This window comes from Hippocampus guttulatus, chromosome 8, assembly GCF_054856545.1.
Source record: "Hippocampus guttulatus isolate MCC_2025c chromosome 8, RoL_Hgut_1.0, whole genome shotgun sequence".
Taxonomy (NCBI): domain Eukaryota; kingdom Metazoa; phylum Chordata; class Actinopteri; order Syngnathiformes; family Syngnathidae; genus Hippocampus; species Hippocampus guttulatus.
Window position 1 is genome coordinate 1,830,969 of NC_141268.1, and position 116,532 is coordinate 1,947,500.

The 116,532-nt window shown below is 43.7% G+C and overlaps 4 protein-coding genes and 1 long non-coding RNA gene across 8 annotated transcripts; 3 read left to right on the plus strand and 2 right to left on the minus strand.

The window, feature by feature from the left end:
• The first annotated feature begins 5,521 nt into the window (after positions 1–5,521).
• On the plus strand, positions 5,522–37,345 carry LOC147200809 (serine/threonine-protein kinase 35-like). 2 transcript variants are annotated; one of them, XR_015101533.1, is made up of 4 exons: positions 5,522–6,178; positions 10,443–11,184; positions 35,282–35,382; positions 36,647–37,345. XR_015101533.1 is itself a non-coding variant. In XM_086116813.1 (3 exons), exons 1-2 carry the CDS (start codon positions 5,692–5,694, stop codon positions 11,171–11,173), a joined length of 1,218 nt encoding a protein of 405 aa, XP_085972939.1. In that variant the 5' UTR covers positions 5,522–5,691; the 3' UTR covers positions 11,174–11,184; positions 13,774–15,901. The 2 variants fall into 2 exon arrangements, 1 of the variants encoding a protein (XP_085972939.1); XM_086116813.1 differs by lacking the exons at positions 35,282–35,382; positions 36,647–37,345 and adding an exon at positions 13,774–15,901.
• A 1,889-nt stretch (positions 37,346–39,234) lies between these two features.
• LOC147200810 (P2Y purinoceptor 1-like) lies at positions 39,235–41,172 on the plus strand. The gene has a single exon (XM_086117286.1). The coding sequence runs from the start codon at positions 39,326–39,328 to the stop codon at positions 40,364–40,366; it is 1,041 nt and encodes a 346-aa protein (XP_085973412.1). The 5' UTR covers positions 39,235–39,325; the 3' UTR covers positions 40,367–41,172.
• A 7,406-nt stretch (positions 41,173–48,578) lies between these two features.
• Positions 48,579–94,051, minus strand: LOC147200811 (serine incorporator 3-like). 3 transcript variants are annotated; one of them, XM_086117283.1, is made up of 11 exons: positions 93,860–94,051; positions 77,214–77,333; positions 76,712–76,791; positions 76,598–76,627; positions 74,211–74,290; positions 73,981–74,118; positions 73,721–73,890; positions 72,495–72,585; positions 60,812–61,016; positions 54,220–54,429; positions 48,579–49,657 (listed from the first exon to the last, which is right to left on the minus strand). In XM_086117283.1, the coding sequence occupies exons 1-11, from the start codon at positions 93,878–93,880 to the stop codon at positions 49,522–49,524; spliced, it is 1,281 nt and encodes a 426-aa protein (XP_085973409.1). In that variant the 5' UTR covers positions 93,881–94,051; the 3' UTR covers positions 48,579–49,521. The 3 variants fall into 3 exon arrangements, with proteins under 3 accessions (XP_085973409.1, XP_085973408.1, XP_085973411.1); XM_086117282.1 differs by having other exon boundaries at positions 76,598–76,791; XM_086117285.1 differs by lacking the exon at positions 54,220–54,429 and having other exon boundaries at positions 76,598–76,791.
• On the plus strand, positions 92,842–95,287 carry LOC147200812 (uncharacterized). The gene is made up of 3 exons (XR_015101572.1): positions 92,842–93,231; positions 93,974–94,110; positions 94,268–95,287. It is a non-coding gene; the product is annotated as an uncharacterized LOC147200812 (long non-coding RNA).
• A 19,308-nt stretch (positions 95,288–114,595) lies between these two features.
• Positions 114,596–116,205, minus strand: tp53rk (TP53 regulating kinase). The gene is made up of 2 exons (XM_086117918.1): positions 115,974–116,205; positions 114,596–115,486 (listed from the first exon to the last, which is right to left on the minus strand). The coding sequence occupies exons 1-2, from the start codon at positions 116,194–116,196 to the stop codon at positions 114,996–114,998; spliced, it is 714 nt and encodes a 237-aa protein (XP_085974044.1). The 5' UTR covers positions 116,197–116,205; the 3' UTR covers positions 114,596–114,995.
• Positions 116,206–116,532: the final 327 nt, after the last annotated feature.

A 116,532-nucleotide genomic window follows, 5' to 3' on the forward strand; every position in this document is an offset into this window, starting at 1 on the left:
CACCAGCCAAAGATGTGAGGAAACTGTTTTCGACGTTCTGGACAATGTCAGCACTCAAATGAAAGCTAGGTTTGACCATTTTGGTGAGCGAGCTTTCCTTGGATAGGTCGATTGTGCAAAATTTTATTCAGAAACATATGCTATTCAGTGAAACTCAAGACGGCTTCAGAGAAAAATGGACCACCTCAATGGCAGTAATGGAGTTTGGAGAAGCAATAGCCACTAGGATAGACAATAAAGAATTTACTGTTGGGATTTCTCTTACTCTAAAAAAAGCTTTTGATACAATGTAAGTACTTTTCATCTGGAATAAGAGTTCTGAGGGATTTTGAAGTGTGTATTCTGCCCATATTTAGTCTTGAAAGTATTAACGTTTTCATGTCCGCAGTGAAACTCTGTTTTGGAGCCAGATGTGTCCTTGAAGCACACTACCTCATCAGATAGCCGTAGGAATATGCCAGTTGATACAAGCTAAGAATCGGTTTAGGAGAAACACAAGTCCTGATGCCACACCATAAGTTTCAGTACCGCCCTTCTGATGATATAAACATGTTGTGAATCCCTTGCTTCTTTGCACTCGTGATCCAGCAATTGTCTGTAAACTGCGGGTGCCCGGAATATTCTGAAAATAAACCCTTCGAAGGTACTGTTCATCGACTCCAGCCTGTATTTGGATAACCAACATTCTCACCATCCGAAATTCAACGAGCACACAGGGGAAAGAAGGCCACTCCCCCCCCCCCCCCCCCACACACACACACACACAATTTCTACCCAAGCTCCATGTGGGTTGAATTATTTTTGGTCCAGTTATATTAATTATTTTATTGTATTTTATTTTACTTTTTACTATTTTGCTGGATGTTATCTACTTATTTTCAATTTTGCTATTTTAAAGCATATTTTAATCTCACTTAATTTATATTATTTTAATCTCACATACTATTTCTGCCATTCTGATTAAAGTCTTTCCTCATTAATTTAAAATAAATTGAGAGATGACAAAATACTTTTTATTTAACTTTATATTTTAATCATTTCTACTAAAGACTTCTTGTTATGGTTCTGGACCAGGCGCGGATCCCACAAATGCAGACCAAGAGAAGACCTAATCCAAAAATGGTTTATTTACCAAATAAGGTCACAAAACTGTCAAAGTACAACATAAAACGCTGGTCACAAAATAACCAGGATAAGAACGAGTCTAACCAAAGCACTTGCAAACAGCAAGGAAAATCAATTACGCAAAATCACTTGTCACAAAAAGACAATCAAGAAGAAAAACCAGATCAACTCGAGGATAACACTATAAACAAGAACGAGGCAAAAGCGGAACAAACAAGAAATACAAACCCAGACTACGACTGTGACCGAGAATGACGAATGTCAAGAAAATAAGCGCTTGGACATGAGACGTGATCGAGGCGAACATTTCGACAACAGGTGATGCATGAACAGTCCATTATACCAGGTGAGAGTTGATGACGTGATGAAAAATAGGTGTGGAACGGGAGGAGACGACCCTCCATTGCCACCTGCTGGAGAATACCTTTATCACACTCATTTAATACTTTAATTTCACTCTGGGCGGCCTAGTGGTCCAGTGCAGAGGTCGTGGGTTCGTATCCCGGCTGCGGCCTTCCTGTGTGAAGTTTGCACGCTCTCCTGCGTGGGCTTTCTCCGGGCACTACGGTTTCCTCCCACATTCCAAAAACATGCATGGCAGGCTGATTGAACACTCTAAAATTAGGTATGAATGTGAGCGTGGTTGGTTGTTTGTTTCTGTGTGCCCTGTGATTGGCTGGCAACAGATTCAGGGTGTCCCCCGCCTCCTGCCCAAAGACAGCTGGGATAGGCTCCAGCACCCCCTGCAACCCTTGTGAGGAGAAAGTGGATCGGAAAATGAATGAATGAATTTCACTCTGTATTATTTTTGTCAGTCTTATTGTCAGACTTCCCACATTAATTTTCGATAAATTGACATTTAACCCCAAACCATCAGACCTGCCATATCGAATCCTTTGAGTTACTTTGGCTCTAAATTATAGTGAAGTGAGTCCTTGCAATCATACTAATGATAGTTAAATTTACCCAGGTCTTACCATCCATTCATTTTCTGATCCACTCATCTTCACAAGGGTGGTCTTACCAAACGGTATGAATCATTTAGAAGGTAGAGCTGCTGTGAAAAGGGAAAAATCTGATTGATTTCTTATTTCTGCTAAGGGTTGTTCAACAGAGAAATTAACTGATTTTAGAAAGAGACCGGCGCTCAAGAAAAAAAAAGGATTCAGAACTTGGGTGTGTCTTCTTTCAGGAACCTGCATAGAACCTTTGTCCTCTTCCAATTTTCACGTTACTGTAGAGGAGGGAAATGGGAAGTTTTAACCCTTTGAAACGGAGAGCTGATCAGGGGCTCTTTTTGTCCCTGGGGTAAGCAAGATTTGACAACACATACTGTCTAGTACTTTGAATCGAATGTTTTCATTAAAAAACAGCCAGAGTTATTCATTAATTATCATAACTAACTTTTGCAAATCTGGTTGAGAAAAAAGGTCTTCTACTTGCTTGTAACAAAGAATGTTCGTCGACACTGGGGTGAAATTCATTTTCTTTGAATGAAACTGTATTGCTCCAATTTTCTGATTCATTTATGTACCCTATTCTTTTCTTTTGGCCACGCAAACAACTGTTTGCCTGAATGTGAACAGTGGATCGTCCAATAACTTGATAAGAATGGCAAAGGGCAGTTAACAGGACATCAAAAATGAATTACAATGGCTGACTGGCAACTCTGCATTCTGTGCACACGGTTCTAGATCAATTTCACTGAGGGTGTCTAGCTGGGGCCAGGGGTTTTGATAGAGGGGCATATTCAACCCAGGGCAAAAAAGACAACGATTCGAAATCTTATTTGACTTTTTATTTTCATCAAACTTTTAAACCTTTGCAGACATAACATTACAGTGACGATGAAAAACAGTATAAAAATCACAGTAGTGCTGAATTAACTGCTGATGAAAGATTCATATTGGTGCAATCTTGTGGAACAGTCTTAAACTGCCCCTACTATTACAGCAACTGTATTCTGCAATTTTGGTGATTCCTGGCAACCCGCCCAAAGTGATTCAAGATTCAGTGTGACCTCCTAGACTCAATGCAAAGTACACCAAGATTGCTTAATCTATCATCATTCATAGTGGGCATGAGGTATATTTTCCCAAGATTTAATCTGGAAAAGCTCCATTCTGCATTGGCGGGTCTTCTTTACATTTGCTGATGTCTGTGGAGAAAGACAAGCCGAATAGATGTAAACAGAATTTTTACATGGACACAGCATATACACTAACCTGCTACACTTACACTGTTTCGGCAGTGTTTGTCTAAAATGTATTCATGAATGCTATTCATTAATTTTATTTTTTTATTTATTTATTGTATTCAGTAAATATAAAACAATCCATTCTAAAGCCTGACTAGGAATTAAAATTGCAAACACACTGAAGCTAGATGTTTTACATGCATCTAATGGTTCCAATTTTAAAAGGCAATTTCTTATATATTGTTTCTGTTAAATAAACAAATAAATAAAATGGGATATTAAAAAAAGTTAAACACGTGCGCGGGCGTACACACGCACACACACACACACACACAGACAGTCTCAGTTCCTATTCTCAGGATCTTCATCTGTCTCTCTTTGTTGCTCAGTGTCCTCTCTGAAAATAAAATGCGTCTCCTGTGTCCTCTGACTCTCCCTCTCTGGTGCTCTCAACTTGCTCTTCAGCTCTCTCACCACCATCATCTGGCTCTGTCTCAGTGTCCGAATCATTTAGTTTCTTTTTCATGTAGAAATAGGATGGAATGGAATGCCCTTTTTTTCCTCATTTTTAACTTTAATTTTTTAACATCCATCCATCCATTTTCCGAACCGCTTGATCCTCACTAGGGTCGCGGGGGGTGCTGGAGCCTATCCCAGCCATCTCCGGGCAGTAGGCGGGGGACACCCTGAATCAGTTGCCAGCCAATCGCAGGGCACACAGAGACGAACAACCATCCACGCCCACACTCACACCTCGGGACAATTTAGAGCGTCCAATCAGCCTGACATGCACGTTTTTGGAATGTGGGAGGAAACCGGAGCACCCGGAGAAAACCCACGCAGGCCCGGGGAGAACATGCAAACTCCACACAGGGAGGCCGGAGCTGGAATCGAACCCGGTACCTCTGCACTGTGAAGCCGACGTGCTAACCACTCGACTACCGGGCCGCCTAATTTTTTAACAGTGAAGAGGAATTACACTTCAGCAAACCTCCTGTTGCGGGCTTTCTTGGTTTTGTGTTGTGATTTTACCTTGACAATATAATATCACTCGTCGTCGTGGTAATCTTGGAACTGCTTCTCTGGGGCTGCTACTCATTGCTCGTCTTTGTTCAGTGGTGCAGCGCACTAAAAGGTCGTTCTACCTTTGGCGTTGGCGAATCAGCGCAACTGTATACTGTAATCTACGTTCATGGGGGTGAGAGGGCACGGGGGGGGGGCAGAATCAGTGCTACAGGGGCACTTGCCCCTGTTGGTCCCTTCCCAGAACCGCCACCGGGACACTGCTCTCTACTGGTAAACTTCTGAATTAGATAGAGCTGTCAGTTTAACTCAAAGGGCCACAGCGACTCTAGTTTTAATTCATCACACCGACACTGAAAAATAAATACATTTCAAATATCCCCCCCCCCCCCAAAAAAACAATAGAAACCAATGTGCGCCATCGCGTTCATGTTTTTCAACACCCGGCGTTCGTTTGAAACGTGTGACGCTCGACTCACTGTGTCTGCGTTAAGTTGCCTATTTTACTCCGGAAACCTATATCCGCTTTCGAATCGATAATTGTATTTAATATGGGGGTGTCGTGGTTCCTGTATGTTTGAGGGAAAGCATGGAAATTAAGTTACTGTATTGTAGCGATGCATTGAGAGAATGCTCCTAAATAGCTGTAGTAAGCAAAGTTAAACGTTTCTCTTCATTTGCTTTGATCTGAATGCGGAGAGCCAAGGGGCAGAAGAACATAAAATACTTTTCAGATAAAAGGGCAGGCGTGACATTTGAGCTCGAATGTTGCTTTTTAAGTCTATGGGACATGAGAAAAGAATCCTGAAAAAGAGCACAGGCACAAGTAATAAGATTCCAGTGATTACGTTCATTGAAAACGTGATAAAACGCCTCAGATGGGCAATGTGTGAACTGTGGCCGACAGCAGCTCTTGAATGAATGGGCATTCTGTTAACTCTTGTCGAACCACATAGGGCGTTCCATTCCGTCAAAAATAGATGAAAACGCGACTAAATAACAGTTTATATAGTGTTATGTAAAGTCTATTAATATCGTTGACACGGTTATGAACGAGAATACAATGTAACAAAAATAGGTGGGAATGGTTCTCTTAATTTAGTAACTACACGAAATATTCGCCCATCACCGGACTTCAAACGCCAAGCTTTTATTTTAATAGACACGAAAGCGGAAGTCTTTTCAGATATATCGGCTTTGACTGTTATTTTCCTTCCTACTGTGCAACTCGGCAAGTTTATTTTGTTTTGACCGTTCAAAACACAAATGAGTAGTGGCATTGATACTGTCGTCGGTGAAACCATGCGGACACATTCGTTTGTGATGGTTAAACCAGGGGAGTCACGATGAACACAGTTTGCGGCAACTGGCGGAGACACACGAGGAGCTCGAGAGCCAGCTACAAGCTAACAGGAGGGCGAGGTGACGAGTCCGCCGTGCTCCGATGCCTGAACGAGGCCAACGCAGGAGACGATCATGAGATGGAGGAAAACCTTGACTTCTTCAAGCAGGATGACTTGGAGAGAAAGGTCATGACCCCGCGCTACAGCCTGCTCCGTGAAATTGGGAGGGGTACATATGGTGTCGTGTACGAAGCGGTGGCCCGGAAGTCCGGTGCCAGGGTAGCCGTGAAGAAGCTACGGTGCGACGCACCGGAAAACGTTGAACTCGCTCTCCAAGAGTTCTGGGCACTAACAAGTCTGGAGAAACGCCACCAAAATGTTGTCCAACTAGAAGAGTGTGTGCTACAAAGGAACGGAATGGCCCAAAAGATGAGCCATGGGAACAAACGGTCCAAACAGTATCTCCGTCTTGTAGAAACGTCCCTCAAAGGTGAGTTTTATTTAATTCCCCAACGGCGGTGGCGTTAGCTGTTTATGCCGAGTCACCACACGGTACTTTGAAGTGACGTATGTATTGGCATAGCCGTTCGGTGTTTCCATTCGAGTTGAGCAGTTTCAAAACCACTGACCGCTGCACATGTCCCAACATTTGTTTGGACGCTGTCTCTTTTGTAAGTTAATGTGATGTGCCGTGGAGACATGTGACGTAAGAAAGACGTGGTGAGAACATAATGAGAAACTTAAAAGTTATCGCAAGGCATGTATGGTACAGACCAGGTGTCGTCATGACACAGTTTACTGTGGGGGGGGGGCTATTTGTTAAAGAGTTCGTCCCACTCTAAAATGGAGTTTCGGCGTTTAGTCCATGACACGACTGTCATGACACAATTGCGAACCTGCATACTTTCTGATCATCTAACCATATCAGGAGTGCCTGCAAATCTTTGCCAATAAGACGCCCATTAATGTAGACTTGAACATATTGGAGCAGGAAATACAGTTGGTCTGTGAAAGAACACACAAAAATTCATTCGCATTTGGGGACTAGGGAATTAAACAAAGACCACAGTGCCAGTGAGATTAAAAAAAAAGTTTCCAATGTTATTTAAATATTTAAACTAGTTGGCCTCAGGCATTTTCGAAATACTCTTGAAGATTTCGTTAAGTACATTTTCAGAAGTGACAATTCTATCCATCAGTGAAGTACAGGGATAAGTATTTGAGTAACTACATACTATAACTCCTCGAACCCGTGGCGAGTGCCTCAGTGTTAATGTGTACTGCAAAGAACCAATAAACACTTAAGATGCTTTATTTATAAGGTGTGTATCCATTCAATGGCAGATCGATCATTCAAACCATGGAAATCACTGTCTTTCGCTTTCGTTCTGTGGTCTCACTCATTCCTCTTCCTTTGAGGTACCTCTCAAGCTTCATCAGGTTGGTTTGGAGGGTGTCACCGTCATTTTCAGATCTCTTCAGTGATGTTTAGTTGAACTAACTGGGTTGTTTATGCGGTGGCACAATACCTATATTAAATCATGTTAAGGTAGTTGTGACTTTTCACTGTACTGTATAGCATTCGCCCTGTGATTGGCTGGCAACTGATTCAGGGTGTCCCCCGCCTACTGCCCGAAGACAGCTGGGATAGGCTCCAGCACCCCCCGCGACCCTAGTGAGGATCAAGCGGTTCGGAAAATGGATGGATGGATGGATAGTTTCAAACCCTCGCGTGGTGGGATGCCTCCAAGTGGCGCGAGGGGGGAACGCCGGGGCTCTTGGGCCCCAGTTGCGGCTAAATGCCCACCAGCCGGCGGGGGAGGAGGTGGGGCCTCACCAGAAGGTGAGGCGCCCAGGGCTCACCCCGCTGGAACGGAGGGAAGTGGGAGTAGCCGCCCCACAACCCTCCTTAAACAAAAATCAGGCGAGGGCCCTTCCGGGGCCCGCACTGAGTGTGAACCTCGCGAAAGCAGCACTGATGCCCACCAGTCCCTCGTCCAGTGTTTCTGCTCCCTGTTTGATGTAAGATCTTGCCTGTGCCTGGTGGTATGGTCAAATACCCTTGCAGAGCTACCACACTGATGCAAACTGTTTTAAATGGTCTGAAGGGGCACTTGGTTGCCTCTGACCTTCCTGAAATATGCCCGGTTTTGAGTGGCGTTCGTCATTTGGTTCTTTTTTTTGTTTGTTTTTTTTTGTTTTGTTTATTGAACATAAAACATATACAGTAATAATTTGACAAAAAATAAAGTAAATAAAATAGTAAAAAGGAAAGAGAAATCAGTCATCATTCAACAGTTATGTTCAAGGGAGTAGGGAGAAGTAAAAAAACGTATCTAGTCGTACCCCGTGTTATTTGTTTATATCTAATAAATCATTTTTTTATCAATCAGAAAAGAAAGAAAGTAAGAAGAAAGAAGTCTCCATTAAGGCTCATACTTTACCCTTAACCGTGATATTTTTACAACTTTTGGTTTGTATTTTATACATACACACCCTGACACTCTTGTATCAATTTTCTCTTGTATTCATAATGGAAATTTCAATACCGTACTCTATTTATCAACTTAGTTCTGATTTATCATTATATTTAATGTTTAGAATTTATCATTTTAACTCTGATGTAGGTTGTTTGTACTATTTTTTGGAATTTGTTTTTGAACTCAGCAAGCGATTTCATTTTCAGGTCCGTTTCGAAATTATTCCACAGATTAACACCTTTGATAGATATACTTCTTTGCTTGATGTTTGTTCTTGTTTTGAGTTTTTTGAATAAGTTGGTACCTCTTAAATCATAGCTGCTTTCTCGAATTTCGAAAAACTTATGGATGTTTTGGCAGAGCAGGTTGTATGCTTTGTACATTAATTGGGCAATTTTAAAGTCAACCAGGTCATAAAATTTCATCGTATTTAATTTGATAAATAGTGGATTTGTGGGTTCCGTATATTTTGATCTATTAATAATTCAAATTGCTTTTTTTTTTTTGTAGTTTTAGAATTGGGAGTGTGTTTGTTTTGCAGGCATTTCCCCATATTTCCACACAGTAGGTCATATATGGTAATAATAATGAAGAATATAATGTGTACAAAGATCTCTTATTTAGCACTTCCTTGGTTTTGTAGAGGATCCCTATGGTTTTGGCTATTTTTCTTTTTACGTTATTGATATATGGCTTCCAACATAGTTTTGAGTCTATTACTAATCCGAGAAACTTGGTTTCATACGCTCTTTCTATCTCAATTGAGTTTACCATCATTTTAGCTTGGTGTTTGATTGGTCTTGTGCCAAAAACAATTAACTTAGATTTTTTCAGGTTAAGTGACAATTTATTTCTGTCGAACCAGTTTTTTTAATTTGTTTAATTCGTTTTCTACAGTTGTCAGGAGCTGTTTCAGATTTATTCCAGAACAGTAGAAAGTTGTATCATCAGCAATTAGGACACATTTAAATTGTTTTGAAACCTTGCAGATATATACAATCTGGGCTGGATGTAAATGTAAAACTTTTCTTTTTCTTAAACAAACAAAAAAAAAACATCAACAAATAAAAATTACAAAAGAAAAAAAGATAAGAAAAAACCATCCCCCCAAGTAAATCGCATATTAGCCATTGCCCTGATGACATCATTCAGTGACAGCCAATAGCTAATTTCCTTACCGATGAGTTGGAAACGTTGGTGGAAGTTGTTCAACAGTAGCGAGTAGCGAGCAGCTCGCGATCACAGCGGCTGTCGCCACCAAACGTCAACATGACTGAGAGGAAATGAGCCAAGAACTACCGTTTTCACTTTTGAGTGGGAGCAAGATTATTTTTTTGTATTCTCATTCAAAGCCTGTTTGTTTGATTTGCAATGCAACAGTGGCATTGCCAATCTGGGGTGGCATTTCAAAACGGTACACAGGAGCTATGTAACATATTTCCCCCATCTTGTTCAAATGGAATGTGGTGGTTTTCTTCACATTAGCATGAGAACGGTCAGCCAGTAGGAAAGCCAAAATGACTTGGCCTTTGGGACCTTTAGTCTTAATGTGTGTGGGGGGGGGGGGGGGGGGGGGGTGCGTCAGACGTTGACACTGGACTGGTAGATCTCCGGAGGTTGGCTCCTTTAAAAGTAGGCTGCTCTAAATTGTCCCGAGGTGTGAGTGTGAGCGCAGATGGTTGTTCGTCTATGTGTGCCCTGCGATTGGCTGGCAACCTGTTCAGGGTGTACCTGCCTGTCTCCTGCCCGAAGACAGTTGAGATAGGTTCCAGCATGCCCCGTGACCTTTCTGAGGATAAACGGAACAGAAAATGGCTGGATGGATACTGTAACCTGGGGAGGATTTAACCTGCGTTTCGCCTTCTGTGTGCAGTCTGACAGACGGATACATAGTTTGAGCTCCTTCTCTGTATGTCCCGGTCGGAGCATTAAAGCATGCCCTCCCGCTGTGCAACCGGATAAAATTTTTGCCAGCACACATCGAAAAAAGTGGGAGCATTCGCAAGCATATTAGGCACACACTTGAGCCCTGCTTTTTATGACACCATCAATGGAAGAGCAACGATTTTATACAGTAGCTTGCAAGGGTGCAACATGCACAGTCCTATGATTGTCAGGGTGGCTCTACAGGCACTTACTCCAAAACGAGGATTCTCGTGGTCATAATGCAACGCTGACAACGGTTGATGTGCTGTTTCAAATCTGATCACATGAAGTACATTTCCATTACAATAAAATCACTGCTCCTGAATGAATGTCCTCTGTGTGTTACAGGTGAGCGAGTGCTGACGCCTCCAGAGGAGCCATGTTACTTGTGGTTTGTCATGGAGTTCTGCGAAGGAGGTGACCTCAACCAGTTCATCCTGTCTCGGCGGCCTGACTCGCAAACCAACAATAGCTTTATGCTCCAGCTTACCAGTGCTGTGGCTTTCTTACATGAAAACAAGATTGTACATAGAGACCTCAAACCGGACAATATCCTCATCTCTGAGAGATCAGGGACTCCTGTCCTCAAGGTTGCAGATTTTGGCCTGAGCAAAGTTTGTGCAGGTTTAGGAAATGCCATCGAGGGCAAAGAAGTTGAGGACAAAACCAAAAATGTCAATGTAAACAAATTTTGGTTGTCATCAGCATGTGGCTCAGACTTCTACATGGCTCCCGAAGTCTGGGAGGGTCACTATACAGCCAAGGCTGACATATTTGCTCTTGGCATCATCATTTGGGCCATGGTGGAGAGAATTACTTTTATTGATGCTGAATCCAAGCGAGAGCTTCTTGGAACATATGTGAGACAAGGAGCAGACATTGTACCAGTGGGTGAGGCGCTGCTAGAAAATCCAAAGATGGTACTGAATATCCCCCAGAAACGCAGGTCAGGCATGTCTGACGGAGTGAGGAAGCTGCTGCTGGACATGCTTGCCGTCAACCCTCAGGACCGACCAGATGCTTTCGAACTTCAGACAAGAATGGACCAGGTTATGTGTCCATCCAGACTTTGCTCCTGAACATGTCTCAGGTAAAGAGTCCTATCGTTTTAATGGTCCTCTATTCTTCACAGAATTGTATTAACTCAGTCATATTGGACAGTTGTCGAGCATGAACTGCCCATCTAAGGTCATACCGTAGCATCTCAATTGGATTTTGTTCCACACTTTGACTTGGCCCCTCGAAAACGGTCATGTTTGGGTTTTTGGCCGCACAAGTGTACTTGGTGTGCTGATATGCTGCGAGTTTGTGTCCTGCTGCATAAATGCCCCTAAAGGTGAAGTGCTGATCAATGAACGTTTCGGAGGTTGAGTTTGAAGAACACAAGTTTCTCTTACTGTTCTGAATGCCGTGGTTTACACAACTGCGGCGTCTCCAATTGAACGTGAGGGGCACCATGTAAAAGGAGTACGTAAGTAAGAGATGTAGGAAAGACAGGTATTAGCTGTACATCACTCGGCTCATGCATCAATGAGAACAAAAGCTAGTTTTTAGAATGATTGTGTATAAGCTCTGTACCAGCTCCGTGATCAGCAAACTACAGGAGTGAACTGCCTGCTCCGTTCACAATAGTAGGAGACTGGACAAACATAAAAGCACAAGCGCTTCACCCACCACAAAAAGGAAGAATGAGTGGCTCCAAGGAGCATTGCTGTATGACAGTTTGCACCAGACTGAGTCGCTATGAGAACATGATCCACACTTTGCATGCAACATCGTGAGGTCCGAATCAATATGACACGTTGACAACTGGGTATTAGTATCCGAGAGGGAACAGTTGAGCGTGAGCCTTAAAAAAGATCTAAAAAGATAGAGTTACTAACATGGACATTGTTATGTTCAGCACCGTTTATTACCTACGACCAGCAATTGTCTATTTCTTGCTACAGGACACATTGACAGAAAAGCCCAAATTGTGCGCCCGCATCAACTCGCTGTGGGCAATGCTTGTTGCACACTATTTTGCGAACCCTCCACTACGGTACATACAAGCTGCGGCTGCATAACTAACGGGTCTAAACATGATGTAAAGTTCGCTTTGATTTAGGTGTCTCCATAGCATAAATGTTTTTCTATCCTTGCGCAGGCAGCGACCTCGCAGACGTAACTGTGGACGTTTGCCTTTTTACTCAGCTGGTATTGGCTAGGACACCACAGGGTGAAGTTTCCTCTGCATCCCCTCGCCAATTCCGGTCGCCGTATTTACTTTGCCAAACAACCGACAAAGCGACAGAGAAAATCATTGACATTGTGCCTGCTCGATCAAACGGGCCTAGGTGATGAGATGATGCATTTAATTGTATTGCAAATATCTGTCAAGAAGGCAGCTGCATCGGTCGTATGTGTGTGTTTCGGCTTCTTTACACACACATAGCCGCCGCCAAGCTAGATTGCTTGGCAGCCGCAGCAGCAACCTTTATGTACCTGAACTTTTTTTTTTCCTGACATTGGTTTTCTGAAGTGTTCCTGAGCCCATGTAGTGATATCCTTTACGTATGGTCTGTATTTGACGCAATGCTGCCTGCATTTGGGCATTCCATGTTGGTTTTCGGCCTTGCCGCTCACATGCAGTGATTTCTCCAGATTGTCTGAACCTTTTGATGATATAATGGACCATAGCTGATGAAATCCCTGAATTCCTTGCAATTGTACATTGAGGAACATTATCCTTTAACTTTTCGACTATTTTATCACGCAGTTGTTCACAAAGAGATGAAACTCGCCCCATCTTGCTTTGTAAATGACTGAGCAATTCCACCCACTCATGGCACCCACCTGTTGCCTGTTCACCTGTGGGATGTTTGATGAGCATTTCTCAGTCTTTTTTTTGTCACCATGTGCCGACTTTTTTGGAATGTGTTGCTTCCATAAAATTCTAAGTATATTCTATTCAAAAAAATACTTCATTGGAATAAGCTTTGTATGATGCACATAGTGTGAACTGTAATCTCTCGATGCGCTATGCATTGGAGCTGTACAGACTTGTGCACTGGCAGGTCTCGCTGTCAATTCTTGTACTGGAAAGAAGTATCCGGGGCTGGTTGCCAGTCTCTTTGTTCCTGGCAGGCATAGTGAATGTTGGTAGAACCAAAAGCGCATGAACAAAAACAATGAAGTCGTACAAGAAAGGCACCACAACTGCTCGTTGAAGGATGGTTACCATTACCGGTATTTGGCCCTGATTATCTATGCGCTACGCCTCACCAAAAAATGAGACAAAGAGTTGCACCTATGCCAATGAATGGACGAGAAATGCGAACTGATCTGGAACAGTCAAACTGAAACGTTTTTCAAAAACCTTGTGCGTGTGTGTGTGGAGCGCATTTAATTGAATATACTGTATATTCTGAGCCGCTCGTCCTCACTGCTGTCGTGCATGAACAAATTGGTACAAAAAAAAAGCATACAGTGATGCAGTTAACACATGCATGCACGCAAACACAAACGCCTCAGTTGTAGCATTATTTTTTATATATATAATTAAAGCACAATTGCAGTGCAATGTGTTTTACATGTGAGTGAAATGGGCATCAAAATGTGTTTAACTGATTATCTTTTGTATGGGGACATGTTTGTGCGTGTTCAATACACACAAAAGTGTACTTCTGTGTCTCTGCAGACGCGTATCTTGGAGCTGCCACTTCACTGCAGTGTCCCTGTTGTATGTGATGACGGTGAAGATAAAGGAGGACAGCATTTGTGTCTGCGGGTTAATGCTTAATTGTGTCCATTAAACTTGTTCTTAAGATCAGTCGCTAATCATGATTGAGAATATTTGTTTTGCCTTGATGATTTTTCGAATAAAATAAATCTTACATCTCCTGCTTTTTGTGGGTACCTTGAAAACCATCAGATAACAACTGTCAAAATAAATTCACCTAAAATTCATCGTACAAAGATGGCAAGCGCCTGACTCAAACTGCCATCTCCCCCATCTTATTTCAGTCCAATTCACTTTGATTCTAATGTTAGTGTGACACTGCTTCTCTGGCTCTCCATCATTTTTGAGTACACACACACCTAAAATGTCATGCATCCCCCCATGTAATTTTGCTGCTGTCTGTATTTGTACAATATGTTAGATGCTGGGTTGCCTGTCGTCTCTCCCGCACACACTCGCACAAACACACATAGAAGTTTCTACTTTGCCCCAACTGTAACGATAGGTCAAGAAGGACATCATTTTTTTCAGTTTTTGGTTGAGATTTTACTTTGTGTGTGTGTCTTCACTGTTTAAGATGTGTGCCAACTGCTTTTAGTGGCCCAGGGAATTGACCCTTTTTTTGTATTGGAGGCAGAAAGTTGGGTCCCTCCCTTTCTGTTCTTCCTTCTGTTTTAAATAACTTCCAAAATCTTGGTGAGCATTTAATGTTGAAACAAACTCGTTACATTGTCTTCATTATTATTCCAGCCCTGCTATTTATTACAGCTAAGAAATGTAGTCATTTGGAAAATGGATATTGCAAGTCACATAATTACTTTCCTCTTCACTGTTGCAGTCACGAAATGACAAAACTAAAGGGAGGCTAAGTTTTATCAACAGAATTGGTGTACAATAGTGTGACATGCACATTCGTAAGACTTGCAGAAAGCTTAACAGGTTTCTAAATGTGGCGGTTTCATTGGTCTGACATGCATGGGCAACAAGCATTTCAACCAAGATGTTGAACGCCCCAGAAATTCCCACTGACATTTTTATGCACACACCTAATAGTGCCTTCTCAGTCTCTGACGCAAAGATTTGGGTCGATGATAGTCAAACTATACGGCCTTTGTTGAATCATTCATTGAAGGAACATAAATGGTCTTGATTTCGTTTTCAGCGTATGATTGGAAATCAGGAAAAACAAGTGAGGTGAAGCTGGCACACTCCCCTTTTATTTTTTTCCTGTTAATAGTATTGAATTGTTCAAGTGGCCTTCATGTTCCAGGGGCAGTTACATTGATGTATTTGATTCTGGTAAAATATTTGCTGATATCACATTCTTGTTTATGAACTAAGATGGTGATCAAAAAAAACTATAATGTGGAAAAATTGCTGACAAGCATTCTGAAGGGGGAGGGCTCCCTTACCAACGAGTCAAAATGCACTACCTCGTCCTTTCTTTAAATGTTTTATTTATTTTTTTTGCTCAGCCTGTATTTTATTTAATTTTTTTTGGCAACAAATACATTCCACAGCCATGTGAAAAAGAATTATCCACAGAAAAAACTGATTTTAGACCATTTTTAGCTTATTTTCAATGTCTGCAGTTTTTTTTCCCCTTTGCAGGAATTTGTACAGTATTGGGCAATTATGAATGCGAGGGAATTGATTGGAATAAGCAACATCTCATTTCAAAGTTTCCTTTTTGTTCCCCAATGTTTACAAACCATTAGGTCCTGGTTAAACTGTATTTTTTTAGATTATTTGCAAATCTTCCATTTAGGAAAAATTCAGGGTAGAATTGATCATCCTGAATTGAGATGATCAGATTTTTATCAACAGAACGTTTTCAAGCAAACCCATTGTATGTGATGTTGGTGACCTGCTTAGCATCATAGTTGACTACAAGAGGAATGTTTTGGGACACAATTGCAATTCTATGCAATTCTCACTTTGGCAGAAACTAAATGAGCCGCCTCAACATATGCTGATGGTTGTATGTACCTTTATTCAAATAGCACTGTGTTTTTCTGCCTCAAACCTGTTAGTGTAGGTAGCATTTTATACTGTTTCCTCTGTTTCAATAAAGGTTGGAAATGAAGTACCGCTCAGTTATTCTTGTTATATTTATTTATTTTTTTACACCGCATGAGCAAGTTGTATAATGAAGAGCGGGGATGGGCGTACTTTTGTGAACGAGTGAACCTGTATTTGAATAGCTAGCAACGTCACAAGTGGACTGCGGTCAGGCCAGCCTCCAGTCAAGCCAGCTATGGCAAGCCATAGCCAGCCGCCACAGCGATTGTTAATACTGTACTCTGCATTACGGTAATGTCCCGCCAGTGAGCTGCGTTGGCCACCTTCAAAATAGAAGCGACCCAACTAATGCATGTACGTCAACGGTTGTTTTTTTTTTATAATTTTTTTGGCTGTCATGCAATGATGAGTTCACCCAGGGACATTAAAAACTCTCAAAATAGCACCAAGAAGCGTTCTGAATTTGCGATAGAACATAAAGTCAATGGTCTCAACTCAACTGTATTTTAGAGCACTTTCAAACAGCCATCGCTGCATACAAAGTTCTGTACATGGAGCAACTATCATATATACAATGGTAACTACATAAATGACTAAAATTTCGCCTGATATTTAGAACACCATTCAAAAATTAATCTTAAGTCATCCCGCAACCACACCAGGTCAAGGGCATACGAGGCCACCCCACGTATCCAATCTAGTACTGTCATTCAGATCTGATGTACCATTTCAAAATAAAGGGCTTTGAAATATGACATTTTGACCTCACCTGATTTAAAAAAATAATTTGAAAAATTAATTATAGTTATTCCTCAACCAGATCAGGTCTACAGTACAATGGGCCACACCAGGTATCCAACAACAGTACTGGCATTCAGATAAAGGCCTCTGAAATGAGGCAAGAAGGTCAAAATTTCACATTTCAAAGGCCTTTTATTTTGAAATGGAACATCAGATCTGAATGCCAGTACTGTGGGTGGATAGCTGGGGTTCCCTAGTGCAGTGTTTTTCAAACCCTGTGCTGCGGCACAGACTTTGTCAGGTGTGCCGCGGGAAAATATCCAATTTGTATGCCTGTGCGGTCTCTTGCCAGGCAAAGTAATCGTGTAGTAATACTGCTAGGGAGCAGCAACAGCTAGCCAATTGCCTTGTGTTAAGATGAAAGACAAGCGAATTTGTGACGCATGAATGCAGGACGACGGTGAAAAAATAACATTAAAAAAAACAATACAAATGAAAGAATATAAAACACTTTCCTTTGTGTTTATTCTATTCCAATTCAAGCTGTTATAATGTCAGTCTTCAATGTTAAAAAATTGTTATGGTAACAATATAATTGTTAAAATAACCTTTTTTTCCCCACATTTTCAGCTAGTGATGTGCTGCAAGATTTTTGCAATGAGAGAAGTGTGCCTTGGCTCAAAAAAATTTGAAAAACACTGCCCTAGTGTGTCGAAAAACCTAGTGTGGTTGCCTGTGGCGGTTCTGGGAAGGGGCCAACAGGGGCCAGTGCCCCTATAGCACTGATTCTGGACCCCCCTGCGGCCCCTGGTCAGAACGTAGAGTCGGTGCGTGGCTTAACATTCTAGTCGGACCTTTTAGTGCGCTGCACCACTGAAAAAGACACATGAGAAGCAGCCCCCAGAGAAGCATTATTATATTGTTAAGGTAAGACCACAACACAAACCAAGCAAGCACGCAACAGAAGGGTTGCGTGTAATTCATCTTCACTGTTAAAAATGAAGAGTAAAAATTTTCTACATGAAAAAGAAACTAAATGATTCAGACCTGAGACAGAGCCAAATGATGGTGGTGAGAGAGCTGAAGAGCAGGTTGAGAGTAAAGCAAATAAAGAGAAACGTTTAACTTTGCTTACTACGGCTATTTACGAGCATTCTCTCAATGCATTGCAACAATAACTTAATTTCCATGCGTTCCCTCTAACATGCAGGCCCCACTACACCTCCATATTAAATACAATTATCGATTCGAAAGCGGATATAGGGTTCCGGAGTAAAAATTTAACGCAGATACAGTGAGTCGAGTGTGACAGGATTCAAATGTACGCCAGGTGTCGAAAAACATGAATGCGATGGTGCACATTGGTTTCTATTGTTTTTTTGGGGGGGATATTTGAAATGTATGTAATCATACCTCAGGCCCACTATGAAGAGTGATAGATTAAGCAATCTTGCTGTATTTAGTATTGAGTCTAGGTCCTAGACTCAAGGCTCAGATTGAGTGCTTTTGACTCTACGAGGTCAAAAGCACTGAATCTTGAATCACTTGTTGATTGGGTTGCCAGAAATCACCAAAATCGCAGGATGCAATTGCTGTAATAGAAGGGCAACTTAAGACTGTTCCACAAAATCTGCACTGATATGAATCTTTTATCAGCACTTAATTCAGTACTACTGTGATTATTATACTTTTTTTTCACCCCACCGTAATGTTATGTCTCTTTAAAAGTTTGATGAAGATAAAAAGTCAAATAAGATTTCGAAACTTTGTCTTTTTTGCCCTGGGTTGAATGTGCCCCTCTCTCAAACCCCCTGGCCTCAGCCAGGCCCCCTCAGTGAAATTGATCTAGAACCCCACCAGCGGTTGCGATATCCCGCAACCACTGTTTGCGGAATAACTAAGATTCCTTTTTTAATGATTTTTTAAATATCAGGTGAAGTCATTGATGTAGTTACCATTGCCTTGATTTTCTATCTCAACTTCAGAATGCTTCTTGACGCTATTCTGAGAGAGTTATTATTCTCCCTGGGTGAATTTATAGTTGCTCGATAGCCAAGAAATTATAACAGTTTTTTAGTGTGCATTACGATAATCCGCCGCCGGCGAGCGGCCTTGGCCACGTTTAAAATAAAAGCGCCTCAACTAATGCATGTGCGATTGCGCTAAGACTGCAAGGGAAGCTCAGCTTACCCTAAAATGTCCAAAAATAAGTGATCAAATATATGTGTGTACATGTCATTGACTAAATAGCGTGACAACGCGGTCAACTTTTTTCCTAATCAGTTTATTATTATGGTTACGACGCGACTTTCTTCTCATTCATTCCCGCAGCTTCACTGTGCTTCAAACTGTGTGGATACTGAGCGTCTACAGCACGGACGCTGGGTGTCTGGAGAGTTCAGTGTAGGTTGTCCCAATGCATTGAAATGAGACGAGTCATTGGATAAATGCTAGTTTTGTCCCGCCCATCGGACACTCCGCGTCTCTGGGAGTCTATGGACAGTGGGCGTTTATGGGCTGGCCCGGACGCTGAGCTTTTCTGCATGATGATTGGATGATCTGTCTGAGGCTGAATCTCTTTTTGATTGACAGCGAAATGAGCCAATCACCGATCTTTTGGTGAAGGCTTCCGTGGGAGCATCTTTCAATTCTCATTCTGTTCTGAGTTGAACTGGAGACTTCTTCTAATCATCTGAGCGACACTCTCTTTGTTGAAAACGACTAGCGACAAATTAATCTTTTATTTCTGTTGGGTTTTATTGTAGTTGCTGTAGTTGGAGGACACTAGTTAAGTCGCTGGAAAAGACGCCTTGTTGGTATGAGAGGGTCACAAATGATTTTCTTGAAAAGGAACAGAGAGTAGAATCCACGTATAAATAAACGGACACATTTTATGATGTTGGCCAAAACTGAGCTTCCCCTCCTTGACAGACCAGCATCCGCCACTGAGATATCCATCCATCCATTTTCCGAACCGCTTGATCCTCACTAGGGTCGCGGGGGGTGCTGGAGCCTATCCCAGCCATCTCCGGGCACCCTGAATCAGTTGCCAGCCAATCGCAGGGCACACAGAGACGAACAACCATCCACGCCCACACTCACACCTAGGGACAATCTAGAGCGTCCAATCAGCCTGACATGCATGTTTTTGGAATGTGGGAGGAAACCGGAGCACCCGGAGAAAACCCACGCAGGCCCGGGGAGAACATGCAAACTCCACACAGGGGGCCGGAGCTGGAATCGAACCCGGTACCTCTGCACTGTGAAGCCGACGTGCTAACCACTGGACTACCGGGCCGCCCCCACTGAGATATATATATATATATATATATATATACACAGTATATATGTGTGTGTGTGTATATATATATATATATATATATACACAGTATATATGTATATATATGTATGTATATGGAGGCTGGCCTGACCGCAGTACAAATGGTGACCATCAGCGTAGTCACAAACTGTTCAATATTTTCTAAGTGTATGAATAAAAGGGCATTTGTTGCAGCTCCGAGAAAAAAAGAGCAACAGTGTTGTCTTTGAAACATACACTTTGTTTTTTCAAAGCTCCCAAAAAATATAAGCACGTCTCTCTTCCACATCTTGCCTCCTCTGCTCTATTCGACTCGAGATACGTTCAAAGACCGCCTCCGAAAAATGTATATTTTTGATACCTTAATCGGCAGTAGGAAAATCAACCAAATGTCCCAAAACAGAAAATCCAGCGAAGAAACCAGAAAATAAAGTCTGTATGGGTGTTTGTGAACACACAGCAAAAGAATCATTCTCTTAACATCGACATGGACACAATTCTGAACCAGTCCAGTCTCTTACACGTTGACATTAAAATCTATGTAATAACGTATTCCATTAAATATAGGTTGAACATGATTTGCAAACATTGTATTATGTTTTTATTTATGTTTAACACAATGTCCCAACTTCATTGGAATTGGGTTTGTGTAACCCACATTAACCAAATTGTTTCTTCATGTTTAACTTTCACCCGTTTTCCTTTCCCACCCTTAAAAGGACACTTGATTGGATTGAACATTGGCACTTCTACAATAGGTCTCTGTAAAAATGATGTCAGAACTAAAATCGAACCCCTGGATAATTCTGTAGCGATTTAATGCATTGTTTTTGTACAAGTAACAAGTGTTCAAGTTAATATGGTGCATGTTACATTCTGTTAACTTACTTAAATCGGAAACATTTAGTTGATTATTTGTGTTTGTTAATTTTGTTAGACTAGTTTTATGGACCGATGGCGAGAAATAATGTTTCAAGAATGCTTTTTTGAAAAAAAGATGAGCTGTTTTGATCGTGGATATGCATTGCAGTTAATCCATGCATCCAGAAGATGGTGGTAGTAAAACACTTGTTGATTGCTGCTTCCTGCTTTAAAGTGACCCTCTTTGCAATGATGGCGTATGGCGTGTGAGTGCAGTCAATACCCACATCACATTTAACGTAAGTAATGACTATCTGTACATGTCCCACTGTACAGCGGCGATCGAATATAGGAATTTCTCACCCTATACAACAAAAACGTTTTTCTCCTTTTCCAAGAATGAATCATATCACATGTTCATACATGCCCACGTTCAATCTTGGACATTCCCCCCCATCCCAATCAGGTCAAAACATGTTGGGCTGTGAAATTAGTGCCAGGTGACTCGAGGAGGGGCAGTTCTTACAGTACAAAGCAAGACCAAATTTTACATCGGCTCGCTGACAGTCAGAGTAAAATAACTGTCTGGCAGGCACATATTTTTATCACAAATGCTTTTTTTTTTTTTTTTTTAGTGACTAGACCAGGGGTGGCCAACCAGTCAGAGACGAAGAGCCAATTTTTTTTACTGAGTTACTGCAAAGAGCCACATCATAACCTTCCTCGCACAAACACACGCACACACACACACACACACACGCACTTTTTTGGCCAAAGATCGACTTTTGAAGCGACCAACTTCTCACGAACGATCGCGCACGTGCAAGCACACACACACACACACACGCACGCACACACACGCACACGCGCGCTACACACTCACGCGAGTGCCCACCAGTGCACTCGCGCACATATGCACACACACTAAGATGAGCAACAATCGGAATAGGCCAAAAATGAATGAAAGCTCAAGATACAAACAAACAAATCTTTTTTTTCCCCACGCATTTCCTCCTCCCACCCCTTGTGATCGACTTGGGACCAGTTCGCTGGCTCCCGGTCGACTCTGATCGACGTATTGGGCACCGCTGCCTTAAAATCAGAGGTAATTCGCTGACTAGCTTCGCACTTAGCGCCGTTGTTTGCGTATGAGCGGTGATGCAGTCATCTGATTCGGTGCTCTCTATGCCAATCAAGTAAGGGATTGATGATATGCTGACTAGTTTAGCGCTTAGCGCCATTGTTTGCGCATGAGCGGTGATGCAGTCATCTGATTGGTTGCTCTCTATGTCAATCAAGTAACGGGATTGATGATAGGCTGATGGAGTACATTCTGTGAAGTTGGCACCTTGTTTGAATGGCATCGCCGCTGCCGACGCGTTTTCGACGCTTGTCGTATGAGAGCCCGAGAGCCGCATTGAACCAGCCAAAGAGCCGCATGTGGCTCGCGAGCCGCGGGTTGGCCACCCCTGGACTAGACAATGTAATTTCTGGAGAAATTGGGTGTGAATGATAAGAGGCTGAATGACAAATTGTGTGCTGGATGGGAATTATGTTAAAGCAAATAAATGATATTGAATGACATGGAATGATGCTCATTGACCTGGAATGTACAGAACATATTGAATTGAAATAGTTTAAATTGTTCATAAAATTTAGAAAATATAGTGTAACATTTTAAAAAACTACAAATTTGTGGGTTTTATTTTGGAATTTTGAAAAATATGCAGGGGGACGCAAAGGGACAAGAATCTGGGGTGTACCAAATGTGGTGGCCAATATGGCCGCCCCGACACAAGAATTGAGGTGTACTTAATGTGTTGGTCATTATGACAGCCCCATTTTGGACGCCATGAGACAAGCATCCGGGGTTTACTAAATGTTTTGGTCAATATGGCTGCCCCACTGGTGATGCCTTGGGAGGAGAATCTGAGGGATTCCTATGATTATGGTCAATATGCTACCACCCCCCCCCCCCCCAGTGGATACAACTACACACAAGAAACTGCACAGTTTCAAGTTGGAAGCGTCATAAAAATTTAGAAACTAGAGGACAAAAAAAACATTTTTGAAATATTTAGTGGGTAATTCAATGATGAAAGTGTTGGGGGAATTTTGGCATCTTTAGATATTTGGTGAACAGTTAAAAGTTTGAACAGTTTGAATTGGTCAAAAAAGTAAAACGCAGAATAAAAATTATTTTTTTCAGTAATTTTAATGTTGAGAAAGTTGAATTTTTGGTAAGTGCAAACTTTTGGCCCATTGAAAATCCTTCCCAAGGTCAACTGAATGAGTGAATGCATGTTTTGAATTTCAAATCGGAATAATGTAAATGTGTCATATGAATGAATGGTGATTTTCTTTTTCGTAGGGAGTGAAAAAAAATGAGATTTTGGAATGAGAAAAATGAAAGGAAACCTGTTGTGAGTTTTTGGAAAATGTTGAAGTTGAAATGGGGAGAATTTGTCAAAAAATATGGAAGGAAATATCCCATCAAAAAAAGTGTGAGGAATAAAATATAATCATAATCATACAGTTAATGGTATGGAAGAACATATGTGCAGGCTTCAGCCCTCACACAAATTAATGCTCATCCATCCATTTTCTGATCCGCTTATGCTCACAAGGGTGCAGGCATGCTGGACCCTATCCCAGCTGTCCCCGGGCAGTATGCGGGGTACACCCTGAACTGATTGCCAGCCAATCGCAGAGCACACATCAGATTTAGAATCAGAATCATCTTTATTGGCTGATTCTGATTCTAAATCTGAATCAGCTTTAGACATAAATTCCTTTCATGTAGGAATTTGTCTCCGGTAGTAAAGGCTACCCTACTGTTGTGCGGCGAAACAGCAGGCCAGATGAAAATGAACAAAAAGGCAATTCAGCCAGGATTCAGGAAGGAGATTTTCCAGTTTTCTTTATTTTCAGGAGTGACAGTTGACCAGTTTTGAGCAGCCCACGTGTAGCACTGCTCCAGGGGCGGTTCTGGATCAATTTCACTGAGGGGGCCGGGCTGGGGCCAGGGGTTTTGATGGGGGGGCACATTCAACCCAGGGCTAAAAAGACAGATTCAAAATCTTATTTGACTTTTTATTTCTTCAGACTTTGAAATTGTAGTCATAACATTACAGTGATGAGAAAAAAACTGTATTAGGGCTAAAATGTCTGCAAGCGTAACAATACGTCTGTTGAGAATATTCAAGCCAGGGGATGATATGGTACCAGCCTGCCGGGGACAAAAATTGCAAATACACTGAAGCTAGATGTTTTACATGCATATAATTATCCAAATTTTAAAAGGCAATGTCTTATATATTGATCCTGTTAAATAAAAATTAAAATAAAAAGGGAGACTAAAAAAGTTACACACACACACACACGCACACACACGCGCGCACACACAAACACACTCACACACAAACACGTGCGCACACACACACACACACACACTCACACACACACACGCGCGAGCACACACGCACACACACGCAAATAGCACTCGTGTCGTGGTAATTTCCTTCTCTGCGGACTGCTTCTCATTTTCCCGCTCATTTTTAAATGGCGCAGCGCACTAAAGGGTCCGACTAGAATGTTAAATCACGCACTTTGGTTCCACCTTTCGGCACGACTGCGTAATCTGCACTCGGAGAGGGGGCCACAGGGGGGCCAGAATCGGTGCTACAGGGGCACTGGCCCCCGTTGCCCCCCCCCCCCCCCCGAACCGCCACTGCACTGCTCTCCAAGTTGTCCGGCCCTTAGTGACTTCCTCATTCATCTTTTAAAGGGAGTTCACTTGAGCTTCAGGCCAATCAGGTCCAGGCAACAATTGGCCCTTCCCAGGTGGTTGCAATTACCTCATCTGAAACAATTAGTGTTCTACAAAGTACAACAGTTTTGGATGGAAAGAAATGTGCACCTTTCTTCCATCCAAAATCCACAAAGAAACAGAATTTTTAATATACGTCTTTCGCCATCATGACACCTACTATTGCAATAACAAGCAACTACAATAAATAAGACATGTGTAGTGACTTCTATATACATAATTCACCACCAACTGTAAATGTGTGAATGCAATGTTTTTTCATATGCTTGTCAGAGAGTTCACGGTCATTTGGTAACTGGGTACTAAACATGGCGGTCCTTAAAGAGTAATTGCAGTCCCTTTAAGGACCGCCATGTTTAGTTTGCTTGTTTCTATGGAAACTTACTTTCTGCCGGTCTCAGTTTGCGCGGGAGCATTTTTGGTGTAAAATAAATGACACAATCTCTCGGTGTGTGAACATGAGAAATTGTCAGAGATTTTCTCGGACAAAGTTAAAGAATGACTTGGCACACAGGAAAATTGTCTTCAATATCGGCGGGAAAATTGTCTTCAATATCGGCGGGAGCGGATCTCTGAGAGCGAACAACGGTTTAGTTGCTCCGCGATCACACTCTCGAGCTCCCTTCCCGCCAATTCAGACTTTTATTGTAACATACAAGGAAAACACTGCCCCCGATATTTGCATACCGCACCCCCGGTCCGGCCCCTCTGTAGTGATTGGTTACCTGTTTTTAAACATTGAACCACCAGTACGTTGGCGCATTTTCTGTCTGGTCTACATCTAATTAACATGTTGCAGACTTTGCGGATGGCCAATGTCGCCTGGGCGCGACGGGTGTTCTCAACTCGTCTTTTGTTGTTCAACCGCTGTTCCCTAATCATTCATTCGCCTTTTGTGACCGAGTTTCGCCCTCTCCCCCGTGATCGCCCACTTGCATTGACGTGCTAATTGTGGCCGGCGCCTTTGTGCACAGGCATTTGGGGGTTTAGATGTGCCCAAATTAAATGAAACTTTAAACATGATACAATTTTGCTCACAGATTCCTCTAACAGAAATTGTCGCTTTCTTTGAGTTTTTACAATCTCCACACATGACATATAAGTATCGAAAGACTTTCCGTAATGTCAAAGTACAAGTGAAGTCATAGCAGCCAATTTGTGCAGAGTCATCAAGCGGAGATAAAGTGATCAGTGGTAGAATACAATACTATGACAGTTGTGCAGTTGGTGCAGATAATCATTGCACCATTTTCTTAAGTGACTAGTAGCAGCAATTGTAGTACCACTTTAGGTGTGCAATTTTCCAGAAAGTCCTAGAGCTCTTTAAAGTGTCTGGTGCTGTAGAATATTAATCAACGATATTTGTTTAAGTATGTAGAGAGCTGGAGCTTCAATGATCATTGTGGTAATACTGTTCCACAGGGGTGTGCAGGGCTGTTCAGGGAATTAATGGCAAGAGGGACAAAGCTGTTTGAACGCCTGCTGGTTTTGGTGCACATAGTTCGGTAGCGCTTGCCTGAAGGGAGTAGCTGGAAAAGGTGGTGGGCAGGGTGCGGGGGGTCCAGTAGGATTTTCCGTGCCCTTGTCTTTGTTCTTGCGGTGTGCAAAGTCCTCGAGAGTAGGTAGAGCCATTGTTTTTTTCCGCTGTCCTTACTGTCTGTTGCAGTCGGATTTTGTCCTATTTTGTAGGGGTTTCAAACCAAATTGTGATAGAGGAACACAGGACTGATTCGATAACTGGTGTGTAGAACCATCTCAGCAGCTCCTGTGGCAGGCTGTGCTTCCTCAGCAGCCTCAGGAAGTTCATCCACTGTTGGGTGTTTTTCTGGATGGAGTTGGTGTTTAACTCCCACTTCATGTCCTGAGAGACTGTGATTACCAAGAACTTGAAGGTCTCGACGGTTGACACAGGACAGTTGAATAGTGTGAGCGGCACCTGTGGCGAAGGATGTTTCCTGAAGTCCACAATTATCTCTACAGTCTTGAGCGTGTTCACTCCAGGTTGTGTTGGCTGCACCAGAGCGTATGCGAACTTTATGAGCTGAACGGCTGGGTGTGATGAGGTGCAGTCGTTTGCGTACAGGGAGAAGAGCAGTGAAAAGATGCATCCTTTTCTAATCTTATCTTATCCTTGTGGGGTCCCACTGCTATGGTGCATGTTGATGATGTTGTTCTTTCCAGACTCACCTGTTGTGTTGTTCCATCAGGAAGCTGAGAATCCACTGGCAGATCATAGGGGCCACACTGAGCTGGAGAAGCTTAGAGGTAAAGAGTTTCGGGATGTTGGAGTTGAATGCAGAGCTGAGGTCCACGGACAGGATCCTTGCATAGGTCCCTGTGCCATCGAGGTGCTCCTAGATGTAGTGCAGCCTATGTTGACTGCGTTGTCCACAGACCTGTTTAAACTGCAGTGTAAACTGCAGAGGGTCCACAGGGGTCTGGTGATACCCTTTAGATGGTTCGGCACAAGGCGTTAAAAGGTCTTCATGACCACAGACGTCAGAGTGACAGGCCTATCGTCGTTCAGTTCTGATGTTGAAGAGCCATCTCACGTCATGTTCATGGATCTCCACGGCAGGGAATAAGGGAGTCTGGGGTGCGGATAAAGTTGTTTCTGGTGGGGGTGGGCAGGTGTGAAAAGTGGAGGTGTTGTTTTTGAATCTGCAGAAAATATGTTTCGATCGTCAGACAGTCCCTTATTGTTCACTGCTTCGGGGGATGTTATAGAACATAGGTGGGCAAACTTTTTGGCTCGGGGGGCCACATTGACTTCTAAAATTTGACCGATGGGCCGGGACAGCACAAGATACGGTGCATATAAAAAAAAAACTGCATATGTTGACAGTTCATACGGAATGCTTCAAAGTCCTCGATGCTCATAGTTAGCGTTATGGAGCTCACCTTCTCTCTTATTCGCGGGCCAGTTTGCGGAAGAGTTTTAGCATGATAACAGTCAAACCGTTGCACGAAACGTTAATTTACTCGACGGACCGTCGAGCCGCAAGCAAATCACTCGGAGCAGGGAAATTGCCAGAATTGGACTGAGCAAGAATCGCTTCTTCATTTTTCAAAGTCTCGTAGATTTGAGTCTTTCCAACTCCAAGCGTCTCTTATATCAGCAGTCCCAACCCCTGGGCCGGTCCGCGGGTCATTTGGTACTGGGCCGCACAGAAAGAATAAATAAATAACTTACATTACTTCCGTTTTATTTATGTCAGAGTTTTTCTCGGACAAAGTTAAAGAAATGACTTGGCACACAGGGAAAATTGTCTTCAATATCGGCGGGAGGGATCTCTGAGAGCGAACGATGGTAGTTGCCCCGATGATCACACACTCCGCTCCCTCTCTGCCGGTTCGAACTTTTATTGCAAAATACAAGAAAGACACTGCCCCCGAGATTTGCATACCGCGCCCCCCGGTCCGGCCCCTCGGTAGTGATCTGATCTACCCGAAGACACAAGTCACAGACTTTGCTGATGACAAATGTCCACCTGGGCGCGACAGCTGTTCCCAAACTGTCTTTTGGTATTCAACAACTCTTTGTTCCCAATTTGTTTATTCCCACTTTGTGATTGATTCTAGCCTTCTTCCATCTGTTCGCCCCCCTTGCTTTGACGTGATTACTCAAGAAAAGGCCCATCGTCCAAACGGCCGACACCTCTGCGCTGAGTATGTCCAGACATGCCCAAATTAACCGAAACTTTAAACATGATACAATTTTGTTCATAGATTTCTCTATCAATTTATTGTAGAATCTGAAAGATATTTTATTTTGAAAAATTACCAGATTTTCTGTTCCGTCCGTCTACAGTATATCACTCTTGACATACTGTAGGTCAAGGCGCGCTTTTCGGTCACGTGATCGGTTACCGCTAAAATGAGCTAGCAAAATGAGTGAAATTAAAAAAAACGTCTTTGGAAAGTTTCTTTGAGAAAGAGAAAAGGCCCAGCCAGGAGACAGAAGAGGAGCCTCCGACTTGTAAGAAAAAGAAGGCTACATTTAATAGACATAATCCAGAGTCCTACTTAAAATATGGATTTATCTCACCAACCCCACTCTGCATAATATGCGGTGATAGTGAGTCATATATTTCGTGCACTTTGTATCTTAATTTGAAGGCACTTTTAAACATTACCATAGTGACCAGAGAGTGTTGCGGCCAGATAGGACGTTCCTCGTGTCATGATTTGTGTATTCCATCGTATCGAGCGGGGCTTGATTGAGTTGACGCTACTGTGGGCTTGCGTATGGGTTCCGGGTACCGGAACTTCCATTGTTATGAATCGATCGTTATTGTAATATAGTAGTCAAAAGTTTAATGCGAGGCGGCGCGGTGGTCCAATGGTTAGCGCGTAGACCTCACAGTAACAGAGGTCCCGGGTTCAATTCCAGCTTCAACCTCCCTGTGTGGAGTTTGCATGTTCTCCCAGGCCTGCGTGGGTTTTCTCCAAGGACTCTGGTTTCCAAATGAAACGTGCATATGTCCATTGGGCAATACATACCACATACAATACACAACACACATTGGACAAGACATTACAGGCATGTGCACACCCCACACTGCCCTCATGTCCTCCTGCTTGTCTGTCTGCCTCCCTCTAATTGTTTGTTCATTAAGCTGATAGCCTGCGGTATGAATGAGTTTTTATATCGGTTTAATTTGCAGAGAAGAGTCCTATACCTCCTTCCTGAGTTTAGGAGCTCGAAATGGGAGTGTAGCACATGGGAAGGATTGTCTAAAACGTTGCTGGCCTGTTGAATAACGGACTGGATGTATATGTTCTAGGAAGCAAGGGTGGGGGCTGCCGGATTACCTTCCCTGCTGTCTTAACCAAGCTGGTTATCTGAGCTTTAGATTCAACAGTTAGGTTCCCAAACCAACTGGTTATTCCAAAGCGCAAGACTGACTCAATGGTTGCTCTATAAAAGATCAACAAAATGCTTCTGCCAACTCCAAATATTCTCAGACGTTGGAAGAAATGGAGGCGCTGATGGATCCTCGAACAGACATTTGATACGTGTGTCTGCCAGTTAAGCCTGCTGTCCATATAAATCCCCAAGTATTTGTAAGAGGAGACCTGCTTGATGTTTGTGCCATTTATAGAGATGGGGCCATGGTCTCCAATTGTTTTAGGGTCAAACACCATTTCCTCAGTTATTTCCACATTTCTGCTTTGATGGTGCTCATTATACCAGTCAACAAAGGTGTCAATCCCGTCACAGTGGCTACCAATGCCACCCGTGAGCAGACAAAGGGTAGGTATCATCTGAACATTTTACGACATATTGATTTGGTTGGGAGCTAATACAGTCATTTGAAAATAGGGTGAACAGAAAAGGTGAACTCACGCAACCCTGGGGGGGGCCTGTGCTACTCATGACCCCATCTGATAATACAGAGTTAAATCTCACACACTGTGGTCTTTTGGATAAGAAGGAGTGGTACCACCTGAAAAAGAATGGATTGACATTCGACTGAACCAGCTTCTTCAACAAAATGTCTGGACAGATTGGATTAAAGGCTGAGCTAAAATCCACAAATAGCAGTTTGGCATATGCCACCTTACTCTCAAGCTCCCTCTTGTGCAGAATAGTAGACATGGCATCACTCATACTCCGATTTTTAGTGTAGGCAAATTGATATTGATCCATTGCAACTTCCACCTCCCTGCGTAGTTTCTCTACAATGATCTTCTCTAACCCTCACCTAAGGCCACTGGTCTATAATCGTTGTCATCCTGGGGGCAAGTTTTTTTAGGGACCGGAATTATAATCGATTTCTTCCAGAGCTGCGGCACTTCTGTGTCTATAGACAGCTGGAAGTGAGGATGCCAGGCCGGTGTTAGTTCCTCAGCGAAAGTTTTTAATGAATCAGCAGACATATTGTTTGGTCCAGTGGCTTTGTTTACACACATTGATTTAAAAACCCTGGTAACACTGGGTGAGTCTATTAGCACCCTGTGATTAAAATCATAATTCTTGCTTGGCTCTCGACGAAGGCGGACGCTTTTGCTTTCTGCTCCTGTCCCCCCTCCCCCCCCCCCCTCCCCACACACCTTTCCCTGCTCGCCACTCAGTCCATGTGCTGTCTTTGTCTGACTTTTCCTAGCCTCGTGTCGTATTTTCATCCTAAAAACAAACATGGAATTGGTTGGCTGGTCTCTCGATGCCATCGACAACATTTTCTCGACGAGAAGAGCAGGCAGTGGGGAGCCGACTTGCCCCTCGGGGACTTTTGTTGCTGGGTACACCCTAGATCCTTGGAGGAAGCGGAGATTGGTGTGCCTGTCAACACTGTCCGTTGAGGCTGTGGATGACATCTACATTATCGGCCTTCCGATAACAGGTACGCTGCTGTTTGGTGTTAGCAGTTTCCTGATCTATCGCAAAATTCAACCGACGGGAGCGGCTCTATTGGAAGTGAAGAGGCTGCCGGTCTAAGGATGGCATAGTGCGGATGTCCAACACTCAGACTCAGACTGTGCTCAACCACAAACTGTTGCGGTTTTGGAGCGTCTCTGGAAGATGGTCAAGAACTTGGAGAAACTGGAATCCGTGCTCAAATATTGACAGAAATCACGGATTTGGCTGATCAACGCCACTAAAGAGACATAAGCCACAGACTCAAGGCAGTCTGAAATTCTTGGGCAGCCTGCTACCAAAACAACATCTGCTATCTCGACCTTCCCCTGATGAAAGTATGCACGGAAGCTAGTCCCCCACCATCACCCCCTCCTTCATACACTCCCTTGTATCACCGTCTTCATTGTTTATGTCTTGTGACCTGTTGTAACTGTCATATGGTTGTGCAGGAGTCTTTTGCCTAACTCAAATTATCCTCAAATGAGGATAGATCGAGAGTGGGGTTTTTTTTCTCTCCCTCTCCCTCCCTTGTGGTTTCTTTCTGACTTCCGGGTTGAGTGACCGCTGGCGCGTTTGGCTGCCGCTGCTCAACCCGTATTGTTTTGTGTTTTTTGTTATTGTAAAGGGTCCTTGGGTGTCTTGAAAGGCGCTTATAAATTAAATGTATTATTATTATTATTATTATTATTATGCAGATTGCACAGCAATTCATGACACTCTTTGGAAGTGCCAACTTCAAAACGCATGTAGAAATCATTTAGCTCCCTTGCCCTCGCTTTCTCATCATAAGCCGACAGGGGCTTCTTCCTAGTGCCCACGTTTTTCATGGTGCGAATTGAGTCCCACAACCTCTTCGTGTTTGAATTAGACAGGGCTTGCTCTTCCCGCTCTTTGTTTTTAGACCATGCTGCTTAGTTGCCGATTGAGATCCTTCTGGGCCAACTTCAGCCCAGCAGTGTGACCGAGCCTATGGGCTCTTTTCTTCCTCCTTATGCATTCAGTAACTTCCTTAGTAATATACGGCTTATTATTTGCAGATATTTTTACCGTTTTTAGTGATAATGTGCGTGCAGAAGGAGACATAATCTTTTCTTACTTCTGCAACCTCATGAACATGTGTGTCTTGGAAGAAGACACTCCAGTCTGTGCAGAGATAGCTTCCCTTGAGCTCCTCTACTTTATCATTTGACCACACATTCACAGTTTTGATTTCTGTCTTGCTTGACTTAAAAGCTGACCTGTAGATAGGAAGTAGGTATATAGCCTTATGGTCTGAGCTTCCAAGGAGAGGCAGGGCTCCAGCAGTATAGGCATCCTTAATATTTCCATAACTTTTATCAAGGATATTGTTGTTTCTCGTGCCACATTTTACATCCTGCTGAAAGCCGGACCATGATTTATCCAGATTACAGTGATTTACGTACCGTATTTTCACGACCATTCGACGCACCGTATGGTTGGGCGCAGTCTCATTAATGGGTGCTATTTCTGTATTTTCACATAGACAAAACGCACTGTATTATTGGGCGCAATTTTAAAGTGGTAAAACATACGCCAGCTTAAACATACGGCATGCATGCGCGCACGCTAAAAACACGTTAGCTTGTAGCATACGGTAGCATGCCAAGACATACAGATACAAGCTAAAAACACGTTTTTAAAAAGGCAACGAAGCAAAACGGAGTTCCGTTGTATTTTATTTAGCCATTGTACAATGTACTCACGTTTTTCGATCAATCATCACCCAGAAATCCATCAAAGTCCTCATCCTCTGTATCAGAATTGAACAATTGTGCAAGTACCGGTAATCCATCAAAAACGCCGTGTTCCCTCTCGTTGTCAGTCACTCTCATTGCCATGTGGCTCCACAGAAATGATGCCGGCTTTGCCAAAAACTCGAACAACAGTGCAAGCAGACACGTTCGTCCAAGCAGCCACAATCCATTCGCAAATTGTGGCGTAACTCGCCCGGCGCTGCCTCTCACTCTTTGTAAAGTTGTGTTTGCCATCGATCATTCATTGTTCCCATGCCGCTCGCAACTTTACTTTGAACGCCCGGTTGATGCCGATGTCCAGCGGTTGGAGTTCTTTAGTCAAGCCTCCGGGAATAACGGCAAGCTCAGAGTTCATTTGCTTGACTTGGTTTTTCACCGCTGCTGTGAGATGGGCACGCATGCCAAAAGCATAACCGATGGCTTGAAGTTTGAACTGAGCTTCGTAGGCGTGTCTCTTTGTAGAATTTATTTTCGGGGGTTCTTAGAAACCAAAACCGAAGTTGTTTTGCAACAATGCACATAGCCACACTCTATACAGGTGTTGGTACCTGCTTGTAGCGTCCCTTTAGCGTCCACTTACACGCCCACCCTTCACTCATTGGCGGACTGCTTCCCCGCATGCCTGTCACTCACGTCTCCCTTTTCTCTCTCTTTCTCTCCATATATGTTTATATACACGCCCACCCTTCACTGATTGGCCAACTTCTTTGCCGCATGCCTGTCCACAGTCACTTCCGCCTTTTCTCTATATAAACACCGTGTCGGCTGTCAGTCAGGTTTTGGAACTCAGCGCATAGACAAGACGCTCCGCATCATAAGGCGTCCTGTCCATTTTGGAGAAAATTTTAGACTTTTAATGGTGCCTTATAGTCGTGAAAATACGGTACCCTAGAATTCACATGGAGCATCAGGTTTATCTTAAATGCTGGTGGATACAGTCCGTGATCTATCTCGCTGCCTTTGCGGCATTCCCGTTTGGTGGCACATACACGACACACACGACATGTTGGTAAACTCTCTTGGAAGGTAGTGTGGTCGAAGGGATATGTACAGCAGCTCCAGACCAGGGTCACAGAATCTGTCTTTAGTGACGAAGTTCCTACACCAGCTGTCACGAAGGTAGACGCAGAGACCGCCCCTTCTCGTTTTCCCAGAACAGTCCTCTTGATCCGAGCATATGTGAGTGAACCCGTCGACTTGAATGAGATTGCCCGGAACATCCACGTGAAACCAGGTCTCGGTAAACATCAGCAAGCCAGACTCACGATATTCGAAGCTCGCTCCTGCCTGGGTGCGCAGCTCGTCCAGTTTGTTCTTAAGCGATCGCGGATTGCAGAGCAGGATGAGCAGGCGTGGAAGTTTGACAGCTCTCCACACCCGCTGCCTAACGCCTCCTCTCCTGCCCCACTTCCTGATCCTCCTGAGATGGCTCGCCGTTGGTGTGGGCTGCCGCTGTAATTCCATGGGAATGTCTCCCAGCACGCTCGGCGATGGAAGAAGTCCATAAGCCCACAGGTTTCAGAGCTCCATCCCGCTGTATTTTGAGTTGTCCAGTGCTGGAGAGCACACCGGCAAAGCACAGTGCTTTGTGTCAAGATGCCATCTTGTTTTGTGTTGAGAGGGAAGAAATTTCATCTGTGCTGTTTGTTTCACATACAGTACATTTGACAATAAAATCCAATCCAATCCAATCCATATAAGAAACAGTGGCATTGTCTGCTGGTCAGGCAGCATCTCGGCCCGGGACAGAAAGAGACTGGAGTGACTGGTCAGGAGGGTCAGTTCTGTCCAGAGTTCTTGGACACTCTGGAGGAGGTGAGCAACAGGAGGATGCTAGCTAAGCTAAAAGCTATGATGGACAGTCCCTCCCACCCACTCCAGCCCGCCCTGACAGCACTGGGTAGCTCCTTCAGCCAGAGACTGTTACACCCGCGCTGCAAGAAGGAGAGATACCGCCGCTCGTTCCTACCGACTGCTGTCAGGCTGCTGAATAAACATGCGTGAAAACCTTTAACCATTGTAAATAGCACAGCCACCTTATGCTTTATATATGCAGTTGCATACAGTATATGCTTGTATCTATATCTTATATTTATATTGCATTCTATACTGTGTACAGTTCTTTTTCTGAAACATTTATTTATTTTGTGCATGCAACACTTTGTTTTTTCTTTTCTACCCCCCCATCTTATTTTTCCCCAGTTTGATGCGCCAATGCTCAGATTGAAGTACAAGTACAAGCGCAGACAAAGTCGATGTTGTGCCTCATGTGCAGAATAACATAAAACAACATAACACAGCACATACAACCAAACAGAGTGCAGCAGCAGGAGCCTTCCTTTATGTCGCCTGCAGAGCAGCGCCATCTTATCCCCATTCACAACCTTAATTGGGTACCAATCTTTGGCGGGCCGGATTAAAAAGACCAACATGCCGGATCTGGCCCGCAGGCTGTAGTTTGCCCACATTTCCATTCACACTTAAAATCACACTTAAGGACAATTTAAAGTGATCAATTAATTAACCTGTTGTGTATTTTTTTTCGAATGTGGAAGGAACCCAGAGCTCCTGGAGAAAACCCACGTAGGCCCTGGGAGAGCATACAAACACAACACAGGAAGGCCGGGGCCAGATTCGGACTTACGACCTCTTCACTGTGAGTCGCCCACCGTGTCGCTCATAAAAAATGTCTTTTGGTTCAATTATTTGTGGTACGTGTTAGTTTTATTCCGAATGAACAACGTTGGACCCTGGGCCACTTTACTGTACATAAATACTGTATATCGTCGTGATCAAAAGTATGTGGACAGAAACAGAGTTGTATGATTTTTGCCTTTGGTCTTTCTCCAAGCACAACTGCTTTGAAGTTAAATGTTAAATACTGGGATGTTCCACTGAAATATATTGTGAGGGGACGTGGCATCAAAATTTTGGTTGTCGTTTTCATGACTGACCATGAAAAATGGATTGCAAAAGACCCTCTGGCGACTGAATCTACTGCTGTCATTTATCAAGCCAGATTTGAATCGTTGTGATTGATGTGGCTGTAAAGCTGAGGACCAAAGTTAGCTGAATAATATATTTCGTGATAACAGACAGCTGACAAACCTTTCATAGTTTCAGGAGGAACATAGTTGATTGAAATATTGATTTGTATAAATCAGTTTCATATTTATTGAGGAAATGATGCCGCACTAAACACATCCAGTTCATATACGACTCCTGGCAATAATTATGGAATTGCCAGTCTCTCAGAATGTTCATTCATTGTTTTATTTTGTAGAAACAAATGCAGCTCACAGACATGACATAAAAGTCATGTTATTTCAAATGGCACATTTTGGGTTATAAGAAAAACGAAAAGAAACAAAGAAATACTCAGTAAAACATGGTAGTCGGTAAGCATTAAAACTTTAGACCAAGCAGAGGGAAAATATCTGCCAGGGAGAGGCTTATTGTGATATTTTATTTCAGTAGAGATGTCCACATAAATGTTGGCACATAATGATTTAGAATGGACAAATTGTGTCCAAATTCTCCACTGACTCCCACTTAACACATGGGAAGGGGGTGGGGGGTGAGGGGGCCGTGGCTATATAGCTGACTAGAATGGAGTGTTTTGAGAGTAGTTAGGTATTTACTAATTTCTCCAAAATATATAAACAGTGTTTGCACTAGTGTTCGCAAGCTACTTGCAAGCAAAAAAAAAAAAAATAAATAAAAAAAGCTTTTTAGTGTCTGGAAAATATAACATTCGTGAACTCTTATCAGATTAAAATATAACAAAGAGAAGAGCTGATGCTTTACTTGTGGACAGTGAAATGAATCTCATAATTTTACAAAGATTTTTGTTGTCTTGGTCTCCCTGGACAAGACAACATGTTGCTTGCTTGCATTCATTCTTCCTTTCTCTTTTTCAGCCTTGAGCAGACGTGGTGGAGCGATTATCTTCCATGAGGCCAACACATTGAGACACCACTCTGACCCAAAGAAGTGCCAAACATGTGCGGGAATGAATATCAACATTTGTCTATAAATAGGCAGAAGTGTCCAAATTTACCACTTTTCTCGATAGTCAAATTGCCCGTAATGTTTGCAGTCTGTTAGCACACCTTTATGTTATTGTTAATTGTACTTATCATGAACTGGTCCTTTGACTTGTTTTCCACTGAAGCTGAATTGTTTTGTCTCACACTGATGAGCATTTCTTGTTTTTGACTTGAAGGTTTGATTCTCTCCTCTTTCATCTCAAACTGCTTCAAACAACAAAGCGCGTGACGGAAAAGTGGTTAGGACTGCATGACTGTCCGTGTTTTATGTTATGTGTTGTGTTTATTATTTTACTTTATGTTAACTGTTTTGTTAAGCGCTTTGTTACAGCTGCCACTGTTGTGAAAGCGCTATATGAATCAGCATGTATTGTATTGTATATTTAGCATTCAATTTTATTAATGATTCTCATGTTCTTTAACGCATAATACATGCTTTGAGTGACCAAATCGATAACATATTTTACAATAGATTTGTACTTGAACCGTTTTATTGGTGATTGTAATCCAATTGAATTAATATTTTTACAGATTGTGCTGTAATGCATAATAAAAACAATTTGGTGTATTGGTTAATGCAGTGTTTGATATAACATTTTTGAGCCAAGGCACACTTCTTTCATTGAAAAAAAAAGACATTATAACAGCTTGAATTGGAATCAAATGAACACAAAGAAAACAGTATTTTATCATCTTTCATATTTATTGTTTCACCGTCGTCCTGCATTCATGCGTCACAAATTCGCTTGTCTCTCGTCGAAACACAAGGCAATTGGCTAGCTGTTGCTGCTCCTTAGCGGTATGGGAGGGTACTACATGATTACTTTCTGGGCGAAAGACCGCACAGGCATACAAATTGGATATTTTCCCGCGGCACACCTGTGATTGTCTCGCGCAGTGTGCCGTGGCACACGGGTTGAAAAACACTGGGTTAATGTACCCTAGCATTTGGATAGACTACTGAACAAGAATATGTACAGTGGTTGAAACAACCCAGAATTGTAGTTAATTCGAACCAGCATTTGAGGACAATATATAAGAAACACATTTAGTTGAAATAACCCAGAAGTGGAGTTGATTTACAACAATCACAATAAAAAATAGAATAACCCTGAGTTAAAAATCAACCAACTGTTTTCAGGCTGTAGGCTAGCTCACTACCAAGTATCTTAATACATCTTCTGGATGCTGAGCACCCCTTACAAAACCTAATATGATGCATTTGTTTAAACCACAGGTGCCAAACTCAAGGCCCGGGGGTCTTGCAAATCATGTGAGTCAACTTCCATGATCCTTGCAAAAATCTGGACTGAAATGTCAAATTGTCATGTGTCATAAACAACATTGAGATTCTTCAGGAATATTGTTACCCTGTTTACACTCACTTAAACAATAATTGAACGAACAACAAACCAACAGTTATTTTTAAGACATGTCACAGGGAAACAGTGACAGCTCCGACAAAGGCTGAAGTGACAGCCGAAACTGTCAGCTAGGTTAATGTGTTTCTCTTCAACCAAAAAGACCATTGTCTGGAAAAAAGAAACTTTAAACCGAATTCAACAAGCAAACAGTTGACTTGGGTGATTTCAAAACAAGTAATCCATCAATTTATTGTGTACAAATAATGCAATGAGATAATTAAACATGGTGGCTCGGTGGTCAACTGGTTGCTTCGTCCGCCTCACTTATGGAGGTGCAGGGTTCTGGCCTCCCTGTGTGGAGTTTACATGTTCTCCCCGGGCCTGCGTGGGTTTTCTCCGGGTAATCCGGCTTCCTCCAACATTCCAAAAACATGCGTGGCAGGCTCATGGAATACTCTAAATTGTCCCTAGGTGCTAGTGTGAGCGTGGATGGTTGTTCGTCTATGTGTGCCCTGCGATTGGCTGGCAACCGGTTCAGGGTGTCCCTCACTTCCTGTCCAAAGACAGCGGGGATCGGCTCCAGCACGACCGACGACCCTCGTGATGATAAGCGAATCAGAAAATGGATGGATGAAACATTTATTCGGCTTCACTGTCATAACAGCCCTCCGATGGAAGAGGTAACTCCAACATAGCCCAGCGACAAAAATGAGTTTGACACTTCTTGTCTAAACCCGAGTCCTTTGTCCACTTTAAAAAGATTTCTTTAAGTTAGGATCTTATTTTAGGGTTGTTTTCCTTTTTTTATTTTATATACAGTATGTATTTATCGTCTTACTTGTTTTTTGTTTGTTTGTTTTTAATTCTCCAACTTTGCCTGCGCTGAGCTCGACGCGCTTCTCGCCTGGATTCTACAATAAACATGACATGACAGTAAATGCAAGAAGGCGTGTTACTTATTTTAAGTCTCTAAATCTGCAAAAGATATGCGCAATGTGGCACGTATATTTTATTTCCTGTGGTTTACACCTCGGAGTGCGCACGACTCCTTCAGTTGATTCGCGCACCTCAGCAAGGTGGGAGGGAGTTATTTTGGTTTCGCTTTTACAGTACTTGGACAACCTATACAGGATATGCTCATCAGATCACGCAGACTACAGTCCGTTCTTAAGATATATTAAAGATCATGTCTGGAAATATCACTCAAGGAGTCGACTTGACGCACGGAGCAAATAGTTCCGCGTGTGAAATCAACTTGAAATTTACGCATGCGTTTCTGCCACCTGTCTTTGTCGTCGTTTTCGTGGTCGGGACACTTTCCAACGCATGGGGGTTAAGAAGCGTGTGCAGCGGTTGGAAGAGCATAGGAAACATCAACATCTTCATGCTTAATCTGGGACTGGCGGACCTGCAGTATCTGCTCACGCTCCCCTTCCTTGTGGCGTACTACGCGCAGGACAGCTACTGGCAGTTCGGCCAACCTTTCTGCAAGTTGACCCGCTTCTGCTTCAACCTCAACCTGTACGGCAGCATCGGCTTCCTCACTTGCATTAGCATCTACAGGTACCTGGGAATCGTGCACCCCATGAGAGTGATGGGCAAGATCAGCAACCATCATTCTCTTGTCGTCAGCGCCCTGGTTTGGTTTTTGGTTGTTGCTCAGATCCTCCCGGACGTGTTCTTTGTCAAGAATGATGCAAAGAAACTTAACGCCTGTTTTGACACCACCTCCAATGACTGGATCAGAGAATATCTGCCCTACAGCATTGGATGGACGGTTACAGGGTTTGCCATCCCATTACTTGTCATCATGCTGTGTTATGGCCACGTGGTTTGGGTCCTTGCCAAAAAGTCCAACATTAACCCCCTGCTAAAGCAGCGCTGTTTGAAACTTGTGATCATTTTGCTCTTATTGTTTTCCATCTGTTTCATCCCTTACCACGTGCTCCGAAATGTGAATCTCCAAACCAGGATTTTGAAACAACGAGGCATCTGCCACGAGAGCTTCCGTAACGTATATATTGCACACCAGGTCAGCAGATGTCTAGCGTGTTTAAACAGCGCTATAAACCCTCTGATATATATTGTTGGAAATGACGATTTCCTGATGAAGCTTCATCATCTAAGTGAGCGGACCAGGATGTCGTTGGCCAACTTAACGCACACGATTATTTACCGCAAACCGCTAGAAGTGGAGCCCGATTCAGCCTCAGTGACCTATTCATGAAAAGTTAGCTTTCAAACTTGCCTGGATCCTTATCACCACAACACGGACTTACAGTAATTATTATTGACACATTCTGGAATGACTATCCACGTGTGATGTCTGATGTCAAAGTGTCTGTGAGTATGAGTATCCTCAAATATTAAAAAAATTATTAATCATGTATATTGATATTGTACAGTATACCGCACCCTTTTTGGAGGAATTGTTTTCTTTTTGGAGCCCCATTCGTTCTGTATTTTGATTTGCTGATGAAAGGTGTAACAAAATGGCCTCACAGATGTATGCACTTTTAATCTGGCGTTTGGTCCGTCTTTGTACAGCAGGTAGCAACCAATTCAGGAAGAGTTAAAGCAAAAATATCAGTCAGTGTCCTCCAATGGGTTCCGCGAAAAGTCTTTCTCTGGAAGTTGAAGAAAAAAAGCACAAAATTGATGTCATCATTTCCTGCATCTGATTTACTTGTTAGTTATTCAACTTTGGGTTTAAAAAGATCTATTGTGAGCAACGTGATGATGCTGTTTTGAAATGTTTCAAAAATTGGAAAACATAAGTCATTCATTCGGTCGAAATGTAACAATACTGGAGATAAGCCAGTAGTTATTTAGTTTTTATTTTTTGCAAATGGAGTAATGTTGCAAATGTATGAAATATTTAGTTTTTGCTCGCAAATGGAAGCTGCCCTATTCATACAGTTGTATTGTATGGTGTGTATTTGTATTTGCATAATGTGTTCGATACAGTATTTCTGATCTTTTGCAAAAAATACAGTATATCAACAGAATAAAAATGTTGTCATTGTGACCCCACATTATCCCTGCAAGTGATCCTTGAAATTCTTGCTTCAAAAGTGAACCACAAAATAAGGATGACAACATGAGGACCCTCATCCATCCATCCATCCGTCCATTTTCTAATCGGCTTATCCTCACGAGGGTCGCAGGCATGCTGGAACCCATCTCAGCTGCTTTCGGGCAGCAGGTGGGGTACACCGTGAACTGGTTTCCAGCCAATCGCAGGGCACACATAGACAAACAACCATTCACGCTCACAGTCACACCTTGGGACAATATAGTGTTCAATAAGCCTGCCGTACATTTTTGGGAATGTGGGAGGAAATCGGAGGACCCGGAGAAAACACACGCAGGCATGGGGAGAACATGCAAATTCCACACAGAAAGGCCTGGAATCAAACCCTGCTCCTCTGCGTTATGAGGCGGACCCTGCTAACATCAAAGGATGCCGTTCTTTTGAATTTTATTATATTGTGTTGTATACATCGTGTGGATAAAAACCCCAACCAGGCACAACATTATGATCATTTGATCAAACGTTGTAACATCACAAAGGTATAATTGGTATGATTGTGAGAGGTATATTCATTCAACAATACACTGACGTATTATTTTGGCTACCTCACTTGAGTGAGAGAATCAAAATTATTAGAAGCTGGTTAGATTACGTTGCAGTACAGCTGTTGTATTGGAAATTAGACACCATTTGCAAAAGGTCATTATTACGATTGTCAATATGTTGCTTACAAGGATCTTTGAAGGTTGAAAGTGTGACTGAAAGCCCAGTTGAATGTGTATTTTGATTTTTCATTTAATGGCTGCTTTCACGTGGAATGGTGGACGACTGTTTAGCACGTCCGCCTCACTGTGCAGAGGTGCAGGGTTCGATCCCAGGCCCCGGTCTTCATGTGTGAAGTTTGCATGTTCTCCCTTTGCCTGCGGGGGTTTTCTCTGGATACTCCAGTTTCTTCCTAAATTTCAAAAACCATGCTTGGCAGGTTAATGGAACACTCTAAACTGTCCCTCGGTGTGAGTGTGAGCGCGGATGGTTGTTTGTCTCTGTGTGCCCTGCGATTGGCTGGCAACGAGTTCAGAATGTACCCCACCCACTGTCCGAAGACATCTGGGATAGGCTCCAGCACACCCGTGACCCTCGTGAGGATAAGCGGATTGGAAAATAGATGGATTGGCTCCTTTCACTGCTCATACTAAAATCTCCTGCAAATTCATTTGCGGTCTATCTTGTTCCGCTGAAGATTCTAATGAGCATCTCTCTAGAAGAACATAAACACAAGCTAATGAACATCTACAACAGATGCCTCTTATTAAGGAAATATCAGGCCCCATCAGTCCAATTAGAATTCTGAAAATAACCGAGCTGCAGTGGGGCTGCAGGGTTTGAGACATTGTTTGTCTCACTTATGCACTCCTATATTATAATGGATCATTGAATATCAGAAGCTTGAGACTTGGGAAACAAAATACTTTTATGGTTGCACAATCACAAAAATGTTTAATTCAATAAAGCTCAAAGTGAAAAAGTTGTGTCAGTCATTAATGTACATTTGTCTCTGAAAACTCCTTACTATTTGGAACTCACTTGGATATTCAGTACTTCCTGTAACTTTTAACACGTGTTTGATGTGGTATTTTCTTATTCTTGGAATTTAAATAAAAGGTAGAGGCAAGTTGAAGGCCAACCTCGTATATGAGCAGAACTCGGATGAGAGGCGAAACCTTTGGACAAGTATAGCATCCAGTTGTGATTGAGTCAATGTCCTCAAGACACAATAACCTGTCTGAATGATGACATTCACAATATTTGAAAAGCTTAATGTTCAACTATTAGATTAAATAAGATTCATATTTGTTGACATTTTGAAAAGGATGGGTGTCCAGCTTATGAAATCCGTTTACCCAGTCTCAAGGCTCAAAGCATCCACCTGTGACCTGTTCCGAAGTGCTTCTCCATGTCCTGCGGCATTGTGTTTCATACGTGCGTTTCCTGTTCTAGATCTCAATGCAGTATCCGAGTGGTTTCCTGTTTAGTGGCTTGTGTATCCATGTGCATTACACTCTACAGGTATATACTGTAGTACACAACCTCACAGTGAATCAGATCTGGGCAAAGTACACGCCGGGGACACATTTGCACCCCCCACCCCCACCCTGTCACTGAGTGCCCTTTACACTTACCATGAAGTCAAAGTCAAATATGCAGGGCAGTGTTTTTAATTAAAATTGTACTTTTTTTGTGCACACACGTGGCTGCTTGTACAAGTAAAATAGTCAGCGAAGAGCTATGATTTGTTTCTGTGCCATTGCCGACTTAGCAACAGTTTCACTATACAGTATTTGGCGACGTTTCAGACCACTCTGGCAACTATTTTTGAAAAAAATGGACCAGTTAAAATGACAACAGTGGTCCTAATGCAAGCAAAATTCTTATTTGCACAGTGGAGCGGTGACATCCGGTGAGGTTCATGACTGGTGAGACACTTCTTCCCTCGAGTCAGATAAAAAAAAATATGAAGGCAAAATAGAAGATGATCTTACGTTTCAAATTTGCCCTTCATGTCCCAAATAAGGTTAAAGTGTCATTTTTAACAAAGGTTTTCATCATGTTACACTTGATTGCACACTGTTAGTGTAAGAAAAGCCCACACACAAACAGGCCGGAAATGGAATTGAACCCACTACCTCTGCACTGTGAGGTCAACGCGCTAACCACTGGACCACCAGGCCACCTAGTGGAAGCACATCAAACCTTTAAATTGACACGAGAGTGTTTATATACATTTCACTGTCTACCAGAGTTAAATATTTAGTAATTAACATTTGTAAATATTTCACTGTCTACCAGTTAAATATTTAGTCATTAACATTTGTGATGTTTTATGAAAGCAACTCATTCTGAGGGTTAAAAAGTACAAGACTCGATGGTGTTATATTTTAACACAACACACTAGTGTAGTGTAAAATTAACACTGACCAGTGTTGACTCATGTTAAGTTTCAACTACAATCAGAGATGTTTTAACCTCTCCTCAGTGTAAGAAATAAACACTTTCAAATGTGTTGTTTTAACTATATTCAGTGTTGACCAATGTAGACATGTTTTAAACAGTTAAATTGAATTGATTTTGTTGTGTACAGTAGGAATGGGAATCTTATCGTCATCTACGTATGTTTGGATCATTGTTGTTAATAAGAAGCTGCATTGTTTTGTCATTTTCTGTGGCTTACCTTATGTCGTTGTCGCCTTTGTTCAGGCATCAGTAAAAACTGTACTGATATTAAATGGAATGGTCACGTTCCGTTGGTGCCCAGCAGGTGGCAGAAGCGTTCCCAGTTTTCCTGCTGCGCACATGTCTGGCACCACAATTATGGGGACTACATAAGGACCTCGTGGACCCACGTCAAGCAGTCGGATAATTTCGTCTTGCTCGAGTCATTGTTCATGTGCATTTCGTCTAACTAGGGGTTACTAATATTTTTTGCAAATGAGAGCTACTTCTTGGGTACTGATCATTGCAAAGGGCTACCAGCTTGATACACCCTTCTGAAATAAGACATTTTCTGAAATTACGTTTCATAATGTTGCTCGAAAGAACTCCATTCAGGATAAACGGTGTTGAAAATAGATGGATGGATGGATGGATGGACAGACGTATGGATGGATAATGTTGCTGTTAAAAATGTTCTTCTAATTAGGAAACATAAATATCAATCTGCAACATTTTATTTCGAGAAAAGTCTGCCAGTGTTGATGCATGCAGCTGAGTTACTAGCTAAACTTGACCATTTATTTTAAGAACAATCTCACTGTAGAACGAGTATTGAAAGAGATTCAACTATGTTTGGTCAGATCTACTTAGACATGGCAAAAGGGGCATTTATTAGATCTCGGGCCCGGTGGTTGGAGGAAAGGGAAAGAAAACGGCATTTTTTGCTCTTGAAAAAAGAAACTCTAACTTCCCTCACTATTCAACTTCATTTTCTTTTTCAGAGTATTTTATTGACACACGAATTACCTTATCAGGGTGGCTTGGTAGTCCAGTTGTTAGCACGTCGACTTCACAGTGCAGAGGTACCGGGTTCAATTTCATCTCGGGCCTCCCTGTGTGGAGTTTGCATGTTCTCCCCGGGCCTGCATGGGTTTTCACCGGGTACTCCGGTTTCCTCCCACATTCCAAAAACATGCATGGCAGGCTGATTGGACACTCCAAATTGTCCCTCGTGTGAGTGTGACCGTGGATGGTGGTTCGTCTGTGTGTGCCCTGCGATTGGCTGGCAACCGGTTCAGGATGTCCCTCGCCTACTGACCGAAGACAGCTAGAATAGGCTCCAGCATCCCCCGTGACCCTTGGGACGATAAGCGGATCGGATAATGGATGGATAAATTACCTATTATCACATTTTTATCAACAGGCCCTTCTTGCATGGGGTTCGGCCTTTTCTCCATCATTTTTTACCTCATAAAGCTTTCCTGCGGAACAACTCTAATATACTTGTGAGAAAAAAAAATTCTCTATCTTCCTAAATGGCATGAAAAGGGAATTAATTACCTTAATTTGATGTACAGTATTATAACACCTTTAATAGGAATCAAATCATCATCAATCAAATATTTTATTATCTTTCATATTTATTCTCAGTGTGATAAATGGTTTGGATGAACACAGATCTGTTATCTTGGCAGCAATCGATGAAAGACACAGAAAACTGTTCTTCCACAGCTCTCATTCTTTCTATGTTTTTGTTTTTACAGCAGTCAGGCTATTTCTTTAGCCACCTCGGGTCTGAACATCTCATTTACAATGGCTTTGCAGGCGGGAAGTATTAATTGCTCTGCCACTGGGAATTTTTTGATTTAGCCACATGTTCGGCAACATGGTACACTGTAAAAAATAACTTTTGGGTGTAGTAAATTACATCTACTAAATGTTAATAATATCTACATATAAATTTGGGTTTTGATGATAACACTAAATAATAGTGTAAATACAACACAATGTATTCATACACTGAACAAACTGTAATACAAGAGTAACATTCACTCAAAGGTCCCTCGTAACATTTACACAATTAAAAGACACAACGCATAAAACAGAGAAACCCAAGTACATTTTACTTAAATTGAATTCAATTTGAATGCGCATGCTCATTGAGGGCAGCACGTGAGTCACGCATGCGTCAGCCACTCGAAGGAGGAGCTGCACACCGACAGTCCCCGCCCACAGTTGGATGACTTCATTGAGGTGGGTGTCCTCATTGGAATACTTGGTGCTAAACCGTTGCATTCATCAAGCTTGCCAAAGTTAACTTGCCACGAGTCTGTTAAGCTGACTTAACATACTATACATTTCTATACTATGGTTATATCACTGGGGGCGGCCCGGTAGCCCAGTGGTTAGCACGTCGGCTTCACAGTGCAGAGGTACCGGGTTCGATTCCAGCTCCGGCCTCCCTGTGTGGAGTTTGCATGTTCTCCCCGGGCCTGCGTGGGTTTTCTCCGGGTGCTCCGGTTTCCTCCCACATTCCAAAAACATGCATGTCAGGCTGATTGGACGCTCTAAATTGTCCCTAGGTGTGAGTGTGGGCGTGGATGGTTGTTCGTCTCTGTGTGCCCTGAGATTGGCTGGCAACTGATTCAGGGTGTCCCCCGCCTACTGCCCGGAGATGGCTGGGATAGGCTCCAGCACCCCCCGCGACCCTAGTGAGGATCAAGCGGTTCGGGAAATGGATGGATGGATGGATGGGTTATATCACTGAAGTGTTTGGTGTGACCCAAGGAGTTATTATGAACAGCAGGTGTGACCACACGCCAGGAATGGCATCGCTCATCGTGTGGCCAACAATTACGTTGATGTGTCGAGCAGCAATAGCTCATGTTATCCAATGTAATCGTTTCTCCCATCTTAACCATCGAGCATAATCATCTCTAAATATATCTTGGTATAGTGTAGTCAAAATAATGCTTCCTCAAAATAGAGCCCGATCTAAGTTGTAAGCCAACATGATGAGCTAATGTTGTTCAATATGACACATTTTCTCTTTTGTAAGTTTTGGTCTGTGCACTCAAGTCATTCTTTAGAAAGGTGCAGAACAGTATTGTATAATACACAACGTAAACCCCTCCCTCCTCCACTCAAACACAGGCCATTGTTTTAATATAATTCTCTCTTCTTTTAAAGGTTTCTTGCTGTGTATCTATAGTCAGTTTTGGTGAGTGTAAAACATGACCTACACCATTTTTGTTTTCAAAATGTCCAATGAGTATTGTACTGTCCGTGATTAATCACATGAACACAAAACTGTATGGGGTGAAAGGGAGATTGGAGTGGTTTACAGAATTTGCCCTCCCTTTTCATTTCACTATTTCGGCCAGTTCCATATCATATTCTTCAATCCTGGAAATAATGTCTGGTACATGCTACTGCTGTATGTTCTCACCCTGACAGTTCATTGTATTGACACAATATTAATCTCTTAACAGAACCTAAGCACTGAAGCAAGACGTGCTCTCATACTGTACCCGGGGAGGAGGAGGAGGAGGATGACCTTTTTGATGATTGTTCCAAGTCTTTGGTGCCATTTACTGGCCATGGCAATTCATCTTGGTATTGAATATGGACATTACGATGACATTGGAATAGTCTGTAAGATGACGAGATGCATTGTATACCGGTAATTTAACATGGTAAGCATGCTTATTTGATATTAGTTCATGACTGTGTGCCGATGAAGAAAGATGTCAGCTAATTCAAATGATTGAAACGGTTCTATTTTTCTTGTTAATTGCATGTAGCAGGACAATCGCAGCAATGCAGCTGAGCATATCCTCAAGATCCTGGTGGTTCATGTGGCTGAGGGAGAGGATCCAGTAGATGTCTCCGTCCAAGCCTGAATGCTGTTGATGGGGGTGATCTATGCCCTCAACCTGGCCTACCCCACTCCACTGCGCTACACCTTTGAGGCATTTCAGAAACCTTTGGTAGGACCGAACGAAGTGAAGCTCTAAATTCCACAATCTGAGGGTGAAGATGTTGTCATAAAGCAACATCACACACCCTCAGTGACCCAAGCCCTCACCTGTTATTTATTTTTACCTGTTGTAACCTGTTGGCTGATGTTCCTCTGTTTTCAAGCTGTAGTTCAAAATGTATCTTCAAAATACAATTGCACACATTTTGGTGCAATAGTGTTTTAAATTTTGATTTAAGACCGCACAGGCATTCAAATTGGATATTTTCCCGCAGCACACCTGACAATGTCTCGCGGAGTGTGCTGCGGCACACGGGTTGAAAAACACTGCATTAATCTATACAGAAAATACTTCATAAACATTCTTTTGTCATTGACCCATTGTCAGAGATTTTCTCGGACAAAGTTAAAGCAATGACTCGGCACACAGGAAAATTGTCTTCAATATCGGCGGGAGCGGATCTCTGAGAGCGAACGACGGTTAGTTGCTCCGCGATCACACTCTCAGTCCCGCCACCGCGAGTTCGACATTTTATTGTAACATATGCAAAATACAAGAAAAACACTGCCCCCGATGTTTGCATGCCGCACCCCGGTCCGGCTCCTCGGTAGTGATTGGTTACCTGTTTTTCCAACTTGAACCACCAGTACATTTGCGCCTTTTCTGGCTGGTCTACATCGAATTAGCATGTTGTAGACTTTGCGGATGGTCAATGTCGTCTTTTGTTGCTCAACCGCTGTTCCCGAATTATTCATTCCCCTTTTGTGACCGAGTGTCGCCTTCTCCCCTGTGGTTGTCCACCTGTGCTAATTGTGGACTTCAACAGTCCCCCGGCCAGATGGCCGGCGCCTTTGTGTGCAGGCATTTGGGGGTGCTGGATACGCACCCAAACGCTTCGATGTGCCCAAATTAAATGAAACTTTAAACATGATACAATTTTGCTCATAGATTCCTCTAACACCCATACACGTTTTATCTTCAAAATTTCAATATAAATATTTGGCAAAAACAGCATTTGATATTCAGAAATGTGTGTAGGCATAGTAATTTACGACAAATGTCTGTACAAAAAAGTATTTTTTTTATTACGTACAAATAAGACTGAACAATTGTAAGGCATTGGAGAGACATAGTAGACTAAACTAATAAAATGAGAATATTTCAGTGGGATTTAACATAAAAGCAACAAAATTATTGTAATCTTAAAATGTGTCTTGTAATGAGTTGAAACTAATTTACCTCATTGTGGATCTTCAATTTCCGTTACATTTAAAAAAAAAAAAAAAAACACGTCAATTGAAAGGAATAAACTTCACAACATGACTGATAGAACAAGGGAGATGCAGGAGTTTTGTGAAGCAATGTCCACTCCGGAAATTAGTTGAAGTCTCTGTCAGTGAGAATCATGGGAGCCACCAAGGTCCAGATGTATAAGGCCAGACACAACCAGCTGGAGGTGATCTTCACCCACACGGTTGGCCATTTTCTGGTTATGGTGTAGTCTGCATTTGGACTAGGAGGAGGAATTGTTTTTTAGTAAGTGTAGCATTTTAAATTATTTTATAAAACAAGGTTTAGTCCTGCCAAAAATGCCTGGTAGCACTCCTGTTTCAGCTTGACAGCATCTCTTACCGCCAGTGTCCACCCGCGGGTTTGAGGGTTGCCACCACGACAGGCACAGACCACCTTACAGCCACAACTCCAATGAGCTGCTTCAACAATAGACATATGGAACATGGTCCACTCTGACTCCATGTCCCCCGCCTCTGCCAGGTCATGAGCAAAACTCTGCCAGAGGTGGGAGTTGAAATTCTTGCTGACAGGGTATTCTGCCAGGTGCTCCCAGCAAACCCTCACAATAAGTTTGGGTCTGCCAGGTCGGACCGGCATTTCTCCCAACATCTGAGCCACCTCAACACCAGGTGATGATCAGTCGACTGCTCCACCCCTCTCTTCACCTGAGTGTCCAAAACATGTGGTTGTAAATCTGATGCTCCAACCACAGTGTCAATCATTGAGCTGCAGCCAAGGGTGTCCTGTGGACACCGTTATGTCTGAATATGGTGTTCATTATGGACAATCTGTGACGAGCACAGAATTTGCACTTGAGTCCTGATCTGTGTCGGGGGATGTCGTTTCTCCCCATCAAGCCACTAGAGGTCTCACTGTCATTGCCCACGTGACCGTTGAAGTGCCCCAGGAGAATGAGGGAGTTCCCAGAGGGAGTGCTCTCCAGCACACCCTCCAAGGACTCTAAAAATGCTTGGTACTCTGAACTGCTGTTTGATCCATAGGCACAAACAACAGTCAGTTCCCCTACCTCTCGTACACTGGTGGGAACTGCAATGTGAACTACAATGTACAAGCACTGAGCTGGGGGGTAATGAGTATGCCCACACCTGCTCTGTCTCTCTCATTGTGGGCTACTCCAGAGTGGAAGTGAGTCCAACACCTCTTGCGAGAACTGGTACCGGAGCCTGGCGTTGTGTGGAGGAAAGTCCTGTCTCACGCACCAGCTCTGGTTCCTTTCCTGCTAGTAAAGTGACATTCCATGTTCCTAGAGCTAGCTTCTGTAGCCAGGGATCAGACTGCCAAGATGGCCGCCTTTGGCCACCACCCAGCACCAAAGCACCCAACCCATTTTATCCCTCCCACAGGTGGTGAGCCCATGGGAAGGTGGGACTCTGAACTCAGCTGATGGATACCGGCTGGCCAAGTGAAACACAGCTTTGGCGGTCGCTCAGGAAAAAACTTGGGCATGGGAGGAGTTTGGTGAGGCCATGGAAACCGAATTCTGGACGGCTTTGAGAAAATTCAAAATAAACATCATTAACACTGTGTATAGTGGAGATGGGGCATTAATGACCAGAACCCGTGATGTTGTGTGTCGGTGGGCAGAATACTATGAAGACCTCCACTCCACCGACGTGCTTTTCTTAGAGGAAGCACAGTCTGGGGACTCTGAGGTGGGCTCCCCTATCTCTGGGGTTGAAGTAACCGAAGTGTTAAAAGGCTCCTAGGCGGTAGAGATCGCCCTGAGTTCCTCAAGGCTCTGGATGTAGTGGGGCTGTCTGGTTGACGCGCCTCCACAACAACACATGGTTATCAGGGACGGTGCATCTGGATTGGCAGACTGAGGTGGTCGTCCCTCTTTTTAGAGGAGGGGCCAGAAAGTGTGTTACGAATAGACCGCAATCACACTCCTCAGCCTCACTGGTAAGGTGTATTGAGAGGTGCTGAAGAGGAGGTTCCGTCAGGAAGTCCAGTCAGATTCAGGAGGAGCAGTGTGGTTTTCTTCCTGGCCGTGGAACAATGGACTAGTTACTACACACTTGGCAGGTCCTCAAGGGTGTATGGCTAGTCTACCGTCTAGTGCTTTGTGGACTTGGGAGAAGGCATTCAACCCTGTCCCTCAGGGAATTCTGTGGGGTGTGCTTGAGGACTACCAAATCACCTAATTCGGGCTGTTCAGTTCCTATATTACCGACGTCAGAATTTGGTTCACATTGTCAGCACTAAATTGGATTCATCTGGATTGGTAAACTGGGGTGATAGTCCCTCTTTTTAAGAAGGGGGGCTAGAAGGTGTGTTCCGAATAGAGCACAATCACACTCCTCGGCCTGAAGGTTGGACTTAGCCGAGGCTGCCCTTTGTCACCAATTCTGTTCATAACTTTTATGGACAGGATTTCTAGGTGCAACCAAAGCATTGAGGGGGTCTGGTTTGGTGGTCTCAGTATTGCATCTCTGCTTTTTGTAGATGATGTGGTGGTGTTGGATTCTTCAAGCCGGGATCTCCAACTTTCAATGAAACGGTTTGCAGCCGAGTGTGATGCACTTGGGATGAAAATCAGCATCTCTAAATCTAAAACAATGGTCCTCAGTTGGAAAGCCAGAGTGCCCTCTCCTAGTTGGGGATCAGATCTTGCTCCAAATGGAGGAGATTTAGGCATCTTGAGGTCTTGTCATGAGGGAAGGCAAGATGGAGTGGGAGATTGACAGTGCAGTGTTTGCTCTGATGCAGACTTTGTATTGGTCTTTCGTGGTGAAGAAGGAGCTGAACCCAAAGGCGAGGCTCTTGATTTACTGCTCGATCTATGTTCATACCCTCATCTATGGACACGAGCTGTGGGTTATGACAGAAAGAACGAGATCCCGGATACAAGTGGCCGAAATGAGTTTCCCAAGTAGGGTGTCCACACTGTTCCTCCTCTCTCAGAGGCTCGACTTACCGACAGACCTTCCTCTCCAGCACTCCTGAATAGACCTTACCAGGGAGGCTGAGGAGTGTAATCCCTCTGTAGTTGGAACACACCCTTTTTACAAAGAGGGACCACCACCCTGGTCTGCCAATCCAGAGGCACTCTCTCTCCCCGATGACCACGCGATGCTGCAAAGGCGTGTCAACCAGGACAGCCCCACAACATCCAGAGCCTTGAGGAACTCCGGGCGGATCTCATCCACCCCTGGGGCCTTGCCACCGAGGAGCTTTTTAACCACATCGGTGACTTCAACCACAGAGATAGGAGAGCCCACCTCAGAGTCCCCAGGCTCTGCTTCCTCCAAGGAAGGCGTGTTGGTGGAGTTGAGGAGGTCTTCGAAGTACTCTGCCCACCGGTTCACAAGGTCCCGAGTCAAAGTCAGCAGCGCCCCATCCCCACTGTACACAGTGTTAGTGGTGCACTGCTTCCCCCTCCTGAGACGTCGGATGGTGGACCAGAATTTCCTCGAAGCCGTCCGGAAGTCGGCTTCCATGGCCTCACCGAACTCTTCCCACTCTCAGGTTTTTGCCTCGGCGACCACCGAAGCTGCGTTCCGCTTGGCCAGTCAATACCCGTCAGCTGCCTCTGGGGTCCCACAGGCCATAAAGGCTCGATAGGACTCCTTCTTCAGCTTGACGGCATCCCTTACTGCTGGTCTCCACCAGCAAGTACGGGGGTTGCCGCCACGACAGGCACCAACCACCTTACGGCCACAACTCAGATTGGCCGCCTCAACAATAGAGGCACGGAACATGGTCCACTCGGGCTCAATGTCCCCCGCCTCCCCCGGAACATGGGAAAAGCTCTGTCGGAGGTGGGAGTTGAAACTCCTTCTGACAGGGGATTCCGCCAGACGCTCCCAACAAACCCTCACAATACGTTTCGGTCTGCCAGGATGGACCGGCATCTTCCCCCACCATCGGAGCCTACTCACCACCAGGTGGTGATCAGTTGACAGCTCCGCCCCTCTCTTCACCCGAGTGTCCAGAACATTAGGCCGCAAATCCGATGATACAACTACAAAGTCGATCATCGAACTGCGGCCTAGGGTGTCCTGGTGCCAAGTGCACATATGGACACCCTTATGTTTGAACAAGGTGTTCGTTATGGACAATCCGTGACGAGCACAGAAGTCCAATAACAAAACACCACTCGAGTTCTGATCGGGGGGGCCGTTCCTCCCAATCACGCCCCTCCAGGTCTCACTGTCATTGCCCACGTGAGCATTGAAGTCCCCCAGCAGAACAAGGGAGTCCCCAGCAGGAGTACTCTCCAGCACACCCTCCAAGGACTCCAAAAAGGGTGGGTATGCTGAGCTGCTGTTTGGTGCATATGCACAAACAACAGTCAGGACCCGTCCCCCCACCCGAAGGCGGAGGGAGGCAACCCTCTCGTCTACCAGTGTGAACCCCAATGTACAGGCACTGAGCCAGGGGGCAATGAGTATGCCCACACCTGCTCTGCGCCTCTCACCATGAGCAACTCCAGAGTGGAAGAGAGTCCAACCCCTCTCGAGAGAACTGGTACCAGAAACCGTGTGTGGAGGCAAGTCCGACTATATCCAGTCGGAAATTCTCTGCCTCACACACCAGCTCGGGCTCCTTCCCTGCCAGAGAGGTGACATTCCATGTCCCAAGAGCTAGCTTCTGCAGCCGAGGATCGGACCGCCAGGGTCCCCGCCTTTGGCTGCCGCCCAGCTCACATTGCACCCAACCCCTTTGGCCCCTCTCATGGGTGGTGAGCCCATGGGAATACTGTAAAACAGTCCAAGATAAAAGATTTCATCTTGGACTGGTTGTGATGGCAGTACTGACCTGTACCAGTTTGTGAGGGTCATCATGATGTAAAGAGACGCCAGGAAGAGCATGAAATGAAAAAACGAGTAGCTGTAATGGATCAGGTCGCTGTCCATCACCCGTTTCTCCTCCCCCAATGATTCCTGACTACCACCCGCAGCCAGAATGTCCGAATCGTTTGAGGCCATGGTCAGTTTGCTCATCTGGCTGGCACTGGATGAGCGAAGGCTGGAGGAATTATAAAACCAACAGTGACTTTATTCTTGGGCTGAAACAATGAATAAATAACATCAATTTTAAAAAGTGTTGCCAACCAATTGATGTGATTGTGTCACGTGATGATTACGTCAGTGACCCCCCACTGCATCATCGGTTTTTAACACAAGGTGATTTTTACAAACTGCCTGAAGATATGCCGTGATCTCCCTGCAGTAAGTTATTTGGTGAAATTAATGAAATGTTTTGAAGATAATTATTCATTCATTCATTTTCCGAACCACTTCATCCTCACTAGGGTCGCGGGGGATGCTGGAGCCTATCCCAGCTGTCTTCGGGCAGTAGGCAGGGGACACACTAAACCGGTTGCCAGCCAATCGAAGGGCACACAGAAACTAACAACCATTCGCGCTCACACTCACACCTAGGGACAATTTGGAGTGTTCAATCAGCCTGCCATGCAGTTTTTGGAATGTGGTAGGAAACCAGAGGACCCGGAGAAAACCCACGCAAGCACAGGGAGAACACGCAAACTCCACGCAGGAAGGCCGGAGCTGGAATTGAACCCGTTACCTCTGCACTGTAAAGTCGACGTGCTAACCACTCAACTACCAGGCCGCCCCGTTTTGAAGACAATATATTACTTTATTTACATCAATAAGGGATTGGGTGGGACATCAACTTGTACATGCCTACCAATTTATTGTTTTGACCAACCCCGGCAATGAAAGAACATGTTTTGACCAGATGAGTCCTGTTATCTCAGATGGTATCATGAAATTGAGTGATAGGTGTCTTTTTTGCAATGTAAGAATGCAGATAAAGGCTGTGTAAATAACACATAGATTTTTATTTATTTATTTATTTATTTATTTTTAATCAAGCTGATTGTCAACCAAAAGGTTTTCATCATAGTTCCATATCCTGCTTGGTGATTGGTCCGCACCACATACAAATAAGCAGGCTTGGGAGAATATGGATTCACTGGTTTTGTGAACACACAAATACAGCGAAAATTCAGCTTTTATGCAATGTTCATGGAAAAAAATCGGATCCATTGATTCATCACAAAACTAAGACAATTTCAATTGTCAAAATAAACGTTAGATGTAGTCCGACGTTCCCTTACCAGCTTGTTGTATTTTCATTTAAAGTGAGCAACATGATTTGAACACTATAATAGTTCAGGAATTTCAATTATGCATTGGATAGGGTTATGAATTATTTGCAAACAATCAGTGATTTTTGAATGTATTTAAATTATTTCGATAATGGAGAAATGGCAGATACATTTTCCCCAAAATGTAAGAGGTAGCACTCCTTCAGACATCCGCAGTACTGTGAAAAAGTATTTGCCTTCTTGTCAAATTCTTACTTTTTTGCATTGTTTCTCACTTTAATGTTTAAGATCAGACACATGTAAATATCAGACAGACAATCCAAGTAAACATAAAAAGTTTTTAAATGGTGATTTATGAAAAAAAAAAACAATTCCTATGTATCTAGGATGTTAACACTGATATGTTGTTAGGGTGTCACCTGGATTCGACTCTATTTGGTGTCCATTTGAAATTGAAACCATGGCTCTATGTAATGAATGATGCCCTCCCCCAAGGTAGGCAAAACCTTCATGTGCTGTGATGAGCTGCATGTGACCTTTTTTGGATTTGTGAGCTGCTTAACAAATGTGACCATCGGCTGCTTAACAAACAATACAGTATACACATTCTCCAAAAGTAATATGTAAATGATATGATATGAAAGGCCAAATGTCCTTTGTCTTGTGTCCATACTCTTGTCTGTTTTGCTACCATGTCATTTTGAAACTGGCCCGAAGACTGTGCAAGAACATTTATCATCTGAACAGCCTTCAGGTGATGAATGCATGTCCATGATGAAATGTTTGGTTAAACAGCCTACTGGCTTTCAAAGTGTCAAAATAAAGGCAGCGTTCACACAGAGACAGATGTCCTACAATGTCCTGAGTGAAAAACTATGGAACTGAATGAAATGCCTTTATGTGTGGTTACTGAAAATGTATCCCCTCACAAGTGGATATCGATAAGGCATTTCTTTTGACCACAAATGTATGTTTGATGATGACCCGAATGCATTTAAAATGGAGGAGGATTTGTTCACTGTTACGGCTGTGTCTGACCTGATTTTATTACAGGCATGATGGGCAGTGTTCACATGAAAATACTATAATATACATTGCTGCTGTTTTATATGAACAGTCTGAAATTGATTTAATAAGTGTTTTGAATAGAAATTTTGTAATGTGTTTTATTTACAGTGCACGGTTAATTAATTAATTACCCTGCCCCCAATAACCACTCCAATGTATAGTGTTGGCATGAACACTCATCCATCCAGTCTTTTTCTACCGCTTATACAGGGTTGGGTTATGGGAACTGCAGCTTTAGTCGGGAAACACAGACTTCCCACTCCCCAGCCAATTCTTTCAGCTCTTCTCAGGGGATCTCAAGGCATTCCCAAGCCAGCTGGGAGATAGTCTTTCCAGTGTGTCCTGGGTCATCCCTGGGGCCTCCTACCGGTGGGACATGCCCAGAACACCTCACCAAGGAGGCATCCAGGAGGAATTCGAATCAGAGGCCCGAGCCGCCTCATTGGCCTGCTCTCAACGAGGAGGAGCAGCGACTTGGCTGTCCAACCAGATGAAAGTTGGTCCTCGCGGGCCGCAGTCCTGCTTGTTTTCCATCTGTCCCTGCTCCAGCACACCTGATTCAAATGATGAGGATTGTTCTCATGCTTCTTCAGAGCTTGCTGATGAGCTGATCCGTGGGTCTTGCTCACAAGTGAGAGCAGGCTGGAGCAGAAGAACGACAGTCAAATTGTTGCAGCATCTTCTGTGATGTGGACTCTGTGTCAGTCTGTCATTGTGACGAACGAGCTGGGCCAAAAGGCAAAGCTAAATTTATTGGTCTATCTAGGTTGCTACCCTCACCTATAGGTCACAAGCTGTGGGTTGTGACCAAAAGAACAAGATCCGAGGAATAAGTTTCCTCCACATGATGTCCCATAGAGATAGGGTAGATCAGGCCTGTCCACCTCCGGTCCACCCATTGTCCGGTCCATTGTCCACCAGGGCACCGCAGGGGACTGTCCTGGCTCCATTCCTGTTCACTCTCTCCACGTCGGATTTCAGCTATATCACTCCAACCTGCCACCTTCAAATGTTATCTTATGACTCCGCGATTGTCGGCCTCATTACAGAAGGAGATGATTGGTAGTACAGGGGATTGACGGAGGACTTCGTGGACTGGTGCCTGCTGAATCATCTCCAGATCAACCCCGGGAAAACTAAGGAGTTGGTTGTGAATTTCTGCAGGAAAGTCCTCACCTGCACCGATGAACATCCAGGGTACGGACATAGAGAGGGTGACCTCCTACAAGTACCTGGGTGTTCTTTTCAACAACAACAATAAACTGGACTGTTTGAAAGTGCTCTATAAATACAGTTGAGTTGAGAGAGTTGAGCGGTCTACTATCACGGACGCTCTAGTCAAGAAGGGACAGAGCCGACTCAGAAAACTGAGGTCTTTTGGGGTTCAGGGGTCACTTCTTAAGACCTTCCATGACTGTGTGGTGGATTCAGCCATTCATTAAGGCATAGTCTGCTGGTCAGGCAGCATCTCAGCCCGGGACAGAGAGAGACTGGACCGACTGGTCAGGAGGGCCAGCACTGGCCTGGGCTGTTCCCTCAACACTCTGGAGTAGGTGGGCAACAGGAGGATGCTAGCTAAGCTAAAAGCTATGATGGACAGACCCACCCACCCCCTCCAGGCCACCCTGACAGTACTGAGCAGCTCCTTCAGCCAAAGACTGTTACGTTCCTCCTGACTGCTGTCAGGCCACTGAATAGACGCACCTGAAAACCTGGACTCACCCCCACTCACCCATTTTAAATAGCACAACCATCTTATGCAGCATATATGCAGCTGCATATATGCTTATATCTTCTATTTTATATTTTACATTGCATTCTATACTGTGTACAGTTAGTTTAAATTTATTTTGTGCATGCAAATACTTACATGTTTTTCTACTTTCTTCCCTCCAAATTTTGCTGCTGTAAATTGCGAGTTTCTCCATTGTGAGACAAATAAAGGTTTTCTTATTAATAAAGGAAGCCCAAAGTGTTTGGAGTGTGGTTCTGGGCCAAACAGATGTGATGCTGTTTGCGGCTTTCGAAAAGTTATCTATGTGCTCTTCGGGGAATTTCTGTAAGATGGCCACTACTCTTCCATAAAGCTTTAGGATCGACTTATTAACCCTTTCCAGAATGAGAGATGTCAATTACGGTACTATATTTCTTATCTGTTCTTGATTTTCTTTTGATTGTGGCATTTTGTTGCAGCTTTTTGAGATTTGGCTGATCCATTTTGTCAAACAGGTTCTATTTTGGTGATTTCTTGATTGAACAGGTCAGGTCTGGCGGCAATTCAGGCTTGGATGTAGTCAGTGAAAATGAACTTAAAAATGCCATCTGCCACAGTCCACTTATGATTTAACAAGGGGTGTAAGTACTTTTCACACAGGGCCAGGTAGCTGCCATTAATAATTCAAATCACCATTTTAAAACTGCATTTTACATTGACTTAGGTAGGTTTTGTCTGATCTTGACATTGTTTGGTAAAAAAGTGGTGAAACTATGCAAAAAATAATTTAAGAAGGGGGTAACTACTTTTTTTGGCACTGTGTACGTTCATTGATTCTGTTACATACTGATTCAAAAGTTGAAAAATCATTTTTTCCATTTAATGATTTGTTTTTGTTCACTGAACAGTAATTCGAGAAAAATCCAGTGAATTATGGTATGGTATAGTTTTTATTGTCAATCTCAGCTCTGGTCTTTCTATGTGAAGTTTGGGTTGTGAATTGCGTTTTGCTAACAAGTTTCACCCATTTAATTCCAAATTAATTTGACTTGCTAAAAGAACATGTTATAGAGTTACTGGATGGAAATGATTTTATTGCGCCTTCTAAAATATCAGATTTTTTCCAAATGACATGATGAAAACAAATTCAATGTACAGTGAAACTCCTCTACAACGAAACCTACATGGGCAAAAATACCCCTTAGTGTGAAAAAATCTTGCGTTCACACCATTCCCACTTTCCTGCCCCCCATACAATGAAAAAAACCCTGTTGCGTTACACGAAATCTTTTTCTCTGCTCTTGCCTCGCGACGAGATTCACTACAACGAAGTCTAATCCAACAGTGACCTCTATGCTTCATTCGGAAACGGCAACAGCAACCGAAGATCTACTTTTCGATCAACTAACCTCCCGGGATCTACCCACACGCACGCACACACACACACACGCGCGCACACACACACACACACCACACACACACACACACACACACACACACACACACACACACACACACACACACACACACACACACACACACACATCCATGATGAGAAACAGCCTGAAACTGAGGCATGCGATGCACTTTTGCAGCCTGTTAACTATCGTAGCTCACATATACCGTTTTAAAGTGCTTCCCTGGGCCCTCCTAGATTCCTATTTTTTGCCCGTTGCCCTCGGTGAATTGTACACGAAGCAAACTCTGAATGATAATAATGACGATAAAAGATAGAGCGCAACAGCTCTGATCACAAGCTGCAATTGCAGACTGCTAAGCGCTAACAACTTCCGGTGACGTAATCACGTGCCACCGTAAATTCAAGATTTACCTGCTTTATTTTATTTTATTTTGTAAATATTTTTTTGGTGAAAACGAGACTGCTAGGATGATTAGGGTGCAGCGTACATTAACACAAAAATATATATTACTAACATGTACAAAGACACACAAATGGTTGTTTTATTTTTCTCCTCGACACTCCTCGGATCTACTTGGGACCTGTCTGAGATCTACCGGTAGATCAGATCGACATAATGGGCACCCCTGAGCTAAGACAAGAAGAGCTCTGACGCTGGAAGAGAGGGTAAAAGTGATCAAAATGAAAGACGGAGGAAACAAAATAAAATACATTATCCAAGAAATTGATGTAAGTGAAAGTGAATGCTGATCGTGAATTTCGCAATTTCTTTCCCTTTTTTTCTTTCTACACTGACTATATGAAGTGTCAAATAAGTGTATGCTCATACTTATACACTATTGGAATAAAAATAAAGGTGACCAAACTTACGTTTGTGTGTACGTGTACACATACGTTTTTGTGTGTGTGTGTGTGTGTGTGTTCACATCTGAGAGCAAATTTGCGACAGTGAAAAACCCCCTGTTGTGAAAAAATTCTTGCTGCAAACATGATCACGTAGAGGAGTTTCACTGTACATCGTTTGTTTCAATGTCATTTCGGTACATATTCATTAATTTTTTGGGAAGTATACCTGGAGTAGATGATGCATAAGACAAACAAAGAGAGCCCCACAATGCTCTGCGCATCCCACCACTGTAGGTAAGGCGTTGAGGGAATGGGTTCCTCTGTGTCATTTATCACCACCACAGCAGTCTGGTTTTCGACCTCAAGAGGAGCCAGTGTGGGCGCTGCTATCTGTTGGACAATACTCATCAGGCCTGGGTTACATGTTCGGTCTGAAAGTGGGGACAGACAAGCAATATTATCTCATTAGTATAGCACTGCTGTTACATCCAGCCATCCATTTTCCAAGCTGCTTATTCTCAAAATGGTCGCGGGTGTGCTGGACCCGATCCCATCTGATCTTGGGCAGTAGGTGTGGTACACCCAGAACTGGTTGCCAGGCAGTTGCAGGGCACACATAAACAACCCACCCTGCATGGGTTTGGTATGTGGGAGGAAACCGGAGGAACCGTAGAAAACCCACACAGACAGGGGGAGCACATGCTCACACCACACAGGATGGCCGGGGTCTGGAATCAAACCCTACACCTCCGCACTCTAAGGTGGACATGCTAACCAGTTAACCACCATAGTACTGCCCGTATCACTTCTTCTGTATTTTTGAAAGCTACAATACAAATCAAACCAAAATAAATTAAAAAAAACTATAACAGCACAGTACGCTGAGCTGCTGTTTGGTGCATATGCACAAACAACAGTCAGGACCCGTCCCCCCACCCGAAGGCGGAGGGAGGCAACCCTCTCGTCTACTGGTGTGAACCCCAATGTACAGGCACTGAGCCGGGGGGCAATGAGTATGCCCACACCTGCTCTGCGCCTCTCACCGTGAGCAACTCCAGAGTGGAAGAGAGTCCAACCCCTCTCGAGAGAACTGGTACCAGAACCCAGTCTGTGTGTGGAGGCAAGTCCGACTATATCCAGTCGGAACTTCTCTGCCTCACACACCAGCTCGGGCTCCTTCCCTGCCTGAGAGGTGACATCCCATGTCCCAAGAGCTAGCTTCTGCAGCCGAGGATTGGACCGCCAGGGTCCCCGCCTTTGGCTGCCGCCCAGCTCACATTGCACCCGACCCCTTTGACCCCTCCCATGGGTGGTGAGACCATGAGAAGGGGGACCCACGTTGCCTCTTCGGGCTGAGCCCGGCCGGGCCCCATGGGTGTAGGCCCGGCCACTCGCCGACGAGCCCCACCTCCAGGCCTTAATTGTCTAATCATCCTTAATTGACGAATCATAAACACGTCTGCTGCACTGCCGCAAGATCGCTGGCCTGTGTGTGTGTGTGAGTGTGTGTGTGTGTCTCGTAGTTTTTTTGGTTGTTGTTTTGACTGATAAATTTCCTTGCGTCCAAAAAACGCACATTATTTGGAACTGTGCGTCCCCGTGGGACGCAGAGGTAACGAGATGGCTGTATATGTACTCTGAACAATTTGCACCAGTTGTGCACAAGTAACAAGTCTCCTCATTTGTTACACATAAATCTATACCATCATCTTGTACCCTTAGATCACCTGTACAAACCACAAAATCCTGTCATACTGCCGCACTGTCTGATGACTGAATTCCCAGCTCATTTCTGGTTAATTGTCACTTATTGTCCTGCCTCAAGGAATGTAAACTTTCATATTTGTTTTTTTCTTTAAATCCTCTTAATATGTTATTTGGAATGTTTTGTAAAGAATCACGTCCGGGTCACGTGCCGTGGATAGCGAGGAATTAGAGAGAAAGATCGAGAAGACAACTTGAGAGAGAGAGACAGAGACAGAGCTACGATACCGTGTGGTCTACGTGATTTAATTTGATCTACTTTCGGTTTACCAAGGTGCACACGGTATGTCATTTTGTGTTTATTTATTTAATGTCTTGTTCAAGATATTGTAATTTTGATTGTTGTTTGAAATTTGAAGTCAAGATGGCGCCCAAGTAGGCAGCCGTCGGCAAGTGCTCTCACGAGCCTTGCTTTTTTTGTTGTTTTTGTGTTTGTTTTGTCACTTTGTGTTTGTTGTTACGTCATGTGGGCCTGATGTGTATACCAGCACTGTTTTTGACTGGGAGGAATGTCGGCGCCATTTGACTGTCGTTGCTGGACAGTCCCGGGGCGCTTGTGTCTTGCGCCTGTAATAGGCAGCATTTTTCACAGCCCCGCTTTGTTCAGCGGAGAGATCAGTGCTGTTGAACGGTCTGCGGCTGGATGGATGTAAGGCTTGAGGAGCCGACGATGAGAAGAAAGGAGCGTTAGCGCGGAGCGCCGATGCGGATTTGTAACTGGGAGTCGCGGCTTGGAGTTTGAAGCGGATTACGTGGGACAGGAGAAGTGAACTAATCTCTTTTCGTCAATGGACACTACAGCTTCGTGTTTGCTTTCAAAACTTAGCTTGTAGCAGGCGTGTGCACACTTTCAGCATGACGTCTCTGACCCACTGGTGAAAGGACACTTTGATCTTCTCCTCTTTCATCTATAATTGCTTCAGACAACAAAGTGTATGCAGAAAAGTGGTGAAGATTGCACGACTGTCTGTGTTCTATGTGTTGTGTTGTGTTATTTTTGTGATTTTGACTTCAAAATGGCGCCGCAAGAGTGGCTGCCTTTCCAGCAGCTCCTATATTTTGTTGTTCTACTTCTTCCTTTCATAACTTTGCCGCTGTGAATTGGAAATTTCTCCATTGCGAGACGAATAAAGGTTTTCGTATCGTATCGTATCGTAAATGTGTTTTAGTTTTCACGGTGTCCCACGAGTAAACGTTTTTTGGACATCAGTACGAGGCGTCCTCCTTGACCGGGATAGATACAGTGAAAACGTGTCCTCATCCATCCTTCTGGGGGCTTCGGCGCACAGGTGCCCCGCCCCCCCACGGCAAGTTATCGACTTCGGCGCACATAACGTAGCAAGCTACGAGCTACATCGAGCATCGTCGCACTCAACCCGCAGCAAGCTAAAGGCCTCGGCATGCATCGTCGCTCCTCAACCGGCAGTAAGGCAAGATTTCAACGCGCGATGTTGCTTATCATCCTGGAGCAGCTAAAGGTTTCGGTGGACATTAACCAGAGTTGGCAAAGGCCTATACAGCTTCCAGTAGCTCACAAAGTAGATGGATAGAACATAGACAAAGATTATCATAAATGAGGAACTAATGAATGTGAGTTCCTGAATGTGTGAAAATATCTGTTGAATGTTTGACAAGCACATCATTGTTTTTATTGCTCTGAGTGCAAATGTAAGAGCATTGATAGAATAGGATTAGGGGCTGCAACTCAAATTACTTGGTTTCTATAAATCTATAAAACTCAGGTTCTGAAGTTTTGAAAGCTCCAAAAATGTCTCAAAATAGCGACAGTCAGTGTGATAACATGCAAGAGCATGAAAATGTGGAAAGGGCGGCTGAGGCAAAAATAAGAAAATCCTCTCGTTTAAGACATTTGACACCTAAAATGCAGGAACTAAAAGAGAAAGAGTTCATTCAAAAGGAAGGCAAGTTGAATGTAACATATGAGAAATGGAAAAGTCATGTTTGAGAAACCCGAAGAAAGTTAAAACAATGGTGCCCTGAGCAAGACATGTACGACATGATGGATGAAGTTGAGAAGCTTGAGGGTGAGATAAAAGAAATATATGACAGTGTCCGAAGCCAGACAACACCAAGTCAAGAATTACGGCGAAAGGTTGATGCATGTGTAGCGGCAACAGCAAACTTACTGCAAGTAATGAGAATCCGTCTAACAGAAGATGATGATTTTGATGCTGTAGCAGAAAACGCAAATTTACTCATGCTGCTAGATAATGAATATGCCAGGTCCATATATGGTTCCACCGCCTCCATAGTTACAGCACCCAGTGCCAAGCCTTCCGGGCACACGTCCGAATGACCAAGCATTTCAGTTAAGCGGGCCGAAATGGCTGCTCTTCTGGCTGCAAAGGAAGCTGAGATTAACATGGAAGAGGCTATTGTAGCTCAACGTCAGCAGTTGAAAAAACTTGAAAATCAGAGAGACATGGAAGTAATTAAGGCACAGTTAAGTGTATATGAGGAAGAGGAAATCAAGGAAAGGAATGGGACAAGCAGCCCAGTACACACCAAAGAGAATGTTGCATTTCCTTCTTCTCACCATGCCCCACGTCACGAACAGCAAACTGTACAAAATGAGACAACCTTGGTTCAGACATTACAGGAATCATTAGCACTCAGTCGTCTTCCAAACCCAGAGCCTACAGTATTCTCAGGTGGTCCTCTGAACTTTATATAGAGTGGAGTACAAGCTTCAAAGCTCTGATAGAGAGGCGATGCTCAAACCCTGCAGATAGGTTGTTTTATTTACAAAGGTACATAGCAGGGGAGGCAAAATCTTCTCTTTTTATAGAAGAGATGAAGAAGCCTATCAGCAAGCATGGGATCGGCTCAACACCAGATATGGTAATTCCTTCATTGTGCAGAGGGCTTTCAGAGAAAAAACTCAATGGATGGTCAAAGATTGGTGGGAAGGAATATATCAAATTGAGAGAATTCAGCGATTTCCTCCAAACTTGTAGTAATGCTATGCCTTACATAAAGGGTCTGTGTTTTGAATGACTGTGAGGAGAACCAGAAAATGCTGGTGAAACTACCAGATTGGGTGACATCCAGGTGGAACCGTCACGTCACAGAGCAGCTAGATGAAGGTTAAGATTATCCAAGTTTACATAACTTTGCGTCATTGATATCTAAAGAGGCACGCATAGCTTGCAATCCAGTGTCGTCTTTATACGCCTTAAGACAAGCTACTGAGTTGACAGTAAAGGGAGGTAGGCACCCAAAGGAAACACATTTGCTACAAAGGTGAGGATCCCAGATTTGCAAATCTCTACAGCCGATCAAGACCCCAATGAAAACAATTTACGAGATGCCGAAAAACCAAGCATACGTATATGCTGTGGAGAAGAACACTCTCTACATAAATGTAAGAGGCTTATGGAAATGACTTCAGAGGAAAAAAGAAAATACATCTATGAAAACAAGCTATGTTTTGCATGCTTGAGAACAGGTCACAATTCTAAGGAATGTAGAGAATTAAAAGAATTGAAAAAGGGTTGAAAAAGTGGACAGACTGGGAACAATTTAGCACTGTTCTACCTGTCTGTTGTTTGAGGAGGAGTGAGGCAGGTGGAAAGACAAGAGTATATGTACACTTCCCCCAATGACTCTTCCCCCACCCCCCACAAAAAAAAACATATATATATGAGAGCTGTCAGTTTAGCGCGTTTTTATTGGCATTAATTTAAATAAATTTTAACGGGATTAAATTTTTTCTCGCGAGATTAACGCGGCACACGTCACAGCGGATGTTACGTTTCTTGATAAATACCCCAGAAACAAAACAACAAGCGCACTGCACAGGTCCAAACACGTTTGTTTTGCCAGCCACGGCAGCGCAAGACACCGAAAACGGATACTTAAAGAGTTTATGAATGTAAAGTTTACTTTTAAAAAGTTGCCAGATAGTTCCACTGACAAGACTCAAGTTACCTCGATGTTTTGCAGTCGTAAACTGAGCTATCATCATAGCACGTCGAGTCTGAAATACCACTTAATGGCCAAGCACACAGCTGACATGAGTACTCCGCCCCCTCGTCTCAGACAGACAGCTATGGATCATTTCAAAGCGAAGAAAATGGATGACACGACGAAGAACAAATTTGCTGAAGCCATAGCGAAATGTATGGCTACTGCATGCAAGCCTGTCAACATTGTCCACAGCTCGACTCAAGCTGAAATCATTCGCATTGCTTCTCACGACTCCACTACGGATTGCCAGCGAGAGCCTCCTTTACAAGCTGTGTACAGAGATTGTACGTAGCAGAGAAGGCTAAGGTACACCAAGCGGGAGAAGACACTGTTTCAGGAGAGAAATAAGAGACTAGGTTGATGAGCCTCTGGTGAATAAAGAGCAGGCATTCTGTCGAATACGATGTATGCCACTGACGTGATTGTTACTTGTTTGGAACTATTTTGTGTGGAAGGTTACAGTGTTCCGTGTCCATATAAATAAAGCCGGTGGAGCTTCTCTGTGTTCGTCTGACAGTGACGGTGCGCTGAGGCACGTCGAGAGTTCAGCGGTGCAGTGGTAGCGACCTAGCGAACACACTGAAAATAAAACGTCTCCAGTGTTGTCATCGAACCAAGTGTAGTCATCCGAAATGATGTCTACACAAAACCGTGGAGACTTCCGCGCAAGAAGGACCAACAGAATCAACATACCTACATACATACAGACAGAAACTCAAATGTGCTAAACCGGTTGTTAAGACTGTGAAAAAATGGACAGATGAAGCAAAGCTAGCTCTACAAGAATGCTTAGACTGCACTGATTGGGGCGTCTTTGAAACTTCAACGGGCACACTGGATGAACACACAGACACTGTAACATCATACATCAGTTTCTGTGAGGACATGTGTGTACCAACGAAGTCCTTCCGCTCTTTCAACAATAACAAGCCATGGTTTACTCCCAAACTGGTTTACTCCCACCCTCTTTTTCTCCACTACAGATCCACGAACAGGATGTGAGACGGCTCTTCAAGCAGCAGAAGATCAAGAAAGCTGCGGGGCCCGACAAAGTGTCCCCCTCCTGCCTGAAGGTCTGCGCTGACCAGCTGGCTCCGGTCTTCACACAAATCTTCAACAGATCTCTGGAGCTGTGTGAGGTCCCATCCTGCTTCAAACAGTCTACCATCATCCCAGTTCCCAAGAAATCGGGAAAATCGGAACAGAACGATTATAGGCCTGTCGCCCTGACGTCTGTGGTCATGAAGTCCTTTGAACGCCTTCTGCTGAACCAACTAAAGAACGTCACCGGACCCCTGCTGGACCCTCTCCAGTTTGCCTACCGGGCAAACAGGTCTGTGGAAGACGCAGTCAACATAGGTCTGCACTACATCCTCGAGCACCTCGACAGCACAGGGACCTACGCAAGGATTCTGTTTGTGGATTTCAGCTCTGCGTTCAACACCATCATCCCGGAACTCCTCACCCCCAAACTTCTCCACCTCGGTGTGTCCCCTACGATCTGCCAGTGGATCCTCAGCTTCCTGACGGGACGGACACAACAGGTGAGACTGGGAGCAACAACATCATCAATACGCACCACCAGCACTGGAGCCCCACAGGGATGTGTCCTCTCTCCACTGCTCTTCTCTCTCTACACAAACGATTGCACCTCAACAGATCCAGCTGTCAAACTCATAAAGTTCGCAGACGACACCACGGTCATCGGTCTAATCAAAGACGGCGACGAGTCTGCGTACCGCCAACAAGTGGAGCAGCTGGAGCTCTGGTGCAGCCGACACAACCTCGGGCTGAACACGCTCAAGACTGTAGAGATGATCGTGGACTTCAGGAAACATTCTTCTCCACAGTTGCCCCTCACACTATCCAACTGCCCTGTGTCAACCGTCGAGACCTTCAAGTTCCTGGGAATCACAGTCTCCCAGGACATGAAGTGGGAAGTCAACACCATCTCCATCCTGAAAAGGGCCCGGCAGAGGATGTACTTCCTGAGGCTGCTGAGGAAGCATGGCCTGCCACAGGAGGTGCTACGACAGTTCTACACGGCAGTCATCGAATCAATCCTGTGTTCTTCCATCACGGTTTGGTTTGGGGCCGCCACAAAAAAGGACAAAATCCGACTTCAACGGACAGTTAGGACGGCGGAAAAAATCGTTGGCACCGCCCTACCCACTCTTGAGGACTTGCACACTGCAAGAATCAAGACAAGGGCACGGAAAATCCTCCTGGATCCCCCGCACCCTGCCCACCACCTTTTCCAGCTACTCCCCTCAGGCAGACCCTACAGATCCATGCGCACCAAATCCAGTAGACACTTAAACAGCTTCTTCCCTCTAGCCATTAACTCCTTAAACAGTCACTGACGTAGTCACTCTTCTTGTACTACAAATACTGCTACTGGTTACTCTAAAATGGTTCAATGATTTGTTGTTTACGATGATACTAATGCAGCGTGTTATACCGGAGACAAATTCCTTGTGTGTTCTACATACTTGGCCAATAAAGATGATTCTGATTCTGATTCTGATTCTGACATAGCCTGACTGCTGTGTTCAAAGCAAACTTGAGAAAAATGAAGTATGCAACCATGGCTTAAATCCACTACAGGCTGAGTACTAGTTTACCTTAGATGTGCACTTTATAATGTTGTATTGCTCTGTTTTGATTCCAAGAGCTGTTAAAGCAGCTGTTGTGTGACAAAATATTTTTTTCACTGTTGTTGATGGACAGTAATATTGTGTGAGAGATTATGTGTGAATAACTGCTCCAAGTGAAAAATGTTCATGGAAAATTGAAAATTGAAATTGTTATTTCAGTAAATATTTGCATTTTGCACATAGAAAACTGATTCATGATTCCATGTTGATGAGAGCATTAAAACGGGGGAAAAAAATAGGACAAAAAAATATAAAAGGAAAGTCAGAAACGATAAAAAATGCGCGAGTAATCACGATAACTTTTTTAGTTCATTTGAGTTAATTAGATTAAATATTTTAATCGTTTGACAGCTCTAATATATATATATATATATATATATATATATAGCGTATTATATATATTTCTCAAGCCCTCATTCGGGCTTGAGAAATGTAGTCGGATGGTGACAAAGAGAGGCAAGGTAGTCCGCACTGAAGGGTCTCACTCCCTGAAGGAACAATAGCAGACATTGAGGACAGCTACAAGTACCTCGGTATACCACAAGCCAATGGCAACCTCGAACTGGCAACAAGGAAAGCGGCTATGGCCAAATACCTCCAGCAAGTGAGGCAAGTCCTAAGAAGCCAGCTCAATGGCAAGAATAAGACCCGGGCAATAAACAGCTATGCCCTGCCAGTGATCAGATACCCTGCAGGAATAATAAGGTGGCCAAAGAAAGAGATTCAGACCACGGACGTTAAGACCCGAAAGCTCCTAACCATGCATGAAGGGTTCCATCCCAAATCCAGCACCCTGAGACTGTACGCAAGCCGAAAAGAAGGAGGCCGGGGACTAGTGAGTGTGAGAGCCACTGTCCAGGATGAAACATCCAAGCTCCATGAATACATCAAGGAGAAGGCTCCAATGGATGACGTACTCAGAGAATGTCTCAGACAATGGGGAACAGGGAAGAGGGACCATCATGGGAGGACAAGCCCCTACACGGGATGTACCACCGGACCATAACTGAAGTGGCTGATCTCAACAAGTCCTATCAGTGGCTAGAGAGGTCTGGCCTGAAGGACAGCACAGAGGCACTCATCCTGGCTGCTCAGGAGCAGGCCCTGAGCACCAGAGCCATTGAGGCCCAGGTATACCACACCAGACAAGACATAAGGTGTAGGTTGTGCAAAGAGGCACCTGAGACGATCCAACACATAACTGCAGGGTGTAAGATGCTGGCAGGGAAAGCCTACATGGAATGCCATAACCAGGTGGCTGGCATAGTCTACGAAACATCTGTGCGGAGTATGGACTGGAAACCCCAAGGTCAAAATGGGAAACACTCCCGAAGGTGGTGGAGAATGACAGAGCGAAGATCCTGTGGGACTTCCAGATCCAGACTGACAAGATGGTCATGGCGAACCAACCTGATATCGTGCTCATAGATAAAGGGCAGAGGAAAGCTGTTGTGGTGGATGTAGCGGTCCCAAGTGATGGAAACATCAGAAAGAAGGAACACGAGAAACTCGAGAAATACCAAGGGCTCAGAGAGGAGCTGGAGAGAGCCTCGAAGGTAAAGGTGACAGTCGTGCCTGTGGTGGTCGGAGCACTCGGGGCAGTGACCCCCAAACTAGATGAGTGGTTGCAACAGATCCCGGGAACAACATCGGACATCTCAGTCCAGAAATGTGCAGTGCTGGGAACAGCAAGGATACTGCGCAGAACCCTCAAGCTTCCTGGCCTCTGGTAGAGGACCCGAGCTGAATGAGGGACGGACACCACCCGAGGGGTGAAACGAGGATTTTATATATATATATATATATATATATATATATATATATGTATATACAGTCATACCTCGGTTTTCGACCATAATCTGTTCCAGAAGGCTGTTCGAAAACCGATATGTTCGAAAACCGAAACCACGCTCTTTTAAAAAATATATATATTTTTTGAACACGTCTGCTCACAATGGAACCCTCGTCTACCCGAGGAAGCGTCACTTCCTCGTGTAAGGAAGGCGAGAGGAGTCAAGTGTCACATTGAAGTGCGCTCAGTTTGGTCGAAAACTGATTTTCAGTCGTAATCCGAGGCATAAAAAAAAACTCGAAATTTTTGGTCAAAACCCGATTTGGTTGAGAACAGAGATGTTCGAAAACCGAGGTTTGACTGTATGCATGTACAGTAATCTCTCGTTTATCGCGGGGGTTACGTTCCAAAAAGAACTAATGATAAGTGAAATCTGTAAAGTAGGATTTATAAAAAAAAAAAAAAGCAAAAAAATATGAGAAGAACGAAATTTCAACAATAAAGTTGTACTTGGTACTTGATAGTCAGCTTTTTTTTTCACAGTTATCATACAGTACTGAACTATGTATACAATGCAGAGGCAATTGCTCTAAGACTGCAAGGGAAGCTCAGCTCCCCCTAAAATGTCAAAAAGTAAGTGATCAAATATGTGTGGACGTACAATTGTGTGCACATGTCATTGACTAAATATGCGCTCCAACGCGCTCAACTTTTGTTCCGAATCAGCTTCTTTTTACTAGACGACTCTCTTCTCATTCATTCTCACAGCTTCACTGTGCTTTACTGTGTGGACGCTGAGCGTCTCCAGCGTGGACGCTGGGCGTCTCGAGAGTTCAGAGCCTGTTCTCCCTATGCATTGAAACGAGACGATAAATGCTGGTTTTGTCCCGCCCACTGGACGCTCAGCGTCTCTGGGAGTCTATGGACAGTGGGCACTATAGGTTGGCCAGGAAGCTCAGCTTTTCTGCATGATGATTGGATGATCTGTGTGAGGCTGAATCTCTTTTTGATTGACAGCGAAATGAGCCAATGATCTTAAGGTGAAGGCATCCTTTTCCTTTTCATTTTTTTGAAAACGGAGAGTATAATTCACGTATAAATAAACGGACACATTTTATGATGTAGTCTGAAAATGAGCTTCTCCTCCTTGACAGGCCAGCATCCGCCACTGATACAATGAAACCAAAGACCAAAATTTTGCAAAGGTAAATTTGGCAAGCTGTACAAAGACGAGGTGTGGATACTGTTCACGTCGGTCAGTGCCTTAGCCAATCAGGATGCAGAACGCAATTCACTGTTTAAAAGCATTAAAAAACTGCACAAAAAAAGATCCGTGAAACAGTGAAGCCGTGGAAAGTGAACCGCGGTAAGAGCGAGGGATCACTGTATATAAAAAAAAAAAAATTTAAGGGGGGAAAAAAGAAGCCAAAAAATGGACTGCAGCAAAAAGGGCACATTTTTTCAACCAGGGCAAAAGCATAGATGCTGATGCACCACCAGAGGTCTATGTGTGCATGTGTCTGCCAAAGACCTACGATGTTCTTCTTCTCATGCAGTGGTTTGGCGATTGTGAGTGAAGTTGTTCAGGGACTGAAGACACGAAAAGGCAAACACTCCCATGCCAAATAGATTGATTTAAAAAAAAACATCATATACAACATAGCCGTACTTTAGGAATCTAACCTCTTGCCAGCAATCGTTCTTACCTGGCTCGTTGCTCATGGCAGACCAGGTTAGAAATGTGGTGTAGAGGGTGATGATGGAGGATTGAAGCAGACCAGAGTAAGGCTGATACTCCTGGGAAAGCAAAAATTAAAAAAAGAAAAGGGAAAAATTAAATTTTTATTTTTCATTTGCATATTAAACTGGTCTCTTGTGTGTAAAAATGAGGAATAACTATGTATAATTCAATTTAACAGATGACTGAAATGGCAAGCAATGTATGTAACAGTAAATTTCAATCAAACATATTTTCGCCAAAATGATTCGTTTTTCCTCCATTTAGTAATTACACACCTGTTTCAGCAAGTTCAGGAATGAACCAAGACCATTTAAGTACATTTATGGGATTCCAAACGAGTTTCTGACATTTTAAGTTTGGCTGAAGAAAGGGGAAGGGCGCTTTCAAGCTATTTTCCCCCTTCTTCATTTCAGTGTTTTTGTGCATATTACACTTCAATGTTTTCAGATCACCAGACCACAACAACTTCCACAGGTTTCGTATTTTGGATTCAATAGGAATAATAGAGGGGGACTGCGGTCGACTGGTTAGCACGTCTGTCTCACAGTGCAGAGGTGCAGGGTTTCATTTCCGACTTTCTGTGTGGAGTTTGCATGTTCTCCCTGGGCCTGCGTGGGTTTTCAACAGGTACTCCGGTTTCCTTCCACATTCCAAAAACATGCGTGGCAGGTTAATGGAAGCCTCTAAATTGTCCCTAGGTGTGAGTGTGAGCGCGGATGGTTGTTCGTCTCTGTGTGCCCTGCGATTGGCTGGCAACCGATTCAGGGTGTCCCCCGCCTATTGCCCCAAGACAGCTGGGATAGGCTCCAGCACGCCCACAACCCTCGTGAGGATAAAGCAGATTGGAAAATGGATGGGAAATGGATCGACATATTACAGAATTTTCAAGCATGCACTAACCGTTTCAGGTCATATACCATGCACATTAAATGTCATTTGGCCACCCCAAATTGTTATTGTTTTTTTCAGCCTATCCTTCTGCATAACCTAAGTGCACTTGACCTTGAGGGAACAAACTTTGCCGGCAGGGTTTTCTGGTGGATGGTTAATGGAAATCATTGTTCCATTAATCACAGCAAGTCGTCCAGGTCTTGAAGTAGAATGGCAGCGACAGAACATCACTACCATGCTATGGATAATGGCCCTGAAATTAGGCAGGGGCCAAATCTTTTTTAACAGCTATTTATGTACCTGTACTTTACGCAGCACAGAGATGAGAGAGGCTCCAAAGCAAAGCAACACGTTGAAGCTAATGAAGAACTTGTTGATGGAGCAAGCATCAGGTTTAGTGTAGAAGATGTAGAACAGTACGATAGCAATGAATGATAGGAGGTAGTTCATGATTGTGACCAACACCAAAGCTGTAAAAGAGGGAAATAATCATTTAGGTATCTGAGAATTTTTTTCTTGGGAACATCAACATTTACACAGATGTCTCCAGAAACACTAACCTGCATACCAGACCAGTGAGTTATTTTTCTCCATTTTGTCCATCCAGGACTCATTCCATGAGTGGGCAAAGTCAACCAGCAGGACGACTTGGATCAGAATGAAGAAAAATCCTCCAGCAGAGCCCACAACAAAACAAGCTAAAACAACAAAGAAATATGAGACATCAAGTCTTTTAAAAAATATATCTTTGGAAGTATTCATTTTTGTAATTGACAAATTAAGATCTTACCATACGTAAAGTTACCATCTGGGATGTAAAAGGAACCCGCTGTAGCGAGCAACAGGCCAAGAATTTTAAAGAACCAAAATCTGCAGGAAAAAATGGTAATGGCAGATTTCACAACAGTATCAACTTTGGCTACAACTTGTCTGGCAAAAATATTGTGAAAACATCTAATATATTATTGAATTAAAGCACCATTTAAAGCACCATTCACTCATTTGAGACTCGTGCCACGAAACGCATTAGAAACCTACATTTGCTAAAGAGGAAGACATTTCTTGGAATAAAATATGGAAAAATGCAAAGCAGCCATTCCATTCTAAGCAAAAAAAGTCATGTGATTAAAAATTATTTTATCGACTAACTGTAACATAACCTCACTGTTGGGTAAGAATCAGCTTGATACAAATAATTGGATTAATATAATGCTTTTTTTGTACACTCAAAGACACTTTACAAAGGACAAACAAAAATAAGAAGAGGCAGTACGATAATTACAGACAACAGAGTTGAAGAAACACTTGTATAAACAGGTGGGTTTTAAGGAGGGATTTGGACGTTTTCTTAAAAGTCTGAATCTCCGATTGGTTGTGGGAATATGTTTCAAAGGTTCGGGGCAGTGCCAGCAAAGGCTCTGTCTCCCATACTAATGCTGATCAGGACGTGGATGCACAACAACATCTGTTCCACTTGAGCAGATTGAAGAGGCTTAGCATGGGCCTCAGTATTCTGCATGTTTTTTACTGGGGCACAATTTAGGTGCAGGAAAAATTAAGTTGTTACAAAAGCTCAGAAGATCAGAAATTCTTTGGCCACCCGATGGATCAGAGGTCGACCGGGTCATCCAGTAACCGGAGGGTCCACTGTTGGATTCCCTTCTGTCTGATTCATGCGTCGTCGTATCAGTGTGGCAAGACACTCACCCACCTTATGTCCAATGCCACTTACACTGGTCTACGGCTGGGTGTGAATGTTTGATGGTGGTCGGAAGTGCTCTCGGTGCACACAGGCAGCCGCACACCTGTCAGCCTGCCCCAGGGCAATTGTGGCTACTGCCACGAGAGTGTGAATGTTCAAGTGCATGAATAATGTATCCATTTTGAGCACTCCGAGTGTGTTACAAAAGGCATCATAATTTAATTACTTTGGAATTTGGCACCATTTTACAGAGGTCATATTGTAACAAATGTGCAAGTACCCGATGTGGCCAGGGTTGGGAGGGCCCTTGATAGCTGCTCGCAGCTCTAGTTGTTTTTATTGTTCATTCTTAAGAAATGGCAGCTTGCGTACAGAATCAATCCCGATATGCCGTAAACAGCATATTAAAAGGCTAAGAGCAACAACATGTACAACCCCTGGCAAAAATTATGGAATCACCGGTCTCAAGAGGATCTTCATTCAGCTGTTTGAGTTGAGAAAAAAAGCAGACCATAGACATGACACCAAACTATAGTCATTTCAAATGTCAACTTTCTGGCTTAAAAAAAATGCCAAAATGAAATCAAGAAAAAAATGTGATGGTAGTCAGTAACAGTGACATTTTTAGACCAAGCGGAGGGAAAAAAATATGTCATCACTCGATTCTGAAGGAAAAATAAAATCCTTTCAAATTTCAATTCCCAAAACTAACACCTGCATCGGATTGAATCTGTCAATTAGTCTGCAGTTAAACAAGAGAGATCACATCTTGGAGAGCTGTTGCACCAAGTGGACTGACATGAGTCAAGGCTCATTCATGAGAGATGTCATTGAAACAAAGAGAATTACCAAACTTCCTGAAGGGAAATTATCATGCACTGCGGCAAAATATGTTGTTTGTTCACAGTCAGCGGTGTCTAGAATCTGGAGCAAGTGCAAACAATTTGGGAAGGTTTTTAAAGGCAAGCATACTGGGAGATGAAGGAAGACATCAAAGCATCAAGACTGAAAACCAACTGCCTAGCAATGCAAAGATAAACAAAAAGCATCATGAAAACCTCAACAGAAAAAAAACTTCACAATGGGCTAAGGAAAAGCAATCGTGAATTGTGGATGACTGGATGAAAGTAATTGATTGAGAAATCGTGAATCTGCATTGGACAAGGTTATGATATTGGAACCTTTGTTTGGTGCCGTTGCAATGAGATTGAAGAAGACAACTGCCTGAAGAAAACATGCAAATTTCCAGTCATTGATGATATGGAGCTGCACGTCAGGTAAAGGCATTGGGGAGATGGCTGTTTATATCTTTAAAGCCAAAAAGTTTCCATTTGTTAAGTTTTGTGTTATAATGGTGATCTGCTTTTTTTCTACAAATTCAAACAGCTGAATGAACATCCTCAGACTGGTGATTTCATCATTTTTGCCAGGGGTAGGAGTCTCACTCTCTAGTAGGTGTATTAATGTGGACTCACCCATTGTGGATTGTAGCACGGGGGTCTCTGCTGCTCTTTACGTTAACCATAAGAATGGAAAACCAAATGAACCACATACTCATTCCAAAGCAAACACGGTAAACTGCCTTGTACCCAATTAAATTTTCACAGTTGAAATCAGCTTGTATGCCAGGTAGAGGTGAGCCGGCCCCATCTGCACAGAAGCCTGGTATCTAAACAAATGACAGGTAATAAACATTTAATTTTAGGAAGGAAAGGTAACATGAGGAAATGTAAAGCATTTGAAGCGTAGTTATTGGTACACCCATATGGAATACACAGTGGCATTTTCGCCCCAGAGAAAACATTTAACCCTTCCCTACACATCGCATTTTTGGTCAAATATTTCCACACATGCCCTGCGATTGGCTGGCGACCGGTTCAGGGTGTCCCCCGCCTACTGCCCGAAGATGGCTGGGATAGGCTCCAGCACCCCCCGCAACCCTAGTGTGGATTAAGCGGTTCGGAAAATGGATGGATGGATGGATATTTCCACACACATGTACAGTTACAGTAAGGATGGTAATGTTTTTTAATGACTTAATAACGTGGCAGAAATGTTTTTTGTTGGCTAACTGCTTTCACAAACTCATACCCGTCTAAGCAGCTTATCCGCCCCTGGTGACAGCATGATGCAGGAGACGATGGTCCCAAGCAGCAGGATCCAAGCGTACATCAGCCTGGTCACTGTGGAATTCCTACACAGACATTGCACCTAGGGGACATGTTGTACTGTCAGTGACCATGCATCCAAATAACCAGACAAAAGATAATTTTGATAAGGATGGAGGAAAATACTTTTAAATATAGTAAATATCATCGACATCATGGATGGAACATAGTTCTAAAAATGTACATTATTCCAAGAATGGAGTCACACATGAGTTTGAGCATACATACAAGCATCAAGTTAGCGTCCGGATAATAAAGGTTCTTGAAGCAGTAAAGTGTTTCCGCCAGTTGTGTTGAAAATGTCAGTAAATACAGTTTGGCGCTACATCCGTAATGCAAATTAAATCTCTACTTCAGCAAAGCAAAAGACATTTTTCAACAACACCCAGAAATGCCTTCTTTGGGGTGGCACTCATCTAAGATGAACTGATGCAAAGTGGAACTGTGTTCTGTAGTCGAAACCAGCAGAGATGCTGTCAATGAGACTGAACGGTCTGTCCGTCCGTTCCATGTCGTCCGTCCCTGGGACGGAATGGTGGGTACGTTTGTGAACAGACACAGGGTGAGAAGTTTTTTCTAAAAAGGAGGGACGAAGCAAGGACAGAAGTGGGTTGTCGTCCGTCTCCGTATTTTCCCTAACTGGGACAAATACCAACGGACGCCCATTTCACTAACGACTGATAGAAACACACCCAGCCGGCGTGTGTAATCCAACAGTTGTGACGCGCCGCGCGTGTGTGTTCACTGTGTTTGTATGCAGGAGAGAGTGACTTCACTTTGCTTCAACCAGAAAAGAGGAGAGCACTTGGCTTCTGTCCCAAATACTTTACATATCGCCAGGAAGTCTGGTGACCGACGATGGTTGTGTTGGCAGCAAAATGCTATCTTGACAGTTGAACAGGTGTAAAGAATTCAATCCAGCCGGTTAAGAGGATGTATGTATGTGTGTGTGTGTGTGTGTGTTGTGTGTGTTGTGTGTGTGTGTTTTACTTTATTCGGCTGTTTCTGCTGACTCATTCACGTATTTGTTTTTTTAACATTGACTGCATCTTCTCATTCATGTATGCGTGTGACGTCTACGTACGTTTTAGACACCGACACGAGGCAGCCAAAAGTTTATTTCACCCTGCTCGGGCGAAATGGGCAAAGTATAAAAAGTTGCCTTGGAACGCTTCAAACGCGCCACTGGTCACCCAATGATAGAGAAATCTATGAACAAAATTGTATCATGTTTAAAATTTCGGTTAATTTGGGCATGTCTGGACATACTCAGCGCAGAGGTGTCGGCCGTTTGGGCGGAGGGCCTTTTCTTGAGTAATCACGTCAAAGCAAGGGGGGCGAACAGATGGAAGAAGGCTAGATTCAATCACAGAGTGGGAATAAACAAATTGGGAACAAAGAGTTGTTGAATACCAAAAGACAGTTTGGGAACAGCTGACGCGCCCAGGTGGACATTTGTTATCAGCCAAGTCTGTGACTTGTGTATTCGCGTAGATCAGATCCCTACCGAGGGGCCGGACCGGGGGGCACGGTATGCAAATCTCGGGGGCAGTGTCTTTCTTGTATTTTGCAATAAAAGTTCGAACCGGCGGAGAGGGAGCTGAGTGTGTGTCATCGGAGCAACCAAACCGTCGTTCGCTCTCAGAGATCCGCTCCCGCCGATATTGAAGACAATTTTCCTGTGTGCCGAGTCATTTCTTTAACTTTGTCCGAGAAAATCTCTGACACCCAACAACAGGTACGGCATTCAAACACACCAGTGGAGCACAGGTAGGCGTGGGTGGATTTATTTATTAAATACAACACCCCACTCCCATGATCCGCTGCTGTGTTGTGGGTTTTTTTCAACAGCTGGCAACATCCTCCAGCCAGAGGACCGCCCTGGCCAGTGCCAGCTTTGACAAGCTGGTCTTCCGCAAGGGGAACATGTCCCTATTGCATTACCCCACGAACAGGGGGCAGTTTGAGGAGAATCAGCAGGGGGGGTGGGGGGGGGGGGTGAATACACACAAAAAAAGGTTTTTTGGGGGAGGGCGGTTGTGTGTGTAAAGTTGTTAAGGCTGTTCAAAATTGTTAGTTTTTGTGTACAAAAATGGTCCACACTGTTTTCACAAAAAACTGTTAGCCTGTTGCACACTTTTTTCTTCTTTTTTTTTTTTACTGCCAGTATTAAAATAGTTGTGTTAGGGTGGTTCTGTTTGTGACCAACAGGTGGCACACCTGTTTGTCATTGTGTCATTTGTTAGTGTTTGGTGAAAAGGATTCCCTGCCCGACCAGTCGGTGTTGGATCATTTTGTGTGTGTATGTGGGTGCGTGCGTGCATGTGTGTGTGCGTGTGTGTGCATGCGTGTGTGTCAGAGATGAAAGTGGACTTTCCTGAAAATTCCTGCCAAAAAAAATAAAAAATTATATATATACATATATATGTGTGTGTGTGTATTTACTGTATATATATATATATATAGAGAGAGAGAGAGAGAGAGAGAGAGAGAGAGAGAGAGAGAGAGAGAGAGAGAGAGAGAGGGGCGGCCCGGTAGTCCAGTGGTTAGCACGTCGGCTTCACAGTGTAGAGGTACCGGGTTCGATTCCAGCTCCGGCCTCCCTGTGTGGAGTTTGCATGTTCTCCCCGGGCCTGCGTGGGTTTTCTCCGGGTGCTCCGGTTTCCTCCCACATTCCAAAAACATGCATGTCAGGCTGATTGGACGCTCTAAAAATTGTCCCTAGGTGTGAGTGTGGGCGTGGATGGTTGTTCGTCTCTGTGTGCCCTGCGATTGGCTGGCGACTGATTCAGGGTGTCCCCCGCCTACTGCCCGGAGGTGGCTGGGATAGGCTCCAGCACCCCCCGCGACCCTAGTGAGGCTCAAGCGGTTCGGAAAATGGATGGATATATATATATATATATATTAGAGCTGTCAAACGATTAAAATATTTAATCTAATTAAAAATGCAACTGTCATAATTAACTCAAATGAACTAAAAAATTAATCGTGATTACTCACACATTTTTTATCGTTTCTGAATTTCCTTTTACATTTTTTGTCCTATTTTTCCCCATTTTAATACTCTCATCAACTTGGAATCATGAATCAGTTTTCTATGTGCCAAATGCAAATATTTACTGAAATAACAATTTCGATTTTCAATTTTACATGAACATTTTTCACTTGGAGCAGTTGTTCACACATAATCTCTCACACAATATTACTGTCCATCAACAACAGTGAAAAAAAATATTTTGTCACACAACAGCTGCTTTAACAGCTTTTTTTTATGAAATCAAAACAGAGCAATATAACATTGTAAAGTGCACATCTAAGGTAAACTAGTACTCAGCCTATAGTGGATTTAAACCATGGTTGCATACTTCGTTTTTCTCAAGTTTGCTTTGAACACAGCAGTCTGTTTCTGCATGTTTGTTGGAGAATAACGAGACACCGGACACCAGTGTTCGTTATGTGCCGCTGTATTCAAAACTGCCGGCCGTACAAACAAGCGCACGCACTTCCCCCGTGCTGCTGGGGCAAACCATTCTGAAAGAGGGGGGTTTCACTCCCCCTAACACAGTCAGGCTATGTTGATTGTGTTGGTCCTTCTTGCGCGGAAGTCTGTACGGATTTTGTGTAGACCTCATTTCGGATGACTACACTTGGTTCGATGACAACACTGGAGACGTTTTATTTTCGCTAGGTCGCTACCATAGCAGCGCACTGTGACTGTCAGACGAACACAGAGAAGCTGCACCCGCTCTATTTATATGGACACGGAACGCTGTAACCTTCCACACAAAATAGTTCCAAACAAGTAACAATCGCGTCAGTGGCATACATCGTATACCTGTATGATACACAGAGAGAGAAGAACAGGTAACTTTGGTCTTGTCAGTGGAGCAATCTGGCAACTTTTTAAAAGTAAACTTTCCATTCATAAACTCTTTAAGTATCCGTTTTCGGTGTCTCGCGCTGCCGTGGCTGGCAAAACAGACACGGGCGTGGACTTCTGCGGCGCGCTTGTTGTTTTGTTTCTGGTGTATGTAAAGAGCAACGTAACATCCGCTTGTGACGTGTGCCGCGTTAATCTCGCGAGAAAAAATTTAATCCCGTTAAAATTCATTTAAATTAATGCCAATAAAAACGCGCTAAACTGACAGCTCTAAGATATATATAACTGGATAGCTCAGTTGGTAAGACATCGGTTTGGCATACGGGAGACGGTGGTTCGAATCCCGCTTGGAGCAAAAATGAGCACATGAGCGGCTGGATAGCTCAGTTTGTAAGGCATCGGTTTGGCGTACGGGAGACGGTGGTTTGAATCCCGCTTGGGGCAAAAATGAGCACATAACACCATCCAGTGTGGGTCCTTGGGCAAGATCCTTCACGCTAATGCCTACCTCATACAATGATGAGAGACAATAAAATGAATGACATGCCGGTTCAGACGTCGCCCGGCCAAACAAGGTCCGCGTCAGGTGCTGGGGAACCAGAGCACCTTGATGAAAAATGGGCTACTGGAACAAAGCGGAGATGGGCGAGATGCGATAACATGGCTCTGATGGAATGCTACTACTCAAGCAACCCTAGTCAGAGGGGTTAAATGCAGAGAATGTGGGCTAAATGGTTACTTCGAAACCCACAGTCACGGTTGACCACGAAACAACTAGTAGCTCAGTGTTCCAACATCCACAAACGGCAACTGCTGTCACAACTTGAGATTGATGAGGTACAACGCAGGTTCCATGGTGAAGGGCCCCAGGCTGCCAGATCAGAGGAGGAGGTCATACCAGAGATTGGGAGGCAAGCCCCAATGAATGCAGATGATAAGATTGGGAGGCCAGCCCCAATGAATGAAATGCTGAGCGAGACAGCAACTGACCTGAAAGCTAAGATCATGGCGAGAATGAAAGCTCGGCAACCTAGAAACTGATTACAATGGCGATGTGAAGTACCACCCGAAAGTCTCATGGAAAGTGTGAATGCAGCACTGAGGGCGATCCCTACCGTGAGCTGATATACGCTTCAGCATCAGTGATCCTCGAGATGCTTGGCCATAAGAGCAACCATGGAAGCCATGAGATACGTTACCCACCATGGAAAAGACGGTTGGAGGCTAAGATCAAAGCGGCTCGGAAAGATGTGAGTCAATTGACGGAGGCCCTGAGAGGTGTGATGAAAAGGACGATACCCGAGAGGTACATCCAGATGACCATACCTGAAGCACTCGAAACTGCCAAACAAAGGCTCCAAGCCTTGTCCAGCCGCCTAAAGCGGTACACGAAAGAGAATGAGGCCAGACGAATAAACAGGGTGTTCGCAACACAACCTGCGAAAGTGTACGCTCAGTGGCAGGGTCCTAACAACAGAGCTGACCCACCAAGACTGGAAACTGAAAGGTACAGTGCAGTGCACAATGGCTGGTGACCCTGAGAGAGGAGCACAGCAACCTCCCTGAACAGAACCCAGTTACCATAACAGTGGCAGACATACAGGAAAGAGTCTCAGATATGAAGAACTGGACAGCATCAGGCCCGGACATGGTCCACACCTACTGGCTAAAGAAACTCACAGCACTCCATGAGCGCCTAGCAGCACAAATGAACCAGCTGCTGAGGGATGGGACTCACCCAGGATGGCTAACCAAAGGGCGAACGATCCTGATCATGAAGGATCCCTCAAAGGGTGCAGTCCCATCCAACTATCGGCCAATAACCTGTCTCTCCACAACATGGAAGCTCATGTCAGGCATCATTGCGGCTAAGATAAGTGAACACATGGATCAATACATGAGCAAAGCACAGAAGGGCATTGGTAGAGATACCAGAGGAGCCAAACATCAGCTCCTGGTTGACAGAACAGTCGCACAAGACTGCAGGTCCCGACATACCAACCTGTGCACAGCCTGGATTGATTACAAGAAAGCCTATGACTCGATGCCACATACATGGATCACTGAATGCTTGGAGTTGTATTAGGTGAACAGGACCCTAAGAGCCTTCGTTGCGAACTCGATGAGGATGAGGAAAACCACACTTGAAGCCAATGGCAAGCCACTTACCCAAGTGTCCATCAAATGTGGCATATACCAAGGTCCCCACTGCTGTTCTGCATAGGACTGAACCCCCTAAGCCAAGTAATCACCAAGACAGGCTATGGATACCGCCTCAGAAATGGAGCTACGATCAGTCACCTCCTCTACATGGATGACATAAAGCTGTATGCTAAGAGCGAAAGGGACATAGACTCCCTGATCCAAACAACCAGGATCTACAGCAGCGACATCGGGATGTCATTCGGGCTTGAGAAATGTAGTCGGATGGTGACTAAGGGAGGAAAGGTAGTCCGCACTGACGGGGTCTCACTCCCTGAAGGAACAATAGCAGACATTGAGGACAGCTTCAAGTACCTCGGTATACCACAAGCCAATGGCAACCTCGAACTGGCAACAAGGAAAGCGGCTACGGCCAAATACCTCCAGCGAGTGAGGCAAGTCCTAAGAAGCCAGCTCAATGGCAAGAATAAGACCCAGGCAATAAACAGCTATGCCCTGCCAGTGATCAGATACCCTACAGGAATAATAAGGTGGCCAAAGGAAGAGATTCAGACCACGGACGTTAAGACCCGAAAGCTCCTAACCATGCATGGAGGGTTCCATCCCAAATCCAGCACCCTGAGACTGTACGCAAGCTGAAAGGAAGGAGGCCGGGGACTAGTGAGTGTAAGAGCCACTGTCCAGGATGAAACATCCAAGCTCCATGTATACATCAAGGAGAAGGCTCCAACGGATGACGTACTCAGAGAATATCTCAGACAATGGGGAACAGAAGATGAGGCGCTGGAAGAGGGACCATCATGGGAGGACAAGCCCCTACACGGGATGTACCACCGGACCATAACTGAAGTGGCTGATCTCAAGAAGTCCTATCAGTGGCTAGAGAGGGCTGGCCTGAAGGACAGCACAGAGGCACTCATCCTGGCTGCTCAGGTGCAGGCCCTGAGCACCAGAGCCATTGAGGCCCAGGTATACCACACCAGACAAGACCCAAGGTGTAGGTTGTGCAAAGAGGCACCTGAGACGATCCAACACATAACTGCAGGGTGTAAGATGCTGGCAGGGAAAGCCTACATGGAACGCCATAACCAGGTGGCTGGCATAGTCTACCGAAACATCTGTGCGGAGTATGGACTGGAAACCCCAAGGTCAAAATGGGAAACACCTCCGAAGGTGCTGGAGAATGACAGAGCGAAGATCCTGTGGGACTTCCAGATCCAGACTGACAAGATGGTAATGGCGAACCAACCAGATATCGTGATCATGGATAAAGGGCAGAGGAAAGCCGTTGTAGTGGATGTAGCGGTCCCAAGTGATGGAAACATCAGAAAGAAGGAACACGAGAAACTCGAGAAATACCAAGGGCTCTGAGAGGAGCTGGAGAGAGCCTGGAAGGTAAAGGTGACAGTCGTGCCTGTGGTGGTCGGAGCACTTGGGGCAGTGACCCCCAAACTCGATGAGTGGTTGCAACAGATCCCGGGAACAACATCGGACATCTCAGTCCAGAAATGTGCAGTGCTGGGAACAGCAAGGATACTGCGCAGAACCCTCAAGCTTCCTGGCCTCTGGTAGAGGACCCAAGCTGAATGAGGGTCAGACACCACCCAAGGGGTGAGATGAGGATTTTTTTTTTAAAGCATATATGCAACTGGTATAAGGTGGTTGTGCTATTTACAATTGTTACATAACATAGCTTATTATCACAAATAATATAAAGATGTATGTACAAATTTCAATTATGGATTAGCTTTTGTTCTTTTCTTGCTCACTCTCAATTCTAGGGGTGGAAGAAGAATTTGATGCATTGTGACACAGATGTTAACAATTCAGAATTAACCAATACATCTCAGTATGTTCTTGTTAAATAGCGTTAAATCACTCGGGGTGAGATGAGGATTTTTTTTTTATATATATACCTGTATATTTATTTATATATATATTTGCCGACCTTTCTAATGTAGTCAGACAAAAAAATCTCCATTCAAGTCCTTTTCCTCAAGCCATGACCACTTGAACGCTCGCGTCGATCGCACTTATGTCAGCTTGCCTGTCTGTAACCTGTTTGAACATTGAGGCCATACTTGGCCGATCACGCATGAATTAGTTTACACAAAATGCTATTCAAATACTTGACATTCAATGATTAATCTGCCTTTTGTGTGCACACGTGCACCCTTTGTGGCTTCCGTTCTCGCTGAAATTTTGAAATCTCTGAGATATGGCGAGGCCATGAGAATGCGAGGGGACGGGTGTTTCTGTTGTAGCGACGACACACGAGCGAAGCGCGCCTCAGCAGTTGATAGTCCGCTGCTCTCTACTGTGTGTGCGTCAGCGCAAACATGTACGCACGCGCGCGTCTTTTGGTTTCAACCAATCAGCCCCGACACAACTGACGTCACAGATCAAAGAAGCTGTGATCTACACAGGGGTGTAAAACACATTTTTGTCACGGCGGTGGAACAGCTAACGTTATGTGCGCATGTGGGTTGCTACTTTAGTCCGCAAATTGAGGAATCGCGCGAATGAAAGTTTGAGATGGCGGCGAAAAAAAACACACAAAGGGGTTTAATTACTAATTACGACATTTAAGAAATGGGAATGCCAGTCTGATTTTTCGTATGAATTGTCCGAAGGGCGTATCACTAAACTCACCTGTGACGTATGCACAGACCCCGAGAGCGAGATACAGGAGGCACGATTCCGAGGCAAGTTGGTCATTAGATCTATAGGCTAATCGCTATGAAAAATATTATGAAATAGTATTGGTTATTCTATAATTTACTGGTTGTAGCATGGTAACTTTCGGAATAAAACATTTGTCACAAGGTGTAGTAATGCTAATGTTAACTGTTGGTAGAACTCATGATGACGTGTGTTAGATTCTTTCGTCAAATTGACAGTAGATTACACATGCATCGTCTTGGGAAGAGGATGTCAAGCCACGTCAATACTTACCTGTATTAATGATTACCAGTAAATTAATCTTTGCAGTGATTTTGTGGTTTGCTGTATTCATGATGCCATATGAGTACAACATATTTTCATCCATTTATTTTTTTTTGAATAAACCTGGAGTACACAGTTGCTGATGTAATGTTCATTGTAAATGCATCGTTTTCAAACATTTACCCTTGAAACGTTATACTTTTGAGTTTCAGAATTCTTGATTATGAATATCAGTCAAAATAGAAAAATGCGTTCCCATGGTGAACGTTTACGCAACCCAAAATTAGTTACCGTGGTTTCCCGTTGGGTAATCAGACGGAACTGAAAAACGTTTACCATGAATTTCCGAAATCCTCAGGCCTGCTACTGAATTATTTAAATTTTTGCAGCATTTGTTTATAATTGTATGTATATGTTGTTGTTTGTGTTATTATCATATGCAATTGAATAAGTAGACCATTTCAGAATTCAAAATTTGGGACTCTCTAAATGCATAATGAGACTCACACTTTTCTGATCAGCGAGTACCTGGGACTCGCTGGGGGTAAACTGTAAAATTATCACTGCAAATATATATAGTTTTCCTACAACTGTCTTGTCCATGGCGTCTTTCATTCGTTCCACTGGGGTTTAGCAGGTGTGTTTATAAAGAGACGAAAAATCTTTACTGTTACTAGTGTTAGTGCCTCAACATGGCTACAGTCGTGCAAGCAAAACAACGAACTCAAACGCGTGTTCGTTGTTTTGCGGGGAGGAATTTTCATGACAATTTGAAAATCCGGAAAACTTTCATCACTAGTGAGTGTGTGTGCGTGTGCGTGCGTGTGTGTGTGTGTGTGTGTGTGTGTGTGTGTGTGTGTGTGTGTGTGTGTGTGTGTGTCTGCACGCGCACGTGTCATATTTTTTTGTTTGTTTGTTTGTTACTTTGTTTTCTTGTGGTTTCCAGGACTTTGAGTTTTTGAGTTAGTTTCTCTAGTGTACTCCTGTTTGCATTTTTGTTCAATACATCTTGGTCCTTCCACCCTTGCTCCTCCCTGCCTCACTGCTTTTTGGGGTCCTCTACTCCACCATCATGTCAAACGTGACAAGTTGTGACTCAAATAGGGATTCGAGTGGCCATCAGCCTCTCTCCCACGGCGTCATGCAGGGACGGATTTTTAAAATTGTTTTTTGGTGGGGTGTGGGGGGTGGCGAATGACACTGGTGAAATGTAAGGACAAAAGCGCTTGAAAAGAACATGGATGGAGGATTATATTAATGAATAAGGACGGAGGATGGACCGGCAAAATAGGGTAGAGTGCCCATATCTGCTGATGAGTCCAATATTTCCACATTGTGTCCACTGGACCAAAGAGGAAGATTACCATCCGGACTGTTATGGACGCAAAGTTTAAAATCCAGCATCTGTGATGGTAAGGGGCAGTGTTAGCACCAACGGCAGGGATAACTCATACATCTGTGAAGCACCATTCATGCTGAAAGGTACATACAGGTTTTGGAGAAACATATGCTGCCATCCAAGTAATGTTTTTTCAAAGACACCCTGCTTATTTCAGCAAGACGAGGCCAAACCACATCCTGCACCTGTTACAATGTGATTCATAGTAAAAGAGTGCAAGACTGTATTGCCTGCAGTCCAGACCCGTCTCCCATTGAAAATGTGTGGCCATTATCAAGCATAAAATACGACAACGGAGACCCTGGACTGGTGAACAGCTGAAGCTGTACATTAAGCAAGAATGGGAAAGAATTCCACCTACAAAGCTTCAAGAATTAACGTCCTTAGTCCCTAAATTCTAACTGAATGTTGTTCAAAGAAATGGTGATGTAAAACAGTGGTGAACAAGACCCTGCCCCACTTCTTTTGGAACACATAGCAGCCATAAAATATTTTAATGATTTGCTAACAACCATAAAGTTGATCAATTTCAACATTAAATTTATTGTCTTTGTAGTGTATTTAATTAAATACGGGATAAACTTGAATTGCAAAGCATTGTATATGTTTTTATTTATGTTTAACACAACGTCCCAACTTCATTTAAATTGGCTTTGTAGTAGGATTCTTGTTCATTCATGGACAATAAAATAAATTGCATAATTTTTGTCCTTCCCCTCACAGACACTAACTAAAAGTTTGGACTGAGCATGATTCTAAAAACTGAAAACTACAAAAAGACATTCACCATCAGTGAACAGTGAGAAAGGACAACTGATTACTAATTCAGTAGTTTTGAATCATTAACAAAAACAACACCAAAAAAAACCACACCATCCAATGTATATTTCGGTATTTACCTACAATACTGTACAATACAATCTTCCCAGTGAGTCAAGAGATGCAGAGGCTTAGGGAGAATCTCAAGTTAATACCCTTGTCAGCCAGACAGGGTTAGCTGAGCTGTTTATAGGTTAGACCATGTTCTGTTCCAGTTACCTCACAAGAAGCCAGCACGTGACCAGACATTCTCTCAGGTGCAAAACTTACCCCTGACTGGCTTTATTCACGTCAAACTGACAGGAGTATGCAGTTCATTGTATGTGAGCCTTCCAAAGAAGAAGGGAGGGTTCGCCTCGTACCAACAACTACAGTATTGTTTTTGAGACCTCAGATATTTATCCGTTTTCTTTGGTGAACATATCAAATTATTTGTGGGCAATCGCTGCCAGGGGTGTGTGGCCTATGAATAAAGTGTCATAGTATCAATTCCTTGAACATCCACAGACACTCATGGCAGTGTTGCTCTTAAGCAAGGTGGCCAACTTCCACATTTGATCTATAAAAAAGACCACTTTTTGTCAGACTGATACCAGTATGAGTACACAGTTTTTAAGTACTAATCGATACCATTAGCACGAGTACTTTGGATGCATAAAACTTAAACAAACAATTGATCATTTTAAATAAACACTTTTCTCTCATTTCTGACAAAATACAAAACTGTGACATTGTAAAAATCCTAAAGAGAACACAAACAACTCTCTCTAAATTTAGTATTTCATTTCAGATAGATTAACAAACTTCCCAAATTAAAACTGCCTGAGTTCTGAGTTCTGCCTGAGTTCCTCACCTCTGAATGCGCATTGCATTTCGCAATCATCACAAACTGGGTTGATACATGCAACTGGCTCGTGCTGCTTGCCGTATATCTGCATGTCGCAAATATAATGTTTAGCCAATTGAATAAGCGACCCTTTGTGCTTTATATATTTGTAAATGTGACACTAAAGGAGTCAGTGCCTCACCAACCATGAACCTCACCGCACGCCACTGGTTCTAGTATTAGTTCATATTAAAGTGAAGAGCAAAATAATGCAAGTTTAATTGTGAAGAATTTCACTTTATCCAATATTGATAAATATATCATTTTTAACCTATTCAAAATTAGAAAAATATATGGATTACCAATGAAATACAATATAATAAAACTATCCAGAAGGGAAATACCACTCATATTTCAAAATACAAGCAAGGTTATAACTTAACTTTTTACACGAGCCAATGTTTTTCCCATGTCAACTTCAGCTCCGCTGTTCTCATCTACCTCTAACTTTTGTCACGCTGGTTGCACTCTATAGACCTGCGGGCACCAGGGAGCCCTCAAGGACGACACGAGAAGCCTGTGAGCCTATTCCAAAAATAAAGGATTAGATACTGTGACTCTTTAGTACTCCCTTCCCACTGCTGCAAAACCAGGGGTAAACACACTTTTTTGGGCAGTGGGAAAGGCTCACTGGCCAGTGTCGCTCACTGGCCAGTGTCGATCCGTGTCCACCAGCACGCCATCGGAGGCGGGTTGTGATCGCCTCCGATCGCCTCAGCTTGCTGTCACGTGGCGTGGTGGTGGTGGACCCCAAAAAGCAGGCAGGAGGGAGGAGCAGGGTGAACTTGACGAATTGTATTTAATAAAACACAGAGAAAACTGAATCCAAAACAACCAAAGTCCTAAAAAAAACAAAAAGAATCCAAAGTATCAAACAAAACCCAAGCTGTAGCTAAAACTAACAGTCAACAAAAACATGATCGAGAAAATGACAGCTACAGCAAACAGACATGACAGCAACAAAGAAACAATAGGGGTGTTCACACGGCACACATTTGCTCTGGCGCTGCACCGATGTATTTTGTTGCGATATATTTTACACCGCAGCAAATTGTGTGGAGCGTTCACACGTACAAAGGCGCTGAGCATGTCAGCACCGGCACAGCGTCGGTGCAGCCCCACTTGCGTTCACACGGGAGTTTCTGCAGCGGAGCAAAACGACAGAAAACAAATGAGCTGTCGTGTTGGTTCTTTTTAAAACGTATACACAACTCAAGCGACTACTGGACAGGCACGTCCTTCTCCTTCTCGGTCTCCGTGCATTCTGCTCGAGAGTGACCGGCCCCGAAAACGTAAATCAACGATGACTTCAATGACACTCAGAAAAGCAAACACGTAATGCGCCAAACAGAAATCAAATTTGGTCCGGTGTAAGCTGTTTTCCGGGGCTACGGCGGAGCGAATTTGCACGTGTGAACGCTCGACTGGGGCAGCCCCGGCGTAGCACCGGACCAAATCTTGCCGTGTGAACACCCCTTATGACCCGACACTGAGTGGTCATGCCGAGTCCTTTTAAAGCAATAGTTAGATAACGACCAACAGGTGTGCAGCTGCTGGGAGAACCCTGCAGTGCCACCTGTTGGTCACAAACAATCATGACACTTGCTGTTTGAAAGCCTAACACGGACGGGACTTCCCGGTAATTACGTGATGACATAGGGCGGTGTGTGTTGCGTCATAACATCGCGCCCCCACAACAAAGCTAGGAGATCGCCCCTTAAGCTGTTGTCTCAGTAGTAGCAAAGAGTTGATCCTCCGCTGCTTTTCGACCATTTTGAGGACGGTAAAAAGCATGATAAAAGAAAGAACACTCGCTTCCATGTTGCTTTGTTGACCACCAAGAAATCTGTCGCACTATCATCCACGCCAGGGGTGGCCAACCCGTGGCTCGCGAGCTGCATGCGGCTCTTTGGCTGGTTCACTGCGCCTCCCGGCTGCATCACCGCTCATGCGCAAACAAGGGCGCTAAGCGTTAAGCTAGTCAGCGAATTACCTCTGATTTTAAGGCAGGGGTGCCCAATACGTCGATCAGAATCGACCGGGAGCCAGCGAACTGGTCCCAAGTCGACCGCAAGGGGTGGGAGGAGGAAATAGGTGGGGAAAAAAAAGATTTGTTTGTTTGTATCTTGAGCTTTCGTTCATTTTCGGCCCGTTCCGACTGTTGCTCATCGTGGTGTGCATGCATATGTGCGTGAGTGCACCGGTGGGCACCTGTGTGACTGCGTGCGTACGAGTGTGTGTGTGTGTGTGTGTGTGTGTATGCGTGCACGTGCGCGATCGGGTCGTTCATGGGAAGTTGGTCGCTTCAAAAGTCGATCTTTGGCCAAAAAAGTGTGTGTGTGTGTGTGTGTGTGTGTGTGTGTGTGTGTGTGTGTGTGCGCGTGCGTGCGCGTGTGTGTGTGCAAGCGCGTGCGCGAGGAGGGGTATGATGTGGCTCTTTGCAGTAACACAGTAAAAAAATTGGCTCTTCATCTCTGACTGGTTGGCCACCCCTGATCGACGCAATCACAGCGTGGTCACTTAACCAGAGGCAAAGTGGTGGAAGGGGGGGGGGGGGGCAGAATCGCCTTCTGTTGGTCGATGGGAAAGGGACAATATGCCAATTGGTTGCATGTCACCACGGATCACTACTACCCACTAATTTCAGTGGGAAAGGGGTATTTTATTGTATTGTAGAAGCAATCAATTCAAAATGTGAATATTTATCTGTTTCATAATCATTGTGAGAAATCGCTCATCATCGGTGTCTTCTCAGAAATTAATCTCATTAATTATAACATATGAGGGTAGTGGATGCAAATTAATTTAATTTTAGGGGGCTTCTGCTCTCTTAACTTGCCACTCAGTGTAGACGGTAGTAAGAAGTACCAAATGTAGTACAAAGCAGGCAAATGATATGGGCCATGTCATATGTTATTTTCGTCTGCGCTGTGATCCTCCAAAAATGAATGGCCATAGTTTGGACACCCGAAATCATCTGTACCCCTGGCACTGACTCCTACATTTCTAATAAATGCAATGCTGTAATGAGCATGTATGGCGGACGATTGGTTAGCACGTCTGTCTGCCTCACAGGGTTAGATTTCGGCCTTCCTGGGTTTTCCACAGGCACTCCACTTTCCTCCCATATTCCCCAAAATATACATGGTAGGTTGATTGGACACACTATTGTCCCTGTGTGCGATTGTGAGTCTAAATGGTTGTTGTGTCTGCATGTGCATTTGCATTTCGGTTGGCTGGCAACCAATTCAGGGGGTACCCCTTAGACTGCCGAGAAAGGCTGCAGAACAGCAGCGAACCTCGTGAGGATAAGTGGTTCGAATAATGTGCACGTGCAGCCTCTTTTGTTCGGGGTTTAACGTTTCATAAGCTTGGTGTGGCCTAATGCAGGGGTCCCCAACCACCGGTCCACAGGGCATTTAGTACCGGGCCGCACAGAAAGAACTTGCCTTAATTCCGTTTTATTTATTTTGGAATACGAAAGATGTTTTATTTTGAAATATTACCGGATTCTCCGTTACATCCGTCTTGTCACGCTTGACACGCGTCAAACCACGCGTCTGCGTCACGTGACCGATTACGCCAAAAAAAAGACCAAAAAAAGTGTAAAAAACTGCTGGAGATCGCAAATGACGGCGGCCTTAAAAGGACGTTTGAAACAACTGGATTAAAGTTATGGCTGAATATTCTGAGATCGCCACAATAGCACTGTTGCGGGGGTTTAGCAACGGCGACTAAAACAAAATTACGAAGTAGACTGGACATAAAACACACACTTGAGGTGTCATTGTCTCCTATTACCACAAGATGGGACCGTCTGGTTGCAGAAAATCAAGCTCGGGGCTGTGGTGAGTCGTCTTTGCATGTATCGTATTTTGAAGGCATTAAACATGACCATCGCGATCAGAGTGTTGCGGCCAGATTAGATGCTCCTTGTGTTTATTATTATTTTTCGAAAACGCCACCGTTTTCATGCAGCTCATACCATATTATTTTGTTGTATTATTTCCGCCACACCTTAAATGCCGGTGCCTGAAAATATTGTCTGACATAAACCGGTCCGTGGGGCAAAAAAGGTTGGGGACCCCTGGCCTAATGTAAAGACAACGAAGCACAGTTAAGCCATTTCATCACTCGCAAACAGAGGACTGGCGCGTTGTGACTCCCCCATTATTATGAGCTCAAGACTGAATTTGCACCGTTGTAAATACATTTAATTGTTTACTTTTGGTGGTTTGCGCATATTACACAGCTTTGGAATTTGAAGCGCGTTTAAGAGGGCAACGACAACGTTAATTCCGCGGAAGGCTAAATGGAGGTCGTGAATAAAGGTTGTTCAAAAAGAGCTCCGAGATAACTGCGCTGTAGCATTTCGCTACCTGTTGCTTTTCACAGACGCACTTGTTCCTTGTTGCAAAGCAAAGTACTGTATTTCTCATGAATATGACTTGTAATGTGAATACAAAAATTACTTACCAGGCTAAGGGAAGCCCCCATGAATGTCAGCTCTGACTGTCGTTGTTGGACGTTTCTAAATAAATAAATAAAATTACTCTTCTTTCCGTTGCCTTATTTCTGCGACTCCCGGAGATACTCCAACTGCTGGCAGATTATACACGCGCTGTCACAGACCTGAGACGTCACCAGCACACCGACTTCAAGACTTCAAAGACCTGCGCCGTAAACCCAACAAGTGACGCAATTTGTTTTTACTTGCAATGAGAAAGGTAATTAACGATTGTTTTTATGTTCATCACATTTCTGTGTGTACGCGTTGATCTTTAGATGCGTTCACGTTGATTTGACGAACTCGTCTAATTCACATTGATGTTGTATGTATTGTAATACAGTATCTGTTTCTTGTATTTGTGTGACGTCATAAAGAGGGGAGGAGCCAGGTTGGGGGAATACTGTATTGGCTCCGGCAGTTCGTCTGAGTGTGGAGCGCATGGGCGTGAGTTGTGGCTAACATCAACTCCTTTGAATGTGTGTTATTGCTCCTTTTGTTTATTAAAAACGACAGATTATAACAGCGACTGCCTTCTTTCCGCATTGAAAGGTATTACAGTATTAAGACTTTAAAACTTTTATTTTTTCCAAGGTGTTCGCTTAAGATAAGATAACCTTTATTTGTCCCATACTGGGGAAATTTGCAGTATGCTTAGTATACTGTACTGTTATTATCATTTATCCCAAAGATAATTAGTGAGACACAATTCTATATTTTTGGAAAATATACTTCATATTTCATGAATATAAATAATTGACAGGAATTTCAGAACATTTTCCAGGCATCTTAGCTTCCAATGTCAACATAATTTTTTGTTCTTTGTATCATACTGCACATTACAGTTTTAACTAGGTTTGATATCCTTGACACACATTGTGAGGGCACACATGGTTTGTGAGGGCATCCTGGGGCAGAGTGAGTCTTTCTTTCGCTGTTGCGCATTTCGGGGCGCGTTCGAAAATGACTTGGTTTTTCAGCTATTCAGAGTCCACCGAAAACTGTACTATAAAGGGACTGGGTGCTGCCACGATAGACACGGTGCGCCAGTGCTAGTGCGTTCGGAACTGAGGTGAGCGCGCTCAACCTCTTCGAACACACCCACTCTCAGGTGATACGCGGACGTCAGAGTCAATTTCTGAAAGCGCCTTATGTTATACTGTAGTTAAGGGCCTGTCAAACTACACAACTTCTCAAACCAAACAACTTTGTTGTCGTTTGTGCTGACAAATAAATATATTTTTATTTTATAATATTTTTTTATGCAAAAACAAACAATAGATCAATTCTCAGTTACGTGTGATTGAACTATTAATCAAATCTTTCTTGAAAAAAGAAAGGAAAGAGAAAAAAGAGAGGGAAAAGGTTAAAAAAAAAGCTGACAATCAAAAGCATAGTAAAACAGGTATACCATATCTAGATATTTTACAACTAGTGTTTTAGAGGGGTGGGGGTGGGGGGAGCATTCAACAGTTCCAACAACTTTTCTTACTGTTAGTTTGCGAGAGTAAAATAAGGATTTCAACTCCAATTATAAAGTCTGTGACCAGATCTGGAATATTTTTGTCTGTGAATAAAATACTTGGCATAAAGTATGACAAAATAAATTCAATATTCATATTTGTTTTCCCTGGGGTTACTATAATAGCAAATATCATCCATCCTTCAGTTTAAGAATACAGGGGGGGTTTGGATGCTTTCAAGAAAGAAGTTGATCAGACCAAAATTGCTCAGTAGTCTCACAGTCAAAGAACAAATGAGACACTGTTTCAGTGTCATCCCCACAGAAAGTGCAAAGATTACTAACATCAATACATTTGGATTTCAAATACTTAGCTGGATATATATTATGTAAAACATTGAAATGCATTACCTTGGCTTTATTAGGACGACAGTATTTATGATCTGAGAATTCAAGAACGATTTTCCATCCATCCATCCATTTTCTAATCTGCTTATCCTCACGAGGGTCTGGGACGTGCTGGAGTTTATGTGGGAGGAAACCTGAGTACCCGTACAAAACCCACACAGGCATGGGGAGAACATGCAAATTCCACAAAGGAAGGCCACAGCTGCAATCGAAACCTGCACCTTTGCATTTTCCTCTAGGCAGTTTTGTTCTTATTTTGTAGAATCTAGAGTATATGTTTATCATTACATTTCTTACAATACAATACAATACATGCTGATTTATATAGCGCTTTCACAACAGCGGCAGCTGTAACAAAGCGCTTAACAAAACAGTTAACAAAGTGAAATAATAAACACAACACATAACATAAAACACGGACAGTCGTGCAGTCCTAACCACCCCTCCGTCACACGCCTCGTTTGAAGCAGTTTGAGATGAAAGAGGAGAGAATCAAAGCGTCCCCCAACCTCTTGTCTGTTAATTTAATTCCATTTTCCCTTAGAATAGGATCTGCCGGAGTTGTTTCACCAGACAGAATACACAGACACTGTAACATCATACATCAATTTCTATGAGGACATGTGTGTACTAAGAAAGTCCTTCTACTCCTTTAACAAGAATAACAAGCCACGGTTCACTGCCAAACTCAGGCAACTTAGAAAAGAGAAAGACGCCGCATTTAGGAGTGGAGATCGGGCACTGTACAAACATGCCCAAAACCAATTGACAAAGGAAATTAACATCGCAAAGAGAAGCTATGCGGAGAGTTTGAAAAAACAGTGTTCTGCTAACGACTCTGCATCTGTGTGGAATGGCCTGAAGCAATCACAAACTATAAGACACCATCCCCCCCAAGCAGTGAACAACAAGGGTCTGGCTGATGAACAAAACATGTATTTTGCTGATTTGAAAAGGACACCCCCATTTCCCACATCTGCCCATCTCTATCAGAAACTACTCTGTCCATGCCCCAGCCCTGTCATGATTCGGTTTGGGACCAACAGGTGGCACTGTAGGGCTCTCCCTGCAGCTGCACACCTGTTGGTCGTTATGTAATTAGTGCTTTAAAAGGACTCCCAGCCCGACAACTCATTGTCGGGTCATTGTTTGTTGCTTTTTGCTTGCTGCTGTCATGTTTTATGTTTTAGTTTTTTTGCCACAGCCATTTTTTGGTTTGTTACTTTGGAATATTTTTGTTTTCATGACTTTGTTTGTTCTGGATTTATTTTCTGTGTTTTAATACAACTCGTTAGTGATGGGTCCATGAGGCCTCATGAGGCGTGTCGACACAATGACACATTGTGTTGATACTGTGCTGATACTGTGTCGCTGACCACTGCCACCTGCTGGACCTTCAAAATCCCTGCAGCCAACCCACTTGACAGACTGAACAGACTGATTTGATGATGAAGTGTATACAATGCACTACCTCACTCTACCCACAATAGCCACAAGTGCCATTGTTTATGTTGTTGTTTATGCTGTTTATATTCTTTATATTGTCTATACTGTTCAGATTACATGTCTTTTTATACAGTGTAGCTGCTATCCTTTCTTAGCCGTGTGTGTTTAATGCACAGCATGTTTGCATGCATATATGCACTGAGGATTGAGAGGAAGAAATTTCATCTATGATGCATGTCATACATAAAGCATATTTGACAATAAAGATGACCTTGACCCTTGACAATATCATTCACATCCATGCATTCATATTGTATCATTCAATGTGTTTCAATAATGTGAAAATCATGTGAATGAGGATGCTTGTGGGCTTTGTCTTCACAAATTTTGATTTAGAAAAACAAGATGCTCCAGTGTTTTAAATTTCAGTCTGTTGTGTTTAATGCATGCTATTTCCCCTGTTGTGGAGAACACACACACAATGGAATAAGACATGTCAAAAATCCGAGAGGCACTTGGTGAGACAAGGAGATTTTAATAAATACCTTATTCTCCAAAAGGAGATCAAAATGGCTCTACACAGCGGAAAATTTGTGTTTGTCCGGAAGCTGCTCCATAATATGCACGTACTGTACGTCACTCGAGTGAAGCGCGTCTCAGCAGTCGAGTCTGCTGCTCTCAGCTGTGCGCGCGTGAGCGCGAGCACGTACTCGCGGCGCCGACCCAACCCACGCCACATATTAAGCTTTGAACTACGACAACAGCTAAGCTAGCCTAGCCGATGTAATGATAGTCAGCAGACAAGGTTTACGTTTTATGTGACTTTTAATAACAATGTGGCAGAGTCATCAAACACGCGGTGTGCTCACTCGCAGTCACTTTCTGGAACTCCCCCTAATAGGCGGGACCTCTCAATCAACTGGAGTATGACGTACAGTACAAACGTTCATAAAGCACTTCTCATATAATAATAGCCTATTATATGACAGTCGACACGACGCTCGAAGTCAGACGGACACGTTTTTTCTGATAATCAGTGTGTTTTCCGTATTGCCCAAACATATATTTTTATTCGAGCGAGGGTGAGGTCTGGCTTGTTTCGGCAGTCGACATCGTGTCGCCAGACGCACTTCCTTATGAACACTGTGCAGGCTTTTGCTGCGTCAACGCCCCCTGCACCAGAGATGTGTTCCTCGATCCGGTCCTCGGCCTTGGCCTCGGAAGTCAAGTCCTTGGCCTTGGCCTTAGCCTCGGATTGCCGGTCCTTGAATACAATGAGGGATTAGAGCTTCAAACCCTTGTATAAGGATCGCAATAATCACGAAGGAATTTAATAGATTCCATCTAAGGAAACCCATATTGATGGAATAACTCTGGCGCTTTAAGAGGGGCGGGTCTGCCACTGACAGATGACAGTTAGTGCAACGTATAAAGAGCGGCATCACAGTTAGTTTCAATCACGGTTTGTTGCGTTCGCGATCGGCAGTTTAAATAGCATGTAAAGCCTTTCTGTAACAGTGGTGTCTTTTATTTAGTTATTTTTGCACAGTCGTCACGTTTGTGCGGTCGCACTAGAATGTTTGTTTGAACCAAGTAAATTGCGTTACAGCTGGAGTCAATAATGTCGGCAGTTCACTTCCGGGTTTGGCCGTTGGGATTTGGAGTCCTTTTGCTCGATTCCAGTTTTGTTTGCTGAATGCTTTCTCATGTTTGGAATAATGAATATTGATAATACATAGTTTAAAATTATGGTTGATTTAATTATTCCATCCATCCATCCATCTTCCGAACCGCTTGATCCTCACTAGGGTCGCGGGGGGTACTGGAGCCTATCCCAGCTGTCTTCGGGCAGTAGGCGGGGGACACCCTGAATCGGTTGCCAGCCAATCGCAGGGCACACAGAGACGAACAACCATCCACGCTCACATTCACACCCAGGAACAATTTAGAGCGTCCAATCAGCCTGCCATGCATGTTTTTTTGGAATGTGGGAGGAAACCGGAGTACCCGGAGAAAACCCATGCAGGCCCGGGGAGAACATGCAAACTCCACACAGGGAGGCCGCAGCTGGAATCGAACCCGGTACCTCTGCACTGTGAAGTCGACGTGCTAACCACTGGACTACCGGGCCGCCCTGATTTAATTATTTATTATTATTATTGTGAAGTTGAAGGTATTAATTAATGTAGTATTAGTGGTAGTGGTCACTCGCTGTCATAGTAGTACTCAGAGAATGGTTCGAGATTCAGCCATCTCGTTACCTCTGCGTCCCGCATCCTAGACGCATACTTTTCCCACGGGACGCACAGTTCCAAACAATGTGCGTTTTTGGGACGCAAGGAAATTTCTCAGTCAAAACAAATAAACAAACAAAAAAACTACGGCAAGCCTGAGGATTTCACAGTAACAATCGTTACTGGTAGCGTGTCGTTTCCGTGGCGTCATTTTCACGGTATCGAAAAATAATTTAATAGTAATAATTTAATAATACTGCTACTGGTTACTCTAAAATAGTTCAATGATTTGTTGTTTACGATGATACTAATGCAGCGTGTTATACCGGAGACAAATTCCTTGTGTGTTCTACATACTTGGCCAATAAAGATGATTCTGATTCTGATAATAATTAATTAGTCACCGCACTTGAATTGACTGTGTGATCCACGCGATTTCACTGCGCCTGTATGTGTGTTTGTGATGTGGTGTGGTGTGTGAGTGTGTTTCTTCTAATCTACTTTCGTTTTGTTTTGTTTTCAGTGTTTGGGGGGGGGGGGGGGGGGACACAACAGATGACGTTATGTGCGCATGCGGGTTATTTTAGTCCGCAAACTGAGGAATCGCACGGATGAAAGTTTGAGATGGCGGCGAAAAAAAAATGACCAAGGTCTACTAATTACAATATTTAAGAAATAGGAATGCTTGTCTGATTTTTCGTATGAATCGTCCAAAGGGCGTATCACTAAACTCACCTGTGACGTATGCACGGAACGCGAGAGCGAGATACGACGCGAGGCACGATTACGAGGCTAATTGGTCATTAGATTTATAGGCTAATCGCTGTGAAAAATATTATGAAACAGTATTGGTTATTCTATAATTTACTGGTTGTAGCATGGTAACTTTATGAATAAAACATTCGTCACAAGGTGTAGTCATGCTAATGTTAACTGTTGGTAGAACTAATGATGACGTGTGTTAAATTCTTTCGTCAAATTGATTGTAGATTACACATGCATCATCTTGGGAAGAGGATGTCAAGCCACATCAATACTTACCTGTATTAATGATTACCAGTCAATTCATCTTTGCAGTGTGAGATTGGAAAAAATACTCTGATGATGCCACACGAGTACACCAGTTTTTGATCCATTTATTTTTTGGAATAAACCTGGAGTACACAGCTGTTGATGTAATGTTCATTGTTAATGCATCGTTTTCAAACATTGACCCTTGAAACATTATACTTTTGAGTTTCGGAATTCTTGATTATCAATATCAGTCAAAATAGAAAAATGGGTTCCCATGATGAACGTTTACGGAACCCAACATTTGTTATCGTGGTTTCCCATTGGGTAATCCGACAGAACTGAAAAACGGTTACCATGAATTTCCCGAAATCCTCAGGCCTGCTCCTGAAATATTTAAATTTTTGCACCATTTGTTTATCATTGTATTTATATGTTGTTGTTTGTGTTATTATCATATGCAATTGAATAAGTAGACCCTTTCAGAATTCGAAATTTGGGACTCTCTCAATCCATAATGGCACTCATACTTTTCTGATCAGCGAGTCCCTGGGACTCGCTGCCGGTAAACTGTAAAATTATCACTGCAGAGATTACCGCTTTTTCTACACTTGGTGATTGACTTTGATGCAAAGTCATTTCTCAACTTGTGTTCCGTGCTATGTCATGCCTGTTGAGTGTTGATTTACTTCATATTAAGAAACTACTGCACTAAAACATTAATTCATAAATGTATACCATATGATTTTATTTATTTTTTCTCAGTATAAATAACACGTACCCTGACTGTTCTACTCTTTGAATAAAAACACTTCATTCAGCGTTAGGGAGTGCAAAGGGTTATGATGGAGGGGTGTTGCAAATCATGAAGACCTGCCAAGTGGTATGATAGCATTGTTTTATACATGTCCTCGGCTAGGCCTCAGTTTCAAAATCAGTCCTTGGTCCTTGGCCTTGGCCTCGGAGGCAAGTCCTTGGCCTTGGCCTTGGCCTCGGGTTGCCGATCCTTGGACACAACACTGCCCTGCACTGAGTCGATGCCCCCTGGACTGAGTGGCGCAGCCTGGACTGTGCCAAGCAGCCTGGACCGTGTCGACGCAGCCAATGCAGTCTCGACTGCGCCAGTGCAGTTCACGTGCCAATCACGTGATGTAATGAAGAGGCACATGCACCGACACGTGAATTGCTCTGTGAGCCCGACGCATGCGTCAACGCATCGGTGTCGCTGGACCCATCACCACAACTCATCAAGTTCACCCTGCTGCTCCCTCTTGCCTGCTTTTTGGGGTCCACCACCACCTCGCAACGTGACAGAATGACCCGACCACCTGGACCCCGCAGGTACTAAGGACTGGTCCCTATTCCACCATGTGCCCGGCGGAACACGTCTGCGGCCGACACACTTTTCCCCTTCAGGCAGCGCTGGTGATGCGGCGGTCCCATGTTCCCCATTCAGGCAGCGCTGGTGATGCGGCTGTCCCATGTTCCCCCTTCAGGCAGCACGGGTGATGCGGCTGTCCCATGTTCCCCCTTCAGGCAGCGCTGGTGATGCGGCTGTCCCATGTTTTCATTTCGTCAAGCCGGGTCTACGGTGGGCCGAGCCCCGTCTGCGTCCATGTTGAGCCGAGGCTCATCTGTTCGAACTGAGTCACATTCACGTCCACGACGAGCCGTGCCAAGTCCACGCCCACGTCAGGCCGAGCTCCTGTTCACGTCCGGCTGTCCCATGTCCCCCGCTATGTCGAGCTCCGTCCACGTCAGGCCAAGCCCAGCCAAAGGGTTGCCGTCGCTTTTGTTCCTGTTCTCCGGCGAGGCGAAGGTCGCCGTCACTTTTAGTTCCTGTTCCCCGGCGAGGCAAGCCTTTTGGACAACTTTGGGACATCTGATTCGGTTTGGGACCAACAGGTGGCACTGTAGGGCTCTCCCTGCAGCTGCACACCTGTTGGTCGTTATGTAATTAGTGCGTTAAAAGGACTCCCAGCCTGACCACTCATTGTCGGGTCATTGTTGCTGTTGGCTACTGTCATGTTTGTTTCAGTCAGGTTTTGGTCATTGTTAAGTTTTATCTTCAGTCATGTGTTTGTTTGATACTTTGGACTTTGTTTGTTTTGGATTTAGTTTTCTGAGTTTTAATATAATCTTTCAAATATACTCTGCTCTTTCCTCTTGCCTGCTTTTTGGGGTCCACCACCACCTCACAACGTGACAAGCCCTCATTCTCTGCCCTACAGATCCACGAACAAGATGTGAGACGGCTCTTCAAGCAGCAGAAGATCAAGAAATCTGCAGGTCCCAACAAAGTCTGCACTGATCAGCTGGCTCTGGTCTTCACACACATCTTCAACAGATCCCTGGAGATGTGTGAGGTCCCATCCTGCTTCAAAAAGTCTACCATCATCCCAGTTCCCAAGAAACCAGCAAAATCGGAACTGAATGACTATAGGCCTGTCGCTCAGACGTCTGTGGTTATGAAGTCCTTTGAACGCCTTGTGCTGAACCATCTAAAGAACATCACCGGACCCCTGCTAGACCCTGTGCAGTTTGCCGATCGCACAAACAGGTCTGTGGAGGATGAAGTCAACATAGGGCTGCACTACATCCTCGAGCACCTCGACAGCATAGGGACCTATGCAAGGATCCTGTTTGTGGATTTTAGCTCTGCGTTCAACACCATCATCCCGGAACTCCTCACCCCCAAACGTCTCCAGCTCGGTGTGTCCCCTACGATCTGCCAGTGGATCCTCAGCTTCCTGACGGAACGGACACAACAGGTGAGCCTGGGAAGGACAACATCATCATCAGCACTGGAGCCCCACAGGGATGCGTCCTCTCTCCACTGCTCTCCTTCCTCTACACCTGTGGTTCTCAATTATTTTCTGTCATGCCCCCCCTAGGAAGAAGAAAACATCTCACGCCCTCCTCCCCCTGCACGACTATAAATAGTATCATTTGTCTATAAAATTGTAAAAGAACACCTTTGCATAACACTGTATCCTTATTAACGTATAAGAGAATAAAAAAAGAAATACGGACAAACTTACAACAAAGAATAGCTTTAGTAACTGGAACAGAAAAGATTTAAAGTGCATCTGAAATTCAAAAATTACATTAAATTCTTAATTTAACTATAAATATTTTTGACTGACCATGTCAAACCATACGAATACTGAAAAATGACATAAAATCAATAACTAACAATGCATTCAAACTAATCACGAACATTATCTCAGGAGAACAATATTTTAAAAAACTTTAACCAGCAAAAAAAATATATCAGTATTTGTGCTTTTTTTTTATTTGTTTATTTTTTAATAAATCAAAGATGATGTCTGGATTGATGGCTACAATGAGCACGTTTTGCAATGCACAGCTTTTCGAAGCGAGGTTTGAAGCAGGACACAGCAACTCTCGGCTCCTGCTCAATGTGTAGCCGGACCTGTATTTTAGTTTACTGAACTAGCAGTCACAAACGATTGTTGGCAATATTCGGCACGTTTTCGCTGGAAAAAAATCTCTTGCAGCTTATCAGCGTGATTGTGGTGTAATGTCTTTAAGATAAGAAAAGATAAGAAAACTGTTATTAGTCTCGCAATGGAGAAATTCCCAATTCACAGCAGCAAAGTTATGAAAGGAAGAAGTAGAACAACAAAATATAGGAGCTGCTGGAAAGGCAGCCACTCTCGCGGCGCCATTTTGAAGTCAAAATAACAAAAATAACACAACACATAGGACACAGACAGTCGTGCAATCTTCACCAATTTTCTGCATACACTTTGTTGTCTGAAGCAGTTCTAGATGAAAGATGAGAGGATCAAAGTGTCCTTTCACCAGTGGATCAGAGACGTCATGCTGAAAATGTGCACACGTCTGCTACAAGCTAAGTTTTGAAAGCAAACACGAAGCTGTAGCGTCCATTGACGAAAAGAGATTAGTTCACTTAAGTGGTGCTTTAATTTATTTAGCTTCATGCTGTCCGCAACCACCATTTTTAGACACGGTAAACTCACTGATCTTTCCTCGTCTGCCACCGTAGTCACAGTGAAGCCAAGTGCTACATACTTATTTCACACCTTACATCTTATTTCCTCCCTTAGAATGCTCCCTGCGCAAACTCTGCCAATGAGAGTGCCACTGCTCCCTAACGTAGTGGAGGTGCAACTGCACGTTATTTTAGGATTAAAAAAAATAAAAAAGGATGTTCCCCAAGGTCAAACGCGCCCCCCTTGACGGAGCCTCGCGCCCCCCACTATTTGAGAAACACTACTCTACACGAACGATTGCACCTCAACACACCCAGCCGTCAAACTCATAAAGTTTGCAGACAACACCACAGTCATCAGTCTCATCAAAGATGGCGACAAATCTGCGTACCGACAAGAAGTGGAGCAGCTGGTGCTCTGGTGCAGACAACACAACCTGGAGCTGAACACACTCAAGATGGTAGAGATGATCGTGGACTTCAGGGAACATCCTTTATCACAGCTGCCCCTCACACTGTCCAACTGCCCTGTGTGAACATCGAGATCTTCAAGTTCCTGGGAATCCCAATCTCCTAGGACATGAAGTGGGAGGTCAACACCAACTCCATCCTGAAAAAGGCCCAGCAGAGGATGTACTGCCTGAGGCTGCTGAGGAAACATGGCCTGCCACAGGAGGTGCTAAGACAGTTCTACACAGCAGTCATCAAATCAATCCTGTGTTCTTCCATCACGGTTTGGTTTGGGGCCGCCACAAAAAAGGACAAAATCCGACTGCAACAGACAGTTAGGACGACGGGAAAAATCATTGGCACCGCCCAACCCAGTCTTGAGGACTTGCAAACCGCAAGAACCAAGATAAGGGCACGGAAAATCCTACCGGACCACCCACACTCTGCCCACAACCACTGTCACTGATCTATACTCTACAGCACCTGACACTTTAAAGCGCTCAAGGACATCTATACAATTGCACACTAATTTTTTTTTCTACAAATACTGCTTCTGGTCACTTTAAAATGGTGCAATGAATTTCTGCACCAACTGCACAACTGTTGTAGTATTGTATTCTACCACTGATCACTTTAGCTCTGCTTGACACTTTGCACATTGTCTCACAGCTGTCATTGGGTGGTACCACTGTAGCGACGCCACTCGAGTGAAGCACGACTCAGCAGTCGATAGTCCGCTGCTCTCCGCTGTACGTGCATCAGCGCGGACATGTACGCACGCGCGTCTTTTGGCTTCAACCAATCAGTGCTGACGCAACGGATGTTACACATCAAAGAGCTTTGATCTACGACAACAGTTAAGCTAGCCTAGCCACGACAACAGCTAAGTTAGTTATGTTGAGTGACGATGTATGCCACTGGCACTATTGTTCAATGTTTGGCACTATTTTGTGTGGAGGGATACCATGTCATGGGGTGTATATAAATAAAGGGGGTGGAGCCTCCCTGCAGTTCGCTTATGGCAGTGACGGTGCACTGAGGCACGTCGGGTGTTCAGCGACTCAGTGGTAGCGACCACACAAAGAAAATAAGAAACGTCTCCAGTCTTGTGCCTCGAACCGAGTGTAGTCACCAGCAATGATGCCTACACATGACCAGCGAGAGACTTCCGCAGCAGAAGGTTCAACAAGTTAGGTGAGACGACACGACGCTCGAGGTCGGACGGACTTTCATTCATAATCTTTCTTGTAACCATTGTAAATAGCACAGCCACCTTACGCTGTGTTTTCTATGCTATTGTGTTTTCTTTCATAATCTGTATGTTTTTCTTTTTTCCTCTTTCTGTCCAAATATATATTTTTCTCCAAACAATAGCTGTCTTGTCCACAACATGATGATTCTGATTCTGATATTTTAAATAGTTTACCATAAGTTGATTCTGACCATTTGGAATAGCCCGGACTACTAAATGAAAAGTTTTGAAAGGAATTGGAAAATTGTGTACAGACATTAATTGTCAAAAGACAAGATGTTACCATATACAGTACAGCTTTATTTTTCAATTTTAAAAATGTGCATAATAACAATATAACACTTAATTGTTAAAATAAGCTTTTTTCAATGAAAGAAATGTGCCTTGGCTCGAAAAAGATTGAAAAACACTGATTTAGAGTGTTCAATCAGCCTGCCATGCATGTTTTTGGAATGCGGAGGACCCGGAGAAAACCCCTGCAGACCCGGGGAGAACATCCAAACTCCACACAGGAAGGCCAGAGCCGGGATCGAACCCACGACCTCTGCACTATGAGGTTGATGCGTTAACCACTGGACAACCGAGCCACCCTGTGCCTCAATAAGATAAGATAAGATAACCTTTATTTGTCCCACACTGGGGAAATTTGCAGTACCGCACCAAGATTGTGGGGGGCGGGAATAAAGTGTTTCATTGCACAAAATGAATGTTTCAGAAAAGAACTGTACACAGTTCAATATAAAATAAAACATTAGCAAAATATTTGCAAGAATAAATATAATAAATAATAAATAGCAATAGCATAGAAAACACAGCGTAAGGTGGCTGTGCTATTTACAATGGTTACAGGTTTTCACGCATGTTTATTCAGCAGCCTGACAGCAGTCGGTAGGAACGAGCGACGGTATCTCTCCTTCTTGCAGCGCGGGTGTAACAGTCTCTGGCTGAAGGAGCTACCCAGTGCTGTCAGGGTGGGCTGGAAGGGGTGGGAGGGACTGTCGATCATAACTTTTAGTTTAGCGAGCATCCTCCTGTTGCCCACCTCCTCCAGAGTGTCCAGGGAGCAGCCTCTCCTCTTTCTGTCCCGGGCCGAGATGCTGCCTGACCAGCAGACAATGCCATAATGGATGGCCGAAGCCACCACCGAGTTATAGAAGGTCTTAAGGAGTGACCCCTGAACCCCAAAAGACCTAAGTTTTCTGAGTAGGAAGAGCCCGGCCGGCTCTGTCCCTTCCTGATCAGAGCGTCCGTGTTGGTAGACCAGTCTAGTTTATTGTTGAGAAGAACACCCAGGTACTTGTAGGAGGTCACCCTCTCTATGTCCGTACCCTGGATGTTCATCAGTGCAGGTGAGGACTGTTTCCTGCAGAAATCCACAACCAACTCCTTAGTTTTCCCGGGGTTGATCTGGAGGTGATTCTGCTGGCACCAGTCCACAAAGTCCTCCGTCAGTCCTAGACGCCTAATTTTTCCGCGGGATGCACAGTTCCAAATAATGTGCATTTTTGGGACATAAGGAAATTTCTCAGTCAAAACAAACAAAAAAAAAAAACTACGGTAGGCCTGAGGATTTCACGGTAACAATCGTTACCGGTAGCGTGTCGGTTCCGTGTCGTCATTTTGACGGTACCGAAAAATGGTTTCCCATAAAAGTCACTGCACACGAGTTGACTGTATGCGATCGAATCTCTCCTGCGTGATCAACGCGATTTCACTGTGCCTGTATGCGTGTTTGTGGTGTGGTGTGTGAGTGTGTTTCTTCTAATTTACTTTTGTTTTGTTTTATTTTCAGTGTTGGCGGGGCGGAACAGATAACGTTATGTGCGCATGCGGGTTGCTATTTTAGTCCGCAAACTGAGGAATCGCGCGGATGACAGTTTGAGATGGTGGCGAAAAAAAACACCCAAAGGTCTACTAATTACGACATTTTAGAAATGGGAATGCCAGTCTGATTTTTTTGAATGAATCGTCCGAAGGGCGTATTACTAAACTCACCTGTGACGTACGCACAGAACACGAGAGTGAGATACGACGAGAGGCACGATTACGAGGCAAGTTGGTCATTAGATCTATAGGCTAATCGCTATGAAAAATATTATGAAACAGTCTTGGTTATTCTATAATTTACTGGTTGTAGCATGGTAACTTTATGAATAAAACATTCGTCACAAGGTGTAGTAATGCTAATGTTAACTGTCAGTAGAACTAACGATGATGTGTGGTAGATTCTTTCGTCAAATTGATAGACTACACATGCATCGTCTTGGGAAGAGGATGTCAAGCCACATCAATACTTACCTGTATTAATGATTACCAGTAAATTAATCTTTGCAGTGTGAGACTGGAAAAAAATACTCTGATTTTGTGATATGTTGTATTCATGATGCCATATGAGTACAACATATTTTGATCCATTCCCATCCATTTTGTTGAATAAACCTGGAGTACACAGCTGCTGGTGTTCATTGTTAATCTTGTATGTATCAAGAACTAAACAGAGGCTCAGGGGGGATCGAGCCTTTTCTGTTGCTGGTCCCTCTCTCTGGAATGACCTCCCACTGAACATTCGGCAAGCCTCCTCGCTGCCCATCTGCAAAACCCTCCTCAAAACTCACTTGTATTCTTTGGCATTCGACTCAGCATGACTTAGATTTGTTCTTGGTTTTACTGTTTGGTGCTTTCTACCATCTTTATAACCGATTTGTTTTACTGTTTATTGTATATGTTAAATTGCTCCATGTACAGCACTTTGTATGCAGCGATGGCTGTTTGAAAGTGCTCTATAAATACAGTTGACTTGACTTGTATGCCTGAATTATTAAAATTTTTGCAGCATTTGTTTATAAGAAATAAACCTATTGTCAATGTATATTGTCATTGTTTGTGTTATTATCATATGCAATTGAATAAGTAGACCATTTCAGAATTTGGAATTTGTGACTCTTTAAATGCATAATGGGATTCATACTTTTCTGATCAGCGAGTCCCTGGAACTCGCTGGTGGTAAACTGTAAAATTATCACTGCCAACTGTCTCATGTTGTGTAAGTTTACTGGAGCATTACAAAATCAGAAAAAAAGATTCATAACTTTGCTGAGTGCAACGCCCGTAAAATGAGCGTTTTATGTGTAAATACATCTTATTTTTGTTATGAAGTGGAATTTGTGTAATTTAAATTATAGCAAGCGGCACGGTGAAGGACCAGGGGCGGTTCTGGATCAATTTCACTGAGGGGGCCGGGCTGGGGCCAGGGGTTTTGACGGGGGGGGCACATTCAACCCAGGGCTAAAAAGACAGATTCGAAATCTTATTTGACTTTTTATTTCTTCAGACTTTGAAATTGTAGTCATAACATTACAGTGATGAGAAAAAAACAGTATTAGCAGGGCTAAAATGTCTGCAAGCGTAACAAACGGGATGATATGGTACCAGCCTGCCGGGGACAAAAATTGCAAATACACTGAAGCTAGATGTTTTACATGCATATAATTATTCAAATTTTAAAAGGCAATGTCTTATATATTGATCCTGTTAAATAAAAATTAAAATAAAAAGGGAGACTAAAAAAGTTACACACACACACACGCACACACAAACACGCGCACACGCACGCACACAAACACGCGCACACACACACACGCGCGCGCACACGCGCACACACGCACACACGCAAATAGCACTCGTGTCGTGGTAATTTCCTTCTCTGCGGACTGCTTCTCATTTTCCCGCTCATTTTTAAATGGTGCAGCGCACTAAAGGGTCCGACTAGAATGTTAAATCACGCACTTTGGTTCCACCTTTCGCGTCGGCGACTCGGCACGACTGCGTAATCTGCGCTCGGAGGGGGGGGGGCACAGGGGGGGGGGGCCGGAATCGGTGCTACAGAGGCACTGGCCCCCGCTGCCCCCCCCCCCTCAGAACCGCCACTGTGAAGGACGTCGGCCTCACGGTGCACAGGTGCGGAGTTCAATTCTGGCTCTGGCCTTCCTGAGTGGAGTTTGCATGTTCCCGCTATGCCTGCGTGGGTTTTCGCCGGGAACTCTGGTTTCTTCCCACATTCCAAAAAACATGCACAACAGGATAACAGGAATGAAGGGAGTGGAAAGAGAAAAGGTGGGGGACTGGCTGTTTTTGTGAATGACAAATGGTGCAATCCGGGGCATATCACTGTGAGTACAGGGGAATGACGAAGGACTTTGTGGACTGGTGCCAGCAGAATCTCCTCCAGATCAACCCGAGGAAAACTAAGGAGTTGGTTGTGAATTTCTGCAGGAAAATCCTCACCAGCACCGATGAACATCCAGGGTATGGACATAGAGAGGGTGACCTCCTACAAGTACCTAGGTGTTCTTCTGAACAACAAACTGGACTGGTCTACAAACACGGACACCCTGATTAGGAAAGGACAGAGCCGACTCTTCCTACTCAGGAAACTGAGGTCTTTTGGGGTTCAGGGGGTCGCTCCTTAAGACTTTCTATAACTCGGTGGTGGCCTCGGCCATCCATTATGGCATTGTCTGCTGGTCAGGCAGCATCTCAGCCCGGGACAGAAAGAGACTGGAGCGACTGGTCAGGAAGGCCAGTTCTGTCCTGGGCTGCTCCCTTGACACTCTGGAGGAGGTGGGCAACAGAAGGATGCTAACTAAGCTAAAAGCTATGATGGACAGTCCCTCCCACCCTCTCCAGCCCGCCCGGACAGCACGAGGTAGCTCCTTCAGCCAGAGACTGTTACACCCGCGCTGCAAGAAGGAGAGATACCGACGCTCATTCCTACCAACTGCTGTCAGGCTGCTGAATAAAAAATAGCAACAATAATATTAATAATAATTAAATGATGTGGAAAACAACTGTAAATAGCACTGCGATTTATCCATTTTGTATTTATATTGCACTTAATTGAATGGTGTTTGTTTGTTTTTTCTTCTTCTTTCTGCCTACATTCTTGCTGCTGGAGGCTGTAAATTTCCCCAGTGTGGGACAAATAAAGGATATCTTATCTTAATGGAAGACTCTAAATTGTCCCTAGGTGTGATTGTGAGCACGGATGGTTGTTTGTCTATGTGTGTCCTGCGATTGGCTGGCAACCAGTTCAGGTTGTACACCGCCTATGTCAAGTTCAGGAAAGAACTGATGCCCTGCGATTGGCTGGCTCCAGCATCAACCCGCGACACTTGTGAGGATAAAGCAGTTCAGGAAATGGATATATGGATGAAGGAAAGAACTGAATCACGAAAAACAAAACTGTAACAAAAATATTTTTTTCCAAGAAGCAGCGCACCGACAAATTATAAACAGAATTCGCTGCTCAACAAGAACCAGGAAAAACAATACATTAACAAAAAAACGCTTGCAAAAACCAAGGAAATAGTTATTCCGAGAATACCAAGGAAATGACAAGAGTCTAATTCACAAGATAAAACAAAAGCAAGATGAAACGACGAAACAAAGACTAGATTTACAAAAATGTGGGCCGAAGGCGGGGGTCGGCAACACGCGGCTTTTATTGGGAAGGCTCATTGTGTATTTGTAGCCAAGTTAGTCATTTTAATAGCAGGCTAATATAGATACATACAGTGTGCGTTGCCTTCTTTCGAAGGCTTTTAACTCATTCAGTACCAGCCAATTCTGGACCAAGTCTGAAAAGACATTTAAAAACGTCTTTGGGAGTGAATGAGTTAATTTGTTGTGGCTCCAGACACATTTGGTTTTCGTTTTTTTGGTCCAATACGGCTCTTACAACATTTTGGGTTGCCGACCCCTGACCTAAGGGAATAAGAACGACTATGATGAGAGTGCAAGGAGTAGAAAACAACACTTTTGCAGGAGCAGCAACAAGGTCAATAATCCGAGAAGCACCAGGTGGCTTGTCAGTCCTTCAATACAGTACATGACTTCATCATGATGACCAAATTGGCAGCAGTTGTGCACCCTGGATGAGAAGCCTTCCACTGCCACCTGTTGGAAAAACACAAGAACAGGATCATGTCAGCATACTTCGCAAAGACACTCGGATAGCCTCTGGCACGCCCGTGTCCTTGGTGACCCTTGTGAGGATAAACGGATTAGAAAATCGGTGGATGGCAGAGGCGATTGCTCTAAGACTGCAAGGGAAGCTCAGCTTCCCCTAAAATGTCAAAAAATAAGTTATCAAATATATGTGTGTACGTACAATTGTGTGTACATGTCATTGACTAAATATGCGCTACAACTCTCTTAACTTTTGTTCTGAATCAGCTTCTTATTACTGGTTACGACGCGACTCTCTACTCATTCATTCCCGCAGCTTTACTGTGCGGACGCTGAGCGTCTACAGCGCTGACGCTGGGTGTCTTGAGAGTTCCGCATATGTTGTCCCAATGCATTGAAACGAGACGAGTCATTGGATTAATGCTAGTTTTGTCCCGCCCATCGGACGCTCAGCGTCTCTGGGAGTCTCTGGACAGTGGGCGTTTATGGGCTGGCCCGGACGCTGAGCTTTTCTGCATGATGATTGGATGATCTGTCTGAGGCTGAATCTCTTTTTGATTGACATCGAAATGAGCCAATCACCGATTTTTTGGTGTAGGCATCCGTGGGGGCATTTTTCAATTCTCATTCTGTTCTGAGTTGAACTGGAGACATCTTCTAATCATTTTAGCGACACTCTCTTTGTTGAAAACGACTCGCGACAAATTAATCTTTTATTTCTGGTGGGGGTTTTTTTTGTTTTTTATAGTTGCTTGTGTTCGCAGACTGACTTATATCACCACAGGGTCACAGATCATTTTCTTGAAAAGGAACAGAGAGTAGAATTCATGGATAAATAAACGGACACATTTTATGATGTAGGCCGAAATTGAGCTTCCCCTCCTTGACAGACCAGCATCCGCCACTGGTGGATGGATGGATAAATCAAGAGCAAAGTATTGTAACAGATTTTTTTTTGTGGGGTGATGAGTCTTTTGCATACATTCGGAATATTATAAAACAGAATATCATGTATTGGAACATTTTTTTTGTGATATGGGTAATGTTCAACACATAAATCACAATATTAAAATTTGATGTCCTGCAAAAATATATTGTGACATAGCAGTTCTCTCGAGTGGCTGTGTTGGCGTCAGGATGCATGCATGCACTCGTGTTTTGGCAGGGATATAGGCACAAGAAAAATTGCAGTGGGGCCTCTCACCATGATGTTACATCTCTGCCTGCGGCGTTTTGTGGCTAGAAGAGGCAAGACTGAAGCCGACGTCAGACTACACCAATGTCAACCAATTTTGAGCCAACGGACGTGTCGCAGACAAATGCAGCATCTCATAGCCGATTGTGAGTTGTGGTGCCGCGTTGTAGCCCGTGTACAGTATTGTGAAAGAAACACTCAACGATTGGTCGTGATGCATCTGGGAAATGTGAAATGAACGGACGGCGCATCACAGGTCGGACAGATGACATCGACCCACTTCCTCCATCCATGCATCCATTTTCCACCACTTATCCAGGGTCTGGTCGTGCAGGCAGCAGCGTCAGCAGAGAAGCCCAGACTTGCTTCTGACCAGTCACGTCTTCAAACTCTTCCTGAGGGATATCAAGGCGGTCCCGGGACACAAATGTGTACATTGCAAGCGGTGCACCATTATTCTGACTGCATGGTCCAACGTTAGCCAAGCACCTTATCTGAGCTCATTTCAACGACCTCCATTCTTGACATGTCGACAAGGATCAAACCACAAAGCATATTTTTGTCATTATTGAATCGAACTCCTCGTGCCTGTGAAAACCACGTTGTTAAATGCTGTTGACGTGGCACTGTACCAAGTTCAGATTGTTGAAGGACTTGGAAGTGCAAGATCGGAAACCTCATGCACACAATCATACACATTTGCCAAATAAACACTTAAGGTGAAGGAGAATGACTTCGGTCATGCCAAGTCTTCTTTTTGATCATTTAACATGCGTTCCAAGACTGCCTGTGAAAAACGTAGCCAGAAAATGCTGAAGTCAGAATCTCTCCACAATTGTCTGAAACCTTTCCCTCACTCTTCAGCAATTCCAAAACACTTGTTAACCTCTCCAGCTTCTTCAAATGTTGCATTTTCTGATGAGTAACCTTAAATTGTTGATTTTTGGGGGGGGGGTTCCAGATTCTGGTACTCCACATCGCTTTGATTTCACATGGCCACTCCCAGCACCTCAGAAAGCACAAATGTTGATGAAACATGTTAATAGCCTCTGAGTTAAACATATACAGGTAATAATACAACAATGAACTTGGTCACAAAAATATGCATGCCATTTGTTTATCCATGCAAACGACCCCAAAATCTGCTGAAATATGACTGGTCAGTGGTGGTATGATGCCATATGGACATTTTCCACTCAAAGGACTTGGTATATCGCAAGTCTCAACACAGCAGGTATTAGGGTGAATGCACTTTCAATATCCTCACAGCAAACTTGGCACACATCAAATCAAAAAGCCACTCAAGTGTCCAAATATTTTTAATGGTACATTTTTTTTCTTTCAATGATAGTTAAGCTAATAAGCATTAAACTGGGAGGGAAAAAAACTTAACAGCATCTGCTTTGACATTGAAATCTTCTTTAAGGATAAATTGATCAATTTAGCCATAATTCTATTTGTTGTTTTTTTTAATATTATGTATTAATGCAATCACTCAATGTTCTTATCTGTTTTGAGACCAGCTTGCATTAGGCAGTATCATGCAATCTGGTGGACTGAATCGAATCCTAACAATCAACTGAATTCTTGTCAGAATTTCACCTAATTAATTCAGTTAAGAATTTACTATGTTTGACGTTTATCACCACTCATAAAATGATGAAGCAAAATATTTTTGCTGAGTTACATTGGAGAACTCTTTCAACCCACCATAGACCGCTTTCTCCCTCTCAAACGCACTTCGTCAAGCTTTTTTATGACTGCTTCTGATTTTTGGGATGAGGCTGTGTAGCTCTTTAGTAACGTCTCAAACAGTGCCTCTGTACTGGGATGAGTACTGAGGAAAGCTTTTTCCAACACGTACAAATCTACCGCCTTATCCTCTGGCAGAGTTGATATGTAACTCAAACCAAAGTCGATGAGGACGAGGTCAGTCTCGCCATCCCTTGCTGGCCGCCTCAGTAACATGTTGGAGGTGGTCAAGTCACCGTGGATGACATCCTCGTCATGCATTTTGGCCAGCATGTGACCAATCTTCTTAACCAGATGCTCCAGCTCCACATCAGGACAGGAGGAACCAGAAAGCTTCGCAGAAGCAATGTGGTCACGCAATGTCGAGGAATCCGTGATTTCCTCCAAGAAAATACAGTGGGAGGTGTAGTCCACAAAGTAGACTACAGGGGCTGATATGCCTAACAGGGAAGAATTTGAAAGAGAATTCATTTTAATAGCATGGTTGCGATTGTAAAGTTGGCGCCTAAAATCAGGTGAGTCATCAAGTACAAGTTGGAGGTTTCACTGAAATGATGGGAGCCATTTGTCACATTTGCAATATTCATTTTTTTAAATTCAAAATTCAGTCTTTAAATATTTCTACCCCTGCTAGACTAATTCTTATTTACTCACACTGACTTATTTATTCCCATTAAGTTATCTGTATATACACATGAAAAAAATCGCTTGTTGAGGATGAGAACTTAACTCTAGTATTGAACGTTCACGAATAATCCAACCAATCTTAAAACTCACGCATAGAACATGGACGTAAACGCAAAAATATTTTTTATTCAACACAAAAACTTTTGTAACATCGATTTAAGAGTTTATTTACACATCTTAACCTCTGTGCAACAAGTCAATGAGTAGCACCGTGACGTGATCTTCCAGCGCTGTACTTGCCTGCTTTCCGGCAACGAAGAATAGAGCGAACCTCTTGCACAGTCCGACGGTGTGTCAGTTTTTCGTCCAACACTGGGTGTCTGTAACGTTTCGGGAACCTTTCTTTCACAACAGTCGGCTTCCCGAGAAACACCCTACGGTATACTCGCGCTTCTGCGCCTTGCTTTAATAGCTCTGCTGTTCGAAGAAAGTCGAGTGTCTGCATCTCGCTGTTCTTAGCCATATTTTTTTCCGGGACTGCTTCTTCTCGGTGATAATGACAGCTGGGAATAAAACGTTAAGTCGTATTACCGCCACCTACTGGTATGGAACGTGAATCAATTATGTTTATGAATGAAAATGCAATTTATGGCAACGATAATTATAAGAAATACCTGTTCTCATATTTTGCTGACAAGATGGTACGTTTAGAAACAAAATATGAAAACAATGACTTTTTCGCAGTACATTAAAATCAAATCTTCAAGTCTTGTTTCCAGAGAATATTAAGGAGAAGATAATATTTTGTGTTCTGTTATTTATTTTCATCCAAAATAATGACATTCACGTGAATTATGTT

Coding starts and splice junctions, on each gene's coding strand:
- LOC147200809 (XM_086116813.1), top strand. CDS start 5,692: ATGAACACAGTTTGCGGCAACTGGCGGAGACACACGAGGAGCTCGAGA. Junction 6,179..10,442: donor TGTAGAAACGTCCCTCAAAG/GTGAGTTTTATT, acceptor TGTGTGTTACAG/GTGAGCGAGTGCTGACGCCT.
- LOC147200810 (XM_086117286.1), top strand. CDS start 39,326: ATGTCTGGAAATATCACTCAAGGAGTCGACTTGACGCACGGAGCAAAT.
- LOC147200811 (XM_086117282.1), bottom strand. CDS start 93,880: ATGGGGGCTTCCCTTAGCCTG. Junction 76,792..77,213: donor CGGATAAGCTGCTTAGACGG/GTATGAGTTTGT, acceptor TCATTTGTTTAG/ATACCAGGCTTCTGTGCAGA. Junction 74,291..76,597: donor CGTGCTACAATCCACAATGG/GTGAGTCCACAT, acceptor TTTTTCCTGCAG/ATTTTGGTTCTTTAAAATTC.
- tp53rk (XM_086117918.1), bottom strand. CDS start 116,196: ATGGCTAAGAACAGCGAGATGCAGACACTCGACTTTCTTCGAACAGCA. Junction 115,487..115,973: donor TCTTCGTTGCCGGAAAGCAG/GCAAGTACAGCG, acceptor CTTCCCTGTTAG/GCATATCAGCCCCTGTAGTC.